Source organism: Notamacropus eugenii, chromosome 2 (genome assembly GCF_028372415.1).
Source record: "Notamacropus eugenii isolate mMacEug1 chromosome 2, mMacEug1.pri_v2, whole genome shotgun sequence".
Lineage (NCBI taxonomy): Eukaryota > Metazoa > Chordata > Mammalia > Diprotodontia > Macropodidae > Notamacropus > Notamacropus eugenii.
In genome coordinates this window covers 181178422-181322600 of record NC_092873.1, presented here as the reverse complement: position 1 = coordinate 181322600, position 144179 = coordinate 181178422, and the positions used below count along the sequence as shown (strand labels likewise).

The 144179-nt window shown below is 35.6% G+C and overlaps 1 pseudogene; it reads right to left on the bottom strand.

The window, feature by feature from the left end:
• Nucleotides 1-9518: 9518 nt before the first annotated feature.
• On the bottom strand, nucleotides 9519-9976 carry LOC140523761 (THAP domain-containing protein 2 pseudogene; annotated as a pseudogene).
• Nucleotides 9977-144179: the final 134203 nt, after the last annotated feature.

The following is a 144179-nucleotide window of genomic DNA, read 5'->3' as shown; positions in this document are numbered from 1 at the left end:
TTAAAAAGGGATATATTGAGCTCCAGATGAAGGGAGTTTCCTAGACAAAAATCGTAAGAGTTCATTTTTGGCTTTGTTGTTTTTGCTATAAGTTCTAGTTTGCATAGTCATCCTGGACAGTCACTTCTAATTCCACTAGGCCACTTTGAATAGCCCATAAATTTAGGGCCAATTGAATAACTGCTTTAGCTTCATCAAAAGCTTTAGTCTGCATTTTCTCTTGTGTTATGTTTTGTTTTGTTTAATGGTTTCTTCCATTCATTTTAATTCTTCTATGCAACATGCCTAAGTTGAAAATGTATTTAATAAGAATGTATGTGTAGAACCTGTATAAGATTGCACACCATCTCAGGGAGTGAAAGGGGAGGAAGTGGTGAAGGAGGAGGAGGAAGGGGGGAAAATCTGAGATATATTGAAGTGATTGTAGAAAACTGAAAACAAATAAAATGATTTACAAAAAAAAAAAAAAAAAAAAAACAGTGGTCTGCTCTAGTCTCCAATCAAATTCATATTTTTTCCCAGCAATTTTATGTAAAGGTTTTAAAATTTGTCCTAGATGTGATATGTATATCCAAATAATCCTCTAAACCCTGGGGCCTCTTTCTTTCTGATGGGGATAGAAAAATACTGAGTCTTTTGTTAGATGCATGAGAATCTCTCATAACCTCTGAAACCATTGTATACCCAGAAACTTTACAATTTGAGCTAGTGTTTGAATCTTTGCAGGGTTAATCCCCCACACTTTGCTTTTCATATGCTCAATTAAAAATCTCAAACTCTTCTCCACTTCTGCAGTTTTTCCCTATATCATAATGTCATCTATGTAGTGGGCAAGCTGTACATCACTTAGCTCTAATTAATCCAAATGTTCAGCCACAATCCTATGACAAATAGTGGGGCTATGCAGATATCCTTAAGGCAAGCATATAAAGGTATATTGTCGGCACTGCCAAATGGAATCAAATTGGTCCCATTGTTTCTAATCTATTTTGATAATAAAAAAATAAAAAGCATTGGCTAATTCAATAACTTTGTACAAAGTCCTATCATCTTTCTGGATCTTTTTCATTAAGGTAATGGTATCTGGAATAACAGCATTCAAGGGAGGAATTACTTCATTCAGTTTTCTATAATCCACTGTCATCCTCCATGTCTCACGTGATTTTCTTACTGGTCAGACAGGATTATTCCATCGAATAGGGCTTAACACTCCTGCCTCATCATATTCCTTTGTAGTATTGGTAGTCTTATCTCGTCCACCTGGCATAGGATACTGCTTTAAAGCAATCACTTCAGAAGTTTCAAGTAAAGTGATTAGGTTCATTTTAATTTTACCCATTAAAACTGTATTAATTCCTATCTTCCTACTGCAAATTGGTTATCTCCCCTCAGATAAATTTAAAGTCATACTTCTCAATATATCTATTCAAGTGATGTATTCAGAAATAGGTACTATTACCACATTAGATTCTTTCTTAGGTAATTGTACAGTTGCCATGATAAGATTAACTTGTCTGGCTGATATTTTGGCCCCTTTCAATATTGTGATGGTGATAGGAGTTCCACGTTTACACTTAACAGGGTTTTCATATATAAGTATCTATTGATGCCCTGGTTACAGTATTTGATCCATTTCTCCATTATATGATCAAATTGATAAGGGGTCTATAATCCCATCTATATATTTCTTTAATCTGAGCTAGGGTTTGACCAACTTCCTATTCTCCCTAACTATGCTACAAACTTGGATACAAAAGTTCAGCATGATCTGTAGGGGCAGTTCTTACTTCTCTATTTTGTCTAGTATGAAGTTCCACTTCTCAGTATATTCTATAGAGTTCATTAGTTAGAATACCTTCTATGCTTCCAAAATCTAGCCCTGATCATAATAGAGCAGTACACAATTCTCTCCTTGTCAATTTATTCTGATTTTGAATCCACTGGCTCTTCTCTCCCTAGGAATTTTGTCTTTTCCTCATTCCCCTAAGTCACTTAACTGTGAAATCTTGTGCAACATCTCTGAAAGAGGATGCCCTATTTCCCAAATTATTAGTTTCAAAATCAATGCTTATAAGTAGGAGAAGCTGTCTTCACTATTATATTTCAATGGTAAACTGCAAAAGAAGTATCACAGTATGCATCTACATTTCCAATAATTATGGCAGTCTTCATTACCTCCTCCATTAACTTTCTTATGTAGTCCCTAAGTTAATACCAGGGTCTGTCCCCACTAGGCCACATAGAGTCAGTAGGATACTGCAGCCTTCTGCAGCCAAAGCTAACCAATTAGTTGTATACCTCCTTGAATATTGTAATTTCTAAAAGTTTGCTGTACAAAACAATTCTGATCAAGATCTAAAAATTTTACACAGTCCACACGGCTATAAATATTCCTTCAGCTCCATCATCACTGATCCAAGATATTAACAATTCTCCCATCATTTGAGTGAACTGACTCAATATTTATGTGACCTCCTGTGAGTAAAGTCCTCAATTTTTTCCCTAAATACTGAGTTACCTTCTTGGTTCTCCTGTTCCCCCTCACTATTGGATGAGCTTCTGCCTGAGAAATTTCTTCCTCTAAAATTATTTCACTTCATTGGCCACTGTGGCAACTAGGCTGGGTCTGTACAAAGGGCATATGTGCATTTCTTTTGTCAATCTTCAGCCTCATCTAAGCTAAATGAATAGCCTTTCTTTCTGGTTGAGACCCCCTAAACTGCTCTTGTGAAGGACATCCTGAAGGCTGAGAATTTCTAAGCAATCTAGCTAACTTTTTTCCTACCTGATTTTTTTCCTTGAGCAGCTCAACTCTGATTTTACACATAGTACAATAGCCAGTTAATAAAACCCAGCCTCTTCTATTTACCCCTGTCAATTCCTTCCCTGGTATTTTTGATATTACTTGAAAGCATCTTTCTTTTCCAGAATTCCAGGTTCCCCATACTATAACCTCATTTCCCAGTTTTCCCAGGGTCCCATGCTCTTGGACTACTTTTGGCTAGTGATGAAGTAGTTATCCATCTCAGCCTGGGATTGTTGTTTCTTTATAGTTCTTTTCTTTGATGTTTCTTCTTCTAAATCCTTTCTGCCTCCAAATAGAGATTATACCTTGTGATCCTGTTTGTGATGCCAAATGTATCAACAAGGCAATATTCACAGCACTGGTGGTGCCTATGAATATGCCAGCATAGTTCTCAATATCAAAATATAAAAGACTCTCCATACAGAAGGCAGAAGAAAATAATTTATTTAGATACCAGAAAAACAAATCTCAGAACCAGAAAGCAAAATCCATCATAGTGACCAAGAAGTTAATAAACGTGATCACCATAGGGAGCAAAACATTCCAAGCCTTGCTTCTGTCAGCCAGGGCCTTCTCACAAGCAAACATTCAGAAGCCAGAGTCTAGTCCCACAACTGCCTGTGTCCTCTCCCCTCTACCTTGACCACACTCACTCACTTCCTCCTGGGTGTGCTCTATCCTTCCTCCTCCCACCACTTGTGACTTGTGCTGTAATGGGCCTATTAATGCATAGGAAAGATTTTCCAATTCAAGTTACCACTAAACAAGGTTTGAAAGTCACTGATTATTAATTATTATTGTTGTGTCAACTGCTGACCTAATGTTATAATTATAATCATAATTAAAGAATTATATATTATTAATTATTACTGAAGTGAAAATCCATGTTAAATAATGTTATTATTTTTATGTTTAATTATAATTAACAACAATAATACTACTAATACTTAACATTTATGTACCACTTACTTTACACTAGGCATGGCTAAGAACTTTACTAATATTTTCTTTAATCATCACAAAAGTGGGACCTAGTTGCTATTATTATTCCTATTTTCAAGAAGAAGAAAGTGAGGCCAACAGAGGTTATGTGATTTTACACAGAGTAACTGAGCCAGAAAGTATCTTCTGAACTTAAAGATTGGTACTATGTTCACTGGGATGCTTTGATGCTTGATTAGAAGAATGTATAGCATTAAATGGTAGTTATGTTGAATTTTAATGAGAAACACACCAATATTTTAAAAATTTAACTTAGTATCCCTTGATTGTGTGTGTGTGTGTGTGTGTTTGTATCATTTATATATCTAGAGCTTTTAAAGTTTAGAATTCCAATAAGACTTTTGTGACACTAAATATGGAGTCAGTAATTGCCATGAGATGCTACTGGTCAGTGGTTTTTCAGTCATTTTTGGATTTTCATGACCTCATTTATTTATTGGCGGGGGGGGGGGGGGGTACAGAAAGATCCTGAAGTAGTTTTCCATTTCCTTTTCTAGTTCATTTTACAGATGAGGAAACTCAAGTAAACAAATTTAATTCACTGTTCCAGGGTCATACACCTTATGTGTCTGGGGCCAGATCTGACTGACTCCAGGTCAGGTACTCTCTGCACTGTACCACATAACTGACATGAGATACTCACTCTTAACTCTCCTCCTGGGCCCCTTCCAGATTTTGGGCATCAGTAGAGATAAAGATAAGGAAACCTGGCTATCCTTATTCACCTTATATAGAACAGAACATATTTGCTCCCTGTTTCAAATTCATAAATGAAAATGAGAAATCAGCTTTCTTTAGTCTTAACAACTTAATAGAGCATAGGATAACTTTCAGTCTCATCAGTTCTGTATATTTCTTTCTCCACATCATCCTCACTCACAATTTCAGTTCTAGGCCCTAAAGCTCTCTCAGTTTAGCTGCTTTCTCCTTGGGTGTTTTAATTTTCACAGTGCCTGAAGGAAAAAGTATCTCTTCATGGTTTTAGGGGTAGATCAAAAGACTTTTGTGGATGTTTCTAATGTTATAGAATGTGTTCTGTGCCCCCAATACGGTTTTTCTCTTTACTAATTACTAGTTAATAAAAATTAATCAGACTTCAGCTTTTAGCAAGAGATAATTAATACAACAGTACACTAAGAACAGTTGCTAAAAATTCCCACCAAAAGGATGTGTGCAACATGCTTCCACTAGTTCATGTGAAGTGCAGAACAAAGTGAATTAAGGTTTAAAGAGGACATGTAGCAAAGAGGTAACTCATAGCTTCTAGTTCCTGGAAGATCTTTCATTCCCCTTTTAGAGAGAGTGACAAAGTTCACATTAGGTATAGTAAAAGTTTTAGTGATGGGCTTTGCCAAGGACATGGAACCTGAGTTTCATCAGCATATCCCATATGTCCTTGGCTTCTGATGCAGACACTCCTCCAGGGATAGGGATAGGACTAGGATAACAATGAAAAAAGACGGATAACTCCAATAAAATCTCACTACCAGCTAGTGGCTGAGGGCATGATGGAGTTGAAAATCAAGGTCTCCATCCTTCTCCTTCCAGTAAGTGATTTTTTTCCTCTGTTGTTTCTGTCTCTTCTCTTCACCACTAGGCACTAGAAATCCTTATTCTGATGTAGATTAGTGGTTTTAATCTAGCTCTGTGAGGCATAAAATAGCAATCAACCAATCTTAGTAAATTTCCTGTCCCACCGATGATTAGTACTTAGGCCTTGTTCTGATGTAGTAGAGTGACTTGATTGATTTAATCAAATCATACCCAAACTTAAACTAGAATTATCATAATTTCCTCTTCTGAGTGCTTTCTCTTTTTTTACACCTTTCTCTTTTTCCTGTCTTTGAGTGCTTTGAGCCCTTGAATCTCTATAGAAGCAAAATGAGAGCAAGACAGTGGGCTACACTTAGTTTTTATTTTAATTGTAAAGGAAAAGGAACATAATTTATTTTCTTAATTTTTTTTATTTTTCCAAAAAGCTTTAATGTTTGTTGTTCCATTGTATTTCTTTAGAGACATTGCTAACAACTTTACAGTCATTTCAGTTACCTGTTGTGAACTAGAACTAACGGACAAGAATAGAATGAATACTGCTCTGGTCCTTGTTAGCTAAAATTTTAAAAGATACACCTCATTTTTAAATTAGTATGTGACCACCTTTAGCTAGAAGTATAAAACTAGTAAATAAGACCAGGGGGGTGGAGCCAAGATGGCGGAGTAGAAAGACACACATACACATAGTTCCAAACCCACAACCCATAGAACATCTGTAAATAGCAACTCACTGCGAATTCTGCAGCACCAGAGGCCACAGAACATTGGAGCGAAGGAGATTACTGTTCCAGAGGGACCTGCAAGCCTCTCGCAAAAGGTCCTTTGCACCACAGACTCGGTGCCGGGACTGGGAGCCAAGCACAGCCCTGCCACGGCTGCGGCACTGAGAGGAACAGATCTGAGTGGGCTTTAGGGACGGGATCTCCAGCGGCCGTGCAGGTCCCTCCACCCACAGGTGATGGGGGTTAGTGAGAGGGTCTCTTTGGCGGGTCGAGAGGGGAGTGGGGTGCCCCCATAACTCAGGGCCCCTCGGGAGACAGCAGCAGAGGTGGGAGCAGACCAGGGCTCCCTAAGCAGGCAGGAGACTGGATCCATTGTTGAAGGTCTCTGCATAAACCCCCTGAGGGAACTGAGCCCATGAGGCAGCACTGACCCCACGTGAGCACCTGAACTTAATCTCACACTGAATAGCAGCCCTGCCCCCGCCAAAAGCCCTGAGGCTGGGAAGCAGCATTTGAATCTCAGACCCCAAGCCCTGGCTGGGCGGATCTGGAGGCGAAGTGGGTGTGAAGAGAATATTCAGAAGTCAAGTCACCAGCTGGGAAAATGCCCAGAAAAGGGAAAAGAAATAAGACTATAGAAGGTTACTTTCTTGGTGAACATGCATTTCCTTCCTTCCTTTCTGATGAGGAAGAACAATGCTTACCATCAGGGAAAGACACAGAAGTCAAGGCTTCTATATCCCAGCCCACTCAATGGGCTCAGGCCATGGAAGAGCTCAAAAAGAATTTCGAAAATCAAGTTAGAGAGGTGGAGGAAAAGCTGAGAAGAGAAATGAGAGACATGCAGTCAAAGCATGAACAGCAGGTCAGCACCCTGCTAAAGGAGACCCAAAAAATGCTGAAGAAAATAACACCTTGAAAAATAGGCTAACTCAATTGGCAAAAGAGGTTCAAAAAGCCAATGAGGAGAAGAATGCTTTCAAAAGCAGAATTAGCCAAATGGAAAAGGAGATTCAAAAGCTCACTGAAGAAAATAGGTCTTTCAAAATTAGAATGGCACAGATGGAGGCTAAGGACTTTATGAGAATCCAAGAAATCACAAAACAAAACCAAAAGAATGAAAAAAATGGAAGATAATGTGAAATATCTCATGGAAAAAACAACTGACCTGGAAAATAGATCCAGGAGAGACAATTTAAAAATTATGGGTCTACCTGAAAGCCATGATCAAAAGAAGAGCTTAGACATCATCTTTCATGAAATTATCAAGGAAAACTGCCCTGAGATTCTAGAACCAGAGGGCAAAATAAGTATTCAAGGAATCCACAGGACACCGCCTGAAAGAGATCCAAAAAGAGAAACTCCTAGGAACATTGTGGCCAATTTCCAGAATTCCCAGGTGAAAGAGAAAATATTGCAAGCAGCTAGAAAGAAACAATTCAAGTATTGTGGAAATACAATCAGGATAACACAAGATCTAGCACCCTCTACATTAAGGGACCGAAGGTAATGGAATAGGATATTCCAGAAGTCAAAGGAACTAGGACTAAAACAAAGAATCACCTACCCAGCAAAACTGAGTATAATACTTCAAGGGAAAAATGGGTCTTTCAATGAAATAGAGGACTTTCAAGCATTCTTGATGAAAAGACCAGAACTGAAAAGAAAATTTGACTTTCAAACACAAGAATGAAGAGAAGCATGAAAAGGTGAACAGCAAAGAGAAGTCATAAGGGACTTACTAAAGTTGAACTGTTTACATTCCTACATGGAAAGACAATATTTGTAACTCTTGAAACTTTTCAGTATCTGGGTACTGGGTGGGATTACACACACACACATGCACACACACACACACATAGAGACAGAGTGCACAGAGTGAATTGAACAGGATGGGCTCATATCCTAAAAAAATGAAATCAAGCAGTGAGAGAGAAGTATTGGGAGGAGAAAGGGAGAAATGGTATGGGGAAATTATCTCTCATAAAAGAGGGAAGCAAAAGACTTATTAGAGGAGGGATAAACAGGGGAGGTGAGAGAAAAACATGAAGTTTACTCACATCACATTCCACTAATGGAAGGAATAAAATGCATACTCATTTTGGCATGAAAACCTATCTTACAATACAGGAAAGTTGGGGATAAGAGGATAAGCAGGGTGGGGGGGATGATGGAAGGGAGGACATGGGGAGGAGGGAGCAATTTGAGGTCAACACTCATGGGGAGGGGCAGGATCAAAAGAGAATAGAAGTAATGGGGGACAAGATAGGATGGAGGGAAGTATAGCTAGTCTTATACAACCCAACTATTCTGGAAGTCATTTGCAAAACTACACAGATTTGGCCTATGTTGAATTGCTTGCCCTCCAAAGGGAAGGGGTGGGGAGGGAGGGAGGTAAAGAAGTTGGAACTCAAAGTGTTAGGAACAACTGTCGAGTAATGTTCTTGCCACTAGGAAATAAGAAATATAGGTAAAGGGGTATAGAAAGTTATCTGGCCCTACAGGACAAAAGAGAAGACGGAGACAAGGGCAGAGAGGGATGATAGAAGAGAGAGCAGATTGGTCATAGGGGCAATTAGAATGCTTGGTGTTTGGGGGGGACGGGACAAAAGGGGAGAAAATTTTGTTAAAATGAATGTTAAAAGTTAAATAAATTAATTAATTCAAATAAAAAAAAACTGGTAAATAATCATTTTTGCTGATGATAAACTAGTGACAAGACATAAAGATAGGCCGTGACTAAAATATAATAGTCATGTTTAACTTGTTATGATTGGATAAAACTTATTTAAAAGATGAAAGTTCTTCAATACACACAAATTTTTCCACAAGCATTTGTGACAAGTGCCCAATAAGAACACAAATAAACTATTTCCTTACTTCTGAATTTGTCAGATCTTCTTGGAGTATACTGAAAATATACTGATGTTAGGTACTAGAGATTCGATTCAATAGATTTTTATTAAGTGCCCAGTATGTGTAGGATACTGTGCATACAGAAAGGAAAACAGCAGCCCTTGCCCCCAAGGAGATTACATTTTGCCTAAATTTTGGGAGTTCAAAGCGTCATTCTTGGATACAAAATTCTGATAGGAAGTATTCATTTGTTATCTCCAGAAGTACACATTTTGTCAAAGTGATCAATTATCTTCGATTATAGAAAACTATCTTTTGTGAAAATTGAATTAGTGTTCTTTGTGGTTACTAGAATGTCAACAAGTATTTTTTGAAAAGAAAAACCCCCAGATACAAATCTTGCTTGCTTTTTTCACATAAAACAAACACCTTCTGTGAAAAAAATGTGGAACCATCTACGGTTAAGCATTATAGTATATTCACAATGTCATATCATACATTTGAATGAGGATTAAGAAATTTGGTTTAATACTTAATGAACTTTCCAATGTGATTTTGAACAATCTCCATGTTGGTCTTCATTCTTTTTGAAGGCAGTTCTTCATCTTTCTTATTAAGATCACTGTCTTTTTCTCCATTTGTCTCTATTGGATTTTTAAAGGCATAGCTGCATTCAGGTAGAACTTACTGACAGCTAACATTGGATTTCACATTGGATGGTTCTATTGGGATACAAGAGTTTTTCTTAGGAATACCGTCACTTGGGTTTCATTGGTTTTAGATGAGTACAGAAATCAAAAATTGTTGGTATAGCATCCATTTTAAGTCATCTTGTTTGTCCCGTTAGGTCAAAACAGGAGACTTCAAAGTGTTTTGAGTAAAGAAAAGTATGTTTCCCTGGAACAAAATTTTTGTGCCTAACCAGAAGAATCCATTCCTTTCTTCTTTGAAGGTCTAAGGGAAACTTGTGGAAACTGACGTTGATGTGCTTGTTGTAGCTCGCGGCACAGCACACGGCGACGCTGTTGGTGGGCATCTCTCTGACTTCCCTTATCTGAGGACACAGAGCCCAATTGTGAGCAGGAGGGAGCGCTGGGGACCACTGCAGGGTTACAAAAGGTGGGAAGGTTACTACTCAACCTGGGCTTTCTTTCCCTTTAATAAGGTGACGGGCCTCCAGGGAACACCATTTATTAAAGCTTTTTGCATTAGTACTGGAGAAGGGATGAAAGATAAGGAGATAGTGGAGATAAAAAGATAATGCAACATGTATGAAGTCAGACATTATTAACAAGTCGTATTATAATAATGTTCTAGATGTGAAACGCATGTTTGTCCCAATAAATTGACAATTTTAGAATTACTTGGGTTTGTTGTTGTTTTTTGTTTTTTTTCTCACAATTTTATTATCTTTCTTTACCCAGCTAAGAAAGCAAGCAATATTTGGGTGAAAATAATGATTACACTTAGGTTTCAGTATAACATGCAGACAAATGATAAAATTACAGTTGTAGGGAGACACATAACAGTCTATACAATTAAAGCCATTATTTTCATTTAAATCTTTTTAAAAATTTTTTCACCCAAAGGGATTGATTTTTTATCTATTTTTAGGGACATTTTCTCCTTTTTATTTTCTTTTCAGGTTAAAGAGATTTTTGCTAGATATACAAAGCTCCAAGATGTGTATTTACATTGGTAACAATCATTCTTAGGTGCATTCCATTTCTTTCCAGGATCCAGTTATTTCTTTTTTTAAAAAATTAATTTTATTTGTTTTCAGTATTCTACAATCACTACCATATAATTTAGATTATTGTTTTTCCCTCCCTCCTGTCTCCCTCTCCCCTCCCTCACGAAGATGGCATACAACTTTGTATAGGTTCTACACATACATTCCTGTTAAATACATTTTCATTACAATCATGATGTGTAGAAGAATTAAAATGAGTGGAAGAAATCATCCAACAAACCAAAACACAACACACACACACAAACAAAAATGATCTGCTACATTCTGCAATTGAATTCCATAGTTCTTTCTCCAGATATGGAAGATATTTTGCCTTAGAAGACCACTGGAAATTTTTTAAAAATCTTTACAATGCAATAAAGTTCCAAGCCTACCAGAAAAAAAACTCTTGCACGCTGTGGTCTTGCTATGCACAAAGTTCTCCTGGCTCTGCTCCTTTCACTCAGCATCAGATCATATAAGTCTTTCTAGGCCTCTTTAAAGTCTTCCTGTTCATCATTTCTTATAGCACAATACTATTCTATTACTTTCATATATCATAATTTATTCAACCATTCCCAATTGATGGACATTCCTTTGATTTCCAGTTTTTGGCCACCACAGAGTGCTGTTATAAATATTTTTGTACATGTGGGACTATTTCCCATTTTTCTAATCTCCTGGGGATACAGTCCTAGAATCACTATTTCTTGGTCAAAGGGTATGCATAATTTTGTAGCCCTTTGGGCATAGTTCCAAATTGATCTCCAGAATAGCTGGATCAGCTCATAGCTGCACCAACAATGTATTAGTGTTCCAACTTTCCACATCCTTGCCAACATTTATCATCTTCCTATTCTGCCATGCTTTCCAGTCTGATAGGTGTGATATGATACCCCAGAGATGCTTTGATTTACATCTCTCTATTCAAAAGTGATTTAGAGCATTTTTTCATATGACTATAGATATCTTTAATTTCTTCCTCTGAAAATTTCCTGTTCATATCCTTTGAACATTTATCAATTTTGAAATGTCTTATTTTTTTTGCATTTGACTATTTGCATTTGCATTCTACAAATGAAGCTTTTGTCAATGACATTAGCTGTAAAAATTCTTTCCCAGTTTTTTACATTCCTCTGAATTTTGGTTGCATTAGGTTTGTTTGTGCAAAAAATTTTCAGTTTAATGTAATCAGAATTATCCGTCTTGCCCTTCATAATGCTTTCTATCTCTTCTGTACTCAAAAACTCTTCCCTTTTCCATTAGTCTGATAAATACACTATTCTTTGCTCCACCAATTTGTCCATAGTATCAATATTAATACCTAGATCATATACCCATTTGGATTTTATTCTTGAATATGGTGTCAGGCATTGGTCTATATCTAGTTTCTAGTCACACTGTTATCTAGTTTTCCCAGCAATTATTGTCGAACAGTGAGTTTGTGTGGGATGGTTCAGGTTCCTACATAAATCAATTACTCAGAGGCCTCTCAAAGTGATGACAGAAAAGTGATTTATTCGATTCTCGAGAAGCGGGGCTCACCTGTAGGAGTAGGAAAGCCGAAGACAAAGAACAGGACAGTGATTTATATAGACCCTAACGCAAGTCCCTCCTCCCCCCACTGACCATTATCCTCATTAGCTGAGAATATAGTCTTACATTCTAGACACCAAATCTAACCAATCCCTTTTGAAATGAAGACATCGAGGAATTACGTAAGTTTTGTCCAATCATTGAGACCCTAATACACTAGACAGTTTTTTATCCTTATATGGAACTATTCTATTCTAAAAATATTGTAACCTTGAGCCTTTAGCCCTTACCTCACCCCTGGGAGAAAAATTACAATCTGAGGAATCTTCACTAAGTCTATCCCACTCAATCCCTCCTCTTATTTTATCAGCCTGAAGACTTCTCACGGATGTTTCAACCAAAGTTCTGTAACATAATCTCACACAGTCTATTAATCTCCTCATCCCAATCAGGATCATTCATGGTTCTTGTCTCCACAGGTGCCCAACCTTCCTTCTTTATTATCATCAGTTGAATGGCTCCTTCAGTCCTATCTTCTACTCTAGCAAGTTTTAGTAAAGAATTTCTAACTATTTTAGTAATTAGTGAAATTAAACAAGATAAACAAATAGGAAGTAATGCAATACCACTAATTGCTATAAGACCAAACCACAGTAACCTCTTCCACCAGCTCCCCTCAAACCAGGACCACCAGGATGTATTGAAAGTGGAGCCCCAAGTTTGTATGGGAACATGAGCAACTTTCCTGATATTCTTGGTGATCTCTTTCACTATCCTTCCATTATCATCAATTTTTAAGCAACATGTAGATAAACTGAGTTTCCCAGAAACTCCCCCTTCTTCTGCAAGTAAATAATCTAAGATTAATCTATGTTGCAGTACTGCTTCCCTAGTCTGTGTGGCTTGATCAGCCAATAAGTCCAAAGCCTTTGCTGTTTGATTGGTTATAATTTCAACTACTGCTTAGAGTCTGATTAGTCTGTTTAATAGATATATATAGGGGTTCTATAACCCCAGCTCCCATCTTGAGCCCAAGTTGCAGGCCCATACTCTCTGATTATCCTCTCAGGAGGCCAAGTATCACCTCACCCATTTGCATTTCCAGTCTGAGTGAGGGAGGTGTCCATGGTCCTCTTTCTTTTTGCTAGATCATCATATAGAGGGACCCCTAGATGCTGTTTCCTTGATTCAGGCAAGAGAAAGAATTTAGGTCTCACCAATCCAATGTAAGAAACGCCTCTCCAGTTTAGTGGAAGGTGAGTATAGGCTGTCTGTCCACATATCCAATAGTGCCCTCTCAAAGCAGGATTTTCCTCTAGAAACAGTCTTACTCTATAATCCACAGCCGGAAAGTACTTCACATCATCCGGGCCTAATGGTCCCCTTTTCATGATCTCTGACTTACCCTTCCATAGTTGTTGCTTCCTCTTCCATATACAGTGTTGATAATTCTCCCCAGTTCTATTGATTACACTCCAGAAAGTATCAAACATCATCCTATGTGTTCCATTCTCCCACTTCCATACCCATTCTTTATATTCTGTGTTATTCTTAATACTATTCATATATATATATATATATATATATATCTCCACAAATAGCCATGGTCGTGACACCCTTCACATGGTTTTCTGGGATCAGAGGGGTTGTAAAACTTATACCTACAACCTCTGTGATATTCCCCTTTTGTTCTCTCTCTTCATATGAAGAGGGTGGGAAAAATGAATGGGTACAAGGAACCACCCTACCATCTGAACAGGTAATACCGTTCTGATCCCATCTGTTTGCATACTGGGCACAATCAATACGAGCCAGGGTTTCTGGCCTTTGTGTGAATGTCCATTTACAATTACTTTCTCCCAGCCATGTCTCCTGCAATTCAGGTCCTGTTTGGTTTAAACAATGTTCACCTGGAACTGATTCGGACAAAGACCATTGGTGTTTCTCTTGGCTTGTCCAGAATCTTGTTCTGTCATGTGCTACAGATCTATTACTTAAAATCCAGACTGGACTCAGCGGTACTGCTACCCATGACCATTGGCTTAACTGCTGAGGTCCCCCCACAAATCCAACAGTCGGATACCTCAAAGGTGTCCACAATGGTCTGAATTAGGGCCGGGAAACTTTTCAAGAGTGGGGTTGATAACTGGGGCCTGGTGTCCCAGCAGTGGGAACAGGATCATGCCTAAAAGGGACATTCCCAGGGTATTACATTTTGGTTGCATTGTTCCCACGGTTTGTCAAGTCCACACAGTCTTAATAGAAGAGTCCTGTTTAGATATTGTGATTAATGGCTTAGAACAATTGCTGAACAGAGAATCCTGTTAAGAACAAACAATAATAATCCTAGTATAGTTCCCCAAATAACAAAACTTATAATGAATATATATATATATATATATATATATATATATATATATATATATATATATATATATATATATATATATCTCATTGGCTATCCCTTTCCAAATTCTGTGTGTTCTCACACACGCTTCAGATGGAGCTTTTAAATCCTGACAAAATGTGTCTCCAAGCATGAAGCTTGAGAGTTTAATAACTAATAGCAATAATTATAAATGAAAGTAAACAACTTTAAAATTTTTAAATGCAATAACCTTCCATAACTTTGTCTACTGGCTTCCCAATCATGCTAAACATTTTCTGAATTGGGATGGGGGAATAGATAGTTCAGGGTTCAACTTACCCATATTCCTCCCCTCCTCTTATTTATTCCTTTTTCCATACCTAAATCCAATCAATAAATACCTCTTCACATTATTTCCCTTATGAATCCTTCCCTTCATCTATCTTCCTTTTTTTTTTTTATATGAATATGGGAAGGAAGCAAAGTTGACTGACACATTAGCAAATTACAGGGGGCAGTCCCATTGTCATAAGTACAGATACAGAGATTTAAATTAATGAACTGTCCATTTAGAGGTTCCATCTCATACAGCAGTCTGGGGAAAAATATCATCTTATGCAGTTTTCTGATCTGGAAGCTCCTTCAAACAGTCTTCAGCACAACATCTCAGCATCTTCTTCTCTTCATCTTCTTGTAGAAATCCAGATGTCCACTCTCCTACAAAACTGAACTTAATACCATCTTAGGTTACCATTCCTATCACTCTTACAAAAATCACAATTGAAACTTTGACAAATTGTCATTTTTTTTAAAAGAAAAGAAAATTCACATTAAAATGCAGCTTCTACATTTCACAGTAAGTCATTATTCATTCCCTCATTAGGAAGATGAGATTTCACTAAGGAGTCAATACCAGGCTCTAGTACTTATATAAATACAACAAATAATCATTTTTAACACAGTGCATATCACATCATAAAACAATTCCAATTTATGATCATGTGATGCTTCTTTTAAAGCATTTACAATATAGTCCACAAACCATTTTTCATTTAACATTAACCAACTAAGACAAAATAATAACTGTGCACGCTAGTCTCACAAGCCCTTGACCTGATTGTCTTCACACTATTACTAAAAATTAGAGGACCCTAAGTTATTGTTGTTGTTCTAAAGTCCTAAACCTGTTAGCTCAATTTTAGACTTAATCTCAGATGTTCCCCTACCAACAATCTATTATTCAACAGATCTGGTATTATTACTTACAAAACTTCTGATTTTAGGAATTTGCCACTAAGAGTAGGGACATTGCTGGGAAACAACATCTCCCTTACTTCATGTCAGTTCCAGGCAGAAGTAGATTGTCAACTGGTGTTCAGCCAGGCTTTAAGTCTGCCAGGTGTCAGTGGGGAAATTGAGTCAGGAGAATCCTACCTCAGCCCAGACTGAACAGTCGCTCTCCCGACCTTCCCATGAGATCACCTTTTTGCAGATCATACCAGCATCTCACAGGCTTATTGGCATCATGGATCAGTGGCTCAGACCACCTCTCTTGCTATCCACACCTGGAGTTAGACTCAGAAGAACAGTCAGTTAATAGTCCCACAAAAATCTTAAAATAGCAAGCTCCAGTAATCAGTTTCAGACATAACTAATTTCACATTGGCCAAGGAACATCTTTGAAGCAGGTCTAAGTAGCCTACATGCCTTTCTGTACATGTTCTAGTTCCTGATTGAATAACAATCATAAGTCATTGTTCTAGTAGATGTATATCCGTTTCCCAAACTACTTAATCTCTTTCTAACCCTGCTCAATCTAAAAGAATGAGCTACACATGTGATAAGTTCAAACACTAACTTGAATTTTTATGTTCATGTAATGAATTCAAATCAAAACAATCATTTAACTTTCAATGCCAAATATTACCAGAGGCTACCTACCTCTAAGAAAATTGGACTGAAATTCTTTTTCCCAAACTGAAGATGTCTCTGATTTAGTCTCAGTAATTAATTCAGTTGATTGTTTTAATACTAATTGCTTTTACATCATTTTTTAACATGTAAAGATCTCATTCCAAGTTGGGACCTTTGTCTATTACCCCAAAAGAGTTTTAGTCTCATTTGTCTAAAGGCCCTGGAAAACGTCACCTTGAAAACTCCTGGGTTTTTTTTTTTTTTTCCAAGTGAACCAGCTCTCCTAAGGTCCACTCTATCACTATGCCCAAGTCTATTCTACTTCCCACTCTTAATTCTATCAGTCCAAATCTCCAGTTTACTGGCCACTCCCATCAAGACCATTCCTGGAGCTCCCAGACCACCTGGGCCCCCCCCCCTTTTTGTTTTGTAAGGGATTCCTTTCCTTGAATCCCCCTGTAAATAAAATACAATTACAGTTAACTTTAAATCCCAATTTTGTTCTGTGTAACAATGATACAATATTTATTTATTCCCATTAGATTTAGAAAGAATGTTCCCAGGGATTTTATTTACTTCTTAGATCTTAAATTTGCCCTAAAGAGCCAATCACTGAAGATCATTTCTTGTACATTTTCAAATTCTCACCAAAGCAAGTTCTATATACAATCTTCTCAGCTGCTGGGTCTGTACTTGTTACTAGCCTGAGGACTGCTTCTTTTCCCACATATACACACAGCGTACCAGCTTTAGGTTTTAGCATTAGAATTACAAATGGCAAACATAATTTTCATAAATGATAACAAATTGTTTTAGCTATGAACCCAAACAATAAATTTCAGATGACACCAATTGCATTTTCATATCCTATTAGAGAAACTAAATTCTTCCCACTTTTATAACTTACAAATACAAATTGGATAGGTAGGCCTTCCAAAAACCCATACGAAAGATTTTACAAAGTATTTCTTAATACAACAAATATTTCCTCTCTTATGTACAGTTTGCAATTTATCACAATCCCCTTGAAACTAATTGACAGAAATCACAAGAAAAGACCTAAACCCAAAGCCTTTTCACATTTGACCATAAAGTTTCTTTTACAAAAATAACTTTAGAGTAAATGCTTGATTCATGGCAAAAACAATTTTAGCTAAAATTTCCTTTTCAACAACAGAAATAAACTTTTAACATAATACATGCTCAGATGAAACAGGCTTGAAAATCACACCTACATATGTGTGTGTATATATATATATATATATATATATATATATATACATGTACATTTTTAAGCGTTCTCATTTTCTTAATAAGAATGCTACAACAAGGAAACTCTTATAAAAAAATTCATAACAGCTCTTTTTAACCAATTCATTAATTAACTTAACAATGCAATTTCTAATACAATATTTAGATAGATTACCTAAAAATTTAAACTTATTTAAGTTTACTTAAAAGAAGCCATTAACCTATTCAGCTCTTTTTTTTATAACCAAATGTAAGTTTCAAATTATCAAATTTCTATTACATCTTTTTAAAACCCCAATCTATATGCAATAAATTACAAAATTTAAAATCGTGTAACAGTTACATTAGATTAATGTTGCATCTAACAAATACCTATCCTTTTGTTAATGGATCTAACATTTTTGGCAGAAATGCTCCTGAGTGTCTCTGCCCTCCTCTTATTTGTGCCAGGATTCCCAAGGTCACCCCTTTCTGGCCCTCCCACTTTGTAAAGAAAAAGAAAAACCTAAACCTATTATCTTTTTACTTTAAATACATTGTCTGGCATCAAATATATTGATCTAATTAAACCTAAATCCAAAACTCTCAGCTCTAAGTTGCTTACTTGAGATTTTTTTACTTTCTCATCTTCTGCTTACTTCCACCAAACTTTAATAAATTCTAACTTATCTGAAACGTTAAATTAAGGATGACACATTTCACCTATTCACAATTCCAAATACGACCAGAATGAATTCACTTAACTTTCTGTTATTTCCCATTACACTAAAATTTCTTCTTTTGGGTGAGGCAGGAAATGGTTAATTGGTTGCTAGCATGCCTCTTAGGTCTGAGGGAAAAAGAATTTTTTTTTTCCTTTCTCTCCCTCCTTGTCCCTCCGCCCCTCTGAAACTAGTCTGGAGGGGTTGAAGAAAGGGAGTAACAGGAATTTCAAGGACAGTTCAGCTCAGCCTTTCTGCTCCTGCTGGCTGGCTGGCTAAATTTACAACCTTATCAGATGAAAACAGAGACACACAGACTTTCATTCACACAGAAATACCAACACAACATATACAGACAAAACATTTAACAGAATAGAATAGTACATATAGGTTTAATTTTTGGCAAACCCAATCCTCGGAGGAACCATATTTGGGCCAGATTGTGCCTCCTCCTCCGATGTCTTTTCACCCCATATGAAACAACAATACTTAATCATCTTCTTCTACATTCTTTCTCTATAATTTTAGTAATTCATGCCAATTTTGTAATCGGTTTCCCAAGGGACTATTTACCGGTATTTCTTCCTGACTCCACCCCGAAGCTCTATTCTTGGACTGCTTTTGTCTCATTTTGGTCGAGGGTTGTCGCCAACACCTCCGAGTCTGAGACTCAACGAATTATGGTAGCTCCCTTGCTAGCTTCTCTTGCCAGCTCTCAGGTGAGGGTCGCCCGTCACCAGCAGTCACCCAGCAAACGTTTTTTGGGGGGCCCTTCACCCTGGGGCCCCGCAGTCCACTAATTTGGTTGGGAGTCGTCACCTTCTCCCCGAGTCTATCTAAGACTCAACGAATTGACCCCCAGACCCCCCCCCTCCCGCGATTACCGCTGGGTCGTATACGTGTACAAGTTGCCTGACTGCAAACTTCAACACCAACCGGTTGGCATTTTTACACACTTCACAGCTTCAGAGTCTTTGGAGTCCCTATCTCTATTCTTTTTTGTCTTCACTGAGTTCCTCTGCTTGGGGTCGTTACCTTGCAGAGAGGGAGGCCCATCAGCCCTTTTCAAGGATGATAGGGAAATTTCCCCACGGGTGCCCAGTCTTTGAACTGAGCTGTCAGCCATCTCTCAGAAAGGTCACAGATCCCGGAAGAGCCCCCAAACTGTGTGGCATGGCTCAGGTCCCTACATAAATCAATTACTCAGAGGCCTCTCAAAGTGATGACAGAAAAGTGATTTATTCGATTCTCGAGAAGCGGGGCTCACCTGTAGGAGTAGGAAAGCTGAAGACAAAGAACAGGACAGTGATTTATATAGACCCTAACGCAAGTCCTTCCTCCCCCCACTGACCATTATCCTCATTAGCTGAGAATATGGTCTTACATTCTAGACACCAAATCTAACCAATCCCTTTTGAAATGAAGACATCGAGGAATTACGTAAGTTTTGTCCAATCATTGAGACCCTAATACACTAGACAGTTTTTTATCCTTATATGGAACTATTCTATTCTAAAAATATTGTAACCTTGAGCCTTTAGCCCTTACCTCACCCCTGGGAGAAAAATTACAATCTGAGGAGTCTTCACTAAGTCTATCCCACTCAAGTTCTTACCCCAAAAGCTAGGGTTCTCGGGTTTATCAAACAGAAGATTTCTATATTCATTGTCTGCTATGTCTTGAGTACCTAGCATATTCCACTTCTCTACGCTTCTGTTTCTTAGCCAGCATCAAGTGGTTTTGATAATTGCTGCTTCATAATACAATTTGAGATCTGGTGGAGCTAGGCCACCTTCCCTAGCATTTCTTTTCATTAGTCCCCTTGATATTCTGGACCTTTTGTTCTTCCAGATGAATTTTGATACTATATTTTTCCATCTCTAGAAAATAATTATCTGATAGTTTAATAGGTATGGCACTAAAAAAAAATAAATTAATTTAGGTAGAATTGTCATTTTTATTATATTGTCTCTGCCTACCCAGGAGCAACTGATGTTTTTCCACTTACTTAGATCTGACTTTAATTGTGGGAAAAGCGTCATGTAGTTCTGTTCATATAGTCCTAGGGATTGTTTTGGTAGGTAAATTTTCAAATATTTTATAGTGTCTACTCTAGCTTTAAATGGGGTTTCTCTTTCTAGCTAAAGCTCTTGGGCTTTGTTACTAATATGTAGAAATTCAGAAGATTTGTGAGAGTTTATTTTGTAACCTGCAACTTTACCAAAGTTGTTTATTATTTCAAGTAGTTTTTTACTTGAATCTCTGGGATTTTCTAAATGTATCATCATATCATCTGCAAAGAGTGATACCTTAGCTACTTTGTTGCCTATTCTAATTCATTCAATTTATTTATTTTGTCTAATTGCTATAGCTAACATTTCTAGTACCATATTGAATAATAGTGGTGATAATGGACATCCTTGTTTCACTCCTGAGCTCACTGGAAATGCATCAAGCTTATCACCCTTGCATATATTGCTTGCAGAAGGTTTTAGGTAGATACTGCTTATTATTTTGTGGAAAGTTCCCTTTATTCCTATGCTCTCCAATGTTTTCAATTGGAATGGGTGTTGTATTGGGTCAAAAGCTTTTTCGGCATCTATTGAGGTAATCATGTAGTTTCTGTTAGTTTTGTTGGTGATATGGTCAATAAAGTTAATAGTTTTCCTAATATTGAACCAGCCCTGCATTCCTGGTATGAATCCTGCTTGATCATAATGTATTATTTTTGTGATAAGTTGCTGCATTTGTTTTGCAAAAATCTTATTTAAAATTTTTACATCTATATTCATTAGATAAATTGGTCTATCATTTTCATTCTTTGTTTTGTCTCTTCCTGGTTTGAATCATTATCTATTAGTGTCAAAAAATCTATTCCAGGACTATTGAACCATTTAGGGGTTTGAGTTATTAAATAATTAATTCTTCTGTGGAAAGAAAAAAATGGCACTGAGATAATTTACTCTCTCCACAGTTATAGAATAAAAATGTACAAAAAAATAGAATCTGGGGCCAATTGTACTAATTTTGAGACTAAGATTATATATATTTGTTTCATTGTGGCAAATAAGATAAAAGCTTTTATTAACCTTAAAACATTGTTTTTAAAAAAATGCACCACTAATTTTTGTAAGCAAGTAATGTATACGGAAAAATCCTAGATGTTTTCAGTTCTCTATATTCAAATAGAAAATATACTTGAAATATTATAGGGAGTATATTTAATCTGTTTTTCCACCTGCCACACCCAATAATAATGGCTTTCAAAATAACTGATATTTTTATAGGCAATGAAATTGTCAGGTTTTTTGAAGGGAAAGGAGGGGGGAAGTCAATTGTTTTCGGTAAATGCTGTGTGAATCAAGCAGTACAGGTCAGAAGGATGTTATATCAATGCCATTCCAATCTCTTCTGAATGTGGATAAAGATCTGTGTGATTAAGTAATTAATTCAATAAAGATAACCTTTTAAAAATCTTTCAACTGGGAGAGGAGCCAAGATGGCAGAGTAGAAAGATACACATATGCTAACTCCAAGCCCACAGCCCATAAAATACCTGTAAAGAAGAACTCCCAAAAAATTCTGGAGCAGCAGAAGCCCCAGAACAACCGAGTGGAGGAGATTTCTGTTCCAGAGAGACCTGAAAAACCAACACTAAAGGTCGGTCACGCACGGGATCCAGAGCACAGCCCAGACCTGCCTTGGCTGTGTGGCACCAAGAGGAGCAGATCCGAGCAGGCTCCAGGGACAGAATCTCCAGTGGCGGTGTGGGTCCCTCCACCCACAGGCTCCAAAGGTCAGTGAGAGGGTGTTTTCAGCTTGCCAAGAGGGGAGCGTGGTGTCCCCATAACTCAGGTCTTCTCGGGAGGCAGCAGGGGAGGAAGCAGTGGACAAGGGCTCCCAAAGCAGACAGGAGCTCAGATCCATTGTTGAAGGTCTCAGCATAACCCCCCTGAGGGCACTTAACCCGATGTGGCAGCCCTGCCCCCACCTGAACACCTGAACTTAATCTCACACTGAATAGCAGCCCTGCCCCCACTGAAGCCCTAAGGCTGGGAAGCAGCATGTGAATCTCAGGCCCCAAGTGCTAGCTGGGCAGAACTGGAGACCAGATGGGTGTGGAGAGGAAACTCAGAATTCAAGTCACTGGCTAGGAAAATGCCCAGAAAAGGGGAGAAAAAATAAGACCACAGAAGATTACTTTCTTGGTGAACAGATATCTCCTCCCATCCTTTCAGATGAGGAAGAACAATGCTTACCATCAAGGAAAGACATAGAAATCAAGGCTTCTGTATCCCAAACATCCAAAATAAATATTTAATGGGCTCAGGCTATAGAAGAGCTCAAAAAGGATTTTGATAATCGAGTTAGAGAGGTGAAGGAAAAACTGGGAAGAGAAATAAAAGAGATGCAAGAAAAGCATGAAAAGCAGGTCAACACCTTGCCAAAGGAGACACAAAAAAATGCTGAAGAAAATAACACCTTGAAAAATAGGCTAACTCAACTGGCAAAAGAGGTTCAAAAAGCCAATGAGGAGAAGAATGCTTTAAAAAGCAGAATTAGCCAAATAGAAAAGGAGGTTCAAAAGATCACTGAAGAAAATAATTATTTAAAAGCTGGAATGGAACAGATGGAGGCTGATAACTTTATGAGAAACCAAGAAATCACAAAACAAAACCAAAAGAATGAAAAAATGAAAGATAATGTGAAATATCTCACTGGACAGACAACTGATCTGGAAAATAGATCCAGGAGAAACAATTTAAAAATTATGGGACGACCTGAAAGCCATGATCAAAAAAAGAGCCTAGACATCATCCTTCATGAAATTATCAAGAAACACTGTCCTGAGATTCTAGAACCAGACAGCAACATAAGTATTCAAGGAATCCGCTGATCACCGCCTGAAAGAGATCCAAAAAGAGAAACTCCTAGGAGCATTGTGGCCAAATTCCGGAGTTGCCTGGTCAAGATGAAAATATTGCAAGCAGGTAGAAAGAAACAATTCAAATGTTGTGGAAATACAATCAGGATACCACAAGATCTATTAGCTTCTACATTAAAATTATGTAAAATTAGGAATTATAGAAGAACATGACATAGTTTGCTTACAGTACTTTTCATTCATCAGGATTCTGGGTTTATCCCAAAAATATATATGAATTTGAATTAGTTGAATGACCAATTAAGTAACTCCTGGAGGCCAAGAAACCAATCTCCATAATTCTCTTTGACAGCATCTAGCAGCATTAATTCACAAGTCATCTTTTGTTGAAAGGCAATGTCACAGAGTTCTAGAATATTCAAAATAAATCAGGCAAACCTCCGATAACTTTTATCTCTTTTACCATCCCTTCCATTTAGTTTCCCTGAGCCTCAGCTTATATATCTGTAAAAGAAGGATAATAGTATGATCTGCCTCAAGGAGTTACTTTTGAGAGAAACATGAGGGTTGTAAATAAAGCACTTAGCAAATTTTGAAATGTGAGGTACTTAAAAAAAGACTTGTTAACATTGATGATATGATAATGAAGAACTATGGGACTGCAGTGATTGATCTTTTTAGATTAACTTTCCTCAGTTTGCATATGAGAAAACAATCCCAAGGAGTGGAATAGCTTGCCCATTGCCATGAAGCTAGATAATATTGCTGAAATTCTCACCTAGGTTTTCTGATCGGAAATCCATTTTGTCAGTTTGTTTATTTTAATACCATACTATTTCTGATAGCAATTTTCACCTTCTTACCCAAAACACCTTTAAAACTATAGTAAAGTAACCTACTTTAAATATTTAAACTGTTGTTAAGAGAGCAACACTTGTTAACTATATTAACAATTTAGAAAAAAACCCAATATATGTAAAATAAATAAAATTTTGCAAATCATTCATTGCTCAGTAATTCAGTTGTATCCTATACTTCATGACCCTGTTAGCAAGAGCTCATCAATATCTTCCATGAAGTTTTCTTGGTAAAGATACTGGGGTGGTTTGCAATTTATTTCTCCAGTGGATTGAGGCAGAGGAGGTTAAGTCACTTGGGTGGTCACTTGGTAAATGTCTGAAACCAGATTTGAACTCAAGTCTTTCTGACTCCAGATTTAATACTCTCTTCACTGAGCCACTTACTTGCCTCTACATGTATATTAGATGACTCAAGTGTAAAATGGTTTTTAAAATCATCTTTACATATTTTAAACACATTGTTATATGAATATTTGCTGAAATTATTTTCACCTAACCCACAGCCCATAAAATACCTGTAAAGAAGAACTCTCAACAAATTCTAGAGCAGAAGAAACCTCAGAACAACAGAGTGGAGGAGATTTCTAGTCCAGAGTGACGTGAAACATGGACTAGAAAGGTCTGTCACACCAGACATGGAGTAGAGCCCAGCCCAGCCTTGGCCAATCAGCACAGAGAGGAGAAGAACTCAGCAGGCTTCAGGGACAGAATCTCCAGCAGCAGTGCAGATTCCTCAACCTTCAGGTGTCAAAGATCAATGAGCAGGTCTTTTCAGCTGGCCGAGAAAGGAACAGAGTGTCCCCATCACTCGGGCCTCCTCAGGTGGCAGCAGTAGAGGAAGCAGCAGACAAGGCCACCAAAGCAGGCAGCAGCCCACATCCATTGTTGACAGTCTCAGTATAAACTCCTTGAGGGAACTGAGCCCAGTGTGGTGGCCCTGGCCCCACCCCAGCAGCTGATCTTATTCTCACACTGAATAGCAGCCCTGTCCCTGTCTAAAGCCCTTGAGGGTTTGGAGCAGCTCATTTGAATTTCAGCCCCCAGTGCTGGGCTCCCGAAACTGGAGGAGAGGTGGCTGTGGAGAAAAAAATTCAAAAGTCAAGTAACTGGCTGGGAAAATGTCCAAAAAAGGGAAAAAAAAAATAAGACCATAGAAGGTTACTTTCCTGGAGAACAAATGTCTTCCCCCATCCTTTTGAATGAGGAAGAACAAAGCATACTATAACAGGAGTCAAGGTCTCTGCCTCCAGGGCCTCCAAAGGGAACTTAAACTGGGCACAGGCAATAGAAGACCTTAAAAAACAAGTTAGCAGCTTACTAAAGGAGAACCAAAAAAATGTTGAGGAAAATGAAGCTATAAAAAGAGGCTAACTCAACTGGAAAAAGAGATCCAAAAAGCCAATGAGGAGAAAGAGGCTTTACAAAGCAGAATTAGCCAAAAGGAGGAGAAGGTTCAAAAGCTCACTGAACAAAATAATTCAGTGAAAGAGAAAATTGAGTTCAGGGAAATGAATGACTATGACATAAATCAAGCAGTTAGTAAACAAAACCAAAAGTTTGAAAAAATAGAAGATAATGTGAAACATCTCATTGGAAAAACAACTGACCTGGAAAATAGATCCAGGAGTGCCAGGCCTAGAGGCCTGAGGGCTACCCGAGTCTTACCTTACCTGTCCCAGGTCTTTGGTTGGCCAAACTGGATAAACGTATGAGAGAAGAGACTTTCCGGAGTCGAACAAGGGTTAGGCTTTATTCAGGGTCCTGGTTACATGTGCAGGGGGAGCTCTTCCTTAGGAGGGAGAGAGAAATCTCCCAAGGAGGCAAGATCTTACGGTAAGAGATTGGAAGTAGAAGTGTAAGTGGGGAGAGAGGGGAAGGGGAGAGCGAAGAGAGGAAAAACGGAGGCTTCTGTCCTGTCAGGGCCCCTCTGCGCTAAGAGCACCTTCAGGCGTTCCTGACCCTAATTAAACTCTCTGGCCGTGTAGTTTGCACCTGAATACCATGACTGTTAGATAACAATAGGTGTGCCCAGATTCTGGACAGTCTCGAGGGCGGGGATGCTCCTCCCATCACGTTTCTCACAGGAAGAGGAGGAAATACACGAGATAGCTCGGTCTCACTCCTCGATTCCCTGGTGTTTCATGGGGGGCCTCATGAGAACTCTAAGATTTAGAAGTTCCCACCTTTACCCGCCTGAGACTGTCCACATGGAATTGAGCTTCCACCCCCAACACAGGAGGAACAATGTAAAAATCATGGGACTACCTGAAAGCCATGATCAAAAAAAGAGCCTAGAAATTATCTTCCATGAAATTATCAAGGAAAATTGCCCTGAAATTCTAGAACCAGAGGGCAAAATAAATATTGAAAGAATCCACTGATCACCACTTGAAAGAGATCCAAAAAGAGAAACTCCTAGGAATATTGTGGCCAAATTCCAGAGTTCCTAGGTCAAGGAGAAAATATTGCAAGCAGCTAGAAAAAAACAATTCAAGTATTGTGGAAATACAATCAGGATAACACAAGATCTAGCAGCTTCTATATTAAGGCATCTAAGGGCTTGGAATGGGATATTCCAGAGATCAAAGGAACTGGAATTGAAACCAAGAATCACTACCCAACAAATCTGATTATAATACTTCAAGGGAAAAATGGTCTTTCAATGATATAACAGACTTTCAATCATTCATACTGAGGGAAAGACCAGATTTGTATAGAAAATTTGACTTTATAATACATGAATCAAGAGATGAAAAGGAGAACAGGAAAGAAAAATCATAAATGACTCTCTAAAGCTGAACTGTTTACATTATTACATGGAAAGATAATATTTATAACTTTTGAATCTTTTCTCAGTAATTGGGTAGATGGAGAGATTGTACACACACACACACACACACACACACACACACACACACACACACACACACACACACATGCACCTATATAGACAGAAGGTCCAGGGTATGTTGAATCAGAAGAGATGATATCTACACAAAATGAAAATTAAATAAAATAAAAATTAAGGGATGAGGGAGGAAAATACCAGAAAGAGAAAGGGAGAAATGAAAGGGGGCAGGCTTTAACTCATAAAAGAGATAAGAAAAAACTTTTTCAATGGAGGAGAAAAAGGTGAAGGGGAGAGGGGAAAAATGGAGCTACTCTCTCCACGTGTGGCTGAAGGAGGAAATAACATGCTCACTAAATTTGATATGAAAATTTATATCACACTACAGGAAAGTAGGAGAGGAGTCAACAAGTGGAGTGAGGGGAATGATAGAAGGAAGGACAAATGAGAGAAAGGAGTTACTAGAAATAAACACTTTTGAGAAGGGACAAGGTCAGTAGTGGGGGGGGATTATGGTGGGATAGAGTAGGACAGAGGGCAATATAATTAGTATTACACAACATGATTATTATGGAAGTCTTTTGCAAAATGACACATATTTAGTCTGCATTGAATTGATTGCCTTCTCAGTGGGGTTGGGGAGGCAGGGGGGGAGGGAGAGAAGTTGGAATTCAAAGTATTAGCCACGAACATTGAGAATTTTTATTGCATATAATTGGGAAATAAGAAATGTAGGGATTGGGTATGGAAATTTATCTTGTCCTACAAGAAAACAGAAAAGATGGGGATAAGGGAAGGGTGCAGTGTGATAGAAGTACATAGAGGGAAGGAGTAATCATCATGCAAGGTATTAGGAAGTGGGGGGAGGAGAGTGATAGGGAGAAAAATTGAGCAATGTCATCTTTAGTTTGGGAAAAAGAATTTTAGTATAAATTTCCTAGAGGAAGATAACCTCAGAAAAAATTTGACATTGATGGAAAAGTTAAGGTTTTAATGGTAAATTTGATTTTGTAACTGTTATTTAATCAGGATCTAGAACATGTATAGAAAGGCACATAAGCCACTTAAGACTTGCCTCAAAAGATTTTCCTTAGCCAAAGTGAAATTATAATCTTATTTGAAACCTGGTTCTTGGTACTTGCCATTTTTAGATGCTATGGCACTATTAAGTGACTGTTCTGAGTCTAACTCTTGGTATGGACAGCAAAAAAGGTCATCTGAGCCTCCAATCCATGATGCCAGTAAGCCTGTGAGATGCTGGTATGAAATGAAAAGGGTGATCTCATGGGAAGGGTGGGAGAGCAGCTGTTCAGCCTGGGCTGAGGTAAGATTCTCCGATTCAATTTCCCCACTGACACCTGGAAGACTTTAAGCCTGACTGAATGTAAGTGGACAATCTAAACCTGCCTGGAACTGACATGAAGTTGGGGAGATATGGCATCCCTGTAATGTTCCTACTCTTGGTGGCAATTTCTTATAGTCAAAATGTTTGTAAGCTGGCCAAAATGGCTGAGTTGAAAGACGCACATACACATAGCTCCGAACCCACAACCCATAGAACGGCTGCAGGGAAGTAACTTACGGGGAATTCTGTACCCAGAGGCCACAGAACATTGGAGCGGGGAAGATTTCTGTTCCAGAGAGACCTGCAAACCTCTCGCAGGGGGTCCTTCACACTGCGAACTGGACGTTGGGATTGGGAGCTGAGTGCAGCCCTGCCGCGGCCACACACCAAGAGGAAGAGATCCGAGCAGGCTTCAGGGACGGGATCTCCAGCGGCCGCACAAGTCCCTCCACCCACAGGTGACGGGGGTGGGTGAGACAATCTCTTTGGCGGGTGGTCGAGAGGGGAGTGGAGTGCCCCCATAACTCAGGCCCCCCGGGGAGGTAGAAGCTGAGAGGCAGCTGCAGAGCAGGGCTCCCCAAGGTGGCAGGAGCCTGGATCCATTGTGGAAGGTCTGTGCATAAACCCCCTGAGGGAACTGAGCCCATGAGGTGGCCCTGCCCCAACCTGACCACCTGAACTTAATCTCACACTGAATAGCAGCCCTGCCCCAGCCAAAAGCCCTAAGGCTGGAAGCAGCATTTAAATCTCAGATCCCAAACGCTGGCTGGGAGGATCAGGAGGCGAGGTGGGTGTGAAGAGAATATTCAGAGGTCAAGTCACTGGCTGGGAAAATGCCCAGAAAAGGGAAAAGAAATAAGACTATAGAAGGTTATTTTCTTGGTGAACATGCATTTCCTCCCTTCCTTTCTGATGAGGAAGAACAATGCTTACCATCAGACAAAGACACAGAAATCAAGGCTTCTGTGTCCCAGCACACCCAATGGGCTCAGGCCATGGAAGAGCTCAAAAAGAATTTTGAAAATCAAGTTAAAGAGGTAGAGGAAAAGCTGGGAAGGGAAATGAGAGACATGAAGTCAAAGCATGAACAGCAGATCAGCTCCCTGCTAAAGAAGACCCCAAAAAATGTTGAAGAAAATAACACCTTGAAAACTAGCCTAACTCAGATGGCAAAAGAGGTTCAAAAAGCCAATGAGGAGAAGAATGCTTTCAAAAGCAGAATTAGCCAAATGGAAAAGGAGATTCAAAAGGTCACTGAAGAAAATAATTCTTTCAAAATTAGAATGGCACAGATGGAGGCTAAGGACTTTAAGAGAAAGGAAGAAATCACAGAACAAAGCCAGAAGAATGGAAAAATGGAAAATAATGTGAAATATCTCATTGGAAAAACATCTGACCTGGAAAATAGATCCAGGAGAGACAATTTAAAAATTATGGGACTACCTGAAAGCCATGATCAAAAGAAGAGCCTAGACATCATCTTTCATGAAATTATCAAGGAAAACTGCCCTGAGATTCTAGAACCAGAGGGCAAAATAAATATTCAAGGAATCCACAGAACACCACCTGAAAGAGATCCAAAAAGAGAAACTCCTAGGAACATTGTGGCCAAATGCCAGAGTTCCCAGGTCAAGGAGAAAATATTGCAAGCAGCTAGAAAGAAACAATTCAAGTATTGTGGAAATACAATCAGTATAACACAAGATCTAGCACCCTCTACATTAAGGGATCGAAGGGCATGGAATAGGATATTCCAGAAGTCAAAGGAACTAGGACTAAAACCAAGAATCACCTACCCAGCAAAACTGAGTATAATACTTCAGGGGGAAAATTGGTCTTTCAATGAAATAGAGGATTTTAATCAAACAACAAGCATTCTTGATGAAAAGACCAGAGCTAAAAAGAAAATTTGACTTTCAAACACAAGAATGAAGAGAACCATGAAAAGGTAAACAGCAAAGAGAATTCATAAGGGACTTATAAAAGTTGAACTGTTTACATTCCTACATGCAAAGACAATATTTGTAACTCTTGAAACATTTCAGTATCTGTGTACTGGGTGGGGTTACACACACACACATGCACACACGCACACACGCACACACACATAGAGACAGAGTGCACAGAGTGAATTGAAGAGGATGGGTTCCTATCTTAATAAAATGAAATCAAGCAGTGAGAGAGAAATATATTGGGAGGAGAAAGGGAGAAATTGAATGGGGCAGATTATCTCTCATAAAAGAGGCAAGCAAAAGACTCATTAGTGGAGGGATAAAGAGGGGAGGTGAGAGAAAAACATGAAGTCTACTCTCATCACATTCCACTAAAGAAAAGAATAAAATGCACACTCATTTTGGTAGGAAAACCTATCTCACAATACAGGAAAGTGGGGGATAAGGGGACAAGCAGGGTAGGGGGTATGATAGAAGGGAGGGCATGGGGAGGAGGGTGCAATTTGAGGTCGACACTCATAGGGAGGGATAGGATCAAAAGAGAGTAGAAGTAATGGGGGACAGGACAGGATGGAGGGAAATATAGTTAGTCCTCTACAACACAACTATTATGGAAGTCATTTGCAAAACTACACAGATTTGGCCTATATTGAATTGCTTGCCTTCCAAAGGGAAGGCATGGAGAGGGAGGGAGGTAAAGAAGTTGGAACTCAAAGTGTTAGGATCAACTGTCGAGTAATGTTCTCGCCACTAGGAAATAAGAAATACAGGTAAAAGGGTATAGAAAGCTATCTGGCCCTACAGGACAAAAGAGAAGACAGAGACAAGGGCAGAGAGGGATGATAGAAGAGAGAGCAGAGTAGTCATAGGGCAATTAGAATGTTTGGTGTTTGGGGGGGGAGGGGATAAAAGGGGAGAAAATTTGTAACCCAAAATTTTGTGAAAATGAATGTTAAAAGTTAAATAAATAAATTTAATTAAAAAAAAAATCAGGCCCTACCTCATTTTGCAGATAAGGAAACTGAAGTCCAAAGTAATGCAAGTATTGAATGACAAAGCCAGGATTTGAACTCATGTCCTCTGCCTTGGGCCGCTGGGTGGTACATTAGATAGATTACCAGACCTGTGGTCAGGAAGACCTGAGTTCAAATCCTGTCTCAGATACTTACCACCTGTGTGATCCTGGACAAGTCACTTACCTGTTTGCCTCAGTTTCTTCATCTGTCAAATGAGATGGAGAAGGACATAGCAAAAAAAAAAATGTTTGTAAGCTTAATACAAGATCTATAAAATTATAGAGTATTGGTAGGGGAACATCCGACGTTAAGTATAAAATTAAACTATTAGGCATAGGGCTTTAGACCAACAACAATAAGTTAGGGTCCTTTAATTCTTAGTAATACTGTGGAGACAATTAGATCAAGAGCTTGTGAAGTTAGCAACATAAATATTATTTGTGTCTCAGTTGGTTAATGTTTAAAAAAAAATTCCATATTGTAAACACTTTATAAAAAGAAGTATCACCTGACCAAAAGTTTGAATTGTTTTATCTGTTATAAACTGTGTCAAAAATGAAAACTAAAATTAAAAAAAAAGAAATTATTTTCATCTATAACTTCTGCAGTATGAACTATATATTATCCTTTTCTTCCTTTGGTGTTTGCATCATTGTAAAGAATTCCATTAGCTGATTTGTTTTAATCAAACAACTAATATTAATAGATGTGAAGCAGGGTAGAAAAAAATTAATCTATGATCTTTATTCATTTGCAAATTCTTCCTGAGGGAACAAAGAAAATACAAAATGACTGAAGAATATTTCACAGTAAAAAAAAAAAAAATCAAGATCTGCTAAGTATAATGAGAAAACTCTCAGTAATGGACCTTGTGTGTTGTACAATGTAATCTTTATTTTTAGCATGGATACCCTCTATATTATAGAATCACAAAATTATAGGTTTTAAGGTGGAAAAAGCCTTAGATATAATGTATTTCAACTACCTCACTACCTTCGCATTTTACAGGAGAAACAGTGAGCTAGTGGAGTAACTTTAACAAAGTCACCCTATTAGTATTGCCACAAACCAAAGGTCATCTGTAATTCATTTACAGACATGTCCAGTTGGAAGACTAGGAAGGGAGGGTGTTGAGTCTCTAGTTACTGGATACGGGTCATTTCTTGTAGAACTACTACTAATTATTATGTAATTCTTACTCTTACTGGAAAGCAATCTCTACCTTCCCTTTCACACTTAATCCTCCTATTTCCCCTCAATCATTCCTTCTCATTTGTCCTTCCAGTCAAAGTAGTGTGAGTCTTACTCTTTAAAGAGTAGTTATTATATATTTGAAAACAGTAACCATGTCCAACATAAGTTTCTCTTTTTTAGGTAACATTCCTCTTTTCTCTGTTCCTTCCATTATGATGGAGACAATAAGATACTACTCAAATGCTATCAAGCAGGGGTAATAATAGTATTAAACTGGATGTAATTTTTTTCTGTCTTTAGGTAAGGTCAAAGTAGATAATGTTTTTAGACATAGAGGAGTATATCATAGGCAAATTGGGAGATCATGGGAAAATGTATCTGTCAGATTGATGCATAAGAGGAGTTAACACACAAAGAATAGATGGAATGGATCCAAAGAAGTAAAATCAATAGTTTTGATTACATGAATACCACTATTTGTCTACTTCCAAAAATGATTGAGGAAAATGGAAAATAGCCTGTATTTTCTAAAATGTTCATAGGGAACTCTTTTTATGGTAGGAAAAAATTGGATATTGTTGGGATGCCCATAAATTGGGAATGGCTGAAAAAGTTGTAATAAATGATTGTGATGGAATACTACTGTGAAAAAATTATGAGCTCGATGATTTTAGAAAAAACACATGAATGGACTTCTATGAAGTACTGAAGAATGAAATAAGCATAACCAAGAAGACATTGTAACGGCAATATTGTTTTAAGAATGACTTTGAGTGAATAAGTTCTTTTCTTTATTGTAAATACCCAAATTAACAATAAAGGGCAAATGAAAAAAAGATGGTATTTTCATCCAGAGAAACAACTGATAAATAGAAACATAGAAAATAATTTTCCATATATGAGTGTATGTATGCTTGTTACACACACAGCCATTCCTTCCTAATGGTAGCCATCTCTATGGTGGAGGAAGGAAGAAAAAACGACAGAAAGAAATTTACATGATAATATTATATATTTGAAAACAATAGCAAATTGTGTATAGTAGATTTGCATTTTAGTTAATAATCATCTTTTTCTTTATTGCACTGTTATAGAAATTCTTGTTTTATTCCAAAAATTAAAAATATAGTAAAATGAAGGAACTGACTAGCAGCGTGGTTTCCATAAAAATCTGGGAAAACTTATTTGAAGTTATGCAAAGTAAATTGAGCATAACAGGAGAGCACTGTAAATACTAAGAGCAATATTGCAAGGATGATCAACTGTGAAAGACCTATGTACTCTGATCATGACAATGATTCAACACAATTGTGAAGGACCCATGATGAAAATGCTATCTAATTCAAGAAATAGAGAACCTATGAATGAAGACTGAAGAGCATTTGTAACTCTATTTTTCTTATATATGTTGTCAGTTTTCTTTTGCAATATAGTTAGTATAGAAATATGTTTTTTCAAGATTTCATATGTGTAAGTGACAGCAAATTGATTGCCTTCTCAAGGAGGGGAAGGAGTGAAAGGGAGTGAGAGAGCTGGGAACTCAAAATGTTTAAAAAAAATAAAAAATGTACATGTAATTAGGTAACATTTAATTTCATATATTTGTATATATGTGCATATGGACTATCTGTGCCCAAATTGTGGTAGTGCATTCTGAATTCATATTGATCTGACACATTCTGACACACTGAAACTTCATTTTATCATGGTGATGTCATTTTGGTCCTTTTTAAACAAAGGTCAACAACCAATCAAATATGTGCATATGTTTATTGTATACTTATGTGTCTAATAAATCTATATCTACCTATCAAGAGTCATAGAGTGTAGTGCTTAAATGACTCTCAAAGGAATCACTGTCTAAAAAGACAGAAAGGAACACAAAATGCATTCCAGGCTTGGGGGGAAAGTAGTGCAGCGTATATTTGTATGCATGTATACAAAACAAACAAACATCACATTTGTTAGACATCTCATAAAGCAATCATTCCTTAATTCCTTATTTTTCCCAATTCTTTTTTTTATCATGGATTTTGTTCATAGTATAATGCAAATGTTTGATGGTTTTTCAGATTAAAAATATCATCTTTTTTTTTTTTTTTTTGAGAACAGTTAATGGGATAAAATCTTCCTTGTCCTTCACCTGGGGCTCTGGCACAGAGCCAATTAAACTCTGGGCCTGAGGGATTCTCACACCTTTCCAATTAAATGCTGATTTTCAAGCTTCTCAGCACTAAGCCAATCATATGCTGAGTCTTTGGAAACAGTATGCATTGCATTGCTTGGAGGGAAAAGTGTGGGCACAAAGAGAAGCAGGCAGAGAGAAGAACTTGTCTATGGGAACTTGCTTGTAATGTCAGCACTCCCTGGATCAGTACCTTACTGAATCTTGCCTTCTGGTACCCTAATAGTAATATTCCTAATACATATTTGATTTTGTCTTGGAGGAGGACAGTTTGTTGTATTTTGTGAACCAACCATGGAGATGCACATGTATATTCATAGTAGATCCTATGGGTATCACATAGCATGGGAACAGGATTTGACAATGAGGATGGGCTTGCAAAATATGAAACCTCTATCTGGAAATAGGAGGGTTTTAGGGAAGGAAAGGAGAGTCCTGGGAGGGAAGATTTACCTTATTCCTCCCTGTTGACAGAACTGGCTAAAAGCACAGGACTTTATGAAAATTGGGAACCAACACCTGCAGAAGGGAGAACCATAGATTTAGAAGGATGTTTACAAGGAATACCAACAGAAATGGGGAAAGAAATGAAAGGGGTATGTAGAAGAGGGTGGGCATTATTGACACATTTTCATGCTATATGTAAAAGTAGAGACAAATAACTTGAGGAAAATGTTCAGTTGGAAAAGGAGTTAGCTGATTTGATGAGAAGTTTTCTCTGCTATAGTGAAAGAACTCTGCTTTAGAAGAGGAAACTAGAAAGTATGCAGTGGTACCAGAAAAGACAACTATCAGAGTGGTTCAGAAAAGGAAGGGAAAAGATTACAAAAAGAAGGTGTGTGCAGCCCTTGCATCTCTGGGACTTGATTGGGACCCAGAGACATGGGAGGAAGATACAGAGGAGGAAGATGAAGCAAAATCAGATGAAGAGGCTTCTAGGAACTTGGATGCTCATCTAGTAATATGAAGAAACTGGTAGAACCAAGAGGGCCACACAATGTTTAAGGAAGTAACTGAATATTTCACTCAGCAGGAGGTTATAGATATATTAAGTTGATTCACTCCCCAAAATGGAGAATGATTAGTATCTTGGATAGTGAAAATCACTGATGAGGGTGCTAGCGGATTATGTGTAGAGAAAATAGATTGTTTGAAATTTATAGGTATTAGTCAAAATCCCTTTGTACAACAATCTTTTAGGGACTATCATGTTCAAGGAGGCAGTACCAGGACTAATTTCTTAGCTCTAGCAGCCAAGGGATGCAATAAACTTTATCCTATGAACTTTATATGACCTAGTGGAGAAAGACCTTAGTATTCACTTAGGTACTATATGAGAGTGTTAAAAGAAGATGTAATGAAAACTGTGGTCCATTCTCCTAACACTCCCTGCACATATCAAAGAAGGTAGGAATGCTGGAACCAAGGTTCTAAGGCTGTTTCTCTGGAGGCATATAATCTCCAAAGAGAAAAAGTCCATAAAGCTTTTCTTCTTGTACAATAATCTATTCTTGGATTCCATGAAGAAAAGAAATGGTCATGTGACTTCCTCAGATGAATATGAAGCTAAGAGGAAGATGGTAAAAGTTGACTCAGCAATTTTAGAATTTGAAGATATCAACTGCTCTGGCTACACAGATAATAGAAAAAAATCATCTTTCACACATGCAATCAACAAATCAGAACCATTTACAGGATGTCTACTCTTTTGTGAAACTTTCTTTATACATTATCATGATTATCTTGAATGTTAACTTTCCAGATACTTTATGTGAAGAGATATATTCCAGGTACTCTGAAATATGCCTCAGTCCAATTTAATTAGTGGTCAGGAGTATTGTTTCATATGATCAGTTTGTAATTCTGCTTTTTCATCCTCATTCTTATTTCTTCCTTATACAAGGCATATATTTTGGGAATGCATACTTATGATTACATTCACAGATTTTGCTATGAACTCAAAAGGTTGCTTGTCTTTAACATGAGTGTTTGGGATAGAGGTAGGATGTAATGATTTCTGTTTGGTTAAAATTTTTCTTTATAAATGGTATACTGTTTTGTGTAATGTTTGACATGCACCGAATATTTTATTTATTTATGGCCTTTATTAAGTTTGAGATTAAAAAGATATATACGTACATACATACATATATATATTTGTGTTTGTTCATATTACATTATTTTATGCCTAAAAATGCATTAAAATAATAACATGCCAATGTTTCATTTTTTTCTCAAAGGAGCAATATGACTGTCACACTCAATTTTCAAACTGTGTTATAGTGCTCTCTTAATTGCATTCCTCTAGATTTAGACCTATTTATTTAGCACATTTCAGACATGTGAATTATTTCAGATAATTAAGGAAATTGTTATATTATTGCATTCCATATTCCCTTTGAGAATTACTTTTGCTTCTATTTGTGGCAAGCATACATACATATGCCTCTATGTGTGTTTCTTTTAGTTTACTCTTTTTGTCTTTAAGTCACAGTAAGGAATTACTTACAAAGAAAGAGAAAACAAAGCAACTAAAGCAATGAGGATTTATCTGATTAAAAACTGGATTAGATTGTTCTCAGAGGCCTAAGCAGAACAAATTTATTCAATAATAAGGTCAATTCATTAAATATTACCTCATTGTGCTTTCTCTAATTTTCACATGATGGATGCATAGCTGTCATAGAATAGAGCTTTGCATGAGTGTGTGTGTGTGGGTTGAATCTTTCTAGTATATGTCTATAACTATGAGAGAGAGAGAGAGAGAGAGAGAGAGAGAGAGAGAGAGAGAGAGAGAGAGAGAGAGAGAGAGACAGACAGACAGACAGACAGAAAGACAGACAGACAGACAGAGAGGGAGAGGGAGAGGGAGAGGGAGAGAAATTGTTTCCCAATAAAATGTAAGCTCTTTGAAAGTAGGAATTAAAAATATATTTTTGGAGCTTAGCAGAGAATTTGGTTTTTAGTATGTGCTTAATAAATATGTGCTGATTTATTCATTGAACACATTAATCCATATCCCTATCATGGTAGTCACTTTATCCATTGGTGTAGACCACAAGTTCCTCCTACTTTCTTACACTTCCCTATACTTCTATGTGTCTTTCAGTAAATCTTGAAAAAATCTTCCTTCTAAAACACTGGAAAACTCCCTCATTTGGTGTAGCAGTATCTCAATCTGTTAATTCTTACTATCCCTAAATGATTGCCTCCTCTATTCACATTTTCTGGTTATATGTTCTTTATGACATCTTTTAGAGTATGTCTTTCATGTAGGTCACTGTAGCTCATACCTTACATTGCTCTTTGGGCAATTAAAAACTTTCATCCTTCTAAAATCACAGTGTTCCACAATTCACTATCATATAAAATCACTATGAAAAAACAATTATTTTTAAAAGATGGTATCAGTTTGGTGATTATTATTTCATTTTATATTTAATGGTATAGTGATATGGGGAGGTGTTATATCATCAAAAAGAAAGTCAGCTGTTAGGGCATGACGTGAAAGAATATAAAGAAACATATTGACAAGCAAGGTAGGATTAAAGGAATTAAGGAGAGGGAGAGTAAAAGAGGTATTCAGAAATAATGGTGCTGAGAGTGTGGGGCAAGCCACAGATGAAGAGAATTAGGAAGAAGTTCAGAAAGATAAGGAAAATGAGATTTGAGATAAAATTGAATCAATTCAATAGGCATAGGGTATAAAGGTAGGCAAAAACACATATCTGAACTTAATAGTGAGAGTTCAGTTAAAGTGTTAGTATACTAAGATTTCATAGATTTCAGATCTCATATGAATTCCCCACAGGCAGTTGTGAATGGGAATAGCTAAGTATTTCAGGAAGAAAAAGGGTCACAAACTTCAAAGACTTTTAGGAAGAATTTACCACGTGTTATACACTGTTGTAAGCTTTCAGGATACAAGCGCAACTAAGCAAAATAGTCTCTGCTTTCAAGGAACTTTGCTTCTAATGGGGAAAGATGTATAGCCACTTGACATAGTAGGGCAGGAAATTGTGGTTGGGGCTGCAATATGGGTAAGACAAGGCCAAAATTAGCTTATCAAAGTATTAATTATTTCTACAGATAATTAGGAGATGGAGATCATAACCTGAGTGGAGAAGGCATGATATTAAGATATCTGGGAAAACAGAATGAAAACTTCAAAATAACCTTTTTTAAAACTCAAAATATCACTTATAACACAAATAATTGTCAATTTAGGATGAAATAGCACTGAAAGGGGATTCTAAAAAGATGGTAAAGTAGATAAGAAAATTCAAAGTTCCCCAGATTTCTTCCACAAACAAGACAAAATAGCAGAATGAGTATAGAGTGGCAAAAATAAGCAAGAGTTGGGGCAGAGCCAGGTTCTTCCTGGGAGAAACTGAAAAAGACTAGAGGAAAGATCTCAGGACTTAGGTTTGGCCAGAATGAAGTCTGAACTCCTCTAGGCTTTCTTCTCTGAAAAAACAAACAAGCCCTGGGGACAACTGGGATGGGAAGTAGCCTCAGTCTCAGATGTAGGAATTCTCAAATCATAAACGGTGTTGGGAATGAGACATCTGAGCAGGAGAAGATTGAAGGATGATCTTCTGCAAAGGGATGCTAGGTCCAGTCATGCCATCTGTATAAAAAGAGATTTTGGAAGAAATTCAAAAGGACTTTAAATATTAAATAAAAGAGATTGAGAAAAAAATTTAATTAAAATAATTCAAGAAATAAAGAAAATCATGAAAAAAGACAATCAACTGGTAAAGGAGATCCAAAATATTTTAAAACTGATTTATTTGTTTTCAATTGTTTATAAAAACTTTCATATATTGTAGATTTTTCCCCTTCCTCCCTCTCCTTGTCCCCTCCCTTCCTACTGCCTCCTCGAGATGGTGTGCAATCTTGTATATGATGTACACACATAAACCTATTAAATAAATTTTCACCTCAGTCATGTTGCATAGAAGAAGTAGAATGAATGGGGGAAGCAATAAAACAAAACAAAACAAAACATAACACAAGAGAAAATGTTCTGCTTCCTTCTGCTATTCAGTTCCATAGCTCTTTATCTGAATGTGGAAGGCATTCTGCCTCAAGAGAAATTCAGAATTTTTTTAGGTCCTTGCATTGCTGTGAAAGACTAAGTCTGCCAGAAAAATTCCTTGGACACTGTGGTTGTTGCTGTGTACAAAGTTCTCCTGGTTCTGCTCCTTTCACGCAGCATCAGTGCATTTAAGTCCTTCCAGACCTCCCTGAAGTCTTCCTGTTCAGCATTTCTTATAGCACCATAATATTCCACTTCATGCATATACCAGAACTTCTTCAGCCATTCCCCAATTGATGGGCATCTCTTTGATTTCCAGTTTTTGGCAACCACAAAGAGACCTGCTACAAATATTGTTGCACATGCGGGACCCTTTTCCATTTTTATGACCTCTTGAGAATACATTCCTAGAAGCAATATTGCTGGGTCAAAGTGTATGTACATTTTTGTAGCCCTTTGGGCATAGTTCCAAATTGCTCTTTAGAATGATTGAATCAGCTTACAACTCCACCAACAATGAATTAATGTTCCAACTCTCCCACATCTTTTCCAACATTTATCATCTTCCTCTTTTGTCATGATAGCCAGTTGGATAGGTGTGATGTAGAATCTCAGAATTGTTTTGATTTGCATCTCTATAACTAATGGTGATTTAGAGTATTTTTTCATATGACTGTAGATAGTTGTAATTTCTTCCTCTGCAAACTGCAAGTTCATATCATTTGACTATTTATCAGTTGGGGAATGAGTTGCATACTTGTACATTTGACACAGTTCTACATTTTAAAAATGAGGCCTTTATCACAGACAATAGTTGTAAAAATTATTTTCCAGTTTTCTGCTTCCCTCATCACCTTGGTTGCATTAGGGTGTGGTTGTGCAAAACCTTTTCAATTTAATGCAATCAAAATTATCTATTTTGCATTTCAAAATGTTTTTCATCTCTTGTTCAGTCAAAATTTTTTTCATTCTTCATAAATATGATAAATATACTATTCCTTGTTGCACTGATTTGTTTATAATATCAATGTTTATACTTAGATCATGTACCCACTGGGACTTTATTCTTGTTTATGATGTCAGGCATTGATCTGTGCCTAGTTTCTGCCACACTCTCATTCAGTTTACCGAGCAATTTTTGTCAAACAGTGAGTTCTTATTCCAGAACCTGGAGACCTAGGGTTTATCAAACAGTAGATTGCTATATTCATTGACTACTGTGTCTTGAGTACCTAACCTATTCCACTGGTCCACCCTTCTGTTTCCTAGCAAGTACCAAGTGGATTTGATAATTGCTGCTTCATAATACAATGTGAGATCTGGAAGAGCTAGGCCACCTATACTGGAATTTCTTTTCATTAGTTCCCTTGATATTTTGGACCTTGTGGTCTTCCAGGTGAATTTTGATAATTTTTTTCTGCCTCTGGAGCATAATTATCTAATAGGTTGACTGGTTAGGTGCTGAATGTGCTAAGAGACTGTTTTCCCCTTCTGCTAATCACACTGTTCCAGGATTTTTCTGGAAAAATATTTTTTGGTTCTTTCAATGTCAACAAGGGGAGGGAGAGAGAGCACTTACTGATCACTCTGAAATTTTGCCTCCTGGAAGTTCAAGTAGGTGAATTACAGACATTTAATCTGTGGGCTGATGCAGTTACTTGGGTCTCTGTGACTCTCACTCGGTTTCTCTGGGTTCATATCCTGGGCTGATATGCCAGAGATTTCACAGTGGAGTCACTGACTCAGACCATTCAGGGCTTTCTGATTGGCCCTGCTATGGTAGGGATGCACCAGTACAGCCTGAGTGCTGGCACTGTGTGCTCTTTCAGCCTCGCAGAATGGATCATTCCAGCAACCATCAAACATGTCCCGAGATGTGAATCTGACACAGTTGGTCTCCTATTAGATTGTAACCCCTCCAAAATCTGGTGAGATTCTCTCTTTAGAGGTATCTGAAGGAGATTGTCTAAGAGTTCAGATGAGGAATTGCTCTCACTCTGCCATCTTGGCTCTGCCCTGAGATAGTCTTTAAAAGGTTGTGGAATAAGGAGATGGTGGTTAGAAGAAAATTAGAGGGAATTTTGGTTCCAGAAGAAAAGATGGCAGAGTGATAGCTAATGATGAAATGTGATGAAAAAAAAAAAAAAACCTGGACAATATCTTCCAAGAAATCACCAAGAAAAATTGCCCAGAAGCATTAGATACAAAAGACAAAACAGTCATTGAAAAAGTCCATCATTCACCTCCTGAAAGACACCCCAAGCTAAAAACACCAAGGAATGTAGTTGCCAAATTCCAGGACTATCAAGTGAAGTAGAAAATACTTCAGGCAGTCAGAAAGAAACAATACAAATATCAAGGAGCTACAGTTAGGGTCACACAAGATTTAGCTGCTTCTAAATTAAAAGATGGAAGGATTTGGATCATGATATTTTGTAAAGCAAAGGAGCTGGGACTCCAACCGAGGACCAATTACTCAGCAAAGTCAATCCTAATATTTCAGGCAAGGAGATAGACATTTAATGAAATAAGGGATTTCCCGACATTCCTGATGAAAAGGTCAGAACTCAATAGAAAATTATATCTTTAAACGTAGGTCTCAAGAGAGGTATAAAAAGGTAAACAGTGGGAAAAAATAAAACTTGTTACTCAAACTGTTCACATTCCAATAAAGGAAGATGATACTTGTTAATCTTGAGAATGGTATATTTATTATGAAATATAAAAGGGATATACCTAGATAGAGGGAATGGATGTAAATTTGATGATGTGGTTATAACAAATATGATTTAAGGGTGCGAAGGGATTGTAATGTGAGATGTGAAAAGAAGGAGGCAGAAAAAAATAAGTTCCATCACAGGTAGAGGCACAAAAATGTATTATAGTAGTGGGAAAGAGGGGAGAGAGATGTGCATTGTCTCCGAGTTGCTCTCATCTGATTCGATTCAAGGAGCATACAACAACTCAGGTAAGTATAGAAACACAAGTAGCTCTACAGGCAATAGGAGGAGAAAGGGCAAAGAAAAGGGAGGAGAGCCTAAAACAGGGAAGAAGTAGTAAGGGAAACGGAATTCAAAGGGAGAGGAGCTGAAAGAAGGGAGGGAAAACTGAGGGAGGCAATGGTTAGAAATTAAAGCTCTGTTGTGGAGGGAAAGGGAGAAGGGAGAACTGAAAGCATAAACAGGAGGAAAGGGATGGAGGGAAAAACACATATAGGGATGATGACTGTGAATGAATAACTATGAACTCTTGTATAAAATGGAGTTGAGTAGGAGAATGGATTAAAAAACATAATTCAACAATATGTTCTTTACAAGAAACACATTTGAAATGTGAGCATACACACAGGCTAAAGGAAAAGTTTTGAGCAGAATATTTTGTGCTTCTCCAGATATAAAAAAGCAGGAATAGCAATCCTAATCTCAGACAAAGCAAAAGCAGAAATTGATTTAATCAGAAGAGATAAGGAAGAAAACTATATCCTGCTAAAAGGCACCATAGACTATGAAGAAATTTCATTACTAAACATATATGCTCCATGTGGTATAGCATCAAAATTCTTAGAGGAGAAGTTATGAGAGTTAAAGGAAGAAATAGAAACAAAACTATACTAGTGGGGGACCACACCTCTGTAAACTTGAAAAATCTAACCTTATAATAAACTGAGAAAGAAATTAAGGAGGTGTAAAATCTCTGGATAAGATAGATTAGATAGATATCTGGAGAAAATTGAATGAGGATAGATAGGAATATATCTTTTCCTAAATGAGACATGGGAAATATACAAAACTTGACCATGTACTTGGCCATAAAACCTTACAAACCAGTGCAGAAAGGCAGAGATAGTCAATGCATCCTTCTCAGATCATAATGCAATAAAATTATATGTAATCAAAGACTATGGGAATAGAAACTAAACTTTTAATTGGAAACTAAACAATTTAATCCCAAAGAATGAGTGGGTTACACAACAAATGATAGAAATAATCAAAAATTTCATTCAAGAGAATGACAATAATGAGATAAGCTTCCAAATCTTATGGGGTACTGCAAAAGCAGTTCGTAGGGGAGATTTTATATCTTTGAGTGTCTATATGAATAAAATAGAGAAACAGGAGATCAATCAATTAGGCATGCAGCTGAAAAGGCTCCAAAAAAACACGTTGAAAATCCCCAAGTAAATACAAAATTAGAAATACTGAAAACCAAATGAGATATTAATATAATTAGTATAATTGAAATTAAGAAAACTGTTGAACTAACAAATAAAAATAAGAGTTGTTATATGAAAAAAAATCAATAAAATTGGTAAATCTTTGGTCAATTTGATTAAAAAAAGAAAGAAGAAAACCGAATTATCAGTATCAAGAATGAAAAGAGTAAACTTACCTCCAAGGAGGAGGAAATTAAAACAGTACTTAGAAATTACAACAGCCCATAAATTCGACAATCTAAATGAAATGGATGATCATTAAAAAAAAAAGCCATATAAATTGTCCAGATTAACAGAAGAGGAAATTGAGTACCTAAATAACCCCATCTCAGAAAAGGAAATTAAACAATCCATCAATGAACTCCCTAGGGAAAAATTTCCAGGGCCAGATGGATTTACAATGAATTCTATCAAACATTTAAAGAACAGTCAATTCCATTACTTTATACACTATTTTGGAAAATTGGAGAAGAAAGAGTTCTCCCAAATTCCTTTTATGATAGAAATATGGTTATGATACCTAAACCTGGAAGAGCTAAAAGAGGGAAAGAAAATCATATGCCAATTGCTCTAATGAATATAGATGCAAATTTTAAAATAAAATATTACCAAAAAGAATATAGTAACTAACAACCAGAATAGTACATTATGATCAGGTAAGATTTGTACCAGGAATGTAGGGCTGGTTCAATATTAGAAAAATTGTTAACGTTATTGATAATATCAACAACAAAACTAACAGAAACCACATGACTATGTCAATTGACAAAAAAAAGCTTTTTGGCAAAATACAACACCCATTCCTATTGAAAACACTGGTAAGTATAGAAATAAATGGAACTTTCCTCAAAATAATAAGCAGCATCTACTGAAAACCATCAGCAAACATAATGTGCAATGGGAAAAACCTACACGCATTTCCAAAACGATAAGGTGTGAAACAAGAATGTCCATTATCAACACTGTTATTCAATATCGTATTAAAAATGCTAGCTGTAACGATAAGAGAAGAAAAAGAAATTGATAGTGTTAGAGTAGGCAAAGAAGAAACTAAATTGTCACTCTTTGCAGATAATATGATGACATAGTTAGAGAATCCCAGAGAATCAAGTAAAAAATTACTTGAAGTAATAAACAACTTTGACAAATTTGCAGGTTTCAAAATTAATCCACATAACTCACCTGCATTTCTATATATTGCAACAAAGCCCAACAACAAGAGAAAGAGAAATCCCATTTAAAGCTACTCTAGACACTAAGAAATATCTGGGAGTCTACCTGCCAAAACAAACTCAGAGACTATATGGGCACAATTACGAAACATTTTTCACACAAATAAAGTCAGAGCAAATAAGTGGAAAAACATCAGTTGCTTGTGGGCAGGTCGAGCTTATATAATAAAAATCACAATTATACCTAAATTAATTTTCTTATTCAGTTCTGTATCAATCAGACTTCCAGATAAATGTTTTCTAGAGCTAGAAAAAATATTACAAAAATTCATCTGGAAGAACAAATGGTCCAGAATATCAAGAGAACTAATGAAAAGAAATGCTAGGGAACGTGACCTAACCTGTCTTGATGTCAAATTGTATTATAAAGCAGCAATCATCAAAACTACTTGGTACTGGATAAGAAACAGAGGAGTAGACAAGGGGAATAAGTTAGGAAGTCAAGACCCAGTAGGGAATCAATATTAATTATTGAGAAATCTGCTGTTTGATAAACTCAAGGACTTCAGCTTCTGGAATAAGAACTTGCTGTTTGACAAAAATTAGTGGGAAAACTGGATAACATTGTGGCAGAACTGGGCATGGACCACTGCTTGACTCTGTAGAATAAAGTCCACATGGATACATGATCTAGGTACAAAGATTAATATTATAAACAAATTAGGGGAGCAAGGAATGCTGTATTTGTCAGATTTATGGAGAATGGAGAAATTTATGACCCAACAGGACATAGAGAACATTATGAAATGCAAAATGAATAATTTTAATTACATTAAATTGAAAAGCTTTTTCACAAACAAACCCAATGCCACCAAGATTAGGAGGGAAGTAGAAAATTGGTAAAGAAATTTTGAAGCTAGTGTCTGTGATAAAGGTATTATTTCTAAAATGTAGAGAGAACTGAGTCACATGTACAAGAATACAAGGTATTCACCAACTGATAAATGGTGAAAGATATGGAAAGAAAATTTTCAGAGGAAGAAATTAAAGCTATCTATAGTCATATGAAAAAATGTTCTAAATTACTTTTGATTAGAGAGATGCAAATCCAAACAACTCTGAGGCATTGCATCACACTTATCAGATTGGCTAACATGACAAAACAGGAACATGGTAAATGTTGGAGAAAATGTGGAAGAGTTGGAACAGTAAATCATTTTTGGTGGAACTGTGAGCTGATGAAACCATTCTGGAGGGCAATTTGGAACTATACCCAAAGTGCTGCAAAAATTTAGATACCCTTTAACCCAGCAATATCCCTTCTGGGTCTCTATCTGAAAGAGATCATAGAAATGGGAAAGGGCCCTATATGTACAAAAACATTTATATCAGATCTCTTTGTGGTGGCCAAAAACTGGAAATCAAGGGGATTCCTATCAATTGAGGAAGACCTGAACAAGTTCTGGTATATGAATGTAATGGAATACTATTGTGTTATGAGAAACTGATGAACAGGATGACTTCATAGAAGCCTGGAAAGTCTTGTATGAAATGATATTGAGCGAAAGGAGAAAATCAGGAGAACTTTGTGCACAGCACAAACCACAATGGGTGAGGAATTTTTCAGGTAGACTTAGCACTTCAATGAAATGCAAGGACTTTAAAAATATCCAATGGACTCTTGAGGCAAAATGACTTCCACATCCAGAGAAAGAACTATGTAATTGGATTGCAGATAGAAATAGACCATTTTCTTTTGTATCATGTTTTGTTTTGCTTTGTTTTGGTTTATGATATCTCCCATTCATTTTAATTCTTCTATGTTGCATGCATTTAATAGGAATGTATGTGTAGAATCTATAGAAGATTATATGCTGTCTCAGGGAGGGAGTAGAGATGGAGGGAGTAATAAGGGGGATGGAGTGAAAAAAAATCTAAGATATATAGAAGTGATTGCCAAACACTGAAAAGAAATAAAATAATTCAATTGAGAGAAAAAGTAATTAGAATAGGGATAGGGTAAAAAGAGGGGCTGAGAAGGACAATGGGAAAAACAGAATGGCAGGAAATACACAAATAGTGACTATAACTGAATCTGAAGAGGATGAATTCAGGTATAAAACAGAAAAGGATAGCAGAATGAATTAAAAATGAGAATCTGACAATATGTTGCTTTTAAGAAACACATTAACAGTTAGAGATACACTAAGGTTTAAAAGAAAGAACGAGTAGAATGAATATCTCAACCAATGCAAAAAAAAAAAAATAAAGCAACTGCAGCAAACATTATATAAGACAAAGTCAATATTTAGGTAGGTTTAATTGTTTTTCTTTGCATTTATTAATATTTTATTTTTCCTAATTATATGTAAAGGTTGTTTTCAACATTCATTTTTGCACGATTTTGAGTTCAAAGGTTTTCTCCCTCTATTTCTTCCCTCCCAATTCTCCAGGTGCACAAGCAATCTAATATAGGTTATACACGTACAACCATAATAAACATGTTTCCACATTAGCCTTGTTGTGAAAGAAGAATCAGAACCAAAGGGGGAAACTATGAAAAAGATGACAAAAGTGAAAATAATATGCTGCAATCTGCATTCAAGCTCCATAGTTCTTTCTCTGTATGTGGATAGCATTTTCCATCATAAGTCTTTTGTAATTGTCTTAGATCATTGCATTGCTGAGAAGAGGTAAGTCTATCATAACTGATCATTCTGTAATATTGCTGGTACTGTGTACAGTGTTATGGTTCTGTTTACTTCAATTTGCCTGATTACCATTTCTTATAGCAGATTAGTATCTCATTACCTTCATATACTATAATGTGTTCAGGCATTCATCTATTAATGGACATTCCCTCAATTTTCAATTATTTGCCACCACAAAAAGAACTGGTATGAATTCTTTTGTAGGTGTGGTTGCTTTTACATTTTTTATAATTGCTTTGAAATGCAGACCAAGTAGAGGTGCTGCTGGATGAAGAGTGCAGTTCCCCTTTGGATATAGTTCCAAATTACTCCACCAGCAATGCTTTAGTGTTCCAATTTTCCTACATCTTCTCTAATACTTAGCATTTTCCTTTTCTGTCATGTTTGTCTATCTGAAATGTGTGAGATGGTACCTCAGAGTTGTTTCAATTTATATTTCTCTAAGCAATAGTGATTTAGAGCAGTCTTTCATATGACTATACATAGTCACAATTTCTTTCTCTGAAATTTGCTTGTTCATATGCTTGGTCCATTTATGAATTGAGTAATGGCTTGCATTCTTATAAAATTGAATCAGTTATCCATATATTCAAGAAATGAGGCCTTTATCAGAAATACACACTGTAGAAATTGTTTCTCAGATTTCTGCTTTTGTTCTAATCTTGGTTGCATTGCGATTTTTGTACAGACTTTTTTTTTCATTTAATGAAATCAAAATTATCCATTTTGCAATTCAAAATGTTCTCTATTTCTCTTTTATCATAAATTGTTCTCTTCGTGGACCTGACAGATTTACTGTTCCTTGATCTCCTAATTTCCCTAAATCTTGATCTCCTAATATCCCTAAAAGGGTATCATCCTTTATGTCTAAATCATATACTCATTTCCACCTTTTCTTCACACACAGTGTGAGATGGTTCTCTATGCCTAGTATCTGCTATATTATTTTCCATTTTTTCCTGGAAGACTTTGTCAAATTGTGAGCTCTTATCCTAGAAGCTCGAGTCTTTAGGTTTACAAAACAAGAGATTCTTAAGGTCAGTCACAACTGTTTCTTGTGTACCTAACAAATTCCATTGATTCAACACTTTGTTTCTTGACCAGTGTTACATACTTCTGATTATTGCTGCCTTTTAATACAGTTTTAGATATATTTTACATTATTTTTAATTAAATCTTTGATATTTTTGACTCTTTGTTCTCCCAGATAGCTTTTATTTCATATTTTTGTAGTTCTGTAAAATAATTACTTAGAAGTAAAATTGGTATGGTATTGAATAAGTAAATTAATTTAGGTAGAATTGTCATTTTTATTATATTAGCTCAGCCTACTCATGAGCAATTGATGTTTCTCCCATTGTTTATATCTGGCTTCATTTCTGTGACAAGTGTTTTTTACTGTATTCATATAGTTCTTGGGTTTTTCTTCCCAGGTAGACTCCCAAATATTTTGCATTCCCTATTATTTTAAATGGAATTTCTCTTTCCATATCTTGTTGTTGAACTTTGTTCATAAAATACAGAATGCTGATGATTTATGTAGGTTTATTTTATATCCTGAAATTTTTTAAAATTGTTAATTATTTCAAGTAGTATGTTAATTGTTTCTCTAGGATTCTCTAAGTATACCATTGTATCATTTTCAGTTACTATCATTTGATGGTGTTGCTTTCTTATTAACTATTCCAATACCTTCAACTTCCTTTTTATGTCTTATTGCTAAAGCTAATATTTCTAGAGCAATACTGAATAATAGTGGTAATAATGTGCATCATTGTTTCACCCTGATTTTATGAGGAATGCAATTACATTAATTGCATTGCATATAATGCTTACTGATGATTTTAGATAGATGTTGCATATCATTTTAAGTAAAACTTCATTTATTCCTGTTCTCTCTAGTGTTTTTAATAGCAATGGGTACTATATCTTGTCAGAAAATTTTCTGCATCTATTGAGAAAATCATATGTTTTCTGTTAGTTTTCTTGTTCATATGGTCCATTATGGTAACAGTTTTCCTATTATAGAACCAGCCCTGTATTACTGGTACAAATCTCACCTATCATAGTAATATTACCCTTATGACAAATTATGATATTCTCATTGCTAATGTTTAATTTGATTTTTTGCATCAATATTCATTAACAAAATGGGTTATAGTTCCTTTTCTCTGGTTTGGCTCTTCCAGATTTAGGTATTAGTTCCATATTTGTATTATAAAAGGAATTTGGTAGCATCCTCTCGTTGGCATATTTTTCCAAGTAACTTACACAGTATTGAAATTAATTGTTCTTTTGTATTTAATAGAACTCATTGTAAATTTGCCTGGAATGGATATTTTTTTCTTAGGGAGTTCATTGACAGCTTGTCCAATTTCTTTTTCTAAAACTGGGCTATTAAGTTATCTGTGTAACATCTCTTTTTATAAATACTCAGCCATTTCAGTTAGATTGTCATATTTTTGACATACAGTTAGGCATAGTAGCTCTTAATTATTGCATTAATTTCCTCTTCATTGGCAAATTCACCCTTTTCACTTTTGATACTGGTAATTTGATTTAGCTTCTTTCTTTTCTTAAATCTAATTAGCCAAAAGTTTGCCTATTTTTTTCATAAAACTAGCTGTTAATTTTATTTATTAGTTCAATAATGACTTCTTTCCATTTTACTAGTCTCTCCATGGAGTTAAAGGATTTCTAACTTATTACTTAATTGGAAATTTTTAAATTGTTCTTTTTCTAGCTTTATTGGTTGCATGCCTAATTTATTGATTTCCTCTTAATCTATTGTATTTATGAAAGCAAAATTATCCCTAAGAACTGCCTTGGCACTTTCCCATAAATTGGTTATGTTGTATCATTATTGTGATCCTCTTTGCTGGAATTATTGATTGTTTCTATGATTTGTTGTTTAACCCACTCCTTCTTTAGGATAGATTATTTAGTTTCTAATTAAACTTTAATCTTTCTTTGCATGGCCCTTCATTACACACAATTTTTATTGCATAATTATCTGAAAAGGATGTATTAAATATTTGTGGCCCTCTGCATTTGATTGTAAGGTTTTTATGCCTTAATATATGGTCACTTTTTGTGTAGGTGCCATATACCAGTGAGAAAAAAGTATATTCCTTTCTGTCGTCATTCAATTTTCTCCAGAAGTCTACCATCCCTAATTTATCTAAAATTATATTTACCTCATGAACTTCTTTGTTATTTATTTTGTGTGTGGATTTATATATTTCTGAGAGGAGGAGGTTGAGGTCTCTCGCTAGTGGTTTTGATTTCTACTTTTTCCTGTAACTATCCTAAATTCTCCTCTAAGAATTTGGATGTTACACCACTTGGTGCATATTTTTATTATTGATATTCCTTGATTGTCTATGGCATCTTTGAGAAAGATGTAGTTTCCATCCCTATGTTTTTTAATTAGATATATTTTTGCTTTTGCTTTTCTGTTATCATTATTACTATGCTTGCTTTCTTTTAACTTTAGTTGAAGCATAATATATACTGTTCCCACCTTTAACCTTTACTCTGTGTATATCTCCCTTCTTTGAATAAGATTTTTGTAAACAATATATTGCAAGATTCTGTTTTTTCATACAATATGCTGTCTGATTCTCTTTTATGTGAGAGTTCATCCCATTTACAGTCACAATTATGATTACTAACTGTGTAGTTCCCTCCATTTTACTCCTTATTTATAATTCAAACTCTTTTCTCCCCAGTGTTTTGCTTCTCAGCATCCTCTCCCTCAATCTGCCTTCTCTTCTATCAGTTCCCAAATTTTCTTTAGCCTTTCCCTTCCTACTTCTACCCTCCTTTCTGCTCTCCCTTCTATCGTGCCCCTCCCTTTTATTTACCTTTCCCCCTCCTACTTCCCCATAGGGTAAGACACATTTCTTTGTCCAACTGAGAGTGTACATTATTCTTTTTTGAGCCAAATCTGATAAGAGTAAAAGTCAAACAATGCTTACCCACTCCTTTCTTTTACTGTAAGCTGTCCTTTGCACCTCTGTGTGTGATATAGTTTATCCTATTTTCCCTCCCCCTTTCCTTATATGCCAATGTAATCCATTTATAACTCCTTAATTTTTATATGATCTCTTCAAAGTCAGATTATATCTACAACTTCTCTGTGTATACACCTTCTAACTGCCCTAATAGAGATACAGTTCTCAAGAGTAACAACTATTATCTTTCTTTGCAGGGATATAAGCAGTTTAATCTTATTGAATAACATGTTTTCCTTTCTTTCTTGTTTACCTTTTTATGCATCTCTTGGGTCTTGCAATTGAAGATAAAATTTTGTGTTCAGCTCTTGTCTTTTCATCAGGAAAGCTTGAAAGTTCCCCATGTCATTAAATATCTGTCTTTTCCCAATGAAAGATTATGCTCAACTTGCTGGGTAGCTGATTCTTGATTGTAATCCAAGCTCCTTTTGCCTCTGGTATATCATATTCTAAGCCCTCTCATCCTTTGATGTAGAAGCTTCTAGTTCGTGCATATTCCTGCTGTGATTCCTTGACAGTTAAATTGTTTCTTTCTAGCTCCTTCAATATTTACTCCTTGACCTGATAATTCTAGACTTTGGCTGACATATTCCTTGGAGTTTTCATTTTGGGATTACTTTCAGAAAGTGATTAGAGGATTCTTTCAATGTCTATTTTATCTTCTCATACTAGGATATTAGGATAGTTTTTCACAGTAATTTATTGAAAGATGCTGTCTATGTGCCTTTTTTAAGGCATGGCTTTCAGGAAATCCAAATAATTCTTAAATCATCTCTCCTGAGACCATATTTCCGGTCAGTTTTTTAAAATGAGGTATTTTACAATTTCTTCTCTTTTTTCATTCTTTTGATTTCATTTTACTGATTCTTGATATCTCTTTGAGCCATTAGCTTCCATTTGTCCAAAAGGTGGAGCTGCAACATTATCCTCTCAGAATTAGACAAATCTAACCAAAAACTAATAAGAAACAATATCATAAAGTGAACAGAATTTTACATAAGCGAGAAATGAGAGCCATCTGCAGAGAAATGAAGGGAAACAGAAAGAAATGCACCTTTTTCTCAGTAGTCTATAGTACTTGTACAAAGACTGGCCATATATTTGGACTCAAAAATTTTATAGCTAAAAGTAGAGAAGCAGAATTATTAAATGTTTCATTTATAGTCCAAAATGCAATGGAAACTTTATTTAATAAGGGATCATGGAAATATAAAAAAATAATTTGAGACTACAGAATCTAACCTTAAAAAATCTACAAGGTAATGAAAAAATAATAGTAATAATCAATAATTTCTTTAAAAATAATGACAGTAATGAAACAACAATCCAAATCTATAGGGCACAACAAAAGCAGTAGTAAGAGAAAAACTTACACCTCTAAATGCTCATATCAATAAAGAAGATAAAAGAGCAGACCAATGAATTGATATGCAGCTTAAATAAAACTAGAAAAAGAACTAAATACAAATCTACAATTAAACACTAAATTGGAAGTCCTAAAAATGTGAAATTAATAAAATTGAATGAAAGGAAACCATTGATTTAACAAATAAAATTGTCTTGCACTTATGCAGGAAGATCCTTTCCACCTTCAGAGAAAAAGAGGGTAGGAGAAAACAAGCATACTATATTCTTACATACATGTGTATGTGTATTTATTTCTATGTTTATAGATATCAATACCCATATCTATGTCTATAGGTAGAAACACAGATATAGATATATATTCAAACTTAATTGTAGCCTTCTTCTATGCTTTGGAACGAGAGGGGGAAAAAGGCACAGCAGAGAACAAAAGAAAACCAAGAAGGGAGCAAAGAAAAACTGGGCAGCTTTGAAAACAACCTATAGTGTTTTTGTAGAGGTTTTTCTGAAATGGAAATTTATTGCTTATAATGAATCCTCTCATGGTGTGCTGTGAAATGGCAAGGAGTTTTTGTTTCTTTTCTCATTTTGTATTTAAGTATAAAAATTTAAAACTACAAAAAAAATTTTAAGTGATTTTAAGCATTCAGGACACGATTATTGATGAAGCTGATTGCTCTACTGTATGCAGAGCTAGGGTGGGAGGTAGGGTGATCTAGATTCAAATACTGCCCCAGACATTCTCTGGATGATTCTCATCAACTTGCTTAATCTCTCTCTGTTTGATCTTCCTCATCTATAAAATCGGGTGATAACACCACATATCTCAAAAAGTTGTGAGGTTCAACAGAGAAATAATAGAAAGTACTTTGCAAACCTTAATGGGCGTTATAAACGGTAAACATTATTAGTGTTATTATTGTCATCACTTCTTATATCCACTCAAATGGAGCAATTGTAACTTCTTAAGATAAATAAATAAATTATACACATAACAAATACATTTCAAAAGACTATTTCCCATGGTGCTGATTGCATTAATCTAGAGAGTAAGGTGGCTCATTGGACTGAGAAATGGTTTTAGGGTCAAAAAAAAATCAGAGTTTGAATAATTTCTCAAAAATCTGTTAGCTGTTGACCCCACTGCAGTCATTTAAACTTTATCATCCTTAGTCCCACCTGTAAGACTGGAATAACAATAATACTTACTTCCCAGGGTTGTTTTTGGGATCAAATGAGATATTTGTAAAGCACTTTGCAAATCTTAAAGTGATACACAAAGGCTTACTATATTATTTTTCTACACAATTAAATTTCCACTTACTATATATATATATATATATATATATATATATATATATATATATATATATATATATATACGTATGTATATGTATGTATATGTATGTGTATGTATTATTTTCTTTTTAACCACCCGTTTGTAGTGACAACCAGCCACTAAAATGATCCTACTAAACACCTAGACAGTCATTCTCACGTTCACCCTGATAGATATGGAAATCCAAATCTTGGGAACAATTGTTGAGTAACTGAGCACTTTTATATAGTTTTCTGAGAACTCAGAGACCCTTTTTTCCCTCTGTCCCTCATCCAAAGGGCAACATTCACTCATCTTATAGGATGTGAACTGCTGTAGATGTAGCCACTTAGAGGAAGTCTGAATATTTAGTTACTGGCAAAATCTACCTCCTACTTGGTAGGATATATTTCAGTGGGTCTTAGTCATATGATCATGGAACAATGAAGAAACTTTTAACAGAGATATATAGGCATGCTGAAATACAATAAACAAAGGAAAAGGAAAACTAATGAACAATATTTAATAAATACATCAAAATTTCCAAAGAAAAGAGAAAAGGAAGAAAGATTCCCTGCTCTCAAAGCATTAGCAAACTAATGAGGAGAAACTCACAGTCCAATAGGTCATTTATTTGCTTACCCAATCACTATCGTTTCCTTCTTGATTAGATCAGAGAGGTATTTGCACCTCATACATAGATCATAGAATGCTATATCTTGTTATTTCATTAAAATTCATCTTGGATTACTATACTTTGATACCATATTAACTGAGCTAGTGTAGAAAGGAGAGGATTAACGTCACATATACACACAAACATCTCATATTACTACCATTATGCAAACTTGAGAGTCCTTAAATTACAAATCTACTATTATTTTCCTCATAAGGCAAAGGATAGGTGCTAGTTGATTCTCTTACTAAGACTCAACTTATTCTTCAAGATAGAATAATCAATTACTGTTGCTGAGGCAAGACACAGAAAGCTTGACCAAACTTACTGCTCTTTAAGGGAAAAAAAAACTGGTCTCATTTAAAAAATAGCCAAATTACCATCTCCTTTGGAGATCTTTACTTTTCCAATTATTACTAATTTCTTCTTTTTTAAATAATTCTGTGCCACTTTTTATATGCATTGCATTTACTTTCTTGGGTACATGTTTTATCTCCAGTAGGATGTAAGATTTCTGAGAGAAAGGATGATGTTTGTTTTTGTCTTTGCATGTCCAATACCTGACTAGTGACTGGAATATAAAAGACATGTACACCGCATGCAGTAGTACAAAACTGTAATACCTGCTCTCACAGAGGATGAGACTGGTCCATTGCTTGAGCTCAAAAAGTCTGAGGTGTAGTGGATTGTAGGGTTGGCTGCCATGCTGGACATGGTGCAAAAACAGTCATTCTTTAGGAATGGTGGCCACTAGGTGACTTAAGGAGCCATGAACTATTCCAGATCAGAGAAAAGAATCACGGATCTTGTGCTGGTCAATAACGGCTCTAGCATGTGAATGTTTTTACACTTCTAGCTTTGATAATGTAGGGAGACCATAAGTTAATCAATTAAAATGTATACATACAGGTGCATATGTATGTATGGCAAAAACACACATAGGTGGTATATGTATATGTACACACCAGCATTGTATATTTCATGCACTATATTCACACATAATACTTATGGTGAAGAAATAAATTTAATCTGAAGCAATTAGGAACACATTTTCATTTCTAGGGAAGTCTCTTCCTTTCATTAAACATTATTTTTTTTCAGAAAGCATCTTGTGTTAATGATACAAGCACTAGAAAGGGGATTCATGTTCTATAAGACACCAAAATAGTTATTGCCTTGTTTGAAAAAGAGAGTGATTAACAACTGTGTAAAAGAGAGAAAAGTTCATCCAAAGTCTATCAGTTTCATAAAACTAGTTGGTGTGAGTTTGTTTTATAATTTTTAAGAGAATTAAGCTGTCAATTCCTTTGCTGATGGTTTTCTAATAAAAAAGCAGGACAAGATTCGTTTCATAATTGAGTCATTGATGACCACTGTGGTGATTACATGGATAGAAGGCAAGAGAATGATGCCCCATGGGTAGTTGTTTATGCAATTGATGTCATCATTCAAACTAGCTTTTAGAAAAAACTTGTAAAAATCACTTCTGCGCTGGACAATATAGAGGGGCTATTCTGAATGATTTCATATAAGGTCAGTGAGACAGTGATTAGTGCCATATGAATATTTTTCATTACCATGTTATAACAGTAAGCACTCCATCATACACAGTGAGGGGGGAGGGCACTGCTATCAAAGGTTCTTAGATCTGCATTCATAAAAGGAAAGGCAACTTTTGAGGTGTTAACAATCACTTTAATTAACAAGCACATACATCAATCATTTAACCAAGAACATATATCATGAATCTATTTCAGGGGAGTCATCACCCCATCCTTCAAAGAAAATACAGAGACATTAAGAATCAACAGATATACTTCCAAAATGTCTGACCATTAATATACATATATCTTTACCAGAGAGGTAACTTCTGGGTTTCTCAAGATGGAGGGGATGGTCCTTAGTGGCTTCCTAGAGTCTGGCACTACAAACACTTCTAGCCAGTAAGCCTCAAAGTAAAACCTCACCCTCAGAGTATTTATATACTTTTTAGAGCCAGAAGGCTTAACCCTCTGACCCAGTGCCCCAAGAGAAAAAACAAAAGGATACTTGGCACCCTTCTACAAAACAACCCTCCTAATCAAGCTTCCTACAATGAGCAGGCCCATCAGTGGGTGGGAAAGATCCTTTCCAATCCCATTCAAATAGAGGCATTATAGTTCTTGGTTATACTAAAACAAAAACAATAAAAGATCATATTTTACTGGCTATTTTACATGTATTCTGGGGTACATAGTTAACCATGTTCATATAATATAGGTATTAGAGAAGTTCAATGCTATCTATCCAGAAATGAGACTGAATATGGAAAAAATGTATGTAGTAACACCAGAGTCTACATATTCACTATGGGAATAAAACATATTTTAATCACTAAAAACAGGTGATCATATGTCTCAGCTACAGCATTTTTTCCATTTCTTTAAGTAGAAAGAGATTTCACTGTATGTTTCTAAAAAATTAATAATCAAAAAATGTTGACATTTCATATTAAATCTCATTATTTGGCCAGGAAGCACAGCAAATAGAATCCTGAACTTCCTGATTCCAGATCTCTTATACCTACTGGAAATTTTTGTAAAGACTTTTCTGAAAAGCATTATTATAGTAAAGAAAAAGTGAGTTTGCATGTAGAAATTGTACCATTATTATAGACACAACTGAATCAACTAAATGTCCACCAATCTAATTTAGGGACTGTATGGTTCTTTGAACTAATTGTTATTAAATATCGACTACTTATGGTAATTTTCAAAGAACTTTATGCCTGGGAAGTGGGGGGAAGGGTAAACCATAATATATATGGTAGCTTATTGCTGAAGTGTTAACCATGTAATGATGTAAGAATTAATGAAAGGTCCTTGGTACAACAGAGAAGATCCTCTGTGGAAGATATGGAGAAAGGTTAGACAGTAAGGGAGAAGAGGACATGTAAGGATTACAATTTGCATTGTAGAAAGAATGTTACCAATGAATCCCAGATCTACTGAAGAATATTTGGTCCTGTGCTCATACAAATGACACTGTGTGAAGGCTTAATTGACACATATGCTGATCTGCTGTGAGTATTTGTGATAAATGACTTTCTAGGTGATGGCTAGTTACAAAACACTGTGGTCCATTGTTTTCCTCATTTAACTGCATTCTATCATTGAGTAAAGACATCCTGATTACTTGAAAATATTTCATTTACTCTGAAGTAAATTATGGTGTAAAATGCTCAAGGTACTTGCCAGTATAAGCAAGAATGCTGCAATTAAAAAAAAAAAAAAGATAGATTTAGAAAACTTTGGAAACTTAGATTCTATTCCCTGCTTCAGCTGTTTGCTTTGTAGTTAAAGTGAAGGAACTTGGTTTCAAAATGTGATACATTAACGAAGAAGAATCACAATTTAAAAATAATTATTCACAGTTTTTCCTTTTAAGATTCTACATTAAAAGATTTGGGCTACATATTTTTGCTCAGATTAAGATGAGCAAATTTTGAGTGAGGCTACAGATATCTAAAATACCATGGTTACTGATAATATTTGTCATCATACAGCACAGGCAGCTTCATAAAACAAAATGCGTTGAATGTCTCTTTGAGAATCAGGACGTGCTTTCATGCAAATTCTGCTCATGGTACTTGAAAGCTGTATATAACCCTGGGCAAAGTACTGTGCTTCAGTTTTTATTTAATCTGTTAAATAAGAACATTGCACTTGATAAGGTTCCTTCCAGTTCACAATATATGAGTCCGTATTTTTGATGTGCCCTGGTTTGTTTGGGATAAATATCTGCAATGTTTCCTTGTAAACCAAATCTTAATTTTCTTTTAAATTTTAAAGTGGTAGATACCTAAGCTCCATCATTCTCAGAATTTAATTACCTTTTTGCTTCCCCAAATTCATTATGACTTTTGCTTTTTACTGAAGCCTAACAATTGGTGAGACCTCATTAACCTTCATTGTGTTATCAAGCAGCATTCTGGCTAGCATATTTCATTTAGCGTGAATAATTTCCAATGCCCACTCTATTCTCTGCTCAGTAAAAGTCAGGGGATATTCACAGAGCAATTCTAGGGCAGATGGAGTAATATGTTCTCCACTGGTTTAGTCCTTCGATCAACCACATTGAGCATCCAATGAGTCCCAATGATGAACTTTGGGGTAATTCAAGCATTAATGAAAAATATATTCAGTACCTACCTTGGGCATAGTTAATATGCTTTGTTCACTGAAAATTGATCTAGAAGGAAGAAGAGGTAGTGAGAAATCTGCAGATTTCCTCTGTAATTTTTACACCCTTTGCCTAAAAGTAGCAATTACACTATTGGTTTAAATAAAGAAAAAAAATATCATTTTGTGAGTTGGTTCTGAGAACTGTGAATACATCATAGGATCAAATGTGTCTCCTGTGGAGTTAAGATCCAAAGCATAAGTCTTCCTTGGTTACCATGATTTCAGGATGTTTTTGATATCATACACACTTTACTTTTCTTGAGTCATTTTTCAAAATCCATGGATACCAGCCACTTTATTACCCCCAGCTGGTAATGACCTTCCACCTCAGAGTTCATGTAGCACTTTGGTTTCTATGACTCTAATTCATTCATTATGCAATGTTAGGCATTATTTCTATGACTTTCTTTCTGTCTCTCTTTCCACTATAATCTCTTGAGAAAAAGAGACTTTTACTGGGCCTATCTCAGGCCTCTCAACGTTTTAATACTTCAATACACCAAACTTTCATATATTCCTGATACTGCTTTTGCTATGAGAAGTGTAAGGAATTTAGAGCTATTCAGTTTCCTGGCTGTGGTACTTATTGCCATGACAACTTTTTAAAAGTTTCTTCACTTCATTTGTCCTAAATTTTCATATCTCTAAAACAATGGAGTTGACTTAGTACAAATTTGACATAAGGTAAATCTCTCTTTGGTCTCATGCTATTTAACATTTAACACTAATTAGGAGTTGAGACGACATGCTCATCAGATTTTATTTTTTTTCAAATTACATTAAAGTGGGAAGAAAACTCTTATAGAGTAAGACAGAGTTAGAATTTAAAAAAAAGACTTGCAAGTCTAAAAATTGGTCTACATCTAATGAATTTTAATAGTGACAAATTAAAAGTCTTATTCTTCTGTTCAAGAAATCAGTTTCCACAGAATTATAGTGGAGAAACGGGGTAAGAAAAATGATGTAGAAAATCTTTTTTTTCTTTACTTGACAAACACATAGCCAAGTGATATGGTAGGTAAAACCTAGACAAAACAAAAACAAGAACCAAATACATAGTTATTTTGTTGTTGGCAGATACACAATACATGTAAATATATTATTTATATAATATATACATATATAGTATATGAAAACATATACTATATATATTATATATGTAATAATAAATATATTATTTACATAATAAAGTCAGGAATATGCATTCTAGCCTGATTCAACAAATTTTTCTTCTTGGAAATGTTGAAGTTCATCAGATGAGGTCAGAGAGTAGTTTGGATGACCACAAGAGAGTAGAGAATACATCACAGTTTATGTGACAGAGAGTAGAGATGCTGATCATGGGGTAGCACAAAATATTATCATGCTATAACCAAAAATTCATAGGATCTGAATAAAGATCATAGATCTAAAACTGGAAGAAACTATAGGAGTATTCTAGTTGAATCTCCTCCTTTTACACATGAAGAGATATTAACAGATCTGCACGTGTGAATGGTCCATAACCTCTGTATGCAAAGGCTGTGGGGGAGAGTCTATTCTTTCTATGTTGTTTAATTTTTCTTTTAATTTTAATTTTCTTTTCTGTTGTTTCCTTTTTCTTTTTAACAAGGGGAAGATAAGGAGATAGGGATCCAATATGATCTTTTGAGATGCTTTGGGGGATTTGTAGCTTTCAGGAATAAACAAATCATAGCCATGCTATATTCTTCTGTGGTATAACCACAACTTGAACATTGTCTTCTTTTGAGGGCACTGCATTTAGGGAACATGCTAATAATCTGGGAACAGAGAAGGATCTAAAATGGGAGTGTGTGTGCATGTGTGTGGTGTGTGAGGATTCAAGGGAAACAAGTACTTCAAGATCTTTTAAAATTGTTAGGCAGAAAAAAATCTTAGAATTGCTAGATGTACATGTGTGTTTGTGTATGTATGTCTAGATGTGTATAACAAACTGTAGTGCCAACATGATATTTATGAAGCATACAATAGCCATGAGTATGCTGGCATGCAATTCTGACTTGTGAAATACATTAGACTTTCCACATGGAAGACAAAACCAAAACATTTATTCAAACACAAGAAAGCTGAATTCTAACACCAAAAAGTCATGGCAACAAAAAAATCTATACACAATAACAACACAACGGGCACTACCATCCCCACTCCTTCCCCTGCTAAGACCTTCCCACAAACTGGCTCCCTTAAACAAATCACCAACAGGCTCCCTTAAACAAAATCACAAACAAACTGTCCCACTCATACTACTCAGGTGCCTGCTTGCTTTCTTTCCCTCAGCTCTGCCTACCCTGATCAATTTTTTATCAGCTCAGGTGTACCCTTTTTCCTACTCCACTCCTTCAACAAACTCCTCCCACCACAGATTTCATGTGACTCAGACTTCCTTGTGCCCAAGGCAGATCACCTAGGCCTGATACTGAATGGGAAAACTCTTCCCATTTAAATTACCATTGAATTCTTTAAATTACCATTACATATGTGTGTTTATGTATAAATAACATTTATCATAACATATCCATAACAAAATCTACTCTTGCTCAGAATAAGAATTTTAACTTTATTCAATAGATGAAAATAAAAATGTCCTTGGAGTGTCACAGATCATCAGATTGGGTCATGTGTGTGTTTATATATGTATGTATAAATCATATGTATGTATACATGTATGCATACATGTATGTAAAGTATATTATATATACTTTATATATTTGTAAATTTAGTTATAATATATAGATAAATATATGCGGATATTTTATCTGTTGTTATTAAGTTGTTTCAGTCATGTCATCCTCTTTGTGACCCCATTTGGGGTTATCTTGGCAAAAATATTGGAGTGATTTGTGACTTTTCTGTAGCCCATTTAAGAGGTAAGGAAAATGAGACAACCAAGGCACACTGAGAGTGGAGTGATTTGCCCAGAGTCACACAACTAGTAAACGTTTCAGGCCAGATTTGTATTTATGTAAGTTCTGTTGGGTACTACAGAGCATATGGCCTCATCTAGAAGGCAAATTCACTATTTAAAGTTTTAAAAATGAAGTTTAGTGTTTGGGGGCCAATATCTTAATATATAAAGTATAAACTCACCCTATTCATATACATGTAGAATTTTGTAATAGAGATGGGTCCTCATCTGAAGTTTGCCTTTGCATAAAATAAGTGAAGTCAATTGATCTCATATATACTAAGGTTGTGCATGATATGTCAAAGGATTGTGGATCTAGAATTTGAAGGAACCTCAGAGGTTATCTTATCTAATGCCATTATTTTATAGATGGGAAAGTGAGGACAAGAGATCTTAAGTGGCTTCTCTAAGGTTATATAAGTACTAAGGAATCAGATGCAGATTTTCAATCCACAGACAAATTCCAGAGCCAGCACACTCAACTACACCACTTAATATATCAATCAGTCACTCAGTCAATAAACAATAACTCAGAAAATAAATCAATCAACATGCACAGGCTATATGCTAAGCACTGGATATATAGAAGGAGACAAAAGATAATACTTGGCCTCAAGAAGCTCATAATCTAATGGAGAAGAGAACATATATGTAAATATATACCGTGAGCTTTATACAGGATAAATGGTTGGTTTTTGTCTTTCGTCTCTGAAGAGGATCATAATGATATCACCATTGTAAAGTGAAATTTCATTGTGTCCAACTATGGCTGATCAGATCAATATGAGCTCGGAATGCTCCACCAGAGGATGGGCGCAGATAGACCATTTGAATATTTGGGGATGATATCCCAAATTTGCACATCCTGCATTTACTTTGTTCTGTCTTGACTCTACTTTGCTCAAAGAGCAAAACACCTTTTCTCATGTGGGCATGCCATGCGGAGCAGTCCTGTGCCAGCATCTCCCTTGTTGCACTGTCAAATCCAAAGTTTTTGAGAGAGACCTTGACAATGTCCTTGTATCGTTTCTTCTGGCCACCATGTTGTCACCTGCCCCATGCGAGTTTTCTACAAAATAGTCTTTTTGGCAAGTGTACATTTTGCCTTTAAAGAATGGGGCTAGTCCATTGGAGTTGTGATCTCTGAAGCATAGTTTGAATACTTAGCAGTTCAGCTCGATCAACAACTTCAGTGTCTAGTACCTTATCATGCTAGGTGATCCTCAGAATCTTCTCAAGATAGTTCAAGTGGAAGCAATTCAGTTTCCTGGCATGGTGCTGGTAGACTGTCCATGTTTCACAAGCATATAACAATGAGGTCAGCACAGTGATTCTGTAGACCTTCAGTTTGGTAGTCCGTCTAATACCTATTCCCTCTCAAATCTTTCTTTGGAATCTCCCAAACACTGAGCTAACTCTGACAATGTATACCTCAACCTCATTGTCAATGTGTACATCCCTGGAAAGTACATTATCAAGGTAAGTGAATGCCACAGCATTCAAAACTTCTCCATTTGTTGTAACCTATGGTTCCACGTATGGGTGGTGTGGTGGTGGGTGATGGAACAGGTGTATTTTTTTTTTTTTTTGGTGTTAATTGTTAGGCCAAAATTAGCATGGCAGCAGAGAATTGATCCATACTTTGTTCCATCTCAACTTCAAAGGCTGCATTGAGTGCATAATCATCTGCAAACAGAAAATCATGCACCAACACTCCCTCCACTTTGGTCTTGGCTTGTAGTCTTTTCAAATTGAAGAACTTAACATCAGTATGGTAGTTGACTGACCTTGATGCCATGTTCATTCTCGTTGAAAGCATTTGTCAACATGGCTGAAAGCATCATGCTAAAAAGCATGGGAGCAAGCACATAGCCCTGATTCACTCCATTGGTTACTGGGAAGGCACTAGGGCTTTGTCCATTATCCAGAGCCCAGGCAAACATGCCATCATTAAATTGACATACAATATTGATGAACTTCTCTGGGCAACCAAATTTTGACGTAATTTTCCATAAGCCCTCATGACTAACAGCGTTAAAGGCCTTGATCAGATGTACAAACGTTACCTACAGACCTCTGTTCTGCTCCTGGCGTTTTTCCTGGAGTTGTCGGGCAGCAAAAACCATATCGACTGTTCCTTGGCCATTTCTGAAGCCACACTGGCTCTCAGGTATATGCCCATCTTCCAGGTGAAGGATCAGCCTATTAAGGTGGATTCTAGCAAGAATTTTGCCAGCAATGACTAAGAGAAAATTGCCCCTGTGATTGTTGCAGGACAATCTATTCCATTCACCCTTATAGAGGCAGACAATGGAGGCATCCTTGAACTCTTAGGGGATATGCTCCTCTTCCCATATAACCTGGAAAATTTCAGTCATCTTTTGTATGAGCAATGGTCTCCCTACTTTGTAAATCTCAGCTAGAATAGAATCAGTACCAGGTGTTTTGCCACATGCAAGGAGCCTAATGGCCTTCAAAATCTGTTCTTCAGTTGCAAGTTCAGCTAAGGAGCCATTGACTTCAACCTGAGATAAATAGTCAGTGGCCTCAGCATTGATTGATGATGGTCTGTTGAGAACACTATAGAAATGTTCAGCCCATTTCTCTAGGATCATCTCCTTATCACTAATCAATGTGACTCCATCAGCACTGAGTAGTCGCGATGCACCATAGGTTTTTGGTCCATAAATAGCTTTCAGGGAATCATAAAAGCACTTTGGATTGTTATTATCAGTATAAAACTGTTTCATCTGTCTTCTTACTGAGTCAGGAATACGGTGTCTCGCTAAGCTTTGCTTGTGCTTTGCTTTTGATGGAATTAAATGTTGCCTTCTTAGAGGTGGATGAACTATTCTCCTGATAAATCCTATGGAGTTCATGTTTTTCATTTAGCAGCTTCTTATTTTCCCCATCATTTTCATCAAACTAGTCTTGGTGCTTGTGAGTGTCCTGACTCAGATGAGCAAATGCAGTGCTGTACACCAAATCTCTGAAAGCTGCCCACTCATTTTCTGCCCCACTGTTACCAACTGTCTGTTAGCTCAACTTTACTTCCAAGTCAGCAGCAAACTGTTCATACTCCGGGAAGAGCTCAAATTTGCTGACATTAATTCTTCTGGCAGTTATTTTGCCTTGGGGTCGGCGCTTTTGAAATGTGAATATTTGTCTTGGAAAGGATAAGTCTATGATCAGTCTAGCACTCTGCACCACACATTGCTATTGTCACTCTCACATTTTGTATGTCTCTTCTCCTTACAATCATATAATCTATTAGATGCCAGTGTTTGCTGCGAGAGTGCATCCATGAAGTTTTATTGTGTTTAGGTAAATGGGAGACAGTGTTGGTGATGAGAAGGTCATGTGATGCACAAGTCTTCAGCAGTAAATGACTATTGCCATTGCTGTTTCCAACTCCATTCCTCCCTAGGGGCTCCTTGCCAAGTCTGGTAGTCTGAGTCTACTGCAACATTAAAGTCACCCAGAATTATAAGCTTGTCCTCTTTTGGCATATTGAAAATAAAGGTTTCTACATCTTCATACAATTTTTCTTTGACTTCATCAGGGTTTGTCATGGTGGGAGCATAGGCACTTATGGCGGTGGCATGGTGTTTTCCTGCAAGTGGCAATCGCATTATCATGAGCCTGTCATTCACTCCTTTTGGCAGGCATACCAGATTGCTGATTCTATTAGTTTTGATTGCAAAACCCATGCCAGCTTCATGGCACTCCCCTTCACTGTGCCCACCCCAGAAAAAGGTATATCCAGGTCCAACTTCAGTAAGCTGGCCTTTATTTGCTACCCTTGTTTCACACAGCAGTGCTGAGTGAAACAGGATGAATAGGGTATTATTAACAGAGGAAAATCATTAGAATTAAAAGGGTTTGAGGAAATATTCCAGTAAAAGATGACATATTGTTTGGCACTCCTAGGAAGCCAGATGGATTAGTAGTCCCAGTAGAGTAAGGGGAATACCAGTCAGAGAAAATGCCTGGGGTCAAGAGACAGAGTGTCTTGTTTGTCAAAAAGCCTGGAAACCATCATCACTGGATCAAACAGGACAAAGGGGTAGAGAATAAGATCTAAGAAAATTGGGTAGGAGGTGGCTAGGTTATGAAATGTTTTGAAAGTTAAGCAGTATACTTAGCATATTAAATTATGTTATGTTCAAACCAATATGAAACAGGAAAATATAGGAAATACAGGAAAAAATAGGAAATAGGTAATAATAGGAAATAGGAAAAATAGGAAAACAAATGGGAAAAGAAAGTGAACTTGGAAAATGTTCTCATTTTTTAAAAAAATATCCATTTTTTAGTGTAAACCAGTAAAAACATTAGTGAAGATCTATTTTTGGACTCATTTTACACATCATAAAATGAAAACTCACTGAAATTAACTGATGTACAAAAAATCATATAGATAGTTAATAGAAAATTAGGCAATGGATTCCAAAGTATCTATCCCAGAAATTTTACTACCACCTTTTACTGGTTCCAGCTGTACTGGAGTACAATTCAAATGTCTGTAAAATCAATATGAATAATAACAAACAGACTTATTACAATTTTTTAAATTACATCCTCTGCAGTTCATTACTGCAATATACTGTAAATTAGTCTGAGTAGCTATGTATTAGAAAGTACTAAAATTACATGTCTTGAAAAAAATTCATAATTTAGAACATTTCTCCCCTATAAATCACTCTACTCTGTACAAGTAAGATCACATGAATGATTCTTGATTATAAATCTCTCAATAGTACATATACTATTCAAATTAATTTGCTAAAAATTTAATTGAATTTCTAACATTTTTGAAGATCCCAAGAGAAATAGGAAGAAAAAACAAGACTCTTTCTCTCATTTAGTTTTCATTAATTAGGGGAAATGAATTGTATAAACAATGAATTGGTTTGGCTGGTTAATTGACACAAAATTTGGAACATATCATGAGAGTTTACAGAAAAAGGGAAACAGTCAATTTAGTTGCATTAATCAGAGAAGTCAACAGGAAACAAAAAGTAGCCCTTGAAGTGCAATTGAAATTATAGATGGAACTCCCCATATGTAGAGATGAGGCAAATGTCTATATAGCAACAGGAGACAACATAAACCAAATCATATATTTAATCACAGAAACAGGAAATAACAGGACATTTTAGGAAAAGAAAAAGTAGAAGAATTTGTCAGGAACATTTATAATGTAAATAGCAATAATATAAGATAAAATTGGAAAGGTTGTCTAATGCCTTGTTGAGTATTAAGTAAAGGCATTTGAACTTAATTCTGTAAAATTGTGAAGTTCTAGCCATGCTTTAAGAAAATTACTTGAGGAGAGCAACTACTCACCTAAACTCTTATACAAATTGCTTCAGATACCTCTACAAAGAGAATCTGATCAGATTTTGGAGGGTCAGAATCCAATAGGAGACAGCCTGTGGCAGATTCACACTCTAGGACAGACTGCAAGGTCAAGAGGAAGGATGTATTCCTCAGGGCTTTTTCTCAGTGGTACATGATACATATACAAAAATTGACCATATACTAGATCATACAAACCTCTCAATCCAGTGCAGAAAAGTGGAGATAATCAATGCATGCTTCTCAGATCAAAATACAATAAAAAATTGTATGTAACAAAAGGCCATGAAAGCATAGACCAAAAATTAACAGGAAACTGTATTACCTAATCCTAAGGAAGGAGTGGGTTATGCAACAAATAGCAGAAACAATGAACAACTTCATGTAACAGAATGACAATAATGCGGCAATCTACCAAATAATATGGGATACTACAAAAGCAGTTCTTAGGTGAAGTTTTATATCTTTGACTATCTACATAGATAAAATAGAGGAGATCAATGACTTGGGCATGCAGCTGAAAAAGCTAGAAAAATAACAAATTGAAAATCCCCAATTAAATACCAAATTAGAAATACTGCAAACCAAAGGAGAGATTAATAAAAAAGAAATTAAGAAAAGTATTGAACACATAAATAAAACTAAGAGTTGGTTTTATGGAAAAACTTAAAAAAATTGATAAACTTTGTTAATTTGATTTAAAAAAAAGAAAACCAAATTGCAAATATGAAAAATGAAGAGAATTAACTCACCTCCAATGAAGAGGAAATTAAAACAGTACTTACAAGTTTCTTTGCACAACTGTATACCCATAATTTCGACAATCTAAATGAGATGGATGATTATTTAATATATATATATGTATGTATGTATGTATGTATGTATGCATGTATGTATGTATGTATAAATTGCCCAGATTAACAGAAGACTGAATTAAATACTCAAATAATAAAACCTCAGAATAAGAAATTGAACAAGCCATCAATGAACTCCCTAGGAAAAAATCTCCAGGGCCAAAAGGATTTATATGTGAATTATATCAAACATTTAATGAACAGTTAATTCCAATACTATAAAGACTGTTTTGGAAAACTGGTGAAGAAAGAGTCCTCACAAATTCGTTTTATGATGCAAATATGGTTCTGATACTTAAACAAAGATGAGCCAAAATAGAGAAATAAAATGATAGATCAATTTCTCTGATGAATATCAATGCAAATATTTTAAGTAAGGTTTTAGCTAAAGGAATACAGCAGCTTATCAAGAGAATAATGCGTTATGATCAGGTAAGATTTATACCAGGAATGCAAGGTTGGTTCAATATTGGGAAATCTATTGGCATTATTTATCATATCAACAACAAAACTAACAGAAACCACATGATTATCTCAATAGATGCAGAAAAGGATTTTGAAAAAATATAACAGGGATTCCTATTGAAAACAATGAAGAGCATAGGAATAAATGAGATTTTTCCTAAATTAATAAGCAGTATCTACCTAAAACCTGCAGCAAGCTTTTTATACAATGGGGATAACTTTGTTGCATTTCCAATAAGATTAGTGATGAAACAAGAATGTCCATTACCACCACTATTATTCACTATGGTATTAGACATTTTAGCTGTAGCAATAATAGAAGAAAAAGAAATGTAAGGAGTTAGGATAGGCAAAGAAGAAACTAAGTTATCATTGTTTGCAGATGATATGATTATATACTCATAAAATCACAGAGAATCAAATAAAAAACTGCTTAAAATAAGAAACAACATTGGCAAAGTTGCAGGTTACAAAGTAAACCCACACAAATCTTCTACATGTCTATATATTACTAATAGGAGAGATAGAAAGAGAAATCCCATTTAAAGCTAAGTAGACACTATAAAATATTGAGAGTTCACCTTCCAAAGGAAACCCAGGGACTATATTGGCACAATTAGAAAATATTTTTGACACAAACAAAGTCAGATCTAAGTAAGTGGAAAAAAGCCAATTGCTCCTGGATAAGCTGAGCCAGCATAATAAAAATAGCAATTCTAGCTAAATTAATTTACTTATTCAGTGCCACACCACTCAAACTCTCAGGAATTTATGTTCCAGAAGTAGAAAAATAATACAAAAAATCACCTTGAAGTACAAAATGTCCAGAATATCAAGGGAAATAATTAAAAGAAATGCTAGGGAAGGTAGCCCCAACCTACCATATCTCAAGTTGTAGTATAAAGCAGCAATCATCAAAACCACTTGGTACTGGCTAAGAAACAGAGGGGTAGACCAGTGGAATATGTTATGTACTCAAGGCACAGTAGTTAATGAATTCAGCAATCTACTGTTTCATAAACTCAAGGATCCCAGCTTCTGGGATAAGAATTCACTGTTTGACAAAAATTGCTGGGAAAACTGGAGAACAGTGTGGCCAAATCTGAGCATAGACCAATACTTGACACCTTACACAAGAATATAGTCCAAATGGGTACATAATCTAGGTAGAAAGATTGATACTATAAACAAACTAGTGGAGCAAGGAGTACTGTATTTATCAGATTTATGGAGAATGGATAAATTTTTGAATAAACAAGAAATACAATAAACATTATGAAGTGCAAAATGGACAGTTTTGATTACATTAAATTGAAAAGTTTTTCACAAGCAAACTCAATGCAGCCAAGATTAAGAAGGAAGGAGAAAACTGGGAAAGAATTTTTGCAACTAGTATTCGTGATAAAGGCCTCATTTCTAATATGTGTGTGTGTGTGTGTGTGTTTGTGTGTGTGTGTGTAGAACAGAGCCAAATGTACAAGAATGCAACTCATTCTAAAATTAACAAATGCTCAAAGGATTTGAACAGCCAGTTTCCAGAGGAAGAAATTAAAGTTATCTGTAATCATAAGAAAAATTCTCTAAATCACTATTGATTAGAGAGATTTAAATCAAAACAGCTCTGAGATAACACATTACATCTGTCAGATTGGCTAACATGACAAAACAGGAAGATGATAAATGATGGAGTTGTGGGAGAGTTGCAACACTAATTCATTGTTGATAGAGCTGTGAGCTGATCCAACCATTCTGGAAAACAATTTGAAACTATATCCAAATGGCTCCAAAAATGTGCATACCTTTTGACCCAACAATATCATTTCTAGGCGGCAGCTAGGTGGTGCAGTGGATAGAGTACCAGTGCAGGAGTCAGCAGGATGTGAATTCAAATCTCACCTCAGACACTTGACCCTCAGTAGCTGCCTCATCCTGGGTCATCTCCAGTCATCTTGATGAATATCTGGTCAGGATTCGGATGGCTCTGGAGAAGAAGTGAGACTGGTGACCTTCACAGCCCTCCCTCACTCAAAACTATGTCAAGGTCAAATCATGTCATTATATCTCGGATGGCATGATCTTCTTTGGAAATGAAGGACTATAACACCACTTCTAGGACTTCATCCCCAAGAGATCATAAAAAATGAGAATGGATCCCATATGTACAGAAATATTTAAAGCAGCTGTCTTAGTGGTGTCCCAAAACTGGAAATCAAGGGGATGCTCATCAATTGAGAACTGGCTGAATAAATTGTGTTATATGAGTATAATGGAATACTATTTTCTTGTAAGAAATGATGAACAGGAAGACTTCAGAGAGGCCTGAAAGATTTATATGAACTTATGCTTAGTGAAAGGAACAGAACCAGGAGAATTTTGTACACAACAACAACCACAGTGTGTGAGCACTTTTTCTGGTAGACTTAGTACTTCATTGCAATGAAAGGAATTAAAAAATTCCCAATGGGCTCTTGAGGCAAAATGCTTTCCACATCCAGAGGAATAATTATGGAATTCGATCACAGAATGAAGCAGATCATTTTATTTTGTATTATACTTTGTTTTGTTTTATGATTTCTCCCATTAATTTTAATTCTTCTATGCAATATGACTGAGATGAAAATGTATTTAATAGAAAAGTATGTATAGAACCTATCTAAAATTGTATGCCATCTCAGGGAGGGAGTGGAGAGGGAGAGGGGAAGGAGGTAGAGGGAGGGAAAAAATCTGTGATATATGGAAGTGATTGTAGAATGCTGACAACAAATAAAATAATCGAATTTAAAAAAAGAAAATTTCTTGGGCAGATGATTATACCTTTGAGAAGATTATTTTGATAAATTATGGATTATAACAGAGAGATCCTAGTGTCAGGGAACTAAGCTCAGACTGGTAATAGTGACCATAGAGTGGTAAGAATCAACTTTATCACTCTTTCAGAGATAATATTAACAGACTTGGCAAATTTAACCTAAAAGAAGAGTCATGAGGGAAAAAAAAATCTAACACCTGTTTCTTTGCAGAAGTGGAGATTCACAGGAGTGAAACAAATAAAAATGCATATGTCATCAGATTTTTATGATGTGTTGTTTAAATTTTCTGAATTTTTTGCTTTTTTATAAAAACAATTACTTGTAATAAGTAATAACTCTCTAGGAATACAGGGAGGGAGGAATGCAGGGAAAATGTAAAGGTAAAAATAAAATAAACAAAATATGTTGCAAATATGAATTATAATTTAAAGAATGATGGAAGAAAGGAAGAATAAAAATTCAATAATACAAAAGATCTTTTATCTGGGTGATGCCATTATAAGAAACTGAACCATTGGAAGTAAAGAGGAACCGAGGAATTGGGGAAAAGATAATAAATTCATTTTGGAAATATTTAGTGTAAGATATTGACAAGAGTACTAAGTAAATGTGGAAGAAACTTACTAAAGGAAATTAAAGTGGAATGGTCAAATAGGCAGTAGGAAAACCAGGAAAATGATTTTTTTGTTAAAACCAGAGAAAGAAAAAATAGCCATACAGAAGCAATGGTCAACAGAATTACATGTTGCAACATCATCAGACAGAATGAGAACTGGGTCATAAGTTTAGAATTAGAAAGGTGGTTAGACATCATCCGTTCTAACAGACTTATTTTGCAGGGGAGTAAACCTATGCAGATGTAAATGATAAGTTGCAGATAAGATAATATGTAGAGGATAAGTTACTTGCCTACAGCCATATAGCTAATAAATATTTGATGCTTGGTTGAAAGCCTTCCTGACTTAAAGTCCAGTGTCTTATTTTTTGTTCCACCACATTAATTGGTTTTGATAATAAAGAGTTCTTTGATATATCCCAAGAAACAACCCCAGAATAGAGATGAGATAGCAAGGAGTTACTAAAGAGTGAGTAGGTGGGATGAGAGAAATCCCTAGGGAATTGGGAGTTGAAAAAGAGAAGGTAGATAAGTTCATAGCTTGAGAAGGTAGCAGAGTAGTAAAATGAAATTGACTTTTTTATTTCATATCTCTCTATGCATATTACATTTGTATATGGAGGTAGTAGATGCATATATATGTATGTATATATATATATGCATATATATATAATATGTTTACATAAAGATATCTGTACATGCATTTATACATATATATGTATGGGTGTGTATGTATATAATATACATCCACATATATGTGTGTGTATATATACATTTTTTGTATGAGTGTGCGTGCATATATGTGTGTGTGCATGTATGTAAATTTCTCTTTGTTAAACAGTAGAAAGTTTTAAAGCTCATTTATAAGAAAAAAGGAAGCAACAGTGAATAGGAAATATTGAAGGTTCAGGAGTAATAAAGTTCCATATAGTAGACAATACTGATTCTTTTTGCTTTATATGAGAAATCAAGTAATGCATTTCACAACTGCATATATTGACCGAGTATCAAATTCCCTTGGCCTCTCATACAAAGTTCAAGTTTACAAATTTTGCAACTAAAAGCTGTGACACTGCAAACATAAAATTTAGTAACAGATTGTCACAATGAAATAGCTATTTCTACCATACATTTAGCATGCCTTATGCTGCTATTCTCACCTATGATTTCTCTATCACTATGTCCAAAGAAGAAAGAAAAAATGTCTTTGTATTGTCTTCTTTTAAAGAATAAGTTTGAAATGTAGAGTTCTGAACAGCAGGCTTCTAGCGGTGGGTTTTCTGGCTCTATAATCTGATACATCTGGCATCCAGTAGTGCTGCATTCTATATTAAAAGATATTAGGAAAGCATTTTCACTCTGAGGGTACTTGAGTCTTGTACTAGTCTTTGTTCCAATATCAATCAGTAATGTTCCCAAGTTGTCTTAGTGATTCATCTTAATTATAATAAAAAAAACAAAATAAATCCTTGAGATGTAAGAGCATTTAGGACAGCTGATTTATTATGGTTTCAAGCTCATAAAGACTTTTCCTCTGTAACACATTTCAGATATGATAATAAAATAAATCTCTAACAATCAAATCTCTTTGGGAATCATGGAAAAAAAGCTTTTAAGAGAGTCATTTTGTAGTATCCAATTTCCACTCTTCTACCTTTGATGTTTGGATGTGTTTTAGAGAGAAAGACAATTGAAAAACTAGGTGTCAAAAAAAAAAAAAAGAAAAACTAGGTGTCAGATACCTCTATTTTTTTTGACAATTTATAAAAAAAGAAATGTGCTCACTACTGTATTGTTTACTTCTCCCCTCAATATTGAATAAAGACTAAAGTAATTCATGCTAACTACATATTTAAGAATATAAATGAAAAAGAAGTTGGGGAAGAAAAATAATATATTAGTTATTACTTCAAGTGTCTTTAATGAACAACTTAAATCTCAAGTCAGAACCACTGTAGTTACTAAATGTAGTGTACTATATGTATGTTTGAAACAAAATTTAAGAATATGTACTTGGTCGCTAAGCAGAGAAATTACAAGGACCTTTGGATAAACATTGAAACAATTGAACGACTCACCTAAGCTCCTGGAAAAACTCCTTTGGATATTTCTGGGGGGAGAGTCTGACCAGACTTTGGAGGTGTAGAATCCAGCGGGAGACGGACTTTGACAGATTCGGAGCCCAGGCTGGACTGGAAGGTCCACGGGAGGGATCTGTTCCGCGGGGGTAAGAGCCCGGCGCACAGCGCAGCGCGGTCGGCGCGGCAGGGCGGAGGCGACCCGAGGGGCCCGAGAGTGGCGGGCGAGACCAGCAGAGCAGGAGATAAGCCAGGCCGAGCCAACGATATCAGCGCAACAGCCTTTGAAATCTTCAGCCTAAAGACGGGACTTCAGTGGGTCACTACTTGAACATCCAGAAGCTGGGATGCCGGAGTGATCAGTAAGTGCTCTCCCCTCCCCCCCGATGACCGTGAGGGAACCATAAAATTCTTCCCCAGATTGATCCTGGATCAGTGGGAGCAGCAGAAAGGGGCAAGTGGTCTCGTAACACCAGAGGCTGGAGAGGTGGCAAAGGGGGATTCTTCCTACCGTGGTGGAGTCTATCTGGAGGGACAGACGACCCAGGGCAGAGAAAAATTCGCACTGAGACCCAAGCAAGCCTCAGCCCGGGAGACGAGCCCCAGGAGGGGCTGGAACACGCATTAGCCTCTAGGCGTGCCCCAGCCCTCCAGGGGAAAAGGGAAGACAATAGGGAAGCTGGGATCACCATCCCCCTGGACCTTGCCTTTGCCTCAGGCCAGCTGAGGAGATATCCTGAGACCAGACCACACCTCCCACACACCTATCAAGCTAAACCCAGGGTTGATCTGGGAAACAACAACAACAACAACAAAAAAAAGCCTGCTTTTAGCCTAGACAAACATCAACTCAACTTAAAAGATCTGTATCTTCTGACTGAAAGAACCAAAAGCTACAACACTCAGCCAACATCATGAATCGGAAAAAGCAGACGAAAAGTGAAAAAACCATAGAATCTTTCTATGGGGATAAGGACCAAAACACAAACACCAAAGAGGTCAGAGCTGAGACTGTACTTCCATCTGAAACCTCAGATGGGACTATGAATTTCTCGCAAGCACAACTAGATTACCTGGAACGTCTGAAGAAGGATATAAAAGAAAAACTGGCCAATGATTTTAAAACCATAAAAAAAGAATTCACTGATGAGAACATCAATCTGAAAAAGAAAATTGAAGAAATGGAAAAGGAAGTTCAAAAATTAACTGGAGAGAATAATTCCCTAAAAGGAAGAGTTAATCAAACGGAAAAGGAAACTCAAAACCTAATAGGGAAAATTGATCAGATGGAAAAGGAAACCCAAAACCTAACTGGGAAAATTGGTCGAATGGAAAAAGAAGTACAAAAATTAAATGGAGAAAATAGCTCCTTAAAGGGAAAAATTGGCCAGATGGAAAAGGAGATGCGAAAGCTAACTGAAGAAAACAATACGATCAAGATTAGAATTGGGCAAGTAGAAACTAATGACTCAATGAGGCAACAAGAGTCAGTCAAACAAAATCTAAAGAATGAAAAGATGGAAGAAAATCTAAAATATTTAATTGGAAAAACAACTGACCTGGAAAATAGATCCAGGAGAGAAAATCTAAGAATTATTGGCCTGCCAGAAACCCATGATGAAGAAAAGAGTCTGGACAATATCTTCCAGGAAATCATCAAGGAAAATTGCCCAGAAGTACTAGACTCAGAGGGCAAAATAGTCATCGAAAGAATCCACCGTTCCCCACCGGAAAGGGATCCCAAACTCAAAACCCCAAGAAATATAGTTGCCAAATTCCAGAGCTATCAAGTGAAGGAGAAAATACTACAAGCAGCCAGAAAGAAACAATTTAAATATCAAGGTCACACAGTCAGGATCACACAGGACCTTGCAGCTTCTACATTAAAAGATCGAAAGAATTGGAACCCAATATTCCGTCAGGCAAAGGAGTTGGGACTCCAACCGAGGATCAACTACCCAGCAAAGTTCAGCATAACATTTCAGGCAAGGAGAAAGTCATTCAACGAAATAAGGGATTTCCAGAGCTTCCTGACCAAAACACCAGAACTCAATAGACAATTTGATTTTCAAATGCAGGTCTCCAGAGAATCATAAAAAGGTAAACAGAGGGGAAAAAACAAAAACAAAAACTTGCAACTCAATTAGGGCAATCTGTTTACCTCCCTGTAAGGGAAGATGATACCTGTTAATCTTGAGAACTGTGCAGCTATTATGATAAAAGGGATATATGTAGAGGGAACGGGCATAAAGTAAATGATGTCATGGCAAAAATATGATTTAAGTATGAGAAGGGAATGTAATAGGAGGTGTGGAAAGGGGGAAGCAGAAAATGGCAAATTATATCACAGGAAGAAGTACAAAACCATAGTAGAGGGAAGGAGGGGAGGGAGATGAGCATTGTTTGAGAGGTACTCTCATCTGATTTGTTCAAAGGAGGGAACAATAACCTTAAGCAGATAATCCTAACTAGCTCTATAGGTAGTAGGAGGGGAAGGGGGAAGAAAGGGGAGGGTGGCTAAAAGGGAGGAAAGAAGCAATAAGAGTAAAGGGGACTAAAAGGGAGGGGGGCTAAAAGAAGGAGGGGAAGGCTGCAGGAGGAGGGGGAGAAAAGTGAATACTATTGAGGAGGGGAAGGGAGACGGGAGAGTTAAAAGCACAAATGGTGGGAAAGAGGGTGGAGGGAAATACACAGATTGTAATCATAACTGTGAATGTGAATGGGATGAACTCTCCCATAAAACGGAGACGGATAGCAGAATGGATTAAAAGCCATAATCCAACAATATGCTGCTTACAAGAAACACATTTGAAACGGGGGGATACACATAGGATAAAGGTCAAAGGATGGAGCAGAATATATTGTGCTTCAGCTCATGTAAGAAAGGCAGGAGTAGCAATCCTAATCTCAGACAAAGCAAAAGCAGAAATAGATCTAATCAAAAGGGATAAGGATGGAAACTATATCCTACTAAAAGGCACCATAGACAATGAAGCAATATCATTACTAAACATGTATGCTCCAAGTGGTATAGCATCCAGATTCTTAGAGGAGAGGTTGGGGGAGTTGAAGGAAGAAATTGATAGCAAAACTATACTAGTGGGGGACCTCAACCTCCCCCTCTCTGAACTAGATAAATCCAACCTTAAAATAAACAAGAAAGAGGTTAAGGAGGTAAATAAAACTCTGGATAAGGTAGATATGATAGATCGTTGGAGAAAATTAAATGGGAATAGAAAGGAATATACCTTTTTCTCAGCGGTACATGGAACATTTACAAAAATTGACCATGTACTAGGACATAAAAATCTCACAATCCAGTGCAGAAAGGTAGAGATAATCAATGCATCCTTTTCAGATCATAATGCATTAAAAATTACATGTAATAAAAGGCCATGGAAAGAGAAACCAAAAATCAATTGGAAACTAAATAATCTAATTCTAAAGAAGGATTGGGTTAAAGAAGAAATCATAGAAACAATCAACAACTTCATTCAAGAGAATGACAATAGTGAGACAACGTACCAAAACTTATGGGACACTGCAAAAGCAGTTATTAGGGGAAGTTTTATATCTCTGAATGCTTACATAAATAAAACAGAGAAAGAGGAGATCAATGACTTAGGCTTGCAGTTGAAAAAGCTAGAAAAAGAACAAATTGAAAATCCCCAAGTAAATACCAAATTAGAAATACTGAAAACCAAAGGAGAGATTAATAAAATTGAAATAAAGAAAACTATTGAATTAATAAATAAAACCAATAGTTGGTTTTATGAAAAAACTAATAAAATTGATCAACCTTTGGTTAATCTGATCAAAAAAAAGAAAGAAGAAAACCAAATTACTAACATTAAAAATGAAAGGGGTGAACTCACCTCCAATGAGGAGGAAATTAAAACAATAATTAGAAACTACTTTGCCCAACTTTATGCCCACAAATTCGATAATCTAAACGAGATGGATGAATATTTTAAAAAATACAAATTGCCCAGATTAACAGAAGAGGAAGTTGAATACTTAAACAACCCCATCTCAGAAAAAGAAATTGAACAAGCCATCAATGAACTCCCTAGGAAAAAATCTCCAGGGCCAGATGGATTCACAAGTGAATTCTATCAAACATTTAAAGAACAGTTAATTCCAATACTACATACACTATTCTTGAAAATTGGGGAAGAAGGAGTCCTCCCAAATTCTTTCTATGATACAAATATGGTTTTGATACCCAAACCAGGAAGAGACAAAACAGAGAAAGAAAATTATAGACCAATTTCCCTAATGAATATAGATGCAAAAATTTTAAATAAGATTTTAGCAAAACGAATACAGCATCTAATCACGAGATTAATACATTATGATCAGGTGGGATTCATACCAGGACTACAGGGCTGGTTCAATATTAGGAAAACTATTAGCATTATCGACCACATCAACAACAAAGCTAACAAAAACCACATGATTATCTCAATAGATGCAGAAAAAGCTTTTGACAAAATACAACATCCATTCCTACTAAAAACATTGGAGAACGTAGGAATAAAGGGAACTTTCCATAAAATAATAAGCAGTATCTATCTAAAACCTTCAGCAAGCATTATATGCAATGGGGATAAGCTAGATGCATTCCCAATAAGATCAGGGGTGAAACAAGGTTGTCCATTATCACCACTATTATTCAATATGGTACTAGAAATGTTAGCTGTAGCAATTAGACAAGATAAAGATATTCAAGGAATTAGAATAGCCAAAGAAGAAACTAAGTTATCACTCTTTGCAGATGATATGATGATTTACCTAGAGAATCCCAGAGATTCAAGTAAAAAATTACTTGAATTAATAAACAACTTTGGCAAAGTTGCAGGGTACAAAATAAACCCACACAAATCCTCTGCATTCCTATATATTAGCAACAAAGTTCAACAGCAAGAGATAGAAAGAGAAATCCCATTTAAAGTTAGGGTAGACAGTATAAAATACTTAGGAGTCTACCTGCCAAAACAAACCCAGGGATTATATGAACACAATTACAAGACACTTTTTGCACAAATAAAGTCAGATTTAAGTAAGTGGAAAAACATTAGTTGCTCATGGGTAGGCCGTGCTAATATAATAAAAATGACAATTCTACCCAAATTAATATACTTATTTAGTGCCATACCAATTAAACTATCAGACAATTACTTTCTAGAGCTGGATAAAATAATATCAAAATTCATTTGGAAAAACAAAAGGTCCAGAATATCAAAGGGACTAATGAAAAGAAATGCTTGGGAAGGTGGCCTAGCGCTACCAGACCCTAAACTGTACTATAAAGCAGCAATTATCAAAACCACTTGGTATTGGCTAAGAAACAGAGAGGTAGACAAGTGGAATAGACTTGGCACTCAAGATGCAGTAGGCAAGGAATATAGCAAACTTCTGTTTGATAAACCCAAGGACCCCAGCTTCTGGGATAAGAACTCATTGTTTGACAAAAATTGCTGGGAAAACTGGATAACAGTGTGGCGGAAATTAGGCATAGACCCATACCTGACACCGTACACAAGAATAAAGTCCAAATGGGTACATGATTTAGGTATAAAGATTGATACCATGAATAAACTGGAGAAGCAAGGAATAGTGTATTTATCAGATCTATGGAGAAGGGAAGAATTCTTTACTAAAGAAGAGATAGAATGCATTATGAAATGCAAAATGGATAACTTTGAGTACATTAAACTGAGAAGTTTTTGCACAACCAAACCCAATGCAACCAAAATCCGGAGGGATGTAGTAAATTGGGAAAAAAATTTTACAGCTAAGCTCGGGGATAAAGGCCTCATTTCTAGAATATATAGAGAACTGACCCAAATGTATAATCATACAAGTCATTCCCCAATTGATAAATGGTCAAAGGATATGAACAGGCAATTTTCAGAGGAAGAAATTAAAGCTATCTATAATCATATGAAAAAATGCTCTAAATCACTATTGGTTAGAGAGATGCAAATCAAAACAACTCTGAGGTACCACATCACACCTATAAGATTGGCAAACATGACAGAACAAGAAAATGATAAATGCTGGAGAGGATGTGGGAGAGTTGGAACACTAATTCATTGTTGGTGGAGCTGTGAGCGCATCCAACCATTCTGGAGATCAATTTGGAACTATGCCCAAAGGGCTACAAAAATGTGCATACCCTTTGACCCAGCAATATCGCTACTAGGACTATATCCCCAAGAGATCATAAAAATGGGAAAGGGTCCCACATGTACAAAAATATTTATAGCAGCACTCTATGTGGTTGCCAAAAACTGGAAGTCAAGGGGATGTCCATCAATTGGGGAATGGCTGAATAAATTATGGTATATGAATGTAATGGAGTACTATTGTGCCATAAGAAATGATGAACAAGAAGACTTCAGAGAGGCCTGGAAGGACTTATATGACCTGATGCTGAGTGAAAGGAGCAGAACCAGGAGAACTTTATGCACAGCAACAACCACAGTGTGTGAGAGTTTTTTCTGGTAGACTTAGATTTTTGTAATAACACAAGAACTTCTGAAAAAAAAAAAAAATCCCAATGGTGGACCTCAAGGCAAAAAGCCTTCCACACTCAGAGAGAGAAATATGGAAGTCACTCACATAATGTAGCAGATCATGTTTGTGTATGTGTATCTGTTTGTGTATCATGTTCTGATTTGTTATACGGATTCTTTCATTTATCTTAGTCTGACTACACAGCATGACGATAGTGAAAATATACTCAATAGGAAAGTATATGTAGAATCTATACAGAATTGTATGCAGTCGTGGGGAGGGAGGGAGGAAGTGGGGGGTGGGTGGGGAGGGATAAAATCGCAATTGTATGGCAGTGATTGTTAAACATTAAAAAAAATAAAAAAATTAATAAAAAAAAAAAAAAGAAAATGTAACACATTTAGGCTTCTAGATAATATAATATGAATTAACCATTTTAAAATAAATATACATACATATAAAAAAAAAAACATTGAAACAATTAATAAACATCATTGCCTCTGTATGTTACTGTAACTTGACATCTCTGGGCCTCCATTTCCTCATGTGTAAAATGAAATAATTGAATTACATATTCAATTATAGTCTCTCTCTCTATCCTGTATCTATCGTTCTTTTATTGTCCTATGTATCTTATAATGTAATTCATGGAACTGGACCCTTTTCCTTTTTATTTTGTCCAGTCCACTGAAATGTACCCTGAATATATTAAGTTTTTGTCTATTCTCAAGATCATTTCTTGCATTTAAAAATATATTGCATTTAGAAACGGAAACACTAATTGCAAAAAGCCAGAAACAGGTTATACATGACTAACCGTTTAACTCCCTTACTTGACTGAGTTATTACCTCAAGGTAAGGATATGACTTCGAAGGGTTATATTTTATTAAAGTATTTGATAAAATCTCTAATGGTATCCTTGTTAACAAACTAGTATTGTTTAGATGGACTGGAATATCTGTACCCTAAGAATTGTTAATGGATTTTCCTTAACATTCACAGAGTTCTCTATTACCCCAGGAATTTCTCCATTGTCCTGCACTGTTTGGCACTGTCATTGTTGGCCTGCATTTAGGAATAAATGCTAAATTTATTTGCAGATAACACAAAGCTAGAAGTCATAGCTAATGTTGCAATAGTGCGGTCCAGTAGATAGAATTCTGAACTTGGTGTCAAGCTCTGAAATAAAATTTAACTTTTTACAATTAATCAAGTGAGCTTGGACAAGTCACTTAACTTCCAAGAGTCTCAATTTGCTCATTTTTGAATGGGAATTAAGAACTCTTTCAACTCCTCCTTAATAGGTTTCTTCAAGAACCTTGAAAAGTTTAAAGCAATGCAAAAATAACATTTTAAAAAATTATAATAGCTTAAAAGCAGGACAGAAAAAGATTCTCATAAGTTCATATGAGAGAATAAATCTAAGGAAGTGTAATGAAATGTAGATTATTATGAAATTCTATCCTTGTGCTTAAAATAAAAACTTAGAAGTATAAAATTAAAGGGGTTAGTATATGGATATTTTTTTTTTTTAAAATAGATCTGCATATGCTTCCAGAGCACAAAATGCTATAATTCTAGTGTTATATGCCAGCAATCAGATATCATCTGTCTTCATTCTAGCCAGAGTCCCTCGTTTAAGAAATATATAGTAAAACTATCCTTAAATATTTCCAGAAGAGGGTGATTGGAATGGTAAGAGTATTGGTGACCATGACACAGGAACATAAGATAATCACCTAATGAAACTTGTAATGTTTAGACTAGACTTAGGAAAAGGTAAAATACATTATTGCTATCCTCTAGTATTTGAGGGCTTTCCATGTGGAAAAAGAAGTTAAATTTTACTTCTAACAAAAAAATGAGTGGAAGAAATAGCAAGAAAAAAAGTGATTTGTAATACAAAACTTCCTTGCAACTTGAGATTTTCAGGAGTAAAATAGGCTGCTTTAGGATGTGGTAGGCTTTCAGTACCCCATCTAGTATTATTGGTGGGATATTTTAAATAAAAACAACAATTTTACATATAGAAACATCGCTATTGTTATTAATGAGAGGCAACTACTTATAGTACTTAAACAACTGTATGCAAAGCCAGAAAGATATGGGTTCAAGTCCCACCTCTGCCTGAAACATAATGGCTCTATGATTCTGAGCAAATCACTCACATCTGAATGCTAGAAATAACTCTGTAAGTCTCTAAGATGCAGAAAAGTGACAGACCAGAATCAGAGGAAGATTCCTAACCTAAGAGTTTTCTATAAAATGAAAGTAAAGATCCAGTTCCTATCTCCTATGATTATCAGTGGTAGTAGTAGTAGTGGTAGTAGTGATAGTAGTAGTAGTAGTAGTAGTAGTAGTAGTAGTAGTAGTAGTAGTAGTAGTAGTAATAGTAGTAGTAGTAGCAGCAGCAGCAGCAGCAGCAGTAGTAACAGTAGTAGCAGTAATAGTGTATTGATAATGCATTTTTGCTAAGTTTTAATATAATTTTGCTTCTTAATCAGAGGATCTTCCATACCCATTAATGGGCCTTGTAGAAGAACAGACATTCTCTAGCTCTACCCCAAAGCCCAGAAAACACCTATAAAAATGACTGTAAACAAATTCTGGAGTAGGAGATGCCACAAAATGATGGAGTGAAAGAGATTTCCAGCCCAAGACACCCTGGAAGGCTGACAGAAAAAGTCTATCATACTGGGCTCAGAACAGAGCATAACTCAGCCTGACCATACAACAATGACAGAACCAGAGCAGGATTTAGGGCCTGGAATCATAGGTAGCAGCTCAGTTCCCAGATTTCTCAACCTACAAACACCAAAGACAGCTTCAAAGGTCAGTGAGAAAACTTTTTCACCTGAGTGAGAAGACAGTAGGTTCCAGCCTCAACCCTGACTACAGGACAGTGGCAGCCACAGGAGCAAATGGCATCCACTTTGGGAGACATCAGTCTAAAGAATCTGGGGTAATCAAGCAGCTGATCTCAGTCTCAGTCGTGAGTGGTGGTACTATAGTGAGGAATAGTGCTGGTGTGGTGGAGCTGTTGGTGACAGTGGACAGAGAAACCTACTCACAGACTCTGGGAAGAAAGGAGTACTTGAGTTTGCTCAGAAATCAGAGGACAGGCCAGGAGAGGAGGAAATTTCTCTCCCTTGATTGTTCCACTATGGAAGAAATCAGAAATAAATTTCTCAGTCACTAGGTCACTAAGATATACCCTCAACGTGATGAAGGACTGAAAAAGCAAGTAACAGGCTGGAAAAATACCCATAAAGGGGAAAAAATAAGACTATAGAAGGTTACTTTTTTGGGGAACAGGTATTTTCTTTCATCCTTTCAGATGAGGAAGATCAAAGCATATCATCAGAGGAAGACCTAAAAGTCAAGGATTCTGCGTCGAAAACTTCCTAAAAGAATAAGCTATGATCTCAGGCCATGGAAGATCTCAAAAAGGATTTTGAAAATCAAGTAAGAGAGGTGGAGGAAAAATTGGGAAGAGAAATGAGAGCAATGTAAAAAAAATCTTTAAAAGTGAGTCAACAGCTTGCTAAAGGAGACCCCCAAAAAAGCTGAAGAAACTAATAGCTGTAAAATTAGACTAACTCAAATAGCAAAAGAGGTCCAAAAAGCCACAAAGGAGAAGAATGTTTTTTTAAAAAAATAATTGACCAAATGGAAAAAGAGGTTCAAAAGCTCACTTAAGAAAATATTTCTTTAAATATTTAAATAGTTCTTTAAAAATTAGAATGAAGGGGGCAGAGCCAAGATGGCAGAGTGAGATCAAGCACTCACCTAACCTTTTACACAAACTCTTTCAGATACCTCCAAGGAGAGAATATGACCAAACTTTGGAGGTGCAGAATCCAATAGGAGACAGACTGTGGCAGATTTACAGCCCAGGACTGGAAGGTTGACAGGAAGGATCTGTTCCATGGGGGTGAGCCCACAGCACACAGTACAGCATGTCCAGCCCTCCAGCACAGTGGAGCAGGAGGGTTCCTTGGAAGCCTGAGGCAGCAGCAGGCAGAACAGCTGAGCAGTGGTCCAGGGCTAGAGACCAGCAAGTGACAGACTTTGAGCCCCACATATCAGCCACAGCAGCCCCTGAGATTTTCAGACTGCAAAATAAATGTCTTCAAGTTACCTACCTGAATTTCTAGGAACCAGGATGGCAGAGTGATCAGTAAATGCTCTCTTCTCCCCCCTTGTTGACCTTGAAAGGACTATAAAATATTTCCCCAGAAAAATCCTGGATCAGTGGGAATAGCCAAGGGGGCAAAGAGTCCCATAACACCTGAGGCTAGGAAAATAGCTAAGGGGGATTCCTTCAACTGTAGCAGAGGCAAAACCAGAAAGAGATGGGCCTCAGGGTGGTGGAAACACAAACTAGGACCCAGGTGTGTCTCAGCGTTAGGAGAGGAACTCCAGGGGAAGTGAAAACATGCACTAAGACCCAGGCAAACTCAGTGCTCGAGGGGAAATGGGAAGACAATAGGGCAGCTGGGATCACCAACCCCTGAGGTTGCCTTTGTTTCAACTCAGTTGAGGAGATGTCCAGTGACCAGAACACCCCTCCCCCATGTGTAAGAAGCTAGCCCCAGGACTGATCAGGGAAACAGAAAACAAAAGCACCAGTCAGCTCAACACCAAGTTCTACAGCTTCTAACTGAAAAAACCAGAAGCTACAGCACACAATCACCATTATGAGCAAGAAAAAGCGAAACAAGAGTGAAAAAAATCATAGAATCTTTCTATGAGGACAAAGACCAAAACACAAATACCGAAGAGGTCAGTAGTGAGACTGTACTCACTTTTGCAACTTCAGAAGGGATTATGAACTGTTCACATGCACAAAAAGTTCTCCTGAAACAGATGAAGGAAGAAATAGAAGATAAACTGGCCAACGATTTTAAAAGTATGAAAAAAGAATACCACAAAAAGAACATCTCTTTAAAAAGGAAAATTGAACAAATGGAAAAGGAAGTTCATAAACTGACTGGAGAAAATTATTCCTTAAAGGAAATAACTGGACAGATGGAAGAGGTGATGCAAAAGTCAACTGAAGAAAAGAATTTGATAAAAATTAGAATTGGGCAAGTAGACACTAATGACTCTATGAGACAGCAAGAATCAATCAAACAAAATTTAAAGAATGAAGAGATAGAAGAAAATACAAAATATCTAATTGGAAAAATGACTGACCTGGAAAATAGATCCAGGAGAGAAAATTAAAGAATTATTGGCCTTCCAGAAAGCCACAATGTAAAAAGAGTCTAGACAACATCTTCCAGGAAATCATCAAGGAAAACTGTCCAGAAGTGCTAGATACAGAGGGCAAAATAGTCAATGAAAGAATCCTTTGTTCACCTCCTGAAAGGGATCCCAAACTCAAAACCCCAAGAAACAATGTTTTCAAATTCCAGAACTATCAAATGAAGGAGAAAATACTACAGGCAGCCAGAAAGAAACCATTCAAATATCAAGGAGCTACGGGCAGGAAATCATAGGAACTTGCAGCTGCTACATTAAGAGATCTAAGGAATTGAAATCTCATATTCTGTAAGGCAAAGGAGCTAGGACTAAAAATTTCCTAGCAAAATTCAGCAAAACATTTCGGATAAGGAGATGGTCATTCAATGAAGTAAGGAATTTCCAGACCTTCCTGACAGAAAGGCTAGATCTTTTTTTATTATTATTATTATTTCACTTTTAACATTCATTTTCACAGAATTTTTGGGCTCCACATTTTCTCCCCCCTTGTCCCCTCCCCCCACCCCAAAACACCGAGCATTCTAATTGCCCCCATCTCCACTCCACTCTCTTCTCCATCATTCCTCTCTGCCCTTGTCTCCATCCTCTCCTCTGTCCTGTTGGGCCAAATAACTTTCTATACCCCTTTACCTGTATTTCTTATTTCCTAGCGGCAAGAACAGTACTTGACAGTTATTCCTAAAACTTTGAGTTGCAACTTCTTTTCCTTCCTCCCTCTCCTCCCCCTCCCTTTGGAAGGCAAGCAATTCAATATCGGCCAAATCTGTGTAGTTTTGCAAATGACTTCCATAATAGTCATGTTACATAAGACTAACTATATTTCCCTCCATCCTATCCTGCTTCCAATTACTTCTATTCTCTCTTTTGATCCTGTCCCTCCCTGTGAGTTTCGACCTCAAATTGTACCCTCCTCCCCATGCCCTCCCTTCCATTGTCCTCCCCACCCTGTTTATCCCCTTGTCCCCCACCTTCCTGTATTGTAAGATAGGTTTTCATACCAAAATGAGTGTGCATTTTATTCCTTCCTTTAGTGGAATGTGATGAGAGTAAGCTTCATGTTTTTCTCTCACCTGCCCTCTTTTTCCCCAAACTAAAAAAAAAAATCTTTTGCTTGCCTCCTTTATGAGAGATATTTTGCCCCATTCCATTTCTCCCTTTCTCCTCCCATATATTTCTCTCTCACTGCTTGATTTCATTTTGTTTTTAAGATATGATCCCATCCTATTCAATTCACTTTGCGCACTCTGTCTCTATGAGTGTGTGCGTGTGCATGTGTGTGTGTGTAATCCCACCAAGTACCCAGATACTGAATAGTTTCAAGAGTTACTAATGTTGTCTTTCCATGTGGGGATGTAAACAGTTCAACTTTAGTAAGTCCCTTATGACTTCTCTTTGCTGTTTACCTTTTCAGGCTTCTCTTCATTCTTGTGTTTGAAAGTCAAATTTTCTTTTCAGCTCTGGTCTTTTCATCAAGAATGCTTGAAAGTCCTCTATTTCATTGAAAGATCATTTTTCCCCCAAAGTATTGTACTCAGTTTTGCTGGGTAGGTGATTCTTGGTTTTAGTCCTAATTCCTTTGACTTCTGGAATATCCTATTCCATGCCCTTCGATCCCTTAATGTAGAAGCTACTAGATCTTGTGTTATCCTGATTGTATTTCCACAGTACTTGAATTTTTTCTTTCTAGCTGCTTGCAATATTTTCTCCTTGATCTGGGAATTCTGGAATTTGGCCACAATATTCCTAGGAGTTTCTCTTTTTGGATCTTTTTCAGGTGATGATCAGTGGATTCTTTCAATATTTATTTTGCCTTCTGGTTCTAGAATATTAGGGCAGTTTTCGTTGATAATTTCATGAAAGATGATGTCTAGGCTCTTTTTTTGATCATGGCTTTCAGGTAGTCCCATAATTTTTAAATTGTCTCTCCTGGATCTATTCTCCAGGTCAGTGGTTTTTCCAATGAGATATTTCACATTATCTTCTATTTTTTCATTCTTTTGGTTTTGTTTTGTGATTTCTTGGTTTCTCATAAAGTCATTAGCCTCCATCTGTTCCATTCTAATTTTGAAAGAACTACTTTCTTCAGTGAGCTTTTGAATTTCCTTTTCCATTTGGCTAATTCTGCTTTTGAAAGCATTCTTCTCCTCCTTGGCTTCTTGAACCTCCTTTGCCAATTGAGTTAGCCTATTTTTCAAGGTGTTATTTTCTTCCGCATTTTTTGGGGTCTCCTTTAGCAGGGTGCTAATTTGTTGTTCATACTTTGCTTGCAAGTCTTTTATTACTCTTCCCAGTTTTTCCTCCACCTCTTTATCATGATTTTGAAAATTTTGGGGCTCTTTAAGACCTTTTTCCAGAACTGATCCCATTGAGTGGGCTGTGATGTAGAAGCACTGACTTCTGTGTCTTCCCCTGATGGTGAGCACCGCTCTTCCTCATCAGAAGGGAGGGGAGGAGAAACCTGCTCATCAAGAAAGTAACCCTCAATAGTCTTGGTTTTTTTCCCTTTTCTGGGCATTTTCCCAGCCAGTGACTTGAGCTCTGAATATTCTCCTCACACCCACCTCGCCTCCTGATCCTCCCAGCCTGCGATTGGGGTCTGAGAATCAAATGCTACTTCTCAGCCTCAGTGCTTTGGGTGGGGGTAGGGCTGCTATTCAGTGTGAGAATAAGTTCAGGTGCTCAGGTGGGGGCAGGGCTGTCTCACGGGCTCAGTTCCCTCAGGGCGTTTATGTGGAGACCTTCAACAATGGATCTGGGCTCCCGCCTCTGCTGCTGCCTTCCAAGGGGGCCCAAGCATGGGAGCACCCCACTCCCCTCTCGACCCACCAAAGAGACCCTCTCACGACCCCCGCCACCTGTGGGTGGAGGGAACCGTGCAGCTGCTGGACATCCCGGCCCCAAAGTCTGCTCGGATTTGTTCCCCTTGTTGCCGGGGCCGATGCAGGGCTTGGCTGGGCTCCACATCCACAGCTCTGCGGACCCCCTGCAAGAGGTCTGCAGGTCCCTCTGGAACAGAAAACCTATCTGCTCCACTATTATGTGGCTTCTCCTGCTCCCGAATTTATTGGCAGCTCTTTACTATGGATATTTCATGGGCTGTGGGTTCGGAGCTAGTGTATTTGTGTGTTTCTACTCCGCCATCTTGGCTCTGCCCCCTCAGAAAGGCTAGATCTTAATAGAAAAGTATATATTCAAATGCAGTTCTCAAGAGAGGAATAAAAAGGTGAAAAGAAAAACTTGTTAATCAACGTGAGCAAACTGTTTACCTCCCTATAAGGGCAGATGACACTTGTTAGTTTTGAGAATTGTACATCTATTATGAAATATAAAAGGGATATACATAGAGGGAATGAGAATAAAGTAAATGATGTGATTATAAAAACATGATTTAAGGATATAAATTGATTGCAACAGAATGTGTGAAAAGGAGGAAGTAGAAAATGGTAAAGTACATCAGAGGAAGAAGTACAAAATTATAGTAGAGGAAAAGAGGGGAGGGAGGTGAGCATTGTTTGAGAGGTACTCTCATTTGATTTGGTTCAAGGAGGGAACAATAAACTTAATTAAATATATAATTCCAAGTACCTCTATAGGCAGGAGGAGGTGAAGGGGGAAGAAAGGGGAGAGGAAGCTAAAAGGGAGGGAAGAAGCAGTAAGGGTAAAGTGGAGTAAATGGGCTGGTGGCTAAAATAAGAAAGGGAAGGTTTCAGGAGGTGGTGGTCAAAAATTAAAACTCTTTTGTGGAGGGGAAGGGAGAAGGGAGAACTAAGAGCACAAATGGTGGGAAAGAGGATAGAGGGAAAGACACAGAGAGTAATCATAACCATGAGTATAACTGGCATGAATTCTCCCATAAAACGGAGACAGACAGCAGAATGAATTAAAAGCCATAATCCAACAATATGTTGTTTACAAGAAACACATTTGAAACAGGGGGATACATACAGGGTAAAAATAAAAGGTTGGAGCAGAATGTATTGTACTTCAGCTGATGTAAAAAAAGCAGGGGTAGCAATCCTAATCTCAGACAAAGCAAAAGCAGAAGTAGATCTATTCAAAAGAGATAAGGAAGGAAATTATATCTTGCTAAAAGGCATCATAGACAATGAAGCAATATCATTACTAAACACGGATGCTCCAAGTAGGATAGCATCCAGATTCTTAGAGGAGATGTTGGGGGAGTTGAAGGAAGAAATAGACAGGAAAATTATACTAGTGGGGGAACTCAGTCTCCCCATCTCTGAACTTGATAAATCTAACCTCAAAATAAACAAAAAAGAGGTTAAGAAGCTAAATAAAATTCTGAATAAGGTAGATATGACAGATCTCTGGAGAAAATTGAGTGAGCGTAGAAAGGAATATACTTTTTTTCTGCAGTACATGGCACGTATACAAAAATTCACCATGTACTGGGACATAGAAACTTCACAATCCAGTGCAGAAAAATGCAAAGATAGTTAATGCATCCTTATCAGATCATAATGCAATAAAAATTATATGTAATAAAAGGCCATGGAAAGATAAACCAAAGATTAATTGGAAACTAAATATTCTAATCCTAAAGAAGGAGTGGGTTAAACGACAAATCACAGAAACAATCAACAACTTCATTCAAGAGAATGACAATAATGAGACAACCTACCAAATCTTATGGGATACTGCAAAAGTAGTTCTTAGGGGAAGTTTTATATCTTTGAATGCCTACATAAATAAAATAGAGAAAGAGGAGATTAATGATTTGTGCATGCAGCTAAAAATGCTAGAAAAAGAACAAATTTGAAATCACCAAGTAAGTACCAAATTAAAAATACTGAAAACCATGGGAGAGATTAATAAAACTGAAATTAAGAAAGCTATTCAATTAATAAATAAAACCAATAGTGGGTTTTATGAAAAAAACTAATAAAATTGATAAACCTCTGATCAATTTGATTAAAAAAAAGAAAGAAGAAAATCAAATTACTAACATCAAAAATGAAATGGGTGAACTCACCTCCAGTGAGGAGGAAATTATAAGAATAACTGGAAATTATTTGCCCAACTTTTTGCCCATAAATTTGACAATCTAAATACGATGGATGAGTATTTTAATAAATACAAATTACCCAGATTAACAGAAGAGGGAGTTGAATACTTAAACAACCCCATCTCAGAAAAAGAAATTGAACAAGCAATCAATGAACTCCCTAGGCAAAAATCTCCTGGGCCAGATGGATTTCCAAGTGAATTCTATCAAACATTTAAAGAACAGGTAATTCCAATACTATATAGATTATTTTTGAAAATTATGGAAGGAGTCCTCCCAAATTCTTTTTATGATACAAACATGGTTTTGATACATAGTCCAGAAAGAGACAAAACAGAGAAAGAAAATTATAGACCAATTTCTATAATGAATACAGATGCAAACATTTTAAATAAGATTTTAGCAAAATGAATACAGCATCTTATTAGGTGAATAATGCACTATGATCAGGTAGGATTCATACCAGGAATGCAAGCCTGGTTCAATATTAGGACAAGGATTAGCATTATCAATCATATCAACAACAAAACTAACAGAAGGCACATGCTTATATCAATAGTTGTAGAAAAAGCTTTCTACAAAATACACCACCCATTCCTATTAAAAACGCAGGAGAATATACTAATAAAGGGAACTTTCCATAAAATAATAAGCAGTATCTACCTAAAGCGTTTAGAAACACTATATGCAATGGATATAAGCTAGATGCATTTCCGATAAGATCAGGGGTGAAACAAGGATGTCCATTATCACCACTATTATTCAATATGGTACTAGAAATGTTAGCTGTAGCAATTAGACAAGATAAGGAAATTGAAGGAATAAGAATAGGCAAAGAAGAAACTAAGGTGTCACTTGTTGCAGATGATATGATGATATACTCAGAGAATCACAGATATTCAAGTGAAAGCTACTTGAAGTAATAAACAGTTTTGACAAAGTTGCAGGTTACAAAATAAACCTGCACAAATCTTCTACATTCCTATATATTACTAACAAAGTCCAACAGCAAGAGAGAGAAAAAGAAAACCTCTTTAAAGCCAGGGTAGACACTATAAAATATTTGGGAGCTGACCTGCCAAAACAAACCCAGGGATTATATGAACACAATTAGAAGACATTTTTCACACAAATAATGTCAAATCTCAGGGTGTGGAAAAACATCAGTTACTCGTGGGTAGGCCAAGCCATTATAATTAAAATGACTATTGTACCTAAATTATTTAGGGTTAGTAAATTAGTAAGTTTGTTAGTAAGTTAGTTAGCAAATTTAAATAAGTAAAATAATTTACTTATTTAGTACTGTACCAATTAAAGTATCAGGTAACTATTTTCTAGAACTGGGCAAAATATCAAAATTCATTTGGAAGAGCAAAAGGTCCAGAATACCAAAGGGACAAATGAAAAGAAATGCTAGGGAAGGTGGCCTAGCACTACCAGATCTCAAATTGTATTATAAAGCAGCGATTATCAAAACCACTTGATACTGGCTAAGAAACAGAAGGGTAGACAAGTGGAATATGCTAGGTAATCAAGACACAGTAGGCAATGAATATATCCATGTCCTGTTTAATAAAACCAAGGCCTCAAGCTTCTGGGATAGGAAGTCAGTGTTCAACAAAAATTGTGGGAAAACTGGATAAAGTGTGGCAGAAATTAGGCATAAACCAATGCTTGACACTGTACACAAGAATAAAATCCAAATGAGTATACGATCTAGGTACAAAGATTGATATCATAGACAAATTGGAGGAGCAAAGAATGATGTATTTATCATCTTTATGGAGAAGGGAAGAATTTTTGACTAAAGAAGAGATGGAAAGCATTATGAAGTGCAAGAGGGGTAATTTTGATTACATTAAACTGAAACTCTTTTGTGCAATCAAACCCAATGGAACCGAAGTTCAGAGGGGAGTATTATATTGTGAAAGGATTTTTACAGCTAGTCTTAGGGATAAAGGCCTTATTTCTAGAATTTATAGAGAACTGAGTCAAATGTACAAAATGCAAGTCATTCCCCCATTGATAAATGGTTGAAGGATATTTTAGAGGAAGAAATTAGAGACATCTACAGTCTTATGAAAAAATGCTCTAAATCAGTATTAATTAGAGAGATGCAAATCAAAATAACATCACACCTATCAGACTGGCAAACATGACAGAACATGAAGATGATAAATGTTGGACCAGATGTGGGCGAGTTGGAACACTAATTCATTGTTGATGGAGCTGCAAACTGATTCAACCATTCTGGAGAACAATTTGGAACTATGCACAAATGATTACAAAAATATGAATGCCCTTTGACCCAGCAATATCACTTGTAGGACTGTATCCCCAAGAGATCATAGAAATGGGAAAGGGTCCCACATGTACAAAATTTTTTTATAGCAGCACTCTTTGTGGTGACCAAAGAGTGGAAATCAAGTGAATGCTCATCAACTGGGAAATGGCTGAGTAAATTATGGTATATAAATTTAATGAAATACTATTTTGCTAGAGGAAATGATGAACAGAAAGACTTCAGAAAGGCCTGGAAAGGCTTATATGATCTGATGCTGAATGAAAGGAGCAGAAGCAGGAGAACTTTGTGCACAGTAATGACCACAGTGTGTGAGAGATGTTCTAGTAGACTTGGAACTTCATTTCAATGCAAGAACTTAAAAAAATTCCCAATGATCTTTTAAGGCAAAATGTCTTCCACATTCAGAGAAAGAACTGTAGAATTCAATCGTGGAATGTGGCAAATCATTTTCTTTGTGTGTATTATGTTTTGTTATATGATTTGTCCCTTTCCTTTTAATTCTTCTATACAGCATGATTGTAGCGAAAATGTATTTGATAGCAATGTGTGTGTAGAATCTATATAAAATTGTGCGGTGTTTCAGGGAGGAGGAGGGAGGCATGGGAAAGGGAGGGGAAAAAATCTAAATTGTATAGTAGTGATTGTAGAACACTGAAAATAAACAAAATTAATTTAAAAATAAAAATATATCATTCTGATGTCTTTTTGGCTCTGTCAGTTCCAAATTTGATTTTTGGAGTAATTGTAAATTATTTGGAGAGCATTATTGTTTTAACTCACCTGATTTTTTGTCTATGTGCCATCATCTTCATTTGACCGTTATATGTATATTTAGATATCTTGACGCCCTGATACTTTTTTTTGCTCTAATGATAAGGTAGTATTATCAGCAACAAGTGTTTGTTTTCTTGTAAGTTACTCTAAAATACATGCACTATTCCCAGAAAATCAACTGGAGGGAAAGGAATATAAAAGATTGAAAAGTGGAAAAGGTAGTAATGTAAGTAATGATGCTCAGGCATTTCCAGTTACAAGTAAATTTGGGAAAGAACGTCCTCCTACAATAAAAACATATGTTTTGCAGTTAATCAAGGGTGGGGGGACTTTTCTTTTTCAAAGAAAAATTTACTGCTGAATGAGGAAATATTCCAGACTGGTGCCTGGTGATCTAATGTTTCCAGGGGTATTAGACAAATTCTAATAGTTTCTAGATTTAGTTACTCATTTACATTATACATGGCCCCCATGATACTGGAGACCCACTGGTCTTCCATCCCACACTATAGAAGTATCATTTGAATACTTTGGAACTATCACATGCAAAATTTGAGAAATTGTATTTGAAGTACAAAATGCATTTAATGAGCTGAAATGATTCAAGAAGAGCATATTGTACTTGCAAGGCTTGTACTCTGCACAACACTGAGTTTCTAAAGAGAGGTGGGAGTGAGGATGTGGAGGAAAGCAATTCCATTCTCAGTAGGCTACCACAGTGTATTTTCAGAAGTTTCTAATTGAAGGCATGCTTCATTTGCCTTTGCTGTAAAGGAAGCCACATTTGTTCATGATTATGTCTGTAAATGACTTCATAAAATGTACTCTTGCGCAAGAAAAAAAAAGGAAGCACTGAAAAGATTTTACATATTACTTAGAAATCTTAAAAAATTTTTGAGGTTTTCTGCCTGCTTCCTCTGTGCTTCTTAGGACGTTTAAAATAAAATAGCTAAAACTATTAAAATATTAAGCAAAATAATAAAGAAGTTTTCCTTGTCACATTTTGTTGATACAGTGATTCATACATTTAAAATCTTTTGATTGTTTAAAGAGTGGAGTTATAGAATTTTATTTAAATAACCATAAAAATTGTTATAGCTATCATTTATTCCTGAAAATCAATATTTCCAGTGTTTCATATATATTTCTCAGATCCTTATCACAGTACCATAATAAAAAAATGTGATGTGTGTGTATATGTATACACACATCACACACACATATATAGGTGTGTATACGTATACACATACATATATATGCATATACACACATACATATACACACACATATTTATGCACATATACATGTGCACATACATGTATATGTGTGTGTACACACACCTACACAATACATGTGGGTCTATTTACCTTTCATTAAAATTTATATTTTCCATTGCTTGTTTCAGACAGTGATGGAGAAGAGAAGCATTACCTCTCATTCTCTGAGGTATCCAGAGTTAAAATTATGCAAAATCCCTGTGAGTCCAATTTATAGCTGCTTACTATTGAGAGGGTCTCAGCAACTGTGTGTGTTGAGAGAAAGAATAACATATGTCCGCATTACTCTATACTATTTTGTGGGTCAAAAAAGGATTTTCAAGATTGTCTTTATGGTGAATACCCATTACTGACTTCCATTCTATCTTGCCTGTAGATCTGCTGCTTTAAAAACCATCAGTGTGGTTCCTACTTGCAAAGTGCTAAATTCTGGATCTACAAAGATGGTATTGATGGGGTATTTGTGCTCAGATTTCAATCCTAGTACTATATGCTTCCCCACCCAAAAGACTATATCGCTGGTAATAACTCATGACTCTCCCCCAGTGAGGCAAGGCATCTCTCCCTGTTACAGCAACAATTTCATCTATGTAGATTTTTCCCTTGTATCAACAGGACAATCTGTATTAGTAAGTATCTTGACATACACAGGGGGACCTGTTTCACAAGTTTTTGATCTGCTTTTTTAAAAGGAAGGGCAACTTTTGAGGGGTTAACAATCTCCTTTAACTAAGCACATATGTCATTCACTTAAATAAGGAAATCAACAGACAGCTCTTACAAGCTGTATGACATAAGCAATTTATATATATATATATATATATATATATATATATACACATATATATATATATATGTATGTATGTATGTATGTATGTATGTATGTGACAAATCAAAAGATGGGTCGAATTATTTGACCCTATTTGCCACAGAGGGAAGCACCAACATTTGGGTTTTCAGAGCTAGGGGCCTCCTTAGTGTTCTCCAGCACACAAAACTTCTTTCAAAAACTAAGCCCCAAAGTAAATCTCCACCCTCAGAGTATTTATACTATTTTTAGAACCAGAGGGCATTCTAACTCTTGAAAATCAGTACCTCATTAACAAAAGGTTTGGGCCTTGCTACAAATCTTCCTTAATTAAACTCCTCTTAAGGCCCATCAATGGGTGGGGAAGATCTTTAATCCATCAATAATAGAAATGCTTATACTGTTTCTGGTTAAAGAAACTCTGTTTCTTTGCTTCTGTATGTTAATCCTAGTAAAGACTCTTGGTTGAGGAAGGCAACATTCAATTAGAAGCATTATACTTCCTGTTTATACTAAAACAAAAATAGCAAAAGATCCTATTTTGCTTATCTTTATGCTATCTTATTCCAGCAGAACTTCGATGTACGGATTCTCACAGTTAACCATATCAACTCCTGTGGCTATCTTGTTACAGACATAACAGATCAATGACTCACCCCTTAGAAGCATTACTCACCACTACCACCAATTAGCCATAGTAGTAGTAAATGATGCCTAGGCCCAAGGTATGGAAACAATATGTTCACCACTTAATTAATGTATTTTTCATACAATTCACTTTACTAATTCTATATAAGCTTTTGTATCACTCTTGCTAGGTTGTGAATTTCTTAAAGGAACTCTGCCAATGATACTAGTATTAAAATAAGCATTTTGTCACTTGACTGGAAGGCAGTTTGAGACTATGAATTCTTTCCAGACAACTCTGCCCTAAACCTCAACATTTTGAGGTCCTTGAAGCCCTAATAACTGTTTCAGTTTCACAATATGGTGTGATAAAAAGAATGATGGCACTGGAATCAGAGGATCCAGATTCAAATTCCTCTTCTGATTCTTACATAAGTTTCCTTATGTAAAGGTGGGGAGGAGGCAAGATGGCAGAGTAGAAAGATGCACATACACCAGCTCTTCCCCCACAGCCCATAAAATACCTGTAAAGAATGACTCTCAACAAATTCTAGAGCAGAGAGAGAGAGAGAGCAAATTCGTTGTGATAAACATGCATAGCAAAAGGAAAGAAGTTCCCTTGTTGGCTATGGTAATATGTTTTATTCTGCACCCTAAATCCATCTCCTCTCTCTCATGAGTTGGAGAGGATGTTTCATCATGGGTGCTCTGGAATAATGGATCATCATTGCATTTTTCATAATTCTTACAAGTTTCAAAGTTCTTCAGGCATAAAAATTGTACAGGTCTCAGGAGACAAGAAATTTCCAGTGGGGGATCAAGCATGTAAGTTCTTTTTGGGTACGTGACTGACTATATAAAACTTTTTGATGTTTTGAAGCCTTGTGAATATAAATGCTTATAAGAAAAGCTGAGAATCCTTGGGAAGTGTCACATACTGAAGTTCTCAGCCCAGAAACTTCCAGCCCAGGGGGACATAGAAGGCTGACAGGAAAGGTCTGTTGCATGGACGTGGAGCAGAGAAAAGCCCAGGTTTGGCCTTGGCAGCAGGAAGAGCAGGGCCAGAGCAGGCTTCAGAGGTGGAATCCCCAACAGCAGCGCAGATCCCTCAGCCCACAGGGGCCAAACGTCAGTGAGATGATTTTTTCATCTGGTTGAGAAGGGAGCAAGGACCCTCCCATAGCTCTGGTCCCAGGCAACAGCTGCAGAGGACTCAGTGGGCAGCAGCAGCTCTCACATCAGGCAGCAGCCAGCATCCATTGTTGAAGACCTCATTGTAAAACCCCTGGGGGAATTGAGCAGCTGATCTGAACTTCAGCCCTGAGTGGCCACCCTGCCCTCACCTAAAACCCCTGGTGAAATTGAGAAGCTTATCTGAATCTCAGTCTGAAGTACTGGCACGGTAGAAGAGGTGGAGGAAAAATTGGAAAGAGAAATGAGAGAGATGCAAGAAAATCATGAAAAATGAGTCAACAACTTGCTAAAGGAGACCCAAAAAATGCTGAAAAAAATAACACCTTTAAACATAGGCTACTCAATTGGCAAAAGCAGTTCGAAAAACCAATGAGGAGAAGAATGCTTTAAAAAGCAGAATTAGCCAAATGGAAAAGGAGGTTTAAAAACTCACTGAAGAAAATAGTTCTTTAAAAGTTAGAAAGGAACAAATGGAAGCTAATGACTTAATAATAAACCAAGAAATCACAAAACAAAATGAAAAGAGTGAAAAAATATAAGATAATTGAAATATCTCACTGGAAAAAACAACTGACCTGGAAAATAGATCCAGGAGAGACAATTTAAAAATCATGGTACTACCTGAAAGCCAAGATCAGAAAAAGAGCCTAGACCTCATCTTTCATGAAATTACCAAGGAAAACTGCCTTGATATTCTATTGAATATTGAATATTGAAAGAATTCACTGATCACCTCCTGAAAAAGATCCAAAAGGAGAAACTCCTAGGATCATTGTAGCCAAATTTCAGAGTTCTCATGTCAAAGAGAAAATATTGCAAACAACCAGAAAGAAACAATTGAAGTATTGTGGAAATAGAATCAGGATAACACAAGATTGAGCATCTTCTACATTAATGGATCAAAGGGAGTGGAATATGATATTCCAGAAGTCAGAGAAGCTAGGATTAAAACCAAGAATCACCTACCCAGCAAAACTGAGTATAATACTTCAGGGAAAAAATGGTTTCTCAATGAAATAGAGGACTTTCAAGCATTCTTGATGAAAAGACCAGAGCTGAAAGAAAATTTGACTTTCAAACAAAAAAATCAAGAGAAGCATGAAAAGGTAAACAGGAAATAGAAATAATAATGGACTTACCAAATTTGAACTGTTTACGTTCCTACATGGAAAGACAATATCTGTAACTCTTGAAACTTTTCTCAGCATCAGGGTAGTTGGAGGAATTATACACACACATAAACACACACACACACAAATACACACAAACTCACATATATACAGAGACAGAGAGCACAGGGTGAGTTGAATAGGAAGGGATCATATCTTACAAATCAAAATTAAGGGATGAGAAAGGAATATTTTGAGGGGAGAAATGAAACTGGGCAAATAATCTCTCAGAAATACAAGAAAAAGCCTTTTCAATAGAGGGAAAAAGCGGGGAGGTTAAAGTGAAAAAAATGAAGCTTACACTCATCACAATTGTCTCAGGGACAGAATTAAATTCACACTCGATTTGGTGTGAAAACGTATATTACAATACAGGAAAGCAGGGGAGAAGGGGATAAGCAGGGTGGGGGGGGGGATGATGGAAGGGAGAGCAAATGGGAGGAGGGAGCAATTTCAAATAACCACTCTTGGAGAGGGACAAAGTGGAAAGATAGAATAGAAGAAATGGGGAGCAGGATAGGATTGAGAGAAATATATGTAGTCTTACATAACATGAGTATTATGGAAGTCATTTGCAAAACTACACACATATAGCCTATGCTGAATTGCTTGCCTTCTCAGTGGAAATGGGTGGGGAGGGAGGAAGGAAGAGAGGTTTGAACTCAAAGTTTTAGGAACAAGTGTTAAGTATTGTTCTTGCATACAACTGGGAAATAATAAATACAGGTAATGGGGTGTAGAAATTTATACTGCACTACAGTACAAGAGAGAAGATGAGGATAAGGGAAGGAAAGGTTGTTATAAGGGAGGGTAGATTGGTGGTTGGGCTAGTCAGAAAGCTCAGTGTTTTGAGGTGTGAGGAGGGAAGAGATGGGGAGAAAATTTGGAACTCAAAATTTTGTGGAAATGAATGCTGAAAACTAAAAATAAATTTTAAAAGTTTTAAAAAATAAAAAAAAAATAAGTTTCCTTGGATCAGTCATACAAACTCCCTGGATTTAAATTTCCTCATATTTTAAAACAGAGAGCATCTATCATTTCTTTCAGCTCTTAATAGATAATATAATGAAATAAAGGTATAGCACCTCTCCTTTAATTTAGTAATGGAGATAAGATATTTAAACAAATAAACTTTAATACAAGTTAAAATATGATGTGAATAAGACAAATTTGAAGAACAGATGATTACCTTTTACCTGGGAACTGTGGAAGGATTACAATAAGCTTCAGTGGAGAGCTTAATACCTGAGCTGGACATTGTGAAAATAATCAGAAGAGAGAGATTGGTGCTGGACCATGGCAAGTCTTGGATGCAAATTGAAAAGGGCTGATTTTTGGTTTTTCTTAATTTAGAAGGCATTGTGGTCCTAGAGACGATTTTAAGCAGGCAGAAGTTATCATATAATGGTGAAATACAACTTTATCCCTTAGGGAAAAAGTAGGAGCAGGGAGAGTCATTAGTTGCATGACACAGGTTAGTACTCAGGAGTCCCAATCTAAACAATTGTGTCCTCTGCAACAACACTACCAGTAAAATATATTCAACAATCAACATTCTATAATATCCTTGGTCTGGAGGAGATAACTCCTCTAATTCCAGTAAAAATGAAATCTTATTGAAAATCATTTCCAGATATTAGAATAATGGTTGCTCTCTCAGATTTAAATGAGCCTCAGATTTCTTCTTACAAAAGAGTTTCAGATGGCCATAGCTCAATCAATCTGAACACAATATTTTAATTAAATAAAGATAAACATAGATTTTTTCATTAACATCACTTCCAAATTGTCTCTTCTAGCACTTTCTTCTAACAACAACAACAGAAACACCAACAACCATAATAAAGGGAAGCAATACTAAACAGCAACCATATCAGATAGCATATGTAATGTTCTGTTCCACTTCTGATAGGAAGAAAGGTTTCATTTTTAATTAATTAATTGATTTTTAGTTTTCAACTTTCATTTCCACAAGATTTTGAATTCCAAATTTTCTCCCCATGTATCCCCTCCCCCACCCCAAAACACCATACATTCTTATTACCCTTTCTCCCAATTTGCCCTCCCTTCTATCACATCCCTCCCTTCCCTTATCCCCATCTCCTCTCTTTTCTTGTAGGGCAAGATGGATTTCTATGCCCATTACCAGTATTTCTTATTTCCCATTTTCATGCAAAAACAATTTTCAACATTCGTTTCTAAAACTTTGAGTCCCAAATTCTCACCCTTTCTCCCTCCCCACCTGTCCTCACTGAGAAACCAAGCAATTCAGTATGGGCTATACATGTGTAGTTATGCAAAAGTCTTGCATAACAGTCATGTTGTAAAAGACTGTATTTCCCTCTACCCTACCTGCCCCATTTATTCTATTCTCCCTTTTGACCTTGTCCTTTCCCAAAAGTGTTTACTTCTTATTACACCCTCCCAGTTTGCTCTCTCTTCTATCATTCCCCCAAACCCTACTTCTCCCCTTCTCCCCTACTTTCCGGTAGTGTAAGATAGATTTTCATACCAAATAGAGGGTGCATGTTATTCCCTCCTTAGGCCAAATGTGATGAGAGCAAGCTTAACTTTTTCCTTCTCACCTCCTTTTTTTTCCTCTCCATTGAAAAAGCTTTTTCTTGCCTCTTTTTTAGGGGATAATTTTCCCCATTCTGTTTCTTCATTTCTCCTCCCAATATATTCCTCTCTGATCCCTTAATTTTATATCTATATCTATACACACACATATATGTAAATATATATATGTATATATATGTATTTTTAGATATTAGCTTTTCCTCTTCAACTCACCCTGTCCCCTCTGTCTATATGTGTATAATCTCTTCACCTACCCAAACATTGAGAATAGTCTCAAGAGTTACAAATATGATCTCTTCATGTAGGAATGTAAACAGTTCAGCTTTAGTAAATCTCTTATGATTTCTCTTTCCTGTTTACTTTTTCATGCTTCTCTTGATTCTTGTGTTTGAAAGTTCTATTCAGCTCTAGTCTTTACATCAAGAATGCTTGAAAGTATTCTACTTCATTGAATGGTAATTTTTTCTACTGAAGTATTATATTCAGTTTTTCTGGGTAGGTGTTGCTTGGTTTTAATCCTAGTTCCTTTCACTTCTGGAATATCATATTCCAAGCCCTTCAGTCCCTTAATGTAGAAGCTGCTACATCTTGTGTTATCCTGATTGCATTTCCACAGTATTTAAATTGTTTCATTCTGGCAGCTTGCAAAACTTTCTGCTTGACCTGGGAACTCTGGAATTTGGCCACAATATTCCTAGGACTTTTCCTTTTCAGATCTTTTTCAGGAGGTGATTGGTGGATTCTTTCAATATTTATTTCACCCTCTGCTTCTGGAATATCAGGACTTTTTCCCTTGATAATTTCATGAAAGTTGATATCTCGGCTCTTTTTTTGATCATGCCTTTCATGTGGTCCCCTTCATTTTGAAATTATCTCTCCTGGATTGGTTTTCAGGTTCAGTTCTCTTTCTAGTGAGCTATGTCACATTATCTGCTATTTTTTCATTCTTTTAATTTAGTTTTGTGATTTCTTGGTTTCTTATAAAGTCATTGACTTCCACTTGCTCCATTCTAATTTTTAAAGAACTATTTTCTTTAGTGAGCTTTTGAACCTCCTTTTTCATTTGACTAATTCTACCTTTTAACACATTCTTCTACTCATTGGCTTTTTGAACCTCTTTTACCATTGGAGTTAGTCTATTTTTAAAGGTGTTATTTTCTTTAGCACTTTTTGGGTCTCCTTTAGCAAGCTGTTTATTCTCTTTTAATGAATTTCTTACATCACTCTCATATCTGTATCCAATTTTTCCTCCACCTTTCTTACTTGATTCAAAACACCTTTTGACCTCTTCCATGGCCTGAGACCACAGCATATTTATTTTGGAGGTTTTGGATGCCAAAGCCTTGAATTTCATATCTTCCTCTGATGGTATGCACTGTTTTTTCTCATTCAAAAGGTTGGAGGAAAGTAACTGTTCACCAAGAAACTAACTTTCTATAGTCTTTTTTCCCCTTGATTGAGCATTTTCCTGGGAAGTTACTTGACTTTTGAATCCTTTGTGAAGAGGAGGGTATACTCTAGGGATCTGTAAGTTCTCAGTTCCTCCAATATGGCACAATCAAGGCAAAAGTGTTACTTCTCTCCTGGTCTGGAAGCAACCACAAGCTTTTCTGCCCAGTATCTCTGAGTAAAATTCCCTCTCCAGAGCCTCCACCAGCTCCACTAGACAGTATTCCTCACCCCTGGACCACCACTGTGGGCTGAGATCCAAATCAGTGGTTCAATTCCCCTGGGATCTTTAGGCCAAAGGCTCCAAAAAGGGATACTGCTGCTGCCTGGGACCACCAGCAATTGGAGCTGGGACAGGACCCTGTTCCCTTCTCACTGGCCTTTGAAGCTGTCTTTGGTATTTGTGGGCTGAATAATCTGGGAAACGCAACTTCTGCCTGGGATCCTGTGCCCTGAATCCTACTCTGGTCCTGTCCAAGCCTAGCCATATGGCCAAAGCTGGGCTGTATGTGCCCCATGGGCCATACTCTGTCCAGGACCCAGTGTGATGGACCTTTCCTTTTGACCTTCCAGGCTGTCTTGGGCTGGAAATTTCTTTCACTCTGTCATTTTGTGGCTTCTACTACTCTAGATTTTGTATAGAGTCATTTTTTACAGGTATTTTATGGGCTCTGGAGGGAGAGCTTCTACAGGTCCATCCTTCTACCAAGCCATCTCGGCTTCACCTCTGAAGAAAGATTTTAGTATATATTGTGTCTCTGAAGTATTAAGAATGTAATTTTATATAATACCTTAAAAGTTACATTAGCACTGGTTAGTTTATCCTTAACACTAATAGCCATATATTTTTAAGTAGGTGAACAAAATTATCAAGAAATTAAACTTCTTAAGAATAAAGTCACACTAACTGTATTCAGTCTGCATTTGATGATGCATATTAACATCTTGATACATTAAGCTTAAGGAATTCTCAAGCACTAGTATTCAACAGTGCTAATTGCTACCACTTCTCTTCAACTATGTTGGTCTTAGCTAACTATAGGCCCCTTACTAGGTGAATCTTTAAGAAAAGGAGGATAATAAAAAAAGAATTTGTAGGATTTTATTCTTTTCTGCATGAGGATATTTACACAAAGGCTGACTACACAGTACTATCTCTTGATATTTCTTCTTGAGGCATTTATTATTCCTTTACTGTGATATCGGATTTCTTCTACTAACTAAAAGAACACTTGGCCTTGAAACCAGGATATGCACTTTTTTAATGTTAAGAAATACAGAAAGAAACCTTCTAAACAGATGTCATAAAAACTTCTTTTATAATATTTTATTATTCTTAGATTGTAAGCTCAGAGATTTAGATATATAAGGGATCTCAAAGGTCCTTAAATCCAGCATTTATTTAGCTAATGAAGAAACTGAAAACCAAGATTCATCAGTGTGTCTAAAATCATGTAGTTACTAGAAATCTATCCCTCTCACTGGCGCTCATGAACAAGGAAAAGAAATGAAAATCTTGTAGTACATATGTATGAAATAGCAATATAAATTCCTAAATTGGCTATGTGAAAATTGTGTCACGTTATTTATTTTAATTCCATCTGTCTCTCCAGCAGGATGGGCAGGGGACAGTGAGGAGATGGGCTTCATCTTTAGTTTTCTGGGTTTGTGGTTTATTACTCCAATGATCAATGTTCTAAAGTCTTTAGCAATTATTAGCCTAGCTCTTTTCATTGCATAAAGTGTTCTTGTAGGTCTGCTTACTTCACCCTATATCAATTCATAGAAGTCTTCCCAGTTTCCTCTGAAATTTTCAATTTCACCCTTTCTTACAGTATCATTATATTTTATTATATTTATGCTACACAATTTTTTTTAACAATTCCCCAATTATAGGATTCTTTTTTAGAATCCAGTTTCTTTTTCTATGAATTTTGGAGAAGCCTCTTTCATTTGGCGTCATTGTACCTACACATGTCATTTAATGAGAGATAAAGATAGTGATGCTGCTGCTGCTGATTGTAATGGTTATCCTAGTAACCTATGGCCTCATGAAATTAGAAGCTTTATTGTAACGTACAATATGGAAACAAGACACAGATACAAGAAGACCTAGGTTTATTCTCCCCCTTGTTACATTTTTATCATACAATGCTGAATAAGCAAGAATTTTGATCTCTTAATTTTCTAAGTAATTCTGTAATATTGTAATATTAAAACAACTCTAAATATACATCAGTAGAGGGAATTTTCTGCTTTAAAGTTCCTTGCATATGGAATTATCTGGAATCACAGGTTTTGGAGAAAACAATATTTGACACAATGTAGCAGAAAATGGGGCAAAGTGAGAAGTATTAAGCATGTGCCACGAGTCTCCAATCATATAATTAATATACTTAGTCTAGATTGGTCTTAAATGTGACTTTGACCATCAATTATATTTTTGATATTATTTACTTAAATTCTGTTTTACAGGACAGAGAGGATTCTGGACCTATCATTCCAACCCTTTAAGATGTAGAAACCTCAAGAAAGACTGGATACTGTACACAGCTCAATTGTAGAATACTTGGGGTTTTGGGTGTGTTTATTTTTTATGTGGTGAAAGGATTCAAGGTCTGTGATTTTCTTAATGCTATGAATTCCTTGATACTCTATCAAAGCAGGTCAGCACCTTCTTTTTTTACTTACAATCTTAAAGAATTAATTGGAGAAGTCATACATAAAATAATAATAATAATAATAATAATAATTTTGACCTGGGTTCAAAAATTCATTACATGATTGAAGCTACTTTGAAACTAATTCTTTCTGATTCAGAAACCATAAATCTCTCTCCAATATGCGATTTTTTTTTCAGTATTTATCCAGTGGAAACCCTCTTTAATCATATTCTTTTGTGATTAAGGGTTTAACATACTACTAAAATTCAAAGTCACTATGGTGGTTCTTTGTTAACTCTAGAAATCTAATTTTTGTTAAAATAACCTTTTTGAAGTATCATTAAAAATAAATAAATAAATAACTGTTGACTTCAGCATTTTTTAAGACTATGAATATGAATAACTGAGGGTTTATACTTTCAAAATATTTGGGCCTGGCTTTTATTCAATTTTAAATTACTGTATCAAACTCCACAAGTAATGGCACAGGTCACATGTTGGTGGAAAAACTGTGGGTAAACACATCTGGAAATATGAAAAGTACACAAGAGCCCTAAGGAAGCAAACTATAAACTACATTGTTTGATTATGTTTCAGTAGTTTCTCCAAGAGAAACTTGAGTCCTTGATGGGAGACAGTGTTTCTTTTTTACCTTGGTATTTCCAAGGCCAAGCAAAAAGTACATCATATATGCTGTGAAAATCCATTTGAATTTTGTCAGACTTACCTTCATTTACTAACTGTAACTCTGATTTTCATCTCTTTATCTCCTTACTAAAGAATTCAAAGTGCCATGCAACTTTGATTCTGTTTTAGTATTTTCTTTTCTCCTACTTGCTGAACCAGAACAGTTTTTGGTTTTTTTATGCAACTTTTCCTTAATCAATAGACATGACAACTATTACTTTATAATGTCTGATTTAATTTAAGCAGTTGTCCTATATTACTATCAGAAGTTTTGCTAAGCTGATATATTTAGCTATTATACAATAGCAAGATGAGAGGTGGTATGATACACAGTGTAATGGGTAGCAACTTGGAACACAGATATGGGTTTCTTTCCCTTCAGGGACTTGAAGAGAGAGGTTCACATCATACATCATTTGTCTCAAATCTGGAAAACATAAGAAACAAGGATCTCTGTGTTCTGAACCACTTTTGACAATTTTACCTGCATTTCAGTCAGTCATGGAGCATTACGTAATCAATCTCTAATAATTAATAGAGAGACTCATGCAGTTGCTTCTTTGAACTAAAGGTTACATATATAATGAGTGATGGCAGCACAGTGTGGTAGAAAGCATATAACATTTGGAGCTAGAGGATCCAGGTTCAAATAAGAATATTGGACAGAACTTTTATTGAGGAAGCTGTTAACTATGTAAATCTCTGTAGCTTGCATAAATCACTTAACTTTCCTAGGTTTCAATTCCTCCTCTGTAAAATAAAGGAGTTTTATAAGATGGCCTTTCAAGACTCCTTCCAAATTTAAATATATTATAATGCAACCCAGACACTCCTTGAAACAATTTACTTTTAGTTCTTTTTATGATATATGGTAACACTATTATGCAACGATTTGAAATTTTGGAAATTTGACCCCTAGTTTCTGAAGCTTATGAATGTTTTGCTTTACTCATGCAATCATGGAAGCCCAACAAGCCAACATATGTAACTTAATGATGCAATTTGCCAAAAATGACAAAAAGTGGAATCCCTGCTGAACATTTAGTGGGGTACCTATCATTGAATGTTCTTAGTTTGCATAATGGTTTCCCAGATCAAATAACATAGGAAGATATGCAAAGAATTCACAAGTAATGCATGATTTCCTCCAACTGCTCATGAATTAAAAGCAGATGTGGACAGTGGGAGGTTAGTCTCACTTTAAATACAGAGTTAGTAACATAGAAAAAATTGCTACCACTCTCTTCAACATGGAGCATATAAGAATTCCTAGCAAAGAAGGATGAGTATTAAATGTCCTCCCTCAAAAATAAAACAGACAGAAAATGTATTTGGGAGAAAAAAATATTTGAAGAAAAATAGGAAATATATTTCTTCTGTAAAAGAACTGGTTTCAAAACAGTATTTTAAAGATTATTTTATATATTGTATCAGTCTAACAATAATAATAATAATAATACATATTTTATTTAATTTATTCCTCAACAACCCAAGTTTATAGGGGACGTTATTGCTATTATTACCATTTTACAGAAAAGAAAAACTGAGGCACATAAAGATTAAGTAACTTTCTTAGAATCACACAAGTTAATAGATGATTTAAACTTAGATCTTCCTTACTTCAGGTCCATCTCTTAATCCACTTCTCTACTGAGATCAAATATTCCAAGACAGAAAAGATATCAAAGGATATTTAATGCAACACTCGCATTTATAAGGATGGAAAACTATAGGCCTAAGAATTTTAAATGACACACAAAGTCATAGAGACGTTAATTTTCAGTGTGAATATTTGGACTTGTCTCCTTCAACTCCAAACTGAACACTGCTTTAAATTATTTTAACATGGACTGAATGCAATAACACCTAGAAGACATAGAACTATCATCTTCATTATTTCTACTGTCATGAAAGGATATATATTTGAATTTGGCAAATTATAAGTGCAGTGAAAAATGTAATTGACTTAGATTTTCTTAATATACATAAGTACATATAGATGTATTTTCCCATATGATTCACACCCCAACCCTGTGAGGTAAGTACTAGAACTATTTTTATCTTCATTTTAAAATAAGGAAACAGAGACTTAGGGAGACTGTGCTACACAGCCAGGGATTAAATACCAGATATTTTTGTGGTTGTTGAAGATGATGGTGATGATGAAGATGATAAGTATTCATACTAGTTACTTAATTATTACAAAGTGCTTTATATAAATTATTTCATTGGTCCTATTATACCATCTTATGTTGGTCTTTGCTACAGCCTAAATGTCCTTTGATGATACACATGCTGCTTCTACTTATATAGAATTCAGTATAAGAATAATGAATCTTAATATATTTAGGAAAGAGTAATGAAAATGATAGATGCTATTTTTATTTACTTTATGCATTAATTCCTTCCAGAAAAATGTCATAGATTTTAGAGTGTTTCTCAGAGTTAGGAAGATCTGGGTTCGAATAATTTCTCTGATATATACTTGCTATATGACTCCTTATGAATTTCTTCAGTTTTCAGTATCCCAGACAATCATCTAAAACAGTAGTAGGATTAAAAGAAGGCAGTATTCAAGAATTATGAAAGAAGTTTTTGGTTTTTTTTTTTTTGCACAGACCTGGTGGAAGGAAAAGATGACAACAAATTCCTTGAATCAAGCTATTCCAACATCTTAAAATGCTAATCATTTCATTTCTAACATATATAGAGAACTAAGTCAAATTATTCATAACAAGAGTCATTCCACCAATTAATGAATGAGGAGAAAGATGAGAGGAGAGAAAGAGAGAAAGAAAGAGAGAAAGAAATATTTGATTTTGATTTTCATGCTAGCTCTATCAATTCTTTATCTCCAGTGGATAATATGTTTGCTTCTGAGTATTAAAAAATGTGACTACTCATAATGCTGATCAGATTGTTTCATAATTGTTTCAGACTTGATTATACTTTCAATATTGTTATTGCACAAAATATTCTAGGTTTACTCACTTGTATCTGCATCTGTTCATACAAATCTGCATTTTTTTCTTTAACCAAACCTTTTTTTAATTTCTTACAGCATATTAGTATTATATTATGTTTATTTATCATAACTTGAATTTCTCAGCCTCTTAGCCTCCTCTTACTTTCCAATTTTTTGCTAACACGAAAAGAGCTGTTACAAATATTTTGTGGACATATGAATACATTCCCTCTTTTTTTGATTGTCTTGGAGTATAAGTGAATAATAATATTATGGGGTCAAACATAAGAATGTACTTTAATATATATGAGTTTGATTTTGATATCTAAGTGTATGTACGTATATATAAGTGTGAGTGTGCATTTCAATGCACATATATTTCTGTGCATATGTGCACACATGCATGTATGATGATGTGCATATATTTGTGTATATGTATGTGCATATAGACATATGTATGTATACACATACATACATATATACACATACATTTAACTGTTCAAAAATCCTATTCTAAGGGAAGAAGGGGGAATAAATACAGTAAAAAGCACACAGCAATGAAGTAAAAAGAAATTACAAGGAAGCAAAGAAAAGAAGGAAAGTTTTGAACATGACACAAAGTATTTATTGTATATATTGTCTTGAAAAGAAATGTATTGCTGTGTATTTTGAATCCACTGTTAAGTTCTGCTGTTCACATGGCAATGCTATCTTTTCTTTTCTTATGTAAGATGGTATTAAGTTCTATATTCAATTTTTAATATCTAAGTTTATATTTCTTTTTCTTTTCTTATGCATTTAAGCTTCAAATAAATTAATTAGAAAAGAAAAGAATACACAGGCATATGTGGAAGGAATGTATTTGCAGAAGGAAAGACGGAAAATGAAAAATAGAGAAAATTACCTAACATGGTAAGTGTACACACATAGCCAACTATATTTGCAAAGAAGAAGGGATGGTAGGAGGAAATGTTTACATGTGAAAGTCACTTTCATCTGACATGGTCAAAAGAAAGAAGACTGTAGGTGCATATCTGAGTACAGAAAGATATTTCACTCAATATAGAAATAGAAGGAAAATGAAGAAGGGAGGAGGATGAATCCAAGTAAAAGTAGACTAAGGGAGGGAACAACCCTAAACAGACATGCATACACATGAATATAAATTAACTGATGTAATGATAAAAAACCTAATTAAAGGGTGTGAAGAAATTATTGGAGAAGAGCAGAGGAGGCAGAAAAGGGTGAATTTCATCACATGAAGAGGCACAAAAACATATTCGAGTAGAGGAAAAGAAGGGGGGATATGAGCATTGTTTCAGCTTTACTCTCAATGGATTTGGTTCAAGGAGGGAATAACAGAGTTAAGTATAGAAATCTAACTTACCTTACAGACAGTAGGAGGGGATATGGGAAAGAAAAGGGGGGGTAGGATTGATAGAAGGAAGGGAAGATTTAGGGAGGTGGTGGTCAAAAATAAAATTCTTTTGGGGAGGAGAAGGTCCAAGGGAGAAATAAAAACATAAAGAGGGGAGAGGATAGGAAAGACACAGAGAGCAATTGTAACTGTGAATGTAAATGGGATGAACTCTCCCATAAAATGAAGGTGAATATCAGAATGGTTGAAAAATAATAACCCTACAATATGTTGTTCACAACAAACACATTTAAAACAGGGAGATGCACACAGGGTAAAAGTAAAAGCAGAATATATTATAATTTAGCTGAAGTTAAACAAGCAGGAATAGCAATCCTAATCTCTGACAAAGCAAAAGCAAAAATAAATCTAATCAAGAGAGACAAGGAAAGAGTTTATAACGTGCTAAGAGGCACCATAGACAATGATGTAATATCATTACTAAACATATATGGAACAAGTAGTATAGCATCCAAATTCTTGGAGAAGTTGAGGGATTCATAGGAAGAAATAGGCAGCAAAATGATAATAGAGGAAGACCTCAAACTCTCCCTCTCTGAACTTGAAAAATCTAACCTAAAAACAATAAGAAAGAAGTTAAGGAGGTGAATAGAATTTTAGAAAACAGAGATATGATAGACCTCTGGAAAAAACTGAAAGGGAAGTAAAAGAATATAACTTTCTCCTGTGGTACATGGAATACACACACATACACACATACACACAAAATATTGACCATAAATATTTAAAGCCCATAAAATATTATAATTAAGTGTAAAAATAGTCAATGCATCCTTTTCAGATCATGATGGAATAAAAATATGTAATAAAGGGTCATGAAAAGAGACTAAAAGTTAATTGGAAACTAAATAATCTAATCTTAAAAAATGAGTGGGTCAAAAAACAAATCATAGAAACAATCAATAACTACATTCAAGAGAATGACAATAATGAGGCAACCTACCAAAGTTTATGAGATTCAGTGAAAGCAGTTCTTAAGTGAAGTTTAATATCTCTGAATGTTTACATAAATAAAATAGAGAAAGAAGAGATTAATGAATTGGGCATGTAACTAAATAAACTAGAAAAACAAGAACAAATGTAAAATCCCCAGTGAAATACAAAATGAGAAATACTGAATGAGATTAATAAAATTGAAATAAAGAAAACTATTGAACAAATATGTAAAATTCTCCTTGTGCGGTATGGGGGAGGGATGGTCTGGCTGATGGAGGTCTCCTCCTCCTTTTGGGCTGCACTAACACCATCTGTGCTAGTGTCTTCCCAATTCCCCTGTCTGTGCTAAGGTATGTATGGGGTCCTGGTGCTGGTTTTTACCAGATCCACCCCCTCTTGGGATCAGGATCTCCCTCTGGTCCTCTCAGGTAGCTCTCACAGGGACACTTCTAGTCCTTCACTGGTCCCCTTCAGCCACAGTAGGAGAGACCATTCCTCATGGTCTCCTTAACCTCCCAAGTTAAAACTTGGTTCACCCCTTCCACTTGTTCCACAATTCCAGGATTTTTTTCTGTGGCAGTATTTCCTGGGTTGTTCAAGGTTAATTAGGGAGAGTGAGAGCAGTTACCATTAACTCCACCATCTTGGCTTCCAAAATATTACATTCAGTTAGGTGACTTTCAAACATTTAGTCTGTAGGCTGATAAGTCCAGGAGTAGCTGCTGTAGCTTCTGTGGGCCCTGCAATTCTCTGTCACCCAGTTCTGCCAAACACTTTTTCTGTGCTGAGCAGTTTGAGAACCCTAACTGCCACTGGAGATTCAGCCCACCTGGGACCATTCCCACTCCACTATAACTCTGTCTGGGCTGGTGCCTCCTGCACACTCTGCACTCACCTAGCCTGGTGTAACAGATCTTTCCTTTTGATCTTTTAGAATGTCCTGGGCTGAATATCTGCCACACCCTGTCTTCCAGTGGATTCTACCATTCTAGAATTCCTCCAGATTCACTTCTTAGAGGAATCTGAAGAGATATCATGTGTATGAGCACTGGTGAGTCCCTGCTTTCATTCCATCATCTTGCTTCCTACATTACTATCATATTTGAAGAAGAAATGTGTATCTTTTGCTCATTAAGATTGTTAATTTCTCTAAGAGAATCATATCCAGAGTGATTGAGGTTTAGTTTAGGGAATTTTTTTTTTAATTCTTACACTATTACCACGATACCTGCCTCATCTTGATGTAGCAAAATTTTGTGTATGAAGGGTGGGACTAATAAAATAATAGATTTGTATGAAATTTAACTTTTTTGTATGTAACTCTGATATTTTAGAGAGTAAAATATTGTAGATAAGATATTCGAAGTGGTTTGACTAAGATTAAATAGCTGCCAAGTGACAGAATTACTACCAAAGAACTGGTTTTTTAAGGCCTAATCCACTGCTCTTTCCAAAATACCATGCTCTGACTTTGGTTTTCCATATGTATTAATCTCACAAAGATATGCATTCAGCACTTATTTTTTCTTTCTCTCCAAAACCTTATCATTTCTTATAAAGATTCACCCAAGAAAGATGTGTATTTAAAAAAGGGATTTAATGAAGATATGTCAGGAGCTATTTAATTTTAGAATATCTTGGATTTGCCAGAGAAGAATCACCTTGCTTCCTGTGACAAGCTAAAGGTTAACTCTGATGAACTCACAAGTAATTTTGAAGTTATCTTGTCATAATATTGCATTAATTTGGAATCATAATGTGAGTTGGATGCTGCAAGCTGCTAGGAAAACTGAATACTATGTATCTAGTTATCCTTATATTGTATTTATGAGTTAAAATAGTACTTGACCTGGACACCATGGTGATATATGACAGAATTCTAAGTAGTTAGGTGTTTCAGTGGATAGAGCACTTCACCTAGAATCAGAAAAGCTGAGTTCAAATTTGGCTTCAGACACTTATTGGCTCACTTACTAAGTATACAACCCTGCGCAAGCCATTTAACCTCAGTTTGCCTTAATTTACTGGAAAAGAATATGCCAAACCTCTCCAGTAACTTTGTCAAGAAATCCCCACAGACATATGGTCCTCAGAATCATGAAGAATCTGATATGAATAAAGAACTGAACAGTAACTGTGGTTCATTTAAGAATGGAGCCCAGCTTGGAACATTTTCTTATTTCTTAATTAGCTGAATGGATTTCAAACTTTGTTGAAATTTCCACCATGTCCTAGTGAGCTCATTATTCAGAAAACTTCACCATCCTGCAATACTGCATCATCCTTGGTATTCCTCCTCATTAATACTCTCTGAATTTCTAACTGGAGGGTAAGCCATGAACTCCAAAACCTCTCTTTAAGAAGAGAGTTCAACTCAAAACACTTCATTTCTCACATAGCTGTACTACTTTGGAACTCATGTCAAAAATCCCATTCCCTCTTCATCTTCTTTTTCGGCATTGTCTTCCCCTATAAAATTGTGAAATCCTTGAAAGCAGGGAGTGCATTTTTTTTCAGTATACTCAGCTCTTAGCTCAGTGGTTCACATATTCTAGGTGAATAAAATATTTGTTGATTGATATCAAATATGATTTTAATGGCTAAGCAAGTAGTCATAAATATCATTACTACATTTTTCTTTAGATAAATACAAATTTTAGACAAATATTCCAACAAATGCTTTTAGTTTCCTTGGTGGAGCTGAGGGTTTGAAAATGAGCTTTTCAAATGTAAATTTATTAGTAATTCATTAGTTATAGCAACAGTATGTGACACTTATTTGTAAAGACATATACAGACATATATGTATATACTTTCAATAGCAGTACATATAATACGTAAAAACATATATTTGCATACTATTTTTGACATTTTTAAATTCATTCTTGAGAACTTCTGTTATTCCTGAAGATAAAAAATACTTGGTAGCTATTAGTTTGCATGACTTTGGTATGGGACTCAAACTATTTTTCTGGATATTTGATTAATCAGGAAACTATAAATTCTTCATGAGAGTAAATGGTCATCAACTATGAAGTATAAGGATGGAAGATGTCCACTTAGAATTCTAGTTTGTATGGTGATATTTTTTCTTTCATAATATTTAATGTAGACCAAAATGTTGGGAATTCATTTAAATAACAACCTTCCACATTAAGAAGTAATAGGTTCTGAATCAAGTGCTAATGTAGTTCAAACAGTAACCCGTTAAAGATAAGCTTGACACACAAAAAAGTATCAAGGAAAATTTATTAAGATAGAATTCAGAGGAACTGAGTGCTTATGTCAAAGCTGACTCCACCCCTCTTGAGGATGAGGGAGTGTCTTCTACCTTCATTATGAACCAATAGCTTTCCTATAAGGCTACAGGAAGACTGCAACTTGTTTAGACCAATGAAAGCTTCTTATACTGTTCTGAATTTTGGATTTAGTGCCCCACTATCCCCTGGTCACATGACTTCATGTTCTCCTCTCTTATAGGCTTTCCCTCCAACAGTTTGTCAAGCCTGTCCACAGGTCTACCTGACCATACTAGGTCACAACTCTGTGGAAATACAACTTCTTCCTTGTTTCCCACAGACTTAACAAGAATCTTCTTGAAATCCCTTGCAAATTACTATGTTGTTAAGTTTTGTTTTATTTTGTTTTGTTTTGTTTTGTTTTGTTTTGTTTTGTTTTGTTTTGTTTTTACTCAAGGAAAACCAGTGATTTCATGGTGGTGATGTCTTCACTTGTGCTTGAATTGTATTTAAGTGAGCCAGATCTGAACAGACATTGGCCTCAATCTCTCTTCTAGAGTCTTCAAAATCCAATGGCAAGACAAAAGTCAAGACAACTGATGACTGACTAACATGGCCTTTCTAAATTAAGGTCTTTCTTATGTTTCAGTTTTCTTTCTTTTTTCTCCTAAGGCAATGACTAGTTAAGAATTGAAATAATACATGGACTAGTCTATCATTGCAAATATAGCAATTTGGGAAGGGAAAACCCTCTGATTTTCTGGCTAGAACAGAAAACAATTGATATTTGCCATCATTCTAAGGCATCAAAACTTAAAGATTGACTCACAGAGGCTTGGGATAGTGGCTATCATTGACCATTCAGTGAAACTAATAGTGATTTGGGTTGAAAAGTGTATACAGCTAGCTGCATTTGAAACACAATGGGATTTTCAAAGGCTATTTTTCAGAGCTTTGTTTCAAGAAAACAAATGAAAACTGAATTAAACAAAAAGTGAATTGTCTCAGATTTTTGGAAAAAAATAATAAAAACAAGTAAATTTAAAAAAAAAAACCATATAATTGCTTAAAAGTCTAGCCCCAAATTCCAAAGTACAGCTGACTAAAATTATATTGCTTTAGACAGAACACCCACATATAAGGATATGTCATCTGAAGTAGAAAGAGGGATAACATGTTGTGAGGGGAGGAGGAAGAACAGGAGTTAGAAGACAAAGAATAGTGGAAGGAGGAAGATGAGGAGGAGGAGAAATAGCATCATTCCCCAACTTATGCTTTAATAGGCATACTGGTTTCCCAGAAAGCAGCTAATATTGTTCTCAGGCTTTTATAGATAACTCTCAGCAGCTTCTCAGGGTCCTAAAGATAGCTTGTAGAGTTTTTCCTATTGTAAGTCCTGAGTGCAAAATGCAGTAGCCTCCACTGACAGTCATCCAGTAGTCTCATTTATTTTTTACCAAAGTATTAGCTCAGATAATGTGGTAAAGACAGTAAATACAAAATGTTTGCCTTAAAATCTGGTCCACTTTTTGCCACAAAACCCACACAGCATTCATGGGTGGGAAGGGGGGAAGGGGAAGCAATCTTAAACTTGGAATATAACAGTAGTGAGAAACAGGTGTAGGAAATATGTGTAACAAAGATTTAACTCCGAATACCTGCTCTGAAAATCCTTCTCTCTATGTGGAGACTTTATGCAGAAGCCTTTGTTGTTGTTGTTCATCCTTTATTCTTGAAGGGAACCAAGGCTATGATGACAGTGATGTCTTGAGTGGTACATGAATTGAATTTAAAGTTACTGCAAGCTCTGTCAATTCGTTTGACTTTTAGCTTTTCAGTAAGCATGTTCTGCAACATGGCAAAGCTGTTATTTGTAATTGGATGACCTGGGTTGAATTTTATCTCTCTGCTTGATTAGTTATAACTTAGGTAAGTTGTTTAACCTACTCTGATTGCAAGTTTCTAAATCTGTAAAATAGTCAAGCTGAATTTGATGATACCTAAGATTTCTTTCTTAGTTATAGCTATATGGATTTTTCTGTAGCATTTGATGTAATTGACCGCAACCTCTCCTTGTGTTTCCACAGATATATTTGAGTGTATTTGACAAGGTAAATAACAACAAAAATTTTGGGTAAAATATTGAGGGAATATCTTTATCATAAGTACTTCTGATAAAATATGTCTGAAGTGTGAAAATAGATCTGTAAACTGAGATGAAGTCTAATAGTCATTTAATTTTAAAAAATGATTAAAAATAAAATTCACTGTTGTAATGGTTATGGAGAAACAGCTTGTCTGATGGTGTACATGTGAACTGGTACAATCTTTTCAGCAGCAAATTAGATATTGAACTGTCAGAGTTGGAAAACTATTCATATGGCTTCACTGATTGATTCCACAGCTAAGACAGTAACTAAAGTATGTATCAGTTAGAGAAAGAAAGATTTGTCTTTAAAAAGTATTGCTAGTTGAATTTATAATAATAGCTGTCCTGTGAAGAATGGGAACAACTTAAATATATAATGAATTACTGAACAAATTGAGGTATTGAAAAATAGGAAAACTGCAAATAATCACAGAATTACTATTAGGTCAATGACATGATACAGTGCAAAGAAAACAGAATTAAAGCATCATACAGCTTACAGCAACTACGCAAAACATAATTTATCTATTTATCTATTTAATGTATGTGTGTGTAAAAGTTCATCAAAAGGAAAGAAATCAAAGGAGTAGAATAGATCACTATAAAATGATAAACACTGAAAGCAATGAAGAAAAAAGTTTATGTTGTGCAGCCTTTAAAAAATAAAATATCTAAAATGTTTGTTTGAATTGATTATTAACACAATTAAAATATTCCCCTTATAATATTGAATTGAATATGCATAATACCGAGTTTTGAATCATTGCACTAGAGAGACCCTTTCTTGTTGATAAGGATTACATTAATTATTCCTTTTTAGGTGGTTTGGTTGGGGTTGGAGTGGCTATTCAAACTGTATTTTATTTAATTTTCTATATTACTACTTAACAAAAAGGCTCTTCATCCTGTGTCTCTAATATTATCTTAGCAACAAATAATTCAAAAGGGAAGTTTTATATTAATTGATTATGAGAAACTTAACATTTTAGAAACCTCATGGAGGTTATATACTACAAAGCAACTAGGCTGCTAAGGACTTCCATAAAACAAGACTTAGAGTTAAGATTTTATAGTCAAACTCAAAAAAGTATTTTCAAATTTTCATTTTAAATATGCCCAATTGTTTTTCAAAACATTTTGAAACAGATAATTTTGTCACTCGATTTCTTATTAGGTAGTATTTCTTGAGATTTTGTTAATTAAAGATTTCTAATAGCTTTAGTTTTTTTTCAACATTTATCTATTCAGGATGTCCAGAGGTGTAATTAGACATTTCACTAGTGAATGTAAGTGATATCAAGTCGTTTCTGATAGTAGTAGAAGCACATGAGGACAAATGTGAAAAGAGAATCATCCAAAGACAGTATCATTTTAAGAATCTGAGACTCCTTTTGGCAGAGATAAGTTATGGTTGTGGTGGACTCAATTCCAAGTGTACAGATTCTCCAAGCTCTATGAAGTCCTGCACCTGTGGGTAATTCAATAAAAATGATTCTTAGTGTATTTGTGAGGTATTTCATTGATGTGAAGTTTATCAATATGTGTGGTTCACTATATTTACACTTTAAACTTGAACCCATTCTACACAAAGAACTTATGTGTACACAGAGGGAATTTGCCTTTGATTTGGGGGTGGGAGACTATATTTTGTAGCTGCTATTTTCACTATTATAATCATAACAACTATTCTTTTATAAAAATAAATTGACTTATAAATGACTTGAGTTCTTGAGTAGAAGTTTTAGAAATCTAGATGTTAAGGAGTATGCCTAGGACTCTGAATAGAGTAGGAGCTATCTAATATCTTTGGCTGAACATGCAGATCAGAATTGGATTTAAGGAATGATCCCTGGAGGTAGACCTACAAACATAGTGACTAAAGAAGTCACTTCCACAATATAACCTATTCATATTCTTTACATGTATAAAACAGAACTGAATATAGGGAAAATGCTTAAGTAGTTGATGTCAATGCAGGACATTTTTCTTCACTGAATATCACAAACAGAATAATAACAATACTAATATAAAATGTGATTCTGCATAAGGAGACATTTTAAGCTCACAATAATGCTTTTCAACCTTAAACCCATTATCAACTCTACTAAATAAGACTGAATATGGTTTTGAAGTTAGAGAGGCAATTATGTGAAAACATTTTATTGATCAATTGATGCATGCAGATCATAACCAGTTATATGCTTTGCTGAAAAAGAAGTATAATAAATAGTTTATTCTCATGGAATCTTTTTCCAAAGATATAGAAAAGTGATTTTAGTTGAATGAGTAAAAATATTAATTCATATAAAGGAAAACTAGAGCCTGAAGATTTTGAGCTTGAACATAGAGGTTAAATTGAACCAATGTGCAAGGTCAATGCTTGTAAATACTTCTCTGACATGAAAGCAAGGCAGATGAGGTAAATATAAAGACATCAACGAGAAAACTTCAACTGTATATTGAGACTTATGATCATCCTGACGTAAAAGCTAAATTGGAAGATTATATTTACATCTATGTAATTTCAGTCAATGTGCACAATTTGAACTGGATGATGGACCATAAAATAATTAGGCATTACACAAGAATTACACAAAGCAGATAGTTTACAAATTGTTCAATTCACCACAACATATTCCTCATCATCCTAAGGCAGCCATAGAAATATAAATATTTATTCATCCAAAAGTAGGAAGATGATTGCTAAAGATATTAAAATTTGAAAGAATATTTTTTGGAATAAGTACTCATCACATCATTGAGCAAGAGTAACTTCTGATAATAGCTATATAATATTGATATTCTAAAATGTAATAAATATTATCACCCCTTTAAATGGAACCAAGTAAATGCGTAAGATCCAAAAGCAGAACTAAAAGGACCTAGATGGAAGACATTGGGGAAACTCACATAATGAAATGATGCTGAACGTTGACTGAAGTACTGAGTAAACCATGTCCATTTACAGTAAGAAGTCTTTATAATGATGATTAAGTACCAGATCATCACCACCAGAAATTTCAAAAAAAAACCCAAAAACGTTATCGTCAAGAAACCTAGACTGACAGTGAAGATTATTAATGGATATTGAAGTTAATGTTAAATTCAGTATTTCAGTCTTTGAAGTTTAAGCATTCACTGCACAACTAACAATATAATATGTTGACTAGAAATATAACTCAGAAGTTCACTTTCTTTCATGAAATGGCAGGAGACAATTTTCCACACTGCAAATGTATACCATAAAAAATCTTTAAAGATTCAAATAATAAATCATACAGGAACCAGAGAATTATAAAATGAGCTATTGCTCACAAGAATTCAGAGCCAATATTAATATGTGGCAATTAGAAACAATATGTTAGTAGGCTTCATCCACAAAGTGAAATACTCTTTCAATAATAAAAGGAGAATGACACATCTCAGGACTACTTCTATTTGAATCTTCCCCCGAATGGGCCAAATTATAAATGAAAAGAATTAAAGTATATGTGTTGACCACTACTATAGACCCAGTGACATTCCACTAAACTATGCTACAGATAAAATTGCAGTGATATTGAGGGAAACAAGGAGGAGAAAAGCAGACAGGGACTGATGTGGAATCAACTTACTCTAATGAACAAACTCTTAGTGAAAAGATGAGGCAAATTTAGACAAACTAGAGGCCTTCCCAGTTAGATCATGTAGGAAACAAGGATGGCCACTAATGCAAATACTATTAAATATTTTATTGAAAATCCTGGCAACAGTGAAACTATAAGAAAAGTAAGTTGAAGGAGTCAAAATAGTGAATGAGGTAAAAAAAAAAAAAGCTATCTCCTTTTTTGCAGATATGATGATATTGCTGGAAAATCATGAAGACTGAACTAAAAAGTTGGTTGAAACAACTAATCATTTTAGCAAAGTGTCAGGACATAAATTAAATCCATATAAATCATCAGCATTCCTATTTATGACCAAAAAAAAATATGAAAGAAGAGATAGTAAAAAAAAAATCCCCATTTAAAATAAATTTATAGCATAAAATATGCAAGAAGACATTTGCCAAAATGAATTCAGAATAATAAAACAAAGTTTTTATACAAATAAAATCAGATTTTGATAATTTAAAAGATATTAACTTTTCATTACTAAACAGGGCCAATATGAAAAGAAATGACAATTTTTACCCAAACTAATTTATATATTCAATGTCATCCCTATTTAAAAGAATAATAACAAAATTAATTTCGAAAAAGATGAAAAAGTGAAGAATATCAAAGGAAATAATGAAAACAATGAAAAAGAAGGAGGCTGAGTTGTACTAGACCTTAACTATATCATAAGGCATTAATTATCATATCCATCTGGTAGATCAATGGAATAGAGTACACATGCAATTTACATCATCAAGTAAGCATAACAACCTTGTATTTGACAACTGCAAAGAAAAGATTTTGGGATCAGTTCATTATTTCTTATAAAAAATATAATATTTGGAAAACCAGAAAGCAAGATAAGGTCAAAAAGGACATATGGATTAGATATAAAGATAAATGTTACAAGAAAATTAGAAAACGGAATATATTACTTGTCTGACTTATGGATAGGTGCACAAGTTATGAACAAACAAGAACTAGAACACAAAGTTAGATATAGACAGGGTAATTATGAATACATTAAATTAAGAAGACTTTGTACAAATAAAACAAACATAGCCATGATCAGAAGAAAAGAAGATAATTCAGGGAAAATATAGACAGTTTATCAGATAAAGGTATCATATCTAAAATACATAAAGAAATTTGCCAAATGCATATCAATGCAGTTGTTCCCCAATTACAGTTTTCCAAGTAAGAAAATAAAACAATTTATTGTCATAGAAAAATGCTCTAAATCATTTTTGATTGGGGAAATGCAGATGAAAAGAACCTTGAAATAAGATTTTACACTCACCAGACTGACTAAGATAATACAAAGGGAAAGTGATAAGTAGTCGAGAAGATGTGGAAAAATTGAGACACCTCTTCATTTTTGGTGGAAATGTGAACTGATTCAACCATTTTGAAGAGTAATCTGGAATTATAAGCCAAGTTATTAAAGTAACTATACCCCTTGACCAAGTAATGCCACTACACGGTTTATTTCCAAAGATGATTAAGGAAAAAAGAAAAGAAGCTATGTATTCAAAAATGTTTATGTCAGTTTTCTTTGTGATGGCAAAGAACTGGAAATTTAAGGAATACCCATCAGTGGGGTAATGCCTGATTAAGTTGTTTCACATGATTTTGATGGAATACTACTCTGCTATAAGAAATAATGAGCTCACTGATTTTAGAGAAACATGGAAAGACGTACAAAATAATAAAGAGCAGAGACAAAAGAACATTGTATACAGTAAGAGCAATATTGTTTTAAGAATGACTCAGTGAATGTTATTTTGCCTATTATAAATAACAAAATTAGCTATAAAGGACATATAAAGATACTATTTGCATTCAGAGAAAGAAAAGAAAAATAGAAGTATTTATAGAAAAGTTCTACACATATGTACCCACACACATACAACATGTACTTGTGTGTATATGCATGTACATATATATGCATACATATATATATATATATTATACACACATATCTATTTGCGTGTAACACTAGCCATCTCTAGGGTGTTGGTGGAAGCAGGAAAGAAAAAAGTGAAAAAAAGAAATTGACATGATAATTGAATTTTGTATATTTGAAAGGAATGTCAAGTTGTGCATAACAGATTTGCACTTTCACGTACAATCATTTTTATTGAAATAACTTATGAAAATGTGTGTTTTATTCCAAAAATTGAAAGCAAGAAAGTCTTCATTTCAGTAAATGTCCATTTTTTTCTCTTGAAAAATTTTATAGGTTTTTTGGGTGGATAATTCTTGATTCTAATCCTCCCTCTTTTCCATTTTGGAATATTATAATACAAACCTACCATTCCTTTCATGTAGTATCTCCTAAATCTTGTGTCATGACTGTAATTCCATTGATATTTGAAACTTTTTGGCTGATTGAAATATTTTACTTTGACTTGGAGCTCTTAAATTTGATATAACATCCATGGTAGTTTTCATTTTGAGATGTTTACCATATGGTGAACAGTGGATTATTTATATTTCAATTTTATCTTCTGATTCTAACAGATCAGGACAAGGTTCCCTTATAATTTCTTTTTTTTTAATATTTTATTAATTTAAAACTTAAATGCTAAATGAGAAAAAAACATAATATTTCCATGTGCAGCACAAAACAAAGAGGATTAAATACAAAACAATTGGGGACAGAGCCAAGATGGTGGAGTGAAAGTAGGGAATCACCAGAACTCTCCCACAAATTTCTTCAGATTAGTTCAAAAAGTGAATCTGAATACAATTTAGACTGGCAGAATGCTCTGGGAGACAGTGTCACATATTTTCAGCCCTGGACAGCCTGAAAGGTAGACAGGAAGTATTTGTTACAACAGACTGGGAAACACAGACCATACTGCCTGTACCAACTCAGATGCAACTGTAGTGGAGTGGGAGGGGTCCAGGCCAGTTTGAGTCAAGAGCAGACTGTGTCAATTTCCAAATTTCTTAGCACAGGGAGGGAGCTGGGAAGGGGTTGGGTGAGAGAAAATAGTGGGCCCAAGGCAGTAGGAGTGACTGCTCCTGGGGCCATCAGCCCACAGACTGAATGTTTGAAAATCATCTACTTGAACTTCTGGGAGCCAAGATTGCAAAGTGAACTATAAGTGTTCTCACCCAACCTAATTGACTGTGAAAACCCCAGAGAATATTGCCCTAGGTGAAATCCTGCACTAGTGGAGCCAGCGGAAGGGGTACAACAGTATTCTAGCTCAGGATGCTAGGGCAATTGATGGGAAGGGTCCTTCTTGCTATAGTTGAAGGGGAGAAGTACAGGACTGGAGGGGTTTTAATAAACCCTACCTCAGTGGACCCACAGGAGATCCTTAGCCCCAGGAGAGTAAAGCCAGTAAGCACCAACACCAGGATTGCAGGCAGGCCTTAGCACAGCCAAGGTAATTGGGAAGATATCAAAACAGATAGGGTACCACAATTTCTGAGCCTGCCTATCTTCTATCACAACCCTGGGGAAGAGGAGACTGCCAGCAGCCTGAGTATCCCTCCCCAATACCTCACTCTGTTATTTTCAGTGTAATGCCGGGGAAACTCAGGTGGACTTCACCTGGGCTCAGTCTTGGCACACACTAGCCAGATAAGCACCATGTAAAATGCAACATTATATACGTTCTAGTTCAAAGAACCAGAGGCCACAATGTACAACCAATGTGTAACCAGTAACCAGGCCCCTAGTTCCCAGTACAAGAAACATGGGACAGAGCCCTCTGCACTCCAGAAGCAGAAATCTACTTTAAAAGCTAGGAAAAAGGAAATCACTATGAGCAAGAAGCAATTTTAAAAATTAAAGACATTAGAATCTTATTACAGGGATAGGGAAGATCAAAATGCAAATTCAGAAGAGGACAGAATTGGCATTATGCCCACATATGAAGCCGCAAAGGGCAATATGAATTGGTCTCAAGAACAAAGAGCATTCTTGGAAGACTTCAAGAAGGATTTTTAAAAGACAAATTGGAGAGGTAGAAAAAAATTGATAAATGGTTTTAAAAATATAATGAGCTCTTTAAAAATTAAAGTTAGTCAAATGGATAAAGAAGTACAAAACCAAACTAGAGAAAACAGCACCTTAAAAGGAAATATTAGACAAATAGAAAAAGAGGTACAAAAGCTAACTGAAAAAAACAATTTGTTAAACATAAGAATTGGGCAAGTAGAGACTAACACCAGTATGAGGCATCAAAAATTAGTCAAACAAAATTTAAAGAATTAAAAAAGATAGAAGAAAATGTAAAATATCTCACTTGAAAATCAACCAACCTGTAAAATAGATCCAGGATAGAAAATCTAAGAATTATTTGTCTGTTGGAAAGCTAGGATGAAAAAAAAAAAGTAGCCTGGATAATACCTTCCAAGAAATCATACAGGAAAACTTCCCTTACTTCCTAGATTCAGAGGGCAAAATAGCCATTGAAAAAATCCTCTGATCACCTCCTGAAAGAGATTCCAATTTGAAAATGCCAAGGAATATTGTTACCAAATTTCAGAATTATCAGGTCAAGGAGAAAATCCTGCAAGAAACTAGAAATAAGCAATTCAAATATTGTGGAACTATAGCCAGGATTACATAAGACACTGCAGCTTCTACATCAGAGGAATTGGAATATGATATAAAATAAGGCAAAGGATCAACAACTAAGGATTAACTACCCAGAAAAATTGAGCATAATCTTTTAGGCAAGGAGATGATATTCAATGAAATAAGGAATCTCCAGACCTTCCTAATGAAAAGGACAGAACTCAATAGGAAATCTGATCTCCAAGTACAATATTGAAGAGAGGCATAAAAAGGTAAACAGGAAAAAAAGAAAAAAAAAACTTGTTATTCAATATGGGCAAACTGTTTACATTGGTATATAGGAGGATGATACTTGTTAATCTTAGGAATTTAATATTTATTATAACATTTAAAAGGGACGTATATATATTTATATAGTGGGTGTGGATATAAATTAATTGATGTGATTATAAAACAATACTTATTAAGTGGTGTGAAAGGAGAAGAGGAAAGAAGGAGGAAGAGTAGGGTAAATGATGTCACAAGAAATAGCACAAAAACATATTCAAATAGAGGGAAAGAAGGTTGGGAGATGAACATTGTCTGAGTTTTATTCTCACCAGATTTGGTTCAAGGATAGAATAGCATTCTCAGTTAAGTTAAAAAAAAATCTAATTTGCACTATAGGCAGTAGGAAGGGAAAGGTGAAATCAAAGGAAAGGAGTGGTTAGAAGGGAAGGGAGAATGAGTAAGGGAAAAGGAAAGAAAAGGGAGGGGGGCTGATGAAAGACAGGAAAAATTGGGGGAGTTGGTGAAAAGCAAAACACTTTTAAGGAGGGGAAGTGAGAAGGGAACAAAAGAAGCATAAATGAGAGCAAGGGATAGAATGGAGAAAAAGACATAGATAGTAATCATGACTGTGAACATAAATGGCACGAATTCTTCCACAAAACTGAGGTGGATAGCAGAACAGATTAAAAACCATAATCCTACAATATGTTCAACACATTTGAAACAGGGGCATATACTCAGGGCAAATGTAAAAGGCTGGAGCAGAGCATATCAACCTATATCTAATAAAAAAAAAAAACAAGGTAGTAATCTTAATCTCAGACAAAGCAAAAGTAAAAATAGATCTAATCAAAAGAGATCAAGAAGTAAACTATATCCTGCTAAATATCACAATTGACAATGAACTAAATATATATACAGCAAGTTGTATGGCATCCAAATTCTTAGAGAAGTAGTTAAGGGAGTTAGAGGAAGACATAGACAGCAAAACTATACCAGTGGGGGACCTCAAAGCCCTTTCTGAAGTTCATAAATCTAACTTCAAAATAAACATGAAAGAAATAAAGGAGGTGAATAAATTTTGGAAAAGACAGACATGATAGCCTCTAGAGAAAACTGAAAGGGGGTAGAAAGGAATATACCTTTTTCTCAGTGACATATGGAACACACATAAAATTTGACCACGTACTAAGACATAAACATCTCATGATCCAAGTGCAGAAAAGCAGAAATAGCCAATGAATCCTTTTCAAACCATGACAGAGTAAAACTTGTATCTAATAAAGGGTCATGGAAAGACAGACCAAAATTAATTAGAAACTAATGAAATCCTAAAGAATGAATGAGTAAATCAACAAATCATAGAAAGAATCAATAGTTTCATTGAAGAGAATGACAATAATGAGACGACTGGGATACAGTGATAACAGTTCTTAGGGGAAGTTTTATATCTCAGAAGGTTTACATGAATAAAATGGAGAAAGAGGAGATTAATGAATTGGGCATGCAACTGAAAATGCTAGAAAAATAACAAACTGAAAATCTCCAATTAAACACCAAATAGGAAATGTTGAAAACAAAAGGAGAGATCAATAAAATGAAATTAAGAAGACTATTGAGCTAATAATTAAAACTAAGAGTTGTTTTCATGAAAAAAAATAAAATTAACTAATTTTTCATCAATTTGAATTAAAAAAAAGAAAGAAGAAAACTAAATTGCTATCATAAAAATGAAAAGGGTGAATCCACCTCTAGTGGAGAGGAAATGAAAACAATAATTAAAAATTATTTCCCCTACTGTATAGCCATACATTTGGAAATATTAGTGAAATGCAAGCATATTTACAAAATTATCTGTTTCCCAGATTACCAGAAGAGGAAATAAATACTTAAATAACCCCATCTTAGAAAAGAAATTGAATAAGTCATTAATGAAGTCCCTAGCAGAAAATCTCCAGGTCCCGATGGATTTAGAAGTGAATTATATCAAACATCTAAAGAACAATTAATCCAATACTATAGACTAATCCATGTATTTTCAATATAGAGATTATATTAATCCAATAATCCAACATATGGACTATTTGGGAAAATTGGAAAAGGAGTCCTACTTTGGTATTTTTTTGGTATTATTATTTATGATACAAATATGGTGCTAATACCTAAATTCAGAAAAGACAAAACAAAAACAAAACCATAAACCTATTCCCTTAATGAATACGGATGCAAAATTTTGAATAAGGTCTTAGAAAAAAGATTACAGAAACTTATCATGAGAATAAAATAATTTGATCAGGTAGAATTTATACCAGGAATACAGGGCTGATTCAAAATTATTAATATAATCAGCATAATTGATCATATCAACATCAAAACTAACAGAAAACATATAATTGTCTCAATAGATGCAGAGAAAGCTTTTAACCAAATTCCACACAGATCCTTTTTGATAACACTGGAGAACACAGGAATAAATAGAGGCTTCCTTAAAATGTAATGTGTACCTAAAATCACCAGTAAGCATTATATGTAATGAGGTATCCTAAATGCATTTCCAATAGTATCAGAGGTAAAAAAAAGGATATTAATTATCATCACTGTTATTCAATACGGTACACAAAATGTTAGCTTTAGCAATAAGATAAGAAAACAAAATGGAATGAATTAGAATAGGCAAAGAAGAAAATAAGTTACCACTCTTTGCAGAAGACATAATAATGTACTTACAGGATACCAGAGAATCAAGTTTAAAAAACTCTTTAAAAATAACGAACAATTTTAGCAAAATTGTAAGATACAAAATAAATCCACATAAATCATGTGCATTTCTATCAATCACTAGCAAAACCAAGAAGAGATAGAAAGAGAAATCCCATTCAAAGTTACTGTAGAAACTATAAAGTATTTGAGAATCTACCTGCCAAAACAAACCTAGGGACTATACGAACACAATTATAAAACACTTTTCACACAAAAAAGGCAGATCTAAATAACTGGAAAAGCATCAGTTGCCCATCAGTACACCAGGATAATATAATAATATGATAATTCTACCTAAATAAATTTACTTATTCGGTGCCATACCAATAAAACTACCAAAAACGTATTATAGACCTAGGAAACATAATATCAAAATGCATCTGGAAGAGCAAAAAGTCCAGAATACCAAGGGGATTAATCAAAAGTAATATTTGGGAAGGTGCCCTAGGTATACAAGATGTTAAATTGTATTTTAAAGCACCATTCATCAAAACCACTTGGTACTGGCTAAGAAACAGAGGGGCGAATCAGTGGAATAAGTCAGGTAGTCAAGACACAGTAGTCAATGACTACACCTGTCCACTGTTTGACAAACCTAAGGATCTGAGCTTCTGGGAGAAGAAAGCACTATCTGAGAAAAACTTCTGGGAAAACTGGACAATAATCTCTTGGAAACTGGGCATAGAACAATGCTTGACACTGTGTATCAGAATAAAGTCCCAATGGGTACACTATCTAGGAATAAAAACTGATAACATAAAAAATTAGGGGAATAAGGAATAGTTTATGTGCTAGATTTGAGGAGAGTGGAGGAATTTATTACCAAACAAATGATAGAGAACATTAAAAAATGCAAAATGAATGACTTGATTACATTAAAATAAAAAGCTTTTGCACAAAAACAACCAGTGCAACCAAATTAGGAGGACACCAGAAAACTAAGAAACATTTTTACTAGTGTCTGGGATAAAGGTTTCATTTGTAAAATTTGTAGAGAACTTAGTGGAATATAGAAGAATGCATGCTATTCTCCAGATATTAAATGGTCAAAAGACATGAAAAGACAGTTCTCAGAAGAAGAAATTAAAACTATCTATAGTCATATGAAAAAGTGCTCTAAATCTCTATTGATTAGAGAGATGCAAATCAAAACAACAGTGAAGTATCTTGACACACCTATCAGATTGGTTAACATGACAAAACAGGATGATGATAAATGTTGGAGATGTGGGAGAGTTGCAACACTAATTCATTATTGGTGGAGTTATGAATTGATTCAACCATTCTAGAGAGTTATTTGGAACTGTGCTATAGGGCTATAAAAATGTGCACACCTTTTGACTCAGCAATATCACTTCTAGGGCTGTATCCCAAAGAGATCAGAAAAATGGGAAAAGGACCCACATATATAAAATATTTATAGCAACTCGTTTTGTACTGTCCAGGAAACAGAAATCAAGGGTATGTCCATAAATTTGGGAATGGCTGAACAAGTAATAATATATGAATATATTGGAATACTATTATGCTATAAGAAATGACCAACAGGTTGATTTCAGAAAAACTTGGAAAGATTTATATGAACTGAGCAGAAGTGTGTGAGGACTGTTTTTGATAGACTTAGCCCCTTTAAAGCCATGTGCAAATATAAAACGTTTGCAAAGGACTCATGACACAGAATCCCATCCACATCCAGACAAGGAACTATGGAGTCAGAATACAGAATAAAGCAGACCATTTTCTCTTTTGCTATGTTTTGTTTTGTTTTTCTCATGCTTTCTCCCATTGATTTTCATTCTTCTGTGCAACATGACTAATGTTGTGGGTGTGATTGATAGGAATGTATGTTTAGAGCCTATGTAGGAATGCTTGCTATCTTGGGGAGGAGAGGAAAGTTTGGAAATTATGGAAGTGATTGTTGAAAACTGAAAACAAATAAATTAATAAAATTTGGGGGAAATAGAAAACAGTAACTTTCCCATTTAAAACTGCTACCTTTTTTTTTTTTGAAATATTATATAGTAAATACTACACATTCCTTTCAGAGCTATCCAGCTTTTCTGTACTTCCTTCTAATTTTTTTCTCTGCTTTACATTTTTAATTTTTTTCTCCCTCCCTCTCTACCCTGTTCTAGAAAAGGATACAATTGAACATGAAGTTGTGTGTATGTATAGATAAATATAGATACATGTTTGTATACATATATCTATCTATATGATATGTATGTATATACAAAGATATTAGTGTTTCTATATATATGTATATATGTGTGTATAAGTATATGTATATGTATACACATACATATTTTTAAGACCATACCATAAAGATTTCTATTCATCAGTTGATTCTCTGGAGATAGATAGCATCTTCCTTCATAGGTCCAAATCTTTCTATTTTTTTTTTCTAAAAACAAGCAGGTCATCACTTCGTATATCAAATATATCATATTCATCACAAGATTATCGTAGAAATTGTTTAGCCATTGCCGAATTGAAGCACACTTATAATTTTAGTAAGTCTGATAAGTGTAGGATATCTCAAAGTTGTTGCAATTTGCGTTTCTTTCACAAATAATGATTTAGGGCATTTTTTGTATAGCTTATGTAGTTTTGATTTCTTTGTCAATAAAATACCTTTGATGATTCCTCATTTGGGGAATGACATACCCTTAAACATTTTCCAAATTTTAAAAATCTATCTGTCATCTACCTATCTCTCTACTCCTCTCTCTATACCTTTATCTATCTATCCATCTATGTGTACATATACACACATGCATGTGTTTACACATATATACTATCATACATGGATACACACATGTGTGCCCATATACATCTATACACTTACATATACACATACACATGTATGTATATATACATACACATATGTGTATATATAATAATATCTATATATGTGTATATGATTTTCTATTTTCCTTCTTATCCTGGCTACATTGGTTTTATTTGCACAAGAATTTTTTAATTTAATATAATCAAAATTATGCATTTTACACCTCACAAAGCTCTCTATCTTTTGTTCTTCTATCCTTGAGTTTGATAGATAATATATTCCATGTTTTTCTAATTTTCTTATATCTTCCTTTACCTGTAAGTTATGTTCCATTTTGATGATACCTTCTTGAAATATGCTTTTTTTTATTTCTAAACTCATCACTTGATTATGACTTTTGTGGAGCCCAATAATTCTTAAATCACTTCTCCTTCATCTATTTTCCTGGTCAGTGATTTTGTTGATGAGATAATTAATGTTTTCTTCCATTATTTTGACCTTATTTTACTCACATTTTTCCATTTGAGGCTTTTCTTGTGCCTGTTTTGAAACTTTTCAGAGTTTGTATCTTGATCTTCTATGTCAGCATAGTAGGTTTTCATGGAAAACTTTCTCTTGGCTGTTCGCTCATTTTCCCAGACTATTTCTTTACTCTGAACTCTGTGTTAAAAATGGCCTCTGTTCCCAGCTCTTGGGGCTGGGGAGAAGAACTCTGTTCCAAACTTCAGGCTTCTTTTTACATGTTTTTATTTCAGAGCTAGCTCTGGGGGTTTAAAAATTTTCAATACTTCCAGGGTGGTATGATCTGGTGAGAGATGTGATAACTGCTTTTCTGATCTGTTCCTTGCATCTCATGCAGGAAGGGCTCCTGTTCCACTGTGACCTGAAGTACTATTGCTTCTTAGGGCTTCTGGTTCCCTGGAACCAGAAATGATACTGCTATTAAGGGCCCTTGGTCCCTTGAGACTGGAAGATTATTGATCCTCAGGGTCTCTCCTCCTTTCTGACTAAGAACAATGATGTTCCTGAGGGCCTCAGCTCCCTTGGACTATAAGTGTTCCTCTCCGCTCTTGAATTATGATGCAGAAGAGAGAATAGACAAGTGAGATGTCAGACAGTTTCCAGATCTGCACCCATTATTACCACTAGGATCCCCGGCAATCCCTTTATTAACAGATATAATGTCATCTTACTGCCTGCTGAAGGTTTTGCTGCCATCACCAAGTCATACCACTGGAGTTGAATTCACATGGTCTCCATACTAGCTTTTAATCCCTTGTCATATATCTCTCCTTCCAATCTCCTAAGTTTCTTTGGACTGGAAGAGTGTCTTACCCTGAGTTTCTTTTTGAGCTCTGCTACTTCAAAATTTGATTTGAGGTATTATTTTAAAGTTCTTTGAAGGGAAATGTTGGGAGAGTCCAGCTTCAGTGCTTCCTCTACTCTGCCCCTAGGAGTTCATATTTGTTCACTTTTTTATTATTTTTATTATTTGTTACAATAATTTATTTATAATATTATATATTTATAAATAATACTAAAATTTAATTTTTATTATTTGTTATAATAACTTCTTTTGGTTCAAATAATTTTTTCTCACTATTACTTTATTCAAGCAATTCCAAGTTTCTCATAACATGTCCAGTTCATGCTATTTATCTATCAATCTGTCTACCTATCTATATATCTACTATTTAACTACACCAAAGCAACATATTTTGCTTAGCCACTACTTCAATTGATGGGTATCTCTTTAATTTTCAGTCTGTTGCCACTAAAAAAAAGAGTTCCACACACACGAACACACACAGAAGTTTATTGAAGGAGATAATGCTATGGAGAGATTATAATGCAATAAGTAGATGATAAGTATATATATGCAAAACATACGTACACACATACATACATACATACAAACACATATGTGTATATGTGTGTGCATATTGTTCCTCCTCTCCTTGTATTGAAAGAAATTTTTAAAAAGGCAAAAAAGTATTACTGAAACATAGGTATTGCAATATATATACATGTAGACATACTCTTGCTGAACCTGAAGAAATAAAAGAAAATCCATATGTATGTGTGTATGACATTCACTTATGTGATATCTTTGTGTTTGTTTGTATATCTAAATACACAGCACACAGAATGATTGTGTATCTATCTATCTATCTATCTATCTATCTATCTATCTATCTATCTATCTATCTATCTGTCTGTCTGTCTGTCTGTCTGTCTGTCTGTCTGTCTATCCATCTATCCTTCTATGTACATGTCAGATATTTCCTTTCCCTTTTTCTTTCATTTCTTTACATATTGGTATATTCAAAGCATCAACTGTTCAAAGATAAGAATAATTGAGTGTCTTATGGGTCATCGTTCCAAATTTCTACACAAAATGAGCAGACCAATTATCAGAACTAAAAACAAATAATAATAATAATATTATTAACAATAGTTTTCTATGGTCCCTTTGATATTTGTTATTTTTCCTTTGGTCAGCTTTGATAATTTGAAAAAAACATGGAGTTGAATTTAAGGACTGCTGTATTTTATACTTCTCGAAGAATGAATAATTTACCTCTACCCCTTTTTTACATGAGAATGCTTCTTGTAGGTGCAGAACGAGACATACATTTCTGAACATCCCAAATGTGGACATTTGTTTGCTTGACTATGTATGCCTTGTTCCAACATTTTATTTGTTTCCATTCATTTTCACTGATGGGCTAGTCGCTGATGGGGTAGTATGACATGAAAGGAAAGAAAGTGAAAGTTTCTTGATTGATAAAAATCTTTAAAAATAAAATTAGCTGAATTACTCAAGTTGCATTTTATTCCACATTTATTTCTATTTCCTAGATCCGAATCAGAAGTCAGGAGACAGACTATAAAATGTGGTCATATCAAAAAGCATCATCATTACAAAAAACTGAAGAATTCACCTAGAGAGGGATAGTGAGTCAACAGTTTGCTAACACTTTATATGTGCCAGATACTGTCCTAAGCTAAAAAAATAAAACAAAAGATAAAGATATAATCAGTGCCTTTGAGGAGTTTCTGTCCCAATAAAAGGGATGGCAAACAAAGAACCATGAACATTCAGGATATATAAACTATAAATAAGAGATAATCTTAAAGGAAAGACACTAGCAGTTAGGGATGAATCAGGAAAATTGTCTTGAAGAAATTGAAATCTGAAAGAAATTCGGAATGAAATCAAGGAGGTCAGTAAATGCAAATAAGAAGGAAATATTTTAGCTAAGATGCATAATCAGTGAAAAGGCATAGATCTTGCAGAGTTTTAAGCAAAAGAAAAAATGGAAGACCAACAGATGTTGAAATATTAGAAAAATGGTCAGATCAAGATATATGAAAGAACCTTCACGCTTTTTGCTATAGGGAGCTCACAGATGAGGAAATTCCTATACCAATGCATGTTGACCCTTGTTCTTTTCTATTTTCTATTTTTCTATTCTATTCTTTTAGTTTCCTGGAACACTAGGAAATTAAATGAGGTGCCCAGTTTTGCAAATATAGTAGTTAAAGAAACATCTTTTTAAAATTCAAATCTTCCCAAGACTAATGAAAGTTTTCTATTCATTTTACTATACTTAATTTCAGTTCACCTAAACATTAGATGTTGTTCAGAGACATGCTTAGGAAATAAATAATAAGAGAGTATACAAATATAAATGCAGATGTTTTTTGTGTGTGATGTCTCTTCATGAATGAGTCAGGTGCTATCTCTACATGTCTACTGCATTTTCCAGTTAAGTAACTTTGAAGAAATCAAGTTTGAAATATTGTTTTTTTTTGTTTTAATTATATCAGTCAATCAACATATCAACAAATATTTAGAGCTGTTTATTCTCTGCCAAGTGTTATGCTAGGTGCTGGGGATACAAAGACAAAAGATGAAACAATCTCTCTGTACAAGGATTTTATTTTCTATTGGGGAGATAACGTGTAAATACTCATGTACACATTCATACATATATACATAAGTACAAGTATATGTATATGTGTATGTAAGTGTATATGTGTATATATACACACAGAATAGACATATGATTAACTAGATGATATTATGTATAGTATACAGGATACAGATAGACTTGTTAAGTGCAAGATAACTATGAAACTAGAGCACTAGCAGTTGGGGAGATCAGAAAAAAACTTTATGGCTGTGTTTGAGCTGAATCTAGAACAATGTAAAATTGCTCTTCATATGTGTATATATTATAAATATAACTGAGAATGACTGGCATCTAATTGTACTTCACAATAATTATGCTGTGCAATTTACAAAAAGCTATAAAATTAAAGCAACATAATTAATCAGTGGCAATCTAAAAATTCTTTAAAGCAGTCATCTTTTTAAAATGCTTGAAAATATTAATTGAACTTTAATGCTAGCACCAAATTACTAATAAATTGTATTTTCATTATGAAAAATAATGTATCTATGAAAATATGTACTGTGTGATGTATGTGTATATGTATGATGCTAAAGTCTATACTAAGAAATGCATGCATTTGCATATGAGAGTATCATAGATTAGGCACTCTGTTCCAGAGATGTTCAATGACTTGCCTAAGATGACACAAATAGCAAGTTTCAGAGGCAGACTATAACCACAAATTCATGGTAGGACAATGACAATGTAAATGCCAATTTGCCTCTAGCCTAGGACAAATGAAATGAATGAAACTTTGTTTTTACAGTGTCCTTGAAAGTAATCTGGGTTGATTTTTCACAAATTAGAATCTAACAATTATTTCATAATAGATCCACAATATAAGTAAGTTCATAATGGACTTGCTTTAGTTAGGTTGTCAGGAATGAATTACCACATTTTCTCTAAAACCTTTCCAAAATTGGTTTCTGTTGTTACTGAATAGCCCAAATGCTTCTGAAGCCCTGCTTTTGGGTAGAGATACTTGTCTGTCTGCAAAAAAGCAGTTTTCTTCCTGCTGAGCATGCATAGAGAAAAGATCTGCTCAGTATGAAATGGAAAATAGAAGGATCCATATGGATATTTCAATATTTATTTATTTTTGCCTCATTTCCCTTCTTCATTTCCTCTTGAATTACTTAAATGATCATAGTTGTATAGGTCTCATTCCATACAAAATATTCTTTACAGGGGATGGAGCCAAGATGGAGGAGTAGAAAGACACATACACTCTAGCACTTCCCTCACAGCCCACAAAATACCTGTAAAAATGACTCTCAATGAATTCTAGAGCAGCAAAAGTCACAGAACAACAGAGTGAAAGAGTCTATATCACGGGACACTGAGCAGAGAGGAGCAAAACTCTGGTCACATGGCACTGGAAGGAACAGGACCTGAGCAGACGTCCAGGGCAGAATTTCCAGCAGGGAGGGTCCCAGATCCCTCAACCCAAAAGTGACAAATAAAGTTCCAAAGGTCAGTGTGGGAGGGCTTCCCCAGCTGGGCAAGAAGGTAACAGGGTTCCCACAGCACTGGTCCCAGGTGGTGGTACAGGTGGCGGCAGCAGCAGGAAGCAGACAGCTACTGGTTGAGGAAGAATCCTGGGTCCATTATCCAGGCAATTCAGCTTAAAGCCTCTGTCAGAAGTGAGTAGCTGATCTGAACCTCAGCCCTCAGTGGCAGCCAGGCCCCCAATCAAAGCCTGTGGGAGAACTGAGGAGCTGATTTGAATCTCAGACTTGAACTTGGGAGAGGAGAAGCACTAGGACCCTCCTCTTGACAAAAGAGTCAGAAGTCAAGTAAATGGTTGGGAAAATGTGCAGAAAAGGGGAAAAAAGACCACAGAAGGTTACTTTCTTGGTAAACAGGTATCTCTTTCCATCCTTTCAGATGAGGAAAAACAAGGCATGCTGTCAGAGGAAGAAAAGGCCTCTGCCTCAAGTACCCCCAAAATGAATATGAAATAGGCTCAGGTCATAGAAGAATTTGAAAAGCGTGTCAGTAGCCTGCTAAAGGAGAATCAAAAATATGCTGAGGAAAATAATACCTTTAAAAAGATACTAACTCAATTGGAAAAAGAGGTCCAAAAAGTCAATGAGGAGAAAAAGGCTTTAGAAATCAGAATTAGCTAAATGAAAAAGGAAGTTCAAAAACTCACTGAACAAAACAGCTCTTTAAAAAAGAGAATCAAGTTCAGGGAAGCTAATGACTATGAGATAAACCAAGCACTTAGAAAACAAAACCAAAAATTTGAAAAAAATAGAAAATAATGTAAAACATCTCATAGGAAAATCAACTAACCTGGAAAATAGATTCAGGAAAGACAATTTAAAAATTATGGGTCTACCTGAAAGCCATGATCAAAAAAAGAGTCTAGACATTATCTTCCATGAAATTATCAAGGCAAACTGCCCTGATGTTCTAAAACCAGAGGGCAAAGCAAATATTGAAAGAATCCACTGATCACCTCCTGAAAGAGACCCGAAAATAAAAACTCCTAAGAATATTGTGGCCAAATTTCAGTTTCAAGTGAAGGAGAAAATACTACAAGCAGCCAGACAGAAACAATTTGAGTATTGTGGAAATACAATCAGGATAACAGAGGATCTGGTAGTTTCTACATTAAGGGACTGAAGGACTTGGAATAGGATATTGTAGAAGTCAAAGGAACTGGGATTAAAACCAAGAATCACCTAACTAGAAAAATTGAGTATAGTACTTTAAGGTAACAAATGGTAATTCAATGATATAGAGATCTTTCAAGCATTCATGATGAAAAGACCAGAACTGAATAGAAAATTAGACTTTCAAACACAAGAATCAAGAGAAGGATGAAAAAGTAAATAGGACAGAGAAATCATGAAAGACTTTATAAAGTTGAACTGTTTACCTTCCTACATGCAAAGATAATATTTGTAACTCTTGAGACTTTTCTCAGTATTTGGGTAGGTGGAGGGATCATACACACACACAGACAGACAGACAAAAAGTACAGGTTGAGTTGAATCAGAAGAGATGACATCCATAAATTATTATAAAATAAAAAAAAATTAGGGGTGAGGGAGGAAAATACTGGGAGGACAAAGGGAGAAATGGAATGGGGCAGGCTATAACTCATAAAAAAGATGAGAAAAATCCTGTTCAATGGAGGAGAAAAGGGAGATGAGAGGGGAAAAGTGAAGCTTACTCTCTTCACATATGGCTTAATGAGGGAATAACATGCTCACTAAATTTGGTATGAAAATTTATCTTACACTACAGGAAAGTAGGGGAGGAGGGGACACGTTGGGTGAGGGGAATGATAGAAAAGAGGGAAAATTGGAGAAGGGAGTAACTAGAAGTAATCACTTTTTAGAAGGGACAAGGTCAAATGAGAGAATAAAACAAAGGGGGGAGGACAGGGTAGGATAGAGGGCGATATAGTTAGTATTACACAACATGATTATTATGGAAATCTTTTGCAAAACTCCACACATATATAGCCAATATTGAAACACTTGCCTTCTCAGTGGAGATGGATAGGGAGGGAGGGAGAGAAGTTGGAATTCAGAGTATTAGAAATGGATGTTGAGAATTATTATTGCCTGTAACAGGGAAAAAAGGAAACACAGGTAATGTGGTATAGAAATTTATCTTGCCCCACAAGAAAAGAGAAGATGGGGATAAGGCAAGGGTGAGGTGTGATAGAAGGGAGGGTACATTGAAGGAATAGGTAATCAGAATGCAAGGCATAATGGGGAGGGGGGGAAGAGATGGGCAGAAAAATTGGAACTCAAAATTTTGTGGAAATGAATATTGAAATCTAAGCATAAGTAAAAAAAAATATTCTTTACTCTTGGCATTCCTCAATGCAAGTCATAATGCTTGCTCCTTTTCTTCTCAAGTACTATATTTTAAAACAGATTTAATAATTATCTTCACTCTTAATCAAGGTAAATATTAATTTCCTATGACATTTATATTGCCGCTGTATAGAATTCATAACGCATCCAGCCAACCAATTGTTTTATCACGAGAATTAAATTTCAGACATATCTCAGGAACTATGGTCATGTAACTCTTCCATAAAACTTTAGTTTATTAGCTTTCATTGACTTCCAGATGTCACTGATGGATCAGCTCTAATAACTGCACTAAGTATTAAGATATCACAGACATTCCAGGAATAACTCTTTTTTCCTCAACTGACCTATCAAACCACACTCAAGTAATCTAATGTTCTCCATGCTGTCTTTCTTTCAATACATAATATTTACTAATCTTTGTGCCCTTCACAGAAATGTCAATCAGTGAGACAGGCTAGCTGGTCCTGTTGTTTTTTTGACTTAATAAGGTGAAGAATAATGCAGAATTTATGGAGTTTGAAGTATAGAATATTTGAATTGTAATCTATAATTAATTTGATTTGACTTTTTTATCCATTTCCTATCTCCACACAAACTCACATGCCTGACTCTGATATTTTCTGGTTGTCATCCTCAGTAAATTATTTAAATCTCAATGCTTAGGGGGTTCTTTACAATTACAAATTGACAACTTGCATTGAGTTTATTCATCTGAGGATTCCCTATATCAATGAAATGACAGGAAGAGTTTCTATTCTTCTCCATCAATATTTAATTTTTTTAATTCCCTACTGACCTCTCACACCTTTAGTCAAGAGATATTACCTCACTTCATAATGCACATTCACATCTCATTTATAACAGTTTTATAAAATGGGTGGTTAAATGACAAGTGTCATAAACTCTATATTCATAAGCAGTACTTGAAACTCAATTCTCCCAGATTCCATGATTGGACATCTATTCATCATATATTATTACCTTTCTTCTTTGACAATATTTACATGACTAGACTTTTAAAGCTAAAAATGATTCAACATACATGGTTCAGTGTTTCTGAGAATCACTTGAATGCAGCTTTCATTGACTTGAAATTATATAGCTTTTAGCAATGAGTTGTGATGAACATACACTTCAAATTATGAGTTGCCCCAGTGACATAGTTGAGTGAACAAACATCACTAACCATGCTGTTTATTAATCAAAGTAGGAATAGTCTCTGGAATAGTTTTGCTGCCATATAAATAGACTTGAAATTCTTAAGAATAAGCTACAATATTAAATTCTAAAGAAATAAGCTTATGCTATGAAAATTTGGAGGGAAGGGAACCCTGAACTGAATGTGTGATTTCCTAAATATATGGAACTCCTAGTGAGGAAATTTCTTGTATTTATGTAAATCTACAACTATTCTGTAACCTATCTTCTTAGAAAGTTACCTGAGTTCATGGAACCAAGATAGTGGAGTAAGCAGTAAATAGCTGTCACTCTCCCAAATTGGCCTCTAAAAAAACTAACAAAAAATAGTGACCTAGGAAAGGTCCTGGTACAGTAAAGCCAATGGAAAGACAGGGTGGAACAGTCTTTTAGCCTGGGAAACTTGGAGGATCAGCAAGAAAGATCTGTTTCACTTGGCTAAAAGGGAAGCACATTCAAGGACAGGGAATGTCTCAGCAAGCCAGCACAAGCTCACCTCAGCAAACCACAAGGAGATTCTGAACACCAGTGTGGCAAAGCAGGAAAAAACCAACACCAGGTCCCCCAACATGATTTAATATACCCAGGGGAACCAGGAAACTCCGGCTCAGATAATCATCATGCACTCATGTGCAACAGCAGGAAAACAGAGGTCTTCTAGCTGTGGAACTCCACATGCTTAATCCAAGCCCAGGGCAGACAGATATTCTCAAGTGGCTAGACCTCCAAGTTTAGCTCCAGGGCAATGCAGAGAAAACCTTACCTGGCTTCAGCACATGCCAGACATCATCATTAGAACTCTAGCTCAGCATCAGCCTCTAACTGCCAGAAACTGTGGCTCTAGTACACAAAAACTGTGACCAGACCCCTGGCCTCCAGCACAAGAAGCTTGGGAGAGTGCCTGCTGTGCTCCATAAAAAGAGTTCAACTTCAAAATCAAAGAATAGGTGAACAACACGAAAGAAAATCAAAAATGAACACTGACTCTTTCTATGATGCCAGTGAAGAGCAACACAATAACTTAGAAGACAACGTTGTTAATATACTTTCATCTGCAATGTCAAAAAAGAATATAAATTGGTCTCAAGGCCAAAAACTTCAAGAAGGATTTTCAAATCAAATGAGAGAGAGAGAAGGAAAATGGGGGAAAATGAGAGGTATGCAAGAGAGAGTCAATATCTCAGAAAAGGAAGGCCAAAAATTAAACATAGAAAACAAAAACAATTCTTTCAAAAAATGCAATTGGTAAAATGCAGGAAAAAATGCTGATGAAAACAAATCCTGAAAAAGTAGAACTAACCAAATGAAAAAGGAGGTATAAGAACTCACTAAAGAGAACTTTTCTTTAAAAAGTAGAATTGACTTAAAGGGAAAAGAAGGAACAAAAGTTAACTGAAGAAAACAATTTGTTTAAAAATAAAATTAGCCAAGAGAAAGCTAATGACTCTATAAAACATCAAGAATCAGTCAAAAAAAGTCAAAAGAATAGAAAAATAGAAGAAAATGTAAAAAATGCTCTAAATCACTATTGATTATAGACACTCAAATCAAAACAACTCTGAGGTACCACATCACACCCATGTGAAGCTTACTCTCATCAAATTTGGCTTATAACATGCACACTGAATTGAGTATGAAAATCTACCTTACCCTGCATAAAAGTAGGGGAGAAGTTGATAAAGGCGGGAGTATAGAAGGGAGGTCAAATGGGAGGAGGGGGTAATCAACCACTTTTAAGGAGGGACAGAGTCAAAAGAGAGAATAGAATAAATGATAGGCAGGATAGGATGGAGAGAAATAAATTTAGTCTTTCACAATATGACTGTCGTGGAAATGCATTGCATGACTTCCTATGTATACAATGTCAAATTGCTGGCCTTCTCAATGAGCATGTGTGAGAATGGAGCAAGGGAGAGAAATTGGACCTGAAAGTTTTAAAAATGGATGTTAAAAATTATTTTGACCTGCAACTGGAAAAATATGACATACGGGTAAAGGGATATAGAGCTCTATTTTGCCCTACAAGAAAATAAAGGAGAAGGTGATAAAAGAATGGGTGGTGATAGAAGGGAGGTCAGATTGGGGGAAGGGGTAATCAGAATGCATACTTTCTTTGGATGGGGGAAGGGGAAAGATGGAAAGAAAATCTGGAGCTCAAAATTTTGTAGAAGTGAATGTTGAAAACTAAAAATTAAAAAAAGATATGAGTTGTATATCAATGGAATAGGCCATGTACACAAGACAGTAGTCCATGATTATGGTATTCTACTGTTGATTAAACAAAAACTCCAGCTTCTGGGATAAGAACTCATTATTAGGCAAAAACTGCTGAGAAAAGTGAAAAACAGTATGCAGTAACTGGGCATAGGCCAATATCTTACATTGTATATCCAGATAAGTTGAAAATGAGTACATGATTTAGACACAAAAGGTGATACCATGAACAAATTAGGAGAGCAAAAAATAGTTTACCTGTCAGATATATGAAGAATGAAAGAATTTATCACCAAACAAGAGATTGGGAACATCATGAAGTGCAAAATGACTTATTTTTTTGTTACATTTAAATTGAAAAGCATTATTTTTGCATAAACACAGCCAATGCAACCGAGATTAGAAGGGAGGATTTCTGGGACAAAAACTACAGCCAGTGACAATGATGAAGTATTCATCTCTAAAATATATAGACATATAAGTCAAATTCATAAGTATGCAAGTTATTCCCCAGTTGATAAATGATCAGAAGATATAAAGAGTTTTCAGATGAAGAAATTAAAGCTATCTATAGTTGTGAAAAAATGCTTTAAATCACTATCAATTACAGAAATGCAAATTAAAACAACTGTGAGGTGCCACATCACACCTATCAGATTGTCTAATGTAACATAATAGGAAAATGATAAATGTTGGAGAAGATTTGGGAAAATTGGAACACTAATGCATTGTAGTTGGAGTTGTGAATTGAACTAATTTTGTAGAGTAATTTGGAAGTGTTCTCAAAGAGCTATAAAACTGTGCATACACTTTGATCCAGAAATACTATCGCTAGGTCTGTATTCAAAAGAGATGATAAAAAAGGCAAACAGGACCCACATGGACAAAAATATTAATATTAGGTTTTGTTGTTGTTGGCAAAAAGTTGGAAATGCAGGGGATGCCCATCAATTGGGAAAAGGCTGAACAAGTTGTGGTATAAGAATGTAATGAAAAGATATTTTTCCATTAGTAATGATGAGCAGGTGGATTTTAGAAAAACAAGGAAATCTTTCATGAACTAAAGCTAAGTAAATTGAGCAGAACCAATATAAAATTGTACACGGTAACAGTAACATTGTGTGATGACTGGCTTTGATAGACTTAGCTCTTCTTGGCAGTGCAATTATCTTAAATAATGTCAAAAGACTCAGGATGGAAAATGCTATCCACCTGAGTTGAATGCAGATCAAAGCATAAAAATTTTTTACTTTTTTTTCTTTCTAATGTTTTTTCCATTTTGTTTTGATTCTTTCACAATATAACTAATGTGGAAA